The sequence below is a fragment of the Ipomoea nil genome, unplaced genomic scaffold (genome assembly GCF_001879475.1).
Source record: "Ipomoea nil cultivar Tokyo-kokei standard unplaced genomic scaffold, Asagao_1.1 scaffold0761, whole genome shotgun sequence".
In the NCBI taxonomy this organism is placed as follows: Eukaryota; Viridiplantae; Streptophyta; class Magnoliopsida; order Solanales; family Convolvulaceae; genus Ipomoea; species Ipomoea nil.
Window position 1 is genome coordinate 1,418,486 of NW_017617189.1, and position 144,179 is coordinate 1,562,664.

General features: G+C 40.7%; 1 protein-coding gene and 5 long non-coding RNA genes across 10 annotated transcripts; 2 read left to right on the forward strand and 4 right to left on the reverse strand.

Moving 5' to 3' along the window:
* Positions 1-44,408: 44,408 nt before the first annotated feature.
* On the forward strand, positions 44,409-64,547 carry LOC109176822. The gene is made up of 3 exons (XR_002053463.1): positions 44,409-44,419; positions 46,490-46,492; positions 64,452-64,547. It is a non-coding gene; the product is annotated as an uncharacterized LOC109176822 (long non-coding RNA).
* LOC109176820 (serine/threonine-protein kinase D6PKL2-like) lies at positions 51,895-54,854 on the reverse strand. Its single transcript, XM_019326221.1, has 2 exons — positions 54,111-54,854; positions 51,895-52,795 (listed from the first exon to the last, which is right to left on the reverse strand). The coding sequence occupies exons 1-2, from the start codon at positions 54,692-54,694 to the stop codon at positions 52,000-52,002; spliced, it is 1,380 nt and encodes a 459-aa protein (XP_019181766.1). The 5' UTR covers positions 54,695-54,854; the 3' UTR covers positions 51,895-51,999.
* Positions 64,386-79,629, reverse strand: LOC109176821. The gene is made up of 3 exons (XR_002053462.1): positions 79,618-79,629; positions 68,665-68,673; positions 64,386-64,524 (listed from the first exon to the last, which is right to left on the reverse strand). It is a non-coding gene; the product is annotated as an uncharacterized LOC109176821 (long non-coding RNA).
* A 6,652-nt stretch (positions 79,630-86,281) lies between these two features.
* Positions 86,282-89,868, forward strand: LOC109176862. Of its 5 annotated transcripts, none has more exons than XR_002053467.1 (11): positions 86,282-86,555; positions 87,479-87,521; positions 87,731-87,812; positions 87,992-88,055; positions 88,145-88,189; positions 88,310-88,391; positions 88,595-88,683; positions 88,813-88,881; positions 88,966-89,033; positions 89,522-89,560; positions 89,689-89,868. It is a non-coding gene; the product is annotated as an uncharacterized LOC109176862 (long non-coding RNA). The 5 variants fall into 5 exon arrangements; XR_002053469.1 differs by having other exon boundaries at positions 87,752-87,812; XR_002053470.1 differs by lacking the exon at positions 87,731-87,812.
* A 1,799-nt stretch (positions 89,869-91,667) lies between these two features.
* LOC109176863 lies at positions 91,668-92,046 on the reverse strand. The gene is made up of 3 exons (XR_002053471.1): positions 92,024-92,046; positions 91,794-91,914; positions 91,668-91,695 (listed from the first exon to the last, which is right to left on the reverse strand). It is a non-coding gene; the product is annotated as an uncharacterized LOC109176863 (long non-coding RNA).
* A 738-nt stretch (positions 92,047-92,784) lies between these two features.
* LOC109176864 lies at positions 92,785-95,110 on the reverse strand. The gene is made up of 2 exons (XR_002053472.1): positions 94,980-95,110; positions 92,785-93,091 (listed from the first exon to the last, which is right to left on the reverse strand). It is a non-coding gene; the product is annotated as an uncharacterized LOC109176864 (long non-coding RNA).
* Positions 95,111-144,179: the final 49,069 nt, after the last annotated feature.

Here is a 144,179-nt window from a genome sequence, read left to right on the forward strand (position 1 = left end):
AAACTGAACTGTGATTGGGAAATGACCAAACCAACCCCATTTCCCATCCCTATTTGGTTACTGTCCATGTTAAGGGAGGGTGTGTTGTGGTCATGTTTATGGAAAGGAAAACAAAACGTGTGTACTAATTAATCGTAGAAAATTTTCAGTGTTTCTAGAGAACGAAAAATCGAGAATATGTTGTTCATTTATCTAACTTGAATAATAAGATTAACAGAGAATGAAGAATGAAAAATTTAAACAAATGAAAAACTAGTGAAAGAAAAATTAAAGAATTGAAGTAGACACAATCAAATAACTTTTGAATTTTGAAAAAAAAAAAAAAAAAGAAGAAGAAGAAGTAGTTCTATAGGATGAGTACTGTGAAATAGTCCACAAAATTGGCAATTCCTCCTGATCTAACCTTTCTGCAGGAAAGATCAACAACTCTAAACTAAAGGAAAAAGGAAAAAAAAAAATATTATGACACTTCTTTAAATAACTCAAATTTTAAATTATACGGGTTTTTAGAGAGGTAGATGAGAGAGAAAATAGGTTCTCGCAGAGGGGCTCAAAACTAAGTGTTAGGAATATATTGTAATAGTTTTTGATATGCCAAATTGTATTTTAGAATCTCCAATTTTATGTGTTAAGTCTAGGCGTGTCATTGACCATGAAAGGAAAATTAACAAATTTAGAGAAAGGGAAAAATAAGAAGAAGAAGATGCATATGATATGTATACTTAAATAAGCCCACACGCCCTAACTCAAGAAGTCATAGTGATGAATCTCATACGAAGAAATGAGAAGCAAACTAAATTGCATGAAGTTATCTTGAAGATCAAGCATCTATGGAAAGAAGTAAGTACATCAAGAAGAATGCTACAAAGACCAATAATCTGTATTGGCGAGATGGATGAAAGTTTGATGTATAAACTGCAAGGTTTCAGGTTTGAAACTCACTCTTTATAAATTTTATAAGGCAAAATTAAGGCAAAATTAAAGAAACCTAAATCAGCTCTAAGAGATGATGAAGTAGGAGCTGAGGTTTAAAAAGAGGTTTCGATGATAATGTCTGATAGAATCCTAGGAGCGAATATATAGAGATGCTAGATAGAATCCTAGTCTTGAGCTTGCAACGGAGTAAATTAAAACGTATAGACGAATCCTAGTCTTGAGCTTGCAACGGAGTAAATTAAAACGTATAGACGAAAGAGACATAGTAAAAATATCCGCTATCTGATCTTTGGTAGAAATAAAATTGACTTGTAATTCCTTCTTCTCCCAGATTATCACACCAGAGTTTGGGCACAGAAGGTGGCGCAAACCCGATTTCCTTCATCAGAGAGACGAGCCAAGTAACCTCTGCAGAGACATAAGCCAGTCCTTTGTATTCAGCCTCAGTTGATGAACGAGCCACAGTACGTTGTTTTCGACAAACCCATGAGACAAGATTGGTCCCCAAAAATACAGCAAAATCACTAGTAGATTTGCGATCATCAGGATTGCCAGCCCAATCCGAATCAGAATATGCATGAATATCTAGAGAAGGAGAAGACGTAATCTTAAGACCAAGATGTAGTGTCCCATTTACATACCGTAACACCCTCTTGAGAGCCGCCCAATTCGCAGTAAAGGGAGAGTGCATGTGTTGACACAAACGATTGACTGCATAGGAAAGATCAGGCCGAGTTACCGTAAGATATTGTAGAGCATCTGCAAAGCTGCGATACTGAGTGGGATCAGCGTATGGTACTACGGCATCAGTCTCGGCCTTCGTGGTTGAAACCGGAGTAGCCACGGACTTGCAATCAACTATACCTGCTCGTTTTAGAATATCCTTCATGTACCGTTGTTGAGACAGAAGCATGCCATCAGACAACGGAATGTTCTCAATACCCAGAAAGAACGAGGGCACACACATATCACGAACTTTAAACTCAAGAGCCAACTTGTCAGTAAGAGCAGTCACATGAGCCGGATCAGTTCCCATAACCAAAATATCATCCACATAAACCAGAAAATATAGACGAGTATTGCCATGTGAATATATAAATAGAGAGACATCCGTCTTGGAAGGTGAGAAACCAGCAGAAACCAGAAAATCATGCAAACGAGTGAACCAAGCACGGGGAGCTTGCTTAAGCCCATATAAAGAACGTTGAAGGAGACAAACGTGCCCGGGCATCGTTTTGTCTTCATAACCAGGGGGCTGGCGCATATAAACCGTTTCAGCGAGATTGCCATTTATAAAAGCATTGTGTATGTCCAACTGTCGAATAGTCCATCCACGAGAAATAGCTAAGGATAAAAGAAGACGTACCGTAGTCGGTTTAACAACGGGACTAAAGGTCTCAAAGAAATCCTCGCCGGCAATTTGATTGAATCCCTTGGCAACTAACCGAGCCTTGTAACACTCAATCGAACCATCAGCCTTTCTCTTAGTTCTAAACACCCACTTACATCCAACTACATTCATACCTGATTTAAAGGGAACAAGCGTCCATGTATTGTTGTGCACCAAGGCATTAAATTCCAAATCCATTGCATCCCGCCATTCAGGAAATTTAACCGCTTGAGTAAAACATGTAGGTTCAGGAGTAACAGCAGCAGCACATAAAGCAACATGATCATGTGGTCCCGAACTTCTCGTATTCATTCCATGAGAGCGAACGGGTGAGGGCGCGTGACGAGACCAACCACGAGGCCGGCCTCTTGGCCGAGGAGCCGGCTGGTCCGTGACTGTCCGCTCGGACTCGGTCACGGGCTCGGCAGTAGCAGGCTGCTGGCGGTGGTGGTCAGAAGCGGCTATGGGCGCGGCAGGAGGGTCACGAGCCGTGACAATAATAAGATCACCACCAGAAACAATTGGTGCAACACCCCACGGCTCCAGGCGTGGTTTTGGAACCTGCGAATCCACAGAAGCAACAAAAGGAAAGACAACCTCATCGAATCGCACATGGCGACAGATAAAAACCTTGTTAGTGTTAGTGTCTAAACAACGATAGCCACAAAAAGGTGGAGGATATCCTAGAAAGACACAAGGGGATGACCGAAACTGTAGTTTGTTGCGATTATAGGGACGCAGATTTGGAAAGCATAAACACCCAAAAACACGCAGATATGAATAAGATGGAGGAGACCGATGCAAAAGATAATGAGGAGATTTATCAGATAAGACAGGAGTGGGCATTTTATTGATTAGATAAATCGCAGTTTCAAAAGCATAATCCCAAAAACGAGACGGAACAGAGGATTGAGCCATTAATGCTAGTCTCGTTTCAACAACATGCCCATGCTTACGTTCTACCCTGCCATTTTGTTCATGAGTATACGCACATGATTGCCTGTGACGAATACCTAAGGACGCAAGAGTGGTACCAAGCTTTTTATATTCTCCCCCTAAATCAGATTGAAAAGAAATAATCTTGCGAGAAAAGGAACGTTCAACTAGTGACCGAAACTTATCAAATATAGCATACAAATCAGATTTAGCACGCATGGGATAATACCACATATAACGAGTGTAATCATCCACAAACAACACAAAATATTTAAAGCCAGACGCAGAAAGTAATGGCGCAGGGCCCCAAATATCTGAATAAATTAATTCCAAAGGATGCGTACTAGTAGTTTCGACACGAGACAAAGGAAAACGAGAAGATTTTCCTAATTGACGAGAGGAACAGACATTGGAAAGATCACTAGAATTAAATGTACCAACAGACGAAGACGCTAAAATTTTACGTAAGACTTGAGAATGAGGATGCCCCAACCGCATGTGCCAAACGTAAGAGGACCGTGCAACAACAAATGCAGCAGGGGAAGCAGAAGACGCAGGCCATGTGTGGAGACCCCCAGACGCATGTCCCTTAAAAAGAACCTTCTTGGTCAAAATGTCTTTCACATAGAAACAAAGAGGGTGGAACTCAAAGAAAACATTATTGTCCTTTGCAAAACGCTGGACATATAATATAGAAGAAGAGAGACCAGGGACATGCAAAACATCATGTAACTTAAAAGACATAGAATCAGTGGCTAATGAAGCAGAACCAACATTAACAATAGGTAAACCTGTACCATTGCCGACTCGCAGAGTCTCCGGGCCATCATAACTTGTCGCAGAAGTCATCAAAGAAGAATCAGGCGTTGCATGATTTGTAGCACCAGTGTCAGGGAACCACTGATGAGGACCGTTGGAATCACCATTATCACCAGAGACGGCCACATTAGCCTGAAAACCCGGAGCCCCTGAATAACGCCGAAAACAGTTGGCTCCCGTGTGACCAAAACGGTTACAAATTTGACACGGATCATCATAGCGCCAAAACAATTGGCTCCCGTGTGACCAAAACGGTCACAAATTTGACACGGATCATCATAACGCCAAACACAATTGGCTCCCGTGTGGCCAAAACCTTTACAAATTTGACACGGATCATCAACGTCACGTCGTTGACCGGACCGCTTATGATACGATGTATCTTGGTTTGATGCCATCGGCTACTGCTACGAAGTGAGGAACATAGATGTTGGAAAAGAAAACCCTGGCTAACTGATACCAGATGAGAATATAATTGTGTTGTATTCAATGATAATGTCTGAGAGTACATGGAGCGAATATATAGAGATGTTAGATAGAATCCTAGTCTAACACGAATAATGTACTCCTAGTCTAATATGGATAATAGAGTCCTAATAGTCCTAATACGATCAATTCAAGAGAAGTAGGAGCTGAAGTTTCAAAAGTGGTTTCGAAATCAATTAAATAATAGAACTTGGAGACAAGGTAAGAGAGAGAAATTCAAAAGTGGTTTCGAAATCAATTAAATAATAGAACTTGGAGACAAGGTAAGAGAGAGGTTTCGATCAATTCAAGAGAAGTAGGAGCTGAAGTTTCAAAGGTGGTTTCGAAATCAATTAAATAATAGAACTTGGAGACAAGGTAAGAGAGATGCAGTTTGCAAGTCAAAATCTTCATAAGTCAAAGATGAAGTTAGAGATGCAGTATGAGATGAAGTTTCATCAAACTATATATAGTAAGAGTTTCAAAAACTATATATAGAAGAGCTGAAGTTAGAGATGAAGTTTCAAAAGGCTATATATAGTATATATAGTAAGAGTTTCAAAAACTATATATAGTAAGAGCTGAAGTTAGAGATGAAGTTTCAAAAGGCTATATATAGTATAAGAGCTGAAGTTAGAGATGAAGTTTCAAAAGGCTATATATAGTATTAGAGCTGAAGTTAGAGATGAAGTTTCAAAAGGCTATATATAGTAAGAGCTGAAGTTAGAGCTGAAGTTTCATCAAACTATATATAGTAAGAGCTGAAGTTGGAGAAGAAGTTCCAATCAAGGATTGAATTCTCACCATCAATACGAGACCCAGATCAAGAGATCTCATTGGTCGAAATCAAACAACTTCATCAGTAGCCATTCTCACCATCAATATGAGACCCAGATCAAGAGATCTCATTGGTCGAAATCAAACAACCTCATCACTAACCATACAGAGAGATTAAAATACACAGAAGATGAAAGTCCCAGAAGGTATGATCTACATCAAAATTATTTTAAGGAGCACCTTCACGTGAAGACACGATCTGCATCAGAAATATTTTAACAATCTCTTCACATGGACCAAGAGCTATGCAACTACCGAAATATCTCCAAAGTCAGAGATATTATTTTTAATATGATTTTCTGAGAAAGCTACAGATCTTCTGCAAAGGCTACAAGAATTCAAATTTGAGATTTGAAATTCAAATTTGAGATTGTCTTTTTCCAACGGACAACTTCTCAAAACCAGCTATAAAAGGATGAAGATTTAAGCAGATCAACTCACTTCCAATACTTCCAACGAACCAAAAACGTGAGATCATACGAATCTAATATGCTTGAAAAAGCTTACAAGTGAGAAAATATTCAAGTGAGAAAAACACTCAGAGCTCAAGAAAAAATATTCAAGAGTGTTCAAATTCTTCATCATTGAGAGACTTGCTGCATATTGAAGATCTATTCAAGAAGTCTCAAAGTTGGAAGCCAGTGAAACTTGTTTTTCTACAAACAAGTGAAACAGCAGTGTTGGAGAACACTGGACGTGATTAGTGCGGGCTTTGTGATCAAAGCACTAGATCACGGGATACGTCGAAGACGGGGGGAAAGTAGCACGGAGTTGTGAATTCCTGGATTGTCACACGGAGCTGTGAGATCCAAAGCAGCAGTGTCGGAGGCACTGGGCGTGATTGGTGTGGGCTTGGTGATCAAAGCACCAGATCACGGGATACGTCGACCGGATCGTGGAAGACGGGGGGAAAGTAGCACGGAGCTGTGAAATCCTGCAAAGTAGCACGACGGTGTGAAATCTGAAGCAGCAGTGTTGGAGGCACTGGGCGTGATTAGTGTGGGCTTAGTGATCAAAGCACTAGGTCACGGAAATTCATTGTATCTAGGAACCAAGAAGTGGTGGATATAGTGAATTGCTCTTGGACGATAAGAGCAAGTGGAGTAGGGGGATGTAACACCCCGTGTTACGACCCCTAAAACTAATTAATCATTTAACCAATTGCCCAAAAGAAAGAATTAAATTACAATAATTAATTAGGGAAAAGGCCCACCATGGTCCGTGGGCCCTCACCCCTAAAAACCCAACCCCTAGCCCTAAAAGGAATAGAATTAGCAAAACGAGAGCTCAATCAATGAGCGCATACTCGCACAACTCAACCGGCAAAACCAAATCATGGAGGAAGGGTTCTCATCCTTGATCCGGACGACACACGCACTAGATCAGAGGGTGGCAGCAACCGAGGCCACCTTGGGCACTCGCGGGGCGTCCAGCTCAGGAGCAGGAAACCGAGGTAGACCCAAACTTTCCTATCACAACACCACCAGAAGTCCAGTCTACCCCAGCTAAGGCAAAACGCGGGGCCACATTCCTAACCAGGAGGCCAAGATGCGGGATGTCGAGGGGTGAAAGAATGGATTAACACACCGGGCTTCGGGGACGAAGCCCCTTGTAAGGGGGGGAGAGTGTAACACCCCGTGTTACGACCCCTAAAACCAATTAATCATTTAACCAATTGCCCAAAAGAAAGAATTAAATTACAATAATTAATTAGGGAAAAGGCCCACCATGGTCCGTGGGCCCTCACCCCTAAAAACCCAACCCTTAGCCCTAAAAGTAATAGAATTAGCAAGCCTATAATATTAGTTCCTAACTAGGACTCCTAGATATATAAATAGGGGACTTAAGAGACACCTAGAATCCCCCACTACAATAATCCCTCACCACACAAGAAGTTCCAAGAATTCCCCTAGGAGAAATCAAGAAAGAAGAAAGCTTCAAGAAAGACCCTTCATAGCCAAGGAATTAATTAAGGCTAAAAGGTAACCCATGTCTCAACAAAACCTATTTTCATAGCTATGATTCCCCTCTTAGGATTTCCCCATGTTATTGTGTATTGATGATTTGTGATATTATTATTGATGATTGGTGAGATGGTTCCATGGGTGATCTTGATGATGAGAGTTTCTTGATAATTATGGTGTTCTTGATGATTATATGACATTCTTGATGATTATATGATGTTCTTGATGATTGTAGGATGTTCTTGATGTTTATGTGATATTCTTACCGAATCTTGATATTAGGAGATGAATTGTGTCCTTGTTGATTTAAAAGTAATTAGAACCCTAGGTTGTATCGTATGATATTATTCTAGGTGTATTGGGTGGGAAATCTCATGTTTGGGTGTTAATTATGTTTAGAAAAGCATGATAGGTTATGTGTCGTATGTTCCTCGCTTTGATCCGTTAATTGTCTACGTGTTGTTGTCAATTGTGTTTAAAAGTGTCTATGCATGGTTCCGGGATCCACAAAGGTTCCCGGGGCATTTTTGGTGATGAAAGAGTCAGTGGGGGGTAGGGGACCCGCCACCTACCCGCGGCTAAAGATGGCGTCGCCGGCAGCGGGCAGCCGGCGGGCGGGCAGCTGCCCGCCGGGCACCCGCTGCCCGAGAAGACTGTCGCCGGCGGGTGAACTCTCACCCACCGGCTACCCGCTGGTTTGTACCCCAATTTGGGATTTTGGCTTCCCCGTTGATGTTCCCCCGATCCCCGAGGTGTCCCAACGGACTCCGTCTATCGTGCCTATGTCTAGTTTGATATTTCGGGTACCGTTCGTAGGTTGTATGAGTCTTATATATTGCATGCTAGTTGAATTGGTATCCCGTTGACCTAGGTGGAAGAAGTATGTACCCCTTAGGACTATTCTTAGTATGTGAAGGATCACGCATAGGTTTTGTTATACGTTTTCTCCCCCTTCCCAATGTGTTAATGTGGGTTGCATGTGCTTGCTATGTGTTATGTGTGCATGATACCCCAATCCGGTTGCGATCGGATTGGTTATTCCTGAGCTACGGTTCAGAAGCTGGCTGCGGTTAGATTTACACTCTCAGGGCTGCGGTCCACCGTTTGGTTGCTATCAAACGTTTCTACATGAGCTGCGGTTCATATTTCCTGGCTGCGGTTAGATGACATACTCTTGGGCTGCGGTCCACTGTTTGGTTGCGATCAAACTATGATGAGCTGCGGTTCACCGGTCGGTTGCAATCGACCCCTCCGTGTTGCGATACGGGGCAGGGTGCTGCGGGGCCGTGTCAGAGCTATATGCACTGACCCTCATGTATGGGCATGCGATTGGTCCTGTGGCGCCAACAAAGTGTGCTATGTGATGAAATATGGATGAGTTGTTGTTACGAGTGTCTTGGGGATGTGACTATGGGATTTATACTGGGAATCGTATATGTTGGGTTATGATTATTAATTGTGCTTATCTTTACCTGTCTTGCCTGTTGTAAACTGTATATGCTTGGTATGACTGTTGTCTGTGCTTAGCTCTATCTGTCGAGTCTATCCCTGTTTTAAAAGCTAGAGTCTCGTAGGATATATCTTCATGCTTCAAAATGGTTTTCGTATATCTATATATATGTCTATATGTATTGTATTTCAACGCATTGAAGTGGGTTACCAGCATCTCTCGCTTTACAGATATATTTGGCTTTCAGGCACAGACGAGTAGATCACTGGAGCGCGCTAGAAGCTTGGGGCGTAGCTTAGATAGTTTTCCCTTTTGGCCTGCGTGCCATGATTTTGTATTGATACTGATTGAGGTTTTAGAATTTAGCCTGTGCACCTGAGTTCTCTAGCTCGGGTGTGGCATAGCACCCCGTACTCTTTGTATCGTATTTTGGGTTTTAAGGAGATTCTACCTTTATTATATAAGTTTTAAAAGCCTTGAAAATCTAGGGTGTTACAGTTGGTATCAGAGCCTAAGTTTGACCCTAGGATAAGACTATTAAGACAGACCTTAGGACATAGACTTGAACTTTAGGTACTTAGGGACATAGGATTCGGGAATCCTAGGACGCGCAGTGAGATTGTGAGACCTACACATAACCTCCCCTCACCTTATCCCTCCCCTATCTAAAGAGAACTTTTCCCCCGCTTATCACATCGAAAGAAGAGCACCGAGCTCTAACTTAACGTTCTTATAAACATTGACCCAGAAAGACGACAGCATGGCGCCAAACAGAAGACAATCAAGGACTCCAGAACCCGCCACACACGACCCCCTAACCCAAACACTCCAACAACTAACGCAAGTCGCCCAGACACTAAGCGACGTAGCTCTTCGCAACAACAGGCCCCCGCCTCCTCCATCAAACACGAACTCAGACGTCGCCCGACAAGTTTCAAATCATCGACCACCCGCGTTCTCAGGAGAAGAGGACCCCGTGATCCTGGAGGAATAGATCCAAACCCTCGACAAAATTCTCGGGTTAGTGGAATGCCCAGAAGAACGTCGCGTGGAGATAGCCTCGTTCTACTTCGGACACGAGGCCGATCTTTGGTGGATCCATGAGGGTCCCGCTTACCAACAAGAACCAGGGTTCAACTGGGAAAACCTCAAAACACGACTACGAGAACGATTCTACCCAACACACGTAAAAGCATCCATGTACGAAGAGTTCCTCCACCTAAAACAAGGGACAGCCACCGTCATGGAATACCACAAGCGATTCCTCGAACTAGCATGCTTCGCACCAGAGCTAGTCCCCACCGAAGTAACCAAAATAGAAAGATTCGTCTCGGGCCTCAACTTCGAAGCCCGAAAAGCACTAGTGGTGAGCAGACCTCGGACACTCAATGAGGCTTACTCCAGTGCCGCCAATCTCTATCGAATCCAACTACTCCAGCGCGGGGTTCAGGAACAGATACGAAAGAGGAACACCGGAGGGGGAGCACCACCAGTAAAAAGAACAAGGAACGACACCAACACAAGACCAAGCAACCTGACCAACCAAAGACCGTCCCTAGGGAACAATGAAGCAAACCCAAGAAGCTTCCCTTGCCCAAAATGCAACAAAAGCCATAGAGGGAAAGATTGCATGGGCAATCCCTGGCGATGCTTCAACTGCGGAGAAGAAGGGCACAAGGCCTTCTAGTGCACTCAACCCCAAAGGCCACGCCCCACCACCACAGGTCAACATGGAGGCACCACCCACCAAGGGAACTACGGCGCTCCCGGGAAAATATTTGTCATGAGCCGCACTCAAGCCGACCTCGGGAACGAGAGCAACCTCGAGGAGGGGAACCTAACCCCAGAAGACGAGGACTACGCAAACCCCGCGGAAGAAAATCAAGAAGACGAATTCTGTCTAAGGATAAACCGGCAATTCCTTGTAATCACCTTCATGGTAAAACTACTTATTTAGAGATTACTTCGGAATTATTATAAATAAAAAATTCGATCGAGATTCGATCCTGCTTATAAAGATGAAACCAAAAATTATATAACAAGCCAAGCCTCCCTTCACTAGAAGACAAAAGAGGGAAAACGACAAGGACCACACCATCAAGAAAAGCCTAGTGTTACCAATGGGAATTGAACACTTAACCTCTCACATGCAAGACCAAGGTTTTGACCACTAAGCTAAAAGTGTTTCTTGAAACCTCAAGGGAACACTCCCCTCTTAAACCCCCAGAAATCCCTAAAACCCCTAAAATCCCCAAATCAAAAACCCTCTTCTTCTTCTTCCTCTACCCCACTTTCTTCCCTTCCCATTCCATAACACAGCGCCGCCCCCCCTTCCTCGATGTCGGAATTCCGAGACCACCGCCACCAGCGACCAAGTCACGACCGGCCACCCAGGTCGTAACCGCCGCACGCCGCCGCTGCTGCCGGAGGAAGCCGCGACACCAACACCGCCCGTCGCCCACCTGGACGCCGCCCGATGCCGCACACCACCCGACGCCACCACAACGCCGTCACCCCCCCCCTCACCGAGCCGACACCGGAACTCAGCTCGCCGTCACCTCCCTCGCGAACGGAGAAAACTGCCCGCAGGAAAACGCGCCGGAAAACGCGCCGGGGACCCACCGGAAAAGTGTCATCTACCCCAAAATGCCGAAGAAACCCCTCGGGACCCGTACCCCAGAATGGAGCAACGCCGACTACACCGTAATCGGAGGTAAAGCCCTTGAACCCAACCAATTTTCTCCAGAATTGGTTGATATGCTTAATCACCAAGGACTTTTGGATACGTATCTCACCATCAAAGGGGATATGTACCCCGAATTGGTAAAAGAATTCTATCAACATCTAGTAGCCACCAAACTGGGTGATAAACTAAAAATCGCCACCAAGGTCTGCGGCAAGGAAATTATACTCTCCGAAGGCCGTTTGGCCAAGCTCTTGAAATTGACCACCACGGGTGTGTCAAACTACGACCGAAAAGGGTGGATTGATACCCAAAACACGGGGTACAAAGACTATCTCGGGTACCTACTCGGGAAAGAGGAGGGATTCACCTCGGCCACACGACCGAATAGAAAGTGGCTATCGGCGGAGCAAAAGATATTGGTTATGATTGTAACCGATAGCCTCTTGCCCACGAACAATAAGAGCAAGGACGTGGGGAGTTTAGAGTGCACCTTTGCCTATCTCTTGAAGCACAAAATCAAGTTCAACCTGCCGGCCCTCATGCTAAAACACATGGAATTTTGCAAGTCAAGCAACCGACTTAGCCTGCCCTACGGGATGATCCTAAGTTGGATCATGGAGAAAAAGGGGGTGGACCTAAGCCACACCGAGGTCATGACTGTAAATGGCAAGATTTTTAATGCTCAGAACCTCCGACGCAATGATATCTACTACACCGAGGGAGGACAGTATGTCACCCTCGAGGAAATTTGTCTCAAACCCGAAGAGGAACGCAGGGAGTTGGTTGACCGATTGGACATCTCCAACAAAAAGCTCAAACGAGCCATGCAAGATTGTGGGGGTCAAGAGGGAAATGAGGATCAGGAGGAGGATGACGAGCCTAACCCATCATTGCACCCACGATCGGGAGGGAACCCAAGGGAGCAAAACGAGAGCTCAATCAATGAGCGCATACTCGCACAACTCAACCGGCAAAACCAAATCATGGAGGAAGGGTTCTCATCCTTGATCCGGACGACACACGCACTAGATCAGAGGGTGGCAGCAACCGAGGCCACCTTGGGCACTCGCGGGGCGTCCAGCTCAGGAGCAGGAAACCGAGGTAGACCCAAACTTTCCTATCACAACACCACCAGGAAAAAGAAACGAAGTGACCTGGACCACTTGGGCAAAAAGAAAGTAAGCAACTTATACACATCTTTTTCGAATTTCTTGCAAACCTCAGAATAGAAGTCCAGTCTACCCCAGCTAAGGCAAAACGCGGGGCCACATTCCTAACCAGGAGGCCAAGATGCGGGATGTCGAGGGGTGAAAGAATGGATTAACACACCGGGCTTCGGGGACGAAGCCCCTTGTAAGGGGGGGAGAGTGTAGCACCCCGTGTTACGACCCCTAAAACCAATTAATCATTTAACCAATTGCCCAAAAGAAAGAATTAAATTACAATAATTAATTAGGGAAAAGGCCCACCATGGTCTGTGGGCCCTCACCCCTAAAAACCCAACCCCTAGCCCTAAAAGTAATAGAATTAGCAAGCCTATAATATTAGTTCCTAACTAGGACTCCTAGATATATAAATAGGGGACTTAAGAGACACCTAGAATCCCCCACTACAATAATCCCTCACCACACAAGAAGTTCCAAGAATTCCCCTAGGAGAAATCAAGAAAGAAGAAAGCTTCAAGAAAGACCCTTCATAGCCAAGGAATTAATTAAGGCTAAAAGGTAACCCATGTCTCAACAAAACCTATTTTCATAGCTATGATTCCCCTCTTAGGATTTCCCCATGTTATTGTGTATTGATGATTTGTGATATTATTATTGATGATTGGTGAGATGGTTCCATGGGTGATCTTGATGATGAGAGTTTCTTGATAATTATGGTGTTCTTGATGATTATATGACATTCTTGATGATTATATGATGTTCTTGATGATTGTAGGATGTTCTTGATGTTTATGTGATATTCTTACCGAATCTTGATATTAGGAGATGAATTGTGTCCTTGTTGATTTAAAAGTAATTAGAACCCTAGGTTGTATCGTATGATATTATTCTGGGTGTATTGGGTGGGAAATCGCATGTTTGGGTGTTAATTATGTTTATAAAAGCATGATAGGTTATGTGCCGTATGTTCCTCGCTTTGATCCGTTAATTGTCTACGTGTTGTTGTCAATTGTGTTTAAAAGTGTCTAAGCATGGTTCCGGGTTCCACAAAGGTTCCCGGGGCATTTTTGGTGATGAAAGAGTCAGTGGGGGGTAGGGGACCCGCCACCTACCCGCGGCTAAAGATGGCGTCGCCGGCAGCGGGCAGCCGGCGGGTAGGCAGCTGCCCGCCGGGCACCCGCTGCCCGAGAAGACTGCCGCCGGCGGGCAGCTGGCGGGTGAACTCTCACCCACCGGCTACCTGCTGGTTTGTACCCCAATTTGGGATTTTGGCTTCCCCGTTGATGTTCCCCCGATCCCCGTGGTGTCCCAATGGACTCCGTCTATCGTGCCTATGTCTAGTTTGATATTTTGGGTATCGTTCGTAGGTTGTATGAGTCTTATATATTGCATGCTAGTTGAATTGGTATCCCATTGACCTAGGTGGAAGAAGTATGTACCCCTTAGGACTATTCTTAGTATGTGTAGGATCACGCATAGGTTTTGTTATACGTTTTCTCCCCCTTCCCAATGTGTTAATGTGGGTTGCATGTGCTTGCTATGTGTTATGTGTGCATGATACCCCAATCCGGTTGCGATCGGATTGGTTATTCTTGAGCAGCGGTTCAGAAGCTGGCTGCGGTCAGATTTACACTCTCAGGGCTGCGGTCCACCGTTTGGTTGCGATCAAACGTTTCGACATGAGCTGCGGTTCATATTTCCTGGCTGCGGTCAGATGACATACTCTTGGGCTGCGGTCCACTGTTTAGTTGCGATCAAATTATAATGAGCTGCGGTTCATCGGTCGGTTGCGATCGACCCCTCCGTGTTGCGATACGGGGCAGGGTGCTGCGGGGCCGTGTCAGAGCTATATGCGCTGACCCTCATGTATGGGCATGCGATTGGTCCTGTGGTGCCAACAAAGTGTGCTATGTGATGAAATATGGATGAGTTGTTGTTACGAGTGTCTTGGGGATGTGACTATGGGATTTATACTGGGAATCGTATATGTTGGGTTATGATTATTAATTGTGCTTATCTTTACCTGTCTTGCCTGTTGTAAACTGTATATGCTTGGTATGACTGTTGTCTGTGCTTAGCTCTATCTGTCGAGACTATCCCTGTTTTAAAAACTAGAGTCTCGTAGGATATATCTTCATGCTTCAAAATGGTTTTCGTATATCTATATATATGTCTATATGTATTGTATTTCAACGCGTTGGAGTGGGTTACCAGCATCTCTCGCTGAACAGATATATTTGGCTTTCAGGCACAGACGAGTAGATCACTGGAGCGCGCTAGAAGCTTGGGGCGTAGCTTAGATAGTTTTCCCTTTTGGCCTGCGTGCCATGATTTTGTATTGATACTGATTGAGGTTTTAGAATTTAGCCTGTGCACCTGAGTTCTCTAGCTCGGGTGTGGCATAGCACCCCGTACTCTTTGTATCGTATTTTGGGTTTTAAGGAGATTCTACCTTTATTATATAAGTTTTAAAAGTCTTGAAAATCTGGGGTGTTACATGGGATTTCATCACCTCCGAACCACTATAAATTGCCTTGTGTTATTTACTGCTTTATTTACTTACAACTTATCACGTTGATTTACTTGACACAATCACACAACTCGTATTTATTTATTTCGCTGCGTACAAGACTCTAACAATCTAGTTAAGAGTCATGATATCTCTATCGCCTCAACAATTGTTGTATTCGCGAAAACGGTTTAAAAGTCTATTCACCCCCCCTCTAGACTCCCCCCCCCCCTCTAGACTTTTACCTCACCCCCTTTGGGACCAACAATTAGTATCAGAGCAAGTTGCCTAATTGGGTCAACCTTGTTTCTGACTGCTAGGCAGATCCATTTTGCCAGTGTGTGATTGGATTATATTATTCTTTTTCCCACGAGAAGATGAATAAAGATTTAGCACAAAATTTATTATTCTCACTTGATAAATTTGATGATTGGAAAGTTCGTATGCAGGTTCATTTATCGGCCTTACACGATGAAATGTGGGAAGTCATTTCTAATGGTCCGATAGAAATATTGAAAGTCAACACGACATTTCTTCTATCATCCGATGCTCAAAAATATGTACCAAAGCCGAAACCGGAATGGTCATCAGCCGATAGAAAGAGAAATAATCTTGACAACATTGCCAAAGATATTCTATTCAAAACCGTTGATGATACAATATTCCTAAAAATTCAAAAATGCACAACCGCAAAAGAAATTTGGGATACTCTCATCAAGATCGCTGAAGGCGATGAACAAGAAAAAGACAACAAGCTCACGATAGCCATGAAGAAGTTCGAGGATTTCAAAATGCTATCAAGTGAAAGCATTGTTGATATGGAAGCAAGAATGATCAAAATTCTTCGAGAGATTAATGATCTTTGGCAAAAATATTAGCCAAAAAGAAATTAATCTCAAGATCTTACGAGGCTTACCATCCGCTTGGGACATGAAGGTTACGGCTATGCGAGATCACCGAGATCTAAGAACGTTGTCAACTGACATATTGTTTAGTGATCTTAAAGCATATGAGTTCGAAATGAAGGCCAAAAATGATGAAGATCATGAAGTTCGAAATCCAGCTCTATTGGCCGAACAACCGTCAACCTCCAGGTCAGTAGATAATGTTGATTTTATGACTAATGAACAGTTTGCTCTCCTTGTTAAAAAGTTCAGGAAATTCATGCGAAAATGAGACAACAAATATTCATCACGAAGAAATCAAAATTTCTCTCGTGGAAACCAAAATGCCGCATGGAAGCCGAATGAAGAAAAAGTTGAAGAAATGAACGATCTATGCTACAACTGCCGCAAACCCGGAAATTTTAAAATAAATTGTCCGCATCCGATCGTTAGCAAATATCAAGGCAAAAACGTTGAATCTACACCGAATAAATTCGATAACAAAGATCGAAGATTCAAACGTGACAAAAGAAAGGCGCTAGTTAGCAATAGGCCGAATGAAGATGATGATTCGGATGAATCATCAAGCGATGAAAGCTCAAGCTCGGATAGTGATAGAGCGCTAGTATGCAAATCAAATGAGTTGAGTACAAGTGAAGATTGTCTTATGGCTCTAGGAGCAGAGGAAGAAGAGGTAACATCTAATTCTTTTACTTCAGTTAGTTCTTCATTTTCTCGTGAATCTATTGGCAATCTAATGCGAGATTGGCAAGAGATCTTAGCCACTCATTCTCAACTCAAGTAGCGCAATAATATTCTAATTCTTGAAAAAGAAGAGATGAATAAAAAATTGCAAGATGCTTTACTTGAAGCGAGTAACTTGATGAGTAAAAATATTTGCCTTCAAGAAGAGTGTAAAGCTAGAGAGGTTAGAGAACATAATTTAAGAGCTACCATTGCTACGTTTACAAATTCATCTAAAATAATAGATAAAATGGTAAGTATGCAAAAGCCACCAGGAGACAAGACCGGACTTGGTTATGACTCCACATGTTCTTAAACCCCTCCAAAACTGACTAATTTTGCCACTACTTTAAATAATAAAGTTCAATTGGTAAAATTTGTAAAAAGTCAGGATAGCACAATGAAACGAGGACTTGGCTATCAACAAAATGTGAAATTGAATATTGCTAGGCCGAACCATTATAATATCACGGCTAAGCAACAAAGATTCAACAAATACAAAAGATATGCCAATGAGTTAAGTGCAAAAAGATTTCATAGAAAAGAGGGAAGCTTTTCTAGAAATAAAATTGGGAGATTTTATCCCACCCAAAAGGATTGGTTATATGATAGATTTAATGCTTTTTATAGACCAAAACAACAATCCTCTTCCCAGGTGCCAAAATACAAAAATAATTTTTAAAACCGGGCACCAAAAGTATTTTCTAGAGTCAATTTTGATTATCAAGTCTCAAATGGTTACAAACCACCTTATCTTAATTCAATAGGATCTAGGTGAGTCTGGCTACCAAAAATCACTAACAACATAGGACCCAAGCAAGAATGGGTACCTAAAAATAATGAGTTAATACCCAAAATCGTCCTCGACTATAGTGGTTTTTCTCAATTTCGTCCTAAACGACTTTGGTGACCTAATATCGTCCCAGACTTTTGTGTTTCACTCACTTTGACCTAGACTTTTGTGTTTTTGCTCAATTTAGTCCCTCATTTGTTATTCTGTTCATTTGGTGTTAAATAAATGGACAATTCAGTAATTTTAATATTGGCATCTCTTTACTCATAGACATGTGAACTGCGAAATCTCTTTTTTTTTTTTTTTACGAATTACTCCCGGAATTACTCCTAAAACTGCGAATATAAAATTTGATTTGCAGGTCCGGGAGTAATTCTGGGTGTAATTCGTACAAGAAAGAGGAATTTCGCACTTCACAAGTTGAAAGTAAAGAGAGATCAATATTGACATTACTGAATTGTCCATTTATTTAACACCAATTTAACGGAATAACAAATGAAGGACTAAATTGAGCGAAACACAAAAGTTTGGGACGATATTAGGTCACCAAAGTCGTTTAGGACGAAATTGAGAAAAACCACTATAGTCGAGGACGATTTTGGGTATTAACTCTAAAAATAATTAATCTTTTTTGTAGGATGTTTGGTTCACTAACAACAAAGGACCCAAGCAAGAATGGGTACCTAAAAATAATTAATCTTTTTTGTAGGATGTTTGGTACATCGATAGTGGTTGCTCCCGCCACATGATAAGAAATAAATCATATCTAGTGAATTTGAAGAAAATCGAGGGACCAAAAGTGATTTTTGGAGGAAATCAAAATTATGGAATTACCAAAGGAGTTGGTACGATTGAAAGAAATGGAATAAAAATTGAAGATGTATCGTACGTGGAAGGATTGAAGTTCAACTTGTTGAGTACTAGTCAATTTTGTGATAAAGGCTATCTTGTGAAATTTTCCAAAGATAAGTGCCTAATAAAAAATGAGACAACAAAGGAAATAGTACTCACTGGAGCAAAGAAGAAAAATATGTACGTTGTTGATTGGAGCACAAGCAAAGAGTCTGTATGCTTAATGGCCAGAAATTCGAATGAAGCAAATTGGGAATGGCATAGGAAGCTCAACCATCTAAACTTCAAGACAATCAATCAACTTGCAAAGAAAAATCTTGTTGAAGGTTTACCAAATATTGTCTACAAGAAGGACCAAGTATGTGACGCATGCCAACGTGGAAAACAAATTAAATCTGTAAGTGTATAAATTAGTACACATTAGATTGGCTAATTTATTAGTTTATTTTATTAATATGTAATGTTAATTAATTTGATTTGTAATTAGTATTATTGGACCAAGCTAAAATGTGTGGTGGAGATTTATTGTTAATGAATTGGACAAAGAGCAAGTCTGAAGATCTCAAATTAAAGAAGATGTGGTTGAGAAGGATTCAAGCCACATGTGAAAGCTACAATCAACGATTGGAGGAATGGGAGTTGCGTACAGTATATAAGGAAGGGAAGTCGAAAGAGGAAATTCCCAATTCTGAAATTCTGATCTCTTATGCAAGCCTCCTATATTACTGCTTTAATATTGATTATATTATTTGTGATTTAAATCTGTACTTCAAGTCAGTACCTGTGACAGCTGAAGCGATACACCAAAGATGGTTATGGCATGCACGGTTCAGTCCTGAATATGTGTTTTAGAAGAGTTGTAGTGGTAAAGGCTGTGAGCCGTTTGTAATTACCTCTTGTAATACTCTGTGGTGAACATCTAGTGGATTGGGCAGACGTGGGTTGCCCCGCAGACGTAGGAGAAGGAGCTCCGAACTGCGTAACAATTCTACTGTGTCTTTACTTTATTTACGCTTTCAATTTCGTTATTTATACGTAGATTAAATTGAGTTAATTAAACAGCGAAATTGTCTCGTAATATAAAATCAAGTAGAATCCTTAGTGTTAAATTGATTTCAAGATACACGGGCTTTTTCAATTGGTATCAGGGCAACCAGACTTAAGTTATTAGTCTGTCGATCAGGCTATTCCGTGCCCCTTGATCTCAATTCTTCAGCGGCTATTATTATTATTTTTGATTTTGTTAAATTGTTCGGTCTCACGGGTTATTGAGTGTTACAGAATGGAGCACACTAAAGCTCTTCCCCAACTAGTCGGTGACAACTATACATATTGGAAGGTGCCCACGCGCACTCATCTCAAAGCACAAGGTGAAGCAGTATGGTGTATCATTGTAACAGACTGGGAACATCCAACCAAAGCCAGTACCAGTGAGGATGAAACTCGAGTGACGAAACCTGAAAATGAATGGACCCAAGCTGAGAAAACAAGTGCTGGACAGAACGATAAGGCGCTAGATATTATTTATGGGCCAATTCATGAAAGTCAATTTCCTATTGTTGCAGGCCATGATTCAGCTAAAGGCGCATGGGAAGCACTAGAGGCTACCTATGAAGGCACAACGTCGGTAAAACAATCGAAACTGCAACTGGTACAGTCAGACTTCAAGGAGCTCCGGATGAATGAAGATGAAACCATCGTGACCTTTCACACTCGTGTGCAAGAGCTAGTAAATCGAGCTATGGTCATCGGAGAACCGTTCACTCAAGAAAAGTTGGTGGAAAAAATTCTACGATCGTTGCCACCTCGGTTCCGGATGAAAGTTACAGCGATTCAAGAACATGACAACTGGGAGAAAAAGACCGTAACACAACTAATGGGGAATCTAAGAACTTATGAGATGGAAATCTTAACAGATCACACGAAAAAACAAAAAACAGTAGCATTTACCGCTGAAGAAAATAATTGTATACCTGACTTAGATGAAATAGGTGATGATCCAGTTGTATTTCTTACTAAACAGTTTTCTAAACTTTTGAAACAGGTATCAAAAGGTTCACGAAACAAAAATATGCAAAAGGGAGCGTCATCATCAAAAACGAGTTCTAAATCAGGATCATCAACCTTCAAGACTTCTGGTTCACGTCCAGGACAGTCCAAAGAGAAACCCAACAGTAAAGGGATCAGATGCTATGAATGTGAGGGCTTCAGACATGTACAAGCAGAGTGCCCCACCTATCTTCGACGCAAGAAATCCATGTCAGCAGTTACTTGGAGTGATGATGACTCGGACGGTGAAACAGGAGGATCTGATCCAGATGAAATTTCTGGTAATTTTGTTGCCTTTACTGCACATATGGCTGCTGGACCAGGTCATGAAGATGTTGCTGACTCAGAGGGAGGCGAGTATATCTCTGCAGAAGATTTAGAGTCAAGTGAATCATCTTTTGAAATTGAGTTTAATAAGTTGTATCCCAAATGGGCAGCACTAAGGAAAGAAAATCGTAGATTAACTAGTGAAATAGGGATTGTAACAACTGCAAAGAAAGTGTATCAAACTCAAATAGCCGGTAGGGATCTGCTTCTTAAAGAAGCATTGGCCCGAGAAGAAAAACTGAAACAAGAGGTACAGACTCTGAAGCAGGAGCTGAACACCTACAAACGCCAAATCCAAATGATGGATACCACGTCTACACTTGACGAAATCCTTGAGTCTGGAAGAAAGACTTCTGCAAAATTTGGTATAGGTTTCACAGGAAACAGCTCAAAGGATAAAACGGTGTTTGTCAAAGCGTCAGGCCCTGGTCAAGGCGATACTCCAGAATCTAGCACAGCGACACGTCTCGTTGGTACAGTAAGATCACTCAAGCCATATTATAAAACCTATAACCCGGTATGTCATTATTGCAGGTTACGGGGTCATACCAGACCTGAATGCTACTACTTCTACAAGGATCAAAGAATCGAGAAGTTCAAACACAAGAACATCCAACCCTTTACAAGACAAATATGGGTTAAAAAGACAAATTATATCTCATTCGTATCTTTCCACTCTAAAAGTACAGGTCGAGAAGAAAAATGGTACTTCGATAGCGGGTGTTCACGTCACATGACAGGAAATGCTAAATTTCTGAGTAACGTAAATACAAGCAAAGGTGAAGTTACCTTTGGCGACGGTATAAAAGGACAAGTCACTGGTATAGGCACGCTAAACGTAGTTGGTCTGCCAAAACTAGAGAAAGTTCTACTAGTCAAAGGACTTCATGCAAATCTTATAAGTATAAGTCAACTATGTGACCAGAACTGGAACGTGAGCTTCACCAAAAATAACTGCAGTGTCATAGACAAAATAAATCAATGTGTTATGGAAGGTACAAGGTCAACTGATAATTGCTATATTCTCACTAACAATGTTTTGTGTTGCAGGATCAATGTAGATGAAACTGAGCTTTGGCACCAAAAGCTAGGACATCTAAGTTACAGACTTCTTGACAAGCTTGTGAAGATTGAAGGTGTTCGTGGATTACCCAAGATAAAAGTCAAACCAACCATATGTGGTGCATGTTAAGCAGGAAAGCAAACAAAATCCTCTCATCCAGCTCAGCACACCATAAACACAAGTCACTGCTTGGAACTGATCCACATGGATCTCATTGGTCCAACTCAAACAGAAAGTGTTGGAGGAATCACACATGAATACTCAGCATCGAAAACACCTCAACAAAATGGAGTTGTTGAACAAAAGAACCGCACTCTTCAAGAAATGGGACGAGTTCTGCTCAATGCCAAAGGACTACCTAAAAATTTTTGGGCAGAAGCTGTGAACACTGCATGTCACATCATCAATCGGGTCTATCTACGTCCAGGCACGAATCAGACCCCGTATACACTATGGAAAGGTAAGAAACCAAACATTAAATATTTTCATGTTTTCGGATCACACTGTTTTATCTTGAAGGATCGAAACCCTGTCGCAAAGTTTGAACCAAAAAGCGATGAAGGCATCTTCCTCGGCTATTCAACGAACAATAGGGCATATCGTGTATACAAAAAAGTTACCAAAACCATCATGGAGTCCACAAATGTTGTAATCGATGATCAACCGAGAGGTATTATCACAACGGCTCAACCTGGACCAGTGACAGAACCTGACACAAGTCGTCCTGAAACTTCTGATTCCAGAACTCCTGAACCTAATCCAGAGTCCTCTATTCCATCTCCCACATCAACTCAATCTGAGCAAGGAACTGAGTCTGAGTCTCAATCTGACACTGATCTCTGTAACATTGATATCCCTACTCGTATCCAGAAAGCTCATCCAATACAAAATGTAATTGGAGATCCTAATTCAGGCGTAAAAACCAGAGGTAAACTGAAACGTGATTACTTTAAACTAGCAGGATATTCTTGTTATACTTCGCAGATCGAACCGAAGAATATCAAAGGAGCTCTAACAGACGAACACTGGATTAAGGCCATGCAAGAAGAACTGGGGCAGTTTGAACGAAATAAGGTATGGGCTCTCATTCCTAAACCTAACAATGTTAATGTTGTAGGTACCAAATGGATCTTTCTCAACAAAACCAATGCAGCTGGCAACATCGCTAAAAATAAAGCGCGGCTTGTAGCTCAAGGCTAGTCCCAAATTGAAGGAATCGACTACGACGAAACGTTTGCCCCAGTTGCACAGCTTAATCTACCAAACCAGGTATTACAAATAAATTCTAATTAATCTTTTTACGTTAACATGGCTGTTTGTTTAACTTTGTTGCAGAAGGACTCTTTCGATTTTCTTTTAATCCGTAAAGTTTTCTTTTCCCATATTTAATACCAGTTAAAACCAAACCATATAGTTCAATTTTTCCCCAACCCTCTATCTAAAAATTATCATCTCACGCCTCACGCCCTCTTGTTACCTTATACGGCTCATTTGACCTCTCATATTTAATTTATTCTCGAAATTTAATCTTAAACTTAGATACTGGTTTCAACATTTCTTTGCCAGATCAGTTTGTATCTACCATTCCCTCTAGTGATATGTGTGCCCATTCCTTTCCTTTACAAGGTGATCCGTATGATTCTTCTTCAAATAAATTACCTGAAAATCTTGTGCCATTATCTGATTTAGTGCATGCTGTGTCATCTCCCTTCACCATTCGAAATATTAACCAATATGTGTCTCCCATGACTTGTGCTGCATTCTCTATTCCCATAACCATTCCAGTCTCGAAATCCGCAGAGGTTCTCATCCCTGTGCCCACCTCACATGATTCTGTTCCCATTATCTCTGTGCCCGTGGGCAAATCTTCCCGAAAAGGGAAAGAAAAAATTACTGTTTCAGGTACAGCCAAGAAAAGAAAAATTAGAGCATTGGAGGATGTTGTCTGCTTCTCTGATTCCAAGCAATCAAAAAGAGGGTCCACATTGCCACCCAGGGTGACAAGGTCCAGATCAGTTTCAGGCCCAGTACCAAGTCCGGCCCATGCACCAGCATCTGCTACTGTCCCCTCTGGCTCAAAGATGAAACAACCCAAGAAGAAATATCACCCTATTTTACTGTCTCCGGATTTGATGTCTGACTGGAGTGTTCATGCTACTAGGGATTTTATTCTGGAGAAATCCATCAATGTGGAAGAGTTGACAGAAAAATGCAACATTGTGCCTATTTTGCGAGATCAATACCTGCTTGCCTCACTTGTTCATGTTGGCCCGTATTCCAGATGGCTCACTGCCGAGTTCTACACGAATTTAACATTGGATACTTTTTCGGAGGGGTCACCTCGATTTCAACAAGTTTTTATTCGGGATAAATGGTATCCCTTAATTCCGGCTGTGATTAATTCATATTTGGGTACTCCAAATCATCAAGCTGCTCCTGACCCGAGTCCTAATCTCCTAGCCGCTGCTTTAACTCACAACAAGGTCGTCACTTGGCCAAATGCCGGACTCGAAAGCCTGAAGCTCAGCACGGTCTACTCTGTTCTGTTACGGCTTGCTTCAACAAATTGGATGCCGGCTGTGCGTCATCATCTTGTGTCTGACCAGCTTGCTGCCCTCCTTTACAAGATCAGGAACCGACTTCCTTTCAATCTTGGAGAAATCATTTTTGGTTATCTTGCTCAATTCGTGCGACATAGGGAACCTAAGGTACATCTACCATTTCCCATTCTCATTTTCGGACTTCTACAGGAACATGGGTTCAAGCCCTACACAGATGAGGTGGTGATTGCTAATGCCTCAGTCTATAAATATGATGATCGTTTGACAAATAAGGATCACTATGATGATAGAGCTACGCTTTTGATCACTCCCGGCGCACCAACTGCCACGCCCTCTGTGTCTGCCCCTGCATCATCCGCTGACACTGCCTCTGCACCGAATCCCCATCCTACAACAGCAATCAAGGAACCTCAGATGCTCATGGATCGCCGTCAAATTGTTCTCACTCTTCAAGCGTCAATTGCTCAAATTCGCACATCGGTTGCTTCTCAACAAATAACTATTGATGGCTTAGAAACGTTGTTGGGTGCTCAGCTAGAAGAAATAGCCAGGATGGAGGCCATCTATGCTTGGATTCGATCTAATACTGGCGCTGGCACTGGTTCTATCTCTGAGAGCGATGAATCTGAGTCGGGCACCCCGTCTGCGAATTAATCCAATCCACTAGTATGGTGTTCACCGGTTTGTCTGTTATTTATTTGGCAAAAACAAAGGGGAGTATTGGAGAAAGGGGGAGTATTTTGGAATGTTTGGATGTTTGGTAAGTTTTTGGTTTTTGGTACTTTTTGGTATGGTATGATGTTAATCCTTGGTTCGGATGTTATTAATAATTTTGGTATGACTATGAATGACTTAAGTATGAATGTCTTGGTATATTTGGTATGTTGATCACATGGTATAAATTGGTTTTAATTGGAATGCATATGAAGAAAAGAAAGCTCCAAGTTAGGGGGAGTAATTCAAATTACAGTATGGAAAGCATGACATATATGGTATGTTTGATACAACACTTTTTCGTGCATGAGTCACTATTTATTGATTGGATGAAGTATGTGAGTCAACATCAACCAACGTTCAAAATAAAATCCCACACACAATTAAACTTTGGTCTAGTCCTAAAAGAATTAAAATTGTATATTTATTTTTCTCTATATGTTCAGTACGTATGCTATGGGATATTAATAAAATATTTGAAATATTTGTTCTTTTTCCCAAAGTATAATGATACTATTGTTTTACCAAATAAATTGCCAAAGGGGGAGATTGTAAGTGTACAAATTAGTACACATTAGATTGGCTAATTTATTAGTTTATTTTATTAATATGTAATGTTAATTAATTTGATTTGTAATTAGTATTATTGGACCAAGCTAAAATGTGTGGTGGAGATTTATTGTTAATGAATTGGACAAAGAGCAAGTCTGAAGATCTCAAATTAAAGAAGATGTGATTGAGAAGGATTCAAGCCACATGTGAAAGCTACAATCAAGGATTGGAGGAATGGGAGTTGCGTACAGTATATAAGGAAGGGAAGTCGAAAGAGGAAATTCCCAATTCTGAAATTCTGATCTCTTATGCAAGCCTCCTATATTACTGCTTTAATATTGATTATATTATTTGTGATTTAAATCTGTACTTCAAGTCAGTACCTGTGACAGCTGAAGCGATACACCAAAGATGGTTATGGCATGCACGGTTCAGTCCTGAATATGTGTTTTAGAAGAGTTGTAGTGGTAAAGGCTGTGAGCCGTTTGTAATTACCTCTTGTAATACTCTGTGGTGAACATCTAGTGGATTGGGCAGACGTGGGTTGCCCCGCAGACGTAGGAGAAGGAGCTCCGAACTGCGTAACAATTCTACTGTGTCTTTACTTTATTTACGCTTTCAATTTCGTTATTTATACGTTGATTAAATTGAGTTAATTAAACAGCGAAATTGTCTCGTAATATAAAATCAAGTAGAATCCTTAGTGTTAAATTGATTTCAAGATACACGGACTTTTTCAAAATCGTCGTTCAAATCAAAGACGCAAGAGTCAACGACAAGACCGCTAAGCTTGCTACACATGGACTTGTTTGGACCAGTTGATCCAATAAGTGTAAGTGGTAAGAAATATACTCTTGTTGTTGTTGATGATTTTTCCAGGTACACTTGGACCGTGTTTATCAAGAAGAAAAGCGAAGTTGAGCAAGTGCTACCAAAGCTATTGAAGTAACTCCAAAATGAGAAGGATATGAAAATATCAAAAATCCGAACCGATCGTGGAACCGAGTTCGTGAATAGCATGATTCAATCATTTTGCGATGTACAAGGAATTTCTCATCAATTATCTGCCGCAAGATCGCCGCAACAAAATGGCGTAGCCGAAAGAAGAAACTGGACGCTTAAAGAAGCCGCACGAGTGATGATTAGTGCATCCGGTCTCCCGACAAGTTATTGGGCGGAAGCTATCAACACTGTTTGTTACACACAAAATAGAAGCATGATTCACAAGCAGTACAAGAAGAACCATATGAATTATACAAAGGGAGAAAACCAAATATTAATTATTTTCATATTTTTGGATGCAAATGTTTTATTCATATTAATGATAAATTGCATCTAAAAGCTTTCGATGAGCGTATAGATGAAGGAGTTTTTCTAGGATATTCGACTACCAGCAAAGCATTCAGAATATTAAACAAAAGAACAATGGTGGTTGAAGAGTCCATACACGTGGTGTTGATAAAAAATTGCACGTCAAAAATGTTGCACTGGACGTGGAAGACATGCAAAATGGTAGCAGGTGTCAAATTGATTTTGGTGATACTAATGATACGTGTGAAGATAATATTTTGCAGAGTTTAGATGAGCTGGAAACCAATTCTTTAGAAAATCCCATCTCTCATCCAGAAAGTGCATGTGGCACAATTAATTATAATATTAATAGAGATGAGGTTGGAGATCCAATTGGAGATCCAATTAGAGATGAGGTTGGAGATCCAGTTGGAGAACCAATTAGAGATGAGGTTGAAGATCAAGTTGGAGACCAAGGAATTAATGCAGAAATTCGTACAGATCACTCCAGTTCTCAACCAGCGAACCCATCCAGTATCATGCACCCATTTGAACCAGATTTGAGTTGGCTTAAAAATCACCCTCCAGATTTAGTCATTGGAAATGTACGCGATGGCGTGAGCCGTGAAGACAAGATCCTCAACCATGGAAGCATTGTTCACGTGCTATTTATCTTAAATTGAACCAAAGGAAGTGGACGAAGCTTTAAATGATCCAAGTTGGATTGATGCCATGCAAGAGGAGCTTGATCAATTCAAACGGAATGACGTTTGGGAACTTGTTCAAAGAACATGTGATCACAATGTTGTAGGAACAAAATGGGTCTTCCGGAACAAAGCAAACGAAGACGGCGTAATTGTTAGGAATAAAGCAAGGCTCGTTGCAAAGGGATATTCGCAAGAAGAAGGAATAGATTTTGATGAAACCTTTGCACCCGTAGCAAGACTTGAAGCAATAAGAATTTTCATAGCTTATGCTACACACAAGGACTTCACCGTCTACCAAATGGACGTCAAGAGCGCATTCTTGAACGGATTACTTGAAGAAGAAGTTTATGTCGAACAACCCCCAGGTTTTGAGGTAAAAGGCGAAGGTGACAAAGTCTACAAACTTAAAAAGGCATTGTATGGGTCAAAACAAGCACCAAGAGCTTGGTATGATACCTTGTCAATGTTCTTGATAAGCTGTGGATTCACCAAAGGCCAAGTTGACAAAACTCTATTTAGAATTCAAGATGGTGAACATATTTTATTAGTGCAAATAAATGTTGATGATATTATATTTGTAAGCACTAACTATTCTTTGTGTGAGAAGTTTTCAAAGCTTATGCAGAAAAGATTTGAAATGAGCATGATGGGTGAACTAAATTACTTCTTGGGCTTACAAGTTAAACAAATAAAAGAAGGAATTTTCATTAACCAAGCCAAGTACACCCGCGACTTGATCAAGAAGTTTGGCCTTGATGGAAAATCATCAATCAAAATTCCAATGAGTACATCATTAAGGCTAGACAAAGACGAAGATGGAAAAGATGTCGATCAAACGAAATATAGAGGAATGATTGGTTCACTTCTATACCTCACTGCAAGCCGGCCGGACATATCTTATGCTGTGGGAGTGTGTGCGAGATTCCAAGCAAATCCAAAAGAAAGCCACCTCACCGCAACAAAGAAGATCATAAGATATCTAAAAGGAACGATCAACGTAGGAGTATGGTATTCTAAAGGTACAGATTTTACTCTAACAGGTTTTTCAGATGCGGATTTTGCAGGTTGTAAAATAGACAGAAAAAGCACATCTGGGACATGCCAATTCTTGGGGGAAAGGCTTGTTTCTTGGTTTAGCAAAAAGCAAAATTCCATCGCAACCAGTACCACCGAGGCCGAATACATTGCTGCAGGAAGTTGTTGTGCTCAAATATTGTGGATGAAGCAACAATTGAAAAATTACGGAATAAATTGTGATGACGTTAGTATTTATTGTGATAATACTAGTCCAATTGCGATTACTCACAATCCGGTGCTTCACTGAGAACCAAACACATCGACATTCGACATCACTTCATAAGGGATCATGTTGAAAAGAAAGATCTAAAAATCGAGTATATCCCTACGGAGAATCAAGTTGCAGACATTCTCACAAAGCCTTTATGAGAAACGAGATATGCTACCTTAAGGCACGAATTGGGAATGATCGAATTGAGCTAAGTATCACTGGACTTAATTTCCTTATTTTAATTGATACGTGTGCTCAATTTAATTTATTTAGTATTGTTTGTTCATGTTTTTGTTTGAAAATTACGTGAATAATTTTGCAATATGTGTTATCTATTTGTTTATATATTTGCATGTGTTATTTTACGTGTAATTATGTGCCATGCAAAATTGGTTTGATAAATATGCAATTTTCAGAATTTTTGAGATTAATCGCATGATAGTTTAATTTGTTACTTGGAATGCAAGTAAATTTTCGTATATGTGTATTAATCTTCATGAATGATTTATTTACATGCCTAATTGCTCTTAAACTGATTTAAATGATTTGTGGCATGATAAATATTTGTTACGTGAATTGTATGTATCATATGTGTTTAATTATTATTTGTGTTATTTTGAAAGTTGCCATACGAAAAAGCTTTTCAAAATTGGTATCAAGTTATTTTTGGTTTCTAAAATTTGTTTTTGAGAACAAGTTACAAATTTATTTATTTACCAAAATTTGTGTGATTTATATATGTTTTACCGTGTGTGCGTATATATATATATATATATATATATATATATATATATATATATATATATATATATATATATATATATATATATATATATATATATATATATATATATATATATATATATATATATATAAATGTGATTGTTTCCTAATTCTTTTTGGTAACTAAATCCCAAAAGACATTTGATACCACCAAAGTGTTTAAAATTTAATGTTTTATCGTGTGGTTGTTATTTTATTCAATTTATGAAAGATGGAGATATTTTATCTGATTTGTGAGAGAACTAACCTGTTGTTCGAGAATTCACCTCCTAAACCGTCTCTCCAACCTAATCTCCTCTCAAATCTCCCCTCTCCAAATCAAATCTTAAACCTCCTCTCCTACTCAATCTCCACCTTATGTGTCCCTTCAGAAATCAATTACGTGTTTAAAAGATTTCTAAGAAACTGTGAGCATTAAATGCTGCTGTCTAGTATTGATTGCATTCTCTCTCTCCCGACTCACCCTCACCAAAAAGACACATCTATCCTTAAAGAGTCACATTTGGAACCCTTACACAAAAGGACTTAATCGTCCATACCCTCTCTCTCTCGTCCAACCGAGAAAAACCCTCTAAAACCCTCTCTCATACAAAACTCTTCATCTTCCCTACCAAAAGAAAATCTCAGATCACTCAAAAGCCTAAAATTCTCTCTCAACCGAATCTATCATCATCCATGTCGATCACAATGGCGCAAGCAGAACAACCCAAGGATCTAACCGTGCTTGTGAAACAACTCACGGTGGGAATGGTTCTCAACGAAGAATATTTCATGAATGGAGCTCAAGACAAAGTTCTAGCAGCGAAGATCATCCAAGCCTTGAAAGACTATGGACTTTATGATTTTCTCACCTACAAGTATTCTGGAGCATTTGAAGAAGATGTAGTAGAATTCTACCTACATGCAAACGTGAAGAATAGCCGAATTCTATCTACTGTTGGCGGAACACAAGTTGAAATTTCTGAAGAAGACATCCAGACTTGTTTCAAATTTTCAAATTCTCAAATTCTTGTGGATACTCATCATTATGATCTTCAAAATTTCTGGGTTGAAATCCGAGGTCCTAAAGGACTAGAAATACCAGATTTATGCGATGAGAAAAATCTATTGAAGCCAGAATATGAGATGCTGTTGGATATAATTTACAAAGCCCTGGATAACAAATTGGGAACTTTGAATAAATTCTCTGCTCCATATATTTGCTTGATGAATGGAATCATGAGTGGAATCAAAGCCAGTTGGAAGCCCACTCAAAGGAGATCAATTTCTTCAAGGTGTAGGCTATGGACTTGTCATTGGAGAAATTCTGAGGAAGAAGAGAATACCTTTGAGAAAACACAAAAGTGTTGGAATCTATAGGTATCTATTTAGGAAATTTTCACCAGACTATGGGAAGAGAAGTCAAAAGAAAAAGGCATCCAAATGAGGAGCTTCTGCAAGCACAAAAACACCTCAATCAAGAGGATCTCAAATCAGAAGCAACAGGGCCGCCTCAACCGCAAGCAATTTTATGGGGTCTAGTAATACGACCATCAGAGACCAAGAAACCACGAGCACAGCCATGCCGATTATACCATTTCAAGGAGTGATTGAGAACGAAGCTCAGAATGTGTGTCATCCGGGATTGCCAACCGAACCAATTGATGACACAACACGAATGGAACTAGCAGGAGTTGAAGTGCGAGTTTCCAACGAGCTACAAAGAAGAATTTTGAGCCAATCAACAGGTGAAGCAAGTGCCGGACCGGTAGTGTTCAACACTATCCAAGATGATCCAGAATTGATGAACGAGAAGATCAGAGTCCAAGTCTAGAAGAATTGGAGGACTGAAAAGTATCACTCTTTCATTCAAAAGACTACTTCAGAATTGATAGGAAGTGAAGAATTTGCCTTGGAGTGGTGCGGAACAGATTCTATACTTGAGGCACTCAAAATGAATATAGATCAAGTTTACAGATCAAAACTTGAAGAGAAAATAGCAAGAGGGAAAATTGTTGTAGCTGTGGCTGAAGAAAACGTAACTCAAATTTCACTGGCTCAATTAGAAAAGATCAATGAAGCTCAGCTACAAATTACGTTGCATAGATCTATTGTGGACACTCATCATAATCCAAGTGAACCTTCTCTTAATATTGCTGATAATCTTCTTGATGCATTAAGAGAAAGGAATAAGGAGATATTATATCTGTATGTGCACCCGTGTCATATAATGTTAGTGATGACCAAAATACTGCTGTGATTGGTGATTTAAATTTGGTCAATATTCCTGTCACTGAAGCCGAAAGACAGACAAATAATGACCAAATTTTGAGCAATATTGATGGTCCACAAATGGAAGTAAATGACTCTGCCAGAGATAATGTTGACGTGGTCAGAGAAGAAATAAGAGTAGATGTTGGAGATGAGATTAGAGAAGAGATTGGAGAACAAGTAAGAGAAGAAGTTCTGAATGAGAATAGAGAATTAATTGGGGGGAACAATTAATTGAAGTGGCAGTACAAAATGTCTCTGTCAAAGCTACTGCAAACTTCCAATCCACACTAGAAGACAGACCATTGTCTGAGCAACCCATTCTCTCAAATCCTAGTTTCTCCCAAGATATTGACAATTACCAAGGAGAAGAGGAAGTCAATACAGAAGGAGAAAATCTTGGAAAAGAAGCCAGTTGTCAAGAAAATACTACTATGGCCGAATCATCTGAAGGAAGAAGCTTACAACTTGTGGAAACTCCAGTTCTAGCAGATTCAAGAAGAAAGTTTCTCAGATCCCTACATAATCTAAACTGGAAAACACACCACCGGCATGAAGAAGATGAAGAGGATATTCTGACAACTTTGTTTGCCAAAGTATCCGAATCTGGAGATACAATTTGCCACAAGATCGGAACTACTTTGAGAGATCAAGGACATTTGGAGATGCAAGAATTTGACAACACAAGGTCAAATTTCACGCAAATTTTTGAAAAGCACATATCTTTGGAGTCCAAGATCGAAAGAACAGAAGGCTATTTGAAGGCTGACATCACTGCCAGTTTGGTTGAAGTGATCAAAAATTTGAAGAAAGAAAAGGAGGAAGCCGAGAAGATCAACTATGAACGCCATATGAGGCAACTGAAGGCCATACAAGATCAAGAACAAAGAATTAATCAACTTGAAGTTGAGCTATCCTCTATGACTCAGAAGTTGGAAACTTTGCAGAATACTTCTGACGTAGCCAATGAAGGAATCAAGATTGTGAAAGCCAACCAAGACCGAGATACCCGTGTTCTTAATTTCCTTGCTGATAAAGCCAAAAGGGGGGAAGAATATCTCAGTCATATGGCGGCTCAACAACAAGAATACTTTTTTGGGCAACCACAAGCTACACCACCAAGTGGCCGAGGCCGAGGCCGTGGACGCCAAGCATCTCCAGGTGGTTTGGGTTTTGCTCAATTTGCTAACTCTGGTTTAGGTGCAGGTTCAACTAAAGAAAAGACTGAAGATTGGTTCAATTGCTCCAAATCCGATATACCATATACCGTTTGGACCAAAGAAAACGCACATGCCATGATCAAGAAGCAATCCCTAGCTAAAGTAGCACACTGGGTGAATGAGAAGAATAAGGAAGAACAGAGAAAGAGAAAGAAGATGGATATGTGGTTTGAATTGCAAAAACTCACCGGAACCACAGGAAATTCTCTAGGCCACGGTAGAAGCTTCAATGGATGCATAGAGTGGATTGATGCTGGAGTTCTACCGGGAACAACTCTGAAAGAAGCATATGAAAATTACCTCGCCGGACAAGTCAACAAGGAATTCTTCTGTGAACGTATCAAGAATGATGTGTACAAGATGAGAGAACACATCAAAGATGTCCTGAAAAACGGAAGAAGTGATAAGAGGCAAAAGAGGTAATCTGATCCTATGTTTTTCGAAACTTTTGTTTTGTAAAACTACTGTTTCGAAATTATCAAGTATTTTCCCTTACTATAATCATACAAGTTATGTTAATTTCCTAAAGTGGTATATATTTCTTTTTGATATCTTAACTTGTAATTAGTATGTGTATTAAAAGACACGCATGTAAAACGCATAACAAAAGAGAAAAATGACTAGAATTAAATATGCAATATGCGTATTAGGAACTTGTCTAAAATTAATTCACGAGTCAATTTATTTTTCCTAGAAAATATTTGTTAAACTCATCATGGCTTTGTCAAATAAAATTGAGCAAAAAATATTTTTTCAAAAGACTTAAAGTCAATGACTGAGTATAGGATTTTGGCATTATCAAAGAGGGGAAATTGTTAGGAATATATTGTAATAGTTTTTGATATGACAAATTGTATTTTAGAATCCCCAATTTTATGTGTTACGTCTATGCGTGTCATAGACCATGAAAGAAAAATTAACAAATTTAGAGAAAGGGAAAAATACAAAGAAGAAGATGTATGCAGATATGTATACTTAAATAAGCCCACACGCCCCAACTCAAGAAGAAGTCATACTGATGAATCTCATACGAAGAAATGAGAAGCAAACTAAATTGCATGAAGTTATCTTGAAGATCAAGTATCTATGGAAAGAAAGAAGTACATCAAGAAGAATGCTACAAAGACCAATAATCCGTATAGGCGAGATGGATGAAAGCTTGATGTATAAACCGCAAGGTCTCAGGTTCAAAAGTCACTCTCTGGTTTCGGAACTAAGAAGGAGCTGAAGTTTCAAAAGTAGTTTCGAAATCAATTAGATAAGAGATGCGGTTATCAATTAAATAATAGAAGTTTCAAAAGTGGTTTCGAAATCAATTTACAATTAAAGGGTTATCAATTAAGAAAGAGCTGAAGTTTCAAAAGTGGTTTCGAAATCAATTAAATAAGAGATGCGGTTAATCAATTAAATTAAATAATAGAAGTTTCAAAAGTGGTTTCGAAATCAATTTATCAATTAAAGGGTTATCAATTAGAGATGCGGTTATCACTTAAATAATAGAAGTTTCAAAAGTGGTTTCGAAATCAATTTATCAATTAAAGGGTTATCAATTAAGAAGGAACTGAAGTTTCAAAAGTGATTTCGAAATCAATTAAATAAGAGATGCGGTTATCAATTAAATAATAGAACTTGGAGATGAAGTAGGAGCTGAAGTTTCAAAAGTGGTTTCAAAATCAATTAAATAATAGAACTTGCGGGATGCAGTTATCAATTAAATAATATCTCTGAGATTTGCAAATAAATAAAACACTCACATTTATTTTTAAATATATTTTTTAAATCCTTTTTTTTTTTAAAGATTTTTCACCTCACTTATGCCACGGAGATGATCCTTGAACCAACACACTACACCACAATTTATAGCACTCAAAAATTGTTTAAGAATTTGAAAAAGGTAAAATAAAGTGAAAGATGCATATAAACTACTAAAGAAATTGTATAGAACACATAAGGGTATTTGTGATTTTCAAATTCTATATTTTTTTTTATTTTTTTTTTTTTGTTTTGTGATTTTTTTTTGACAATTCAAAATATAAAGAAATTAACAACTAGTCACATGCATATACACACTAAGAGCGGACAAAAACCTGCATTATTTCTTATCACCGAGTATTTAAAAGACTCATAAAGGTAAAGCTCAAGCTAATGCTAGAATTTTAAAATAAAAAGGTTTAAGAAAATAAACATAAGAAAATTAAAAAGTTTGAAATTAAAAAAGAAATAAAAAAAGTTAAAGAAAGTATACATAAGAAAATTAAAAAGTTTAAAATTTTTCAATTTTTTGTGATTTGTGGGTAGAACCCCTTCCCCACACTTATTTTCAACATTGTCTCCAATGTTGTGAGAGGAAAGAAAAGAAGACAAAGAGAGTCCTCCTTTATTAGATTTTGTTTTTGTGCAATTTTCATTCAGCCAAGCAGTTTGAGAATAACAAGAATAACATTCTTTATTATCAACGTCATTCAAAAGATTTTCTTTTTGGAGTTTTTCAAACTCCAACTTATCATCCTCGGCAAAATTCAACTCCTTAACTGCAAAACACTGGTTAGCTCTATCAAACAAATTCATAGACATAAAAATTGGAAACTGAATAGTTTCATCAAGCACATTTTTGGTCAATTTATCGTTTTGAACATCAAAAGGGATTGTGGGCAATTCTTTTTGTAGCACTACACTTACAGGCACACAACTTTTGAGCCTATTTGAAAATGGAATTGGCGGCACATAAGGCTGGGGTGGTACATAACGCTCTTCTTCCTCAAAATCTTCATTTTGTATAAGGGTGGTTTCAAAGCTTTCATCAACAAGGATTGGGGGCACATAAAGCTTGGGAGGCACATAAGGATTATCAGATTTATGCAATTGAGGCTCATCCTTTTCAACAATAATATCATCAACATTATTATGCAATTTTTCAATCATTTCAGTTTGTTGATAAATGATATTATCTTTTAACTTGTTTTCATCATTCAGAGCATCCTCAGGTTGATTAGGTAACTTACCTGGCACATGCCCTTGCACAAATTTAGCAATTTTCTCTAAATGTGCTTCCAATCTTTTAAAGCAAACCTCATTTTGTTGCAATCGTTGTTCATCTTCTTCTTGTTGCATCTGGTGCTCATAAGCTTCTTGTTGCATCTGGTGCATTTGGAACCATTGATCATGTGCTTCTGATCGCCTATTGCAAGCCTGTATATAATCATTCAAGGAGTCCTCCAAAGATGGTTTTTAAAGTTGGGGTGGAGTTGATTGAAAATTATTTTGATTATTACCCCAATAAAAATTAGGATAATTTGACTGAAAATTATTTTGATTATAATCAAAATAAAAATTGTGATAGTTTGGCTGAAAATCATTTTGATTATTATCCCAAGAGGGTGTAGGAAGTACATTTATGGTTGTAGTTGTTTCTTGCGGTTCAAAAATTGGGTTTTCAAAAAGTAATATTTCTTTCTTTTTCCTATCAATATGATCGTCTAAAGGCAACAGTTTAGGATATAAAGAACGACGACCCTCCATCAAATAAATAAACAAAATAACAAAAATAAATAAATAAAGAAGTAAATACAATCAAACAAGTAAAGAAATAAATAAACAGGATAATCAATAAAGAGTAAAAGTAAAATGGAGAATATTAAACAATTATTAAGTACTTCTTTTGTTTTTAAGGTAATATTAAGAAAAAGGTAAAAAACAAACTTGAGTAGGATCAACTCAAATGCAAATTATTTGGAATTCGGGAAGTGGAAGAATTGAATTGGAAGGAAGAAGAAAAAAAAATAGCAAACAAAAGTAAGGGAAAAGAAATTAAGATAGGGAAAAATAAACAACAGGAATAGGGAAAGCAAAAACAAATAGTAAGCAGTTTTTAAATCGACTAATGACTTGAATAAATAGCAATATTAAAAAGGTTAATCAAACGAAAATAATAATAAAGTGATAGAATTAAAGAATCAAGCAGTTAAAGAAATGGGAAAAAATAAAGAGAATAGTGAAAGTAAAAACAAGTATAAAGCAATTTTTAAATGGACGAATGAATTAAATAAAATCCAAGATTAAAAATGAAAGATAAGACAATAATGAAGGGATAGGAAAAAATATATATCAAGCAATTAAGGGGAAAAAACATAAAATTAAATTGCAAGTTAAACAATTCCACGACAACGGCGCTATATATAGTAAGAGCTGAAGTTGGAGAAGAAGTTCCAATCAAGGATTGAATTCTCACCATCAATATGAGACCCAGATCAAGAGATCTCATTGGTCGAAATCAAACAACTTCATCAGTAGCCATACAGAGAGATTAAAATACACGGAAGATGAAAGTCCCAGAATGTATGATCTACATCAGAATTATTTTAAGGAGCACCTTCACGTGAAGACACGATCTGCATCAGAAATATTTTACATGGACCAAGAGCTATGCAACGGCCGAAATATCTCCAAAGTCAGAGATATTATTTTTAATATGATCTTCTGAGAAAGCTACAGATCTTCTGCAAAGGCTACAAGAATTCAAATTTGAGATTGTCTTTTTCCAACGGACAACTTATCAAAACCAGCTATAAAAGGATGAAGATTGAAGCAGATCAACTCACTTCCAATACTTCCAATGAACCAAAAACGTGAGATCATACGAATCCAATCTGCTTGAAAAAAGCTTACAAGTGAGAAAATATTCAAGTGAGAAAAACACTCAGAGCTCAAGAGAAAATATTCAATAGTGTTCAAATTCTTCATCATTGAGAGACTTGCTGCATACTGAAGATCCATTCAAGAAGTCTCAAAGATGGAAGCCAGTGAAACTTGTTTTTCTACAAACAAGTGAAACAGCAGTGTTGGAGAACACTGGACGTGATTAGTGCGGGCTTTGTGATCAAAGCACTAGATCACGGGATACGTCGAAGACGGGGGGAAAGTAGCACGGAGTTGTGAAATCCTGGATTGTCACACGGAGCTGTGAGATCCAAAGTAGCAGTGTCGGAGGCACTGGGCGTGATTGGTGTGGGCTTGGTGATCAAAGCACCAGATCACAGGATACGTCGACCGGATCGTGGAAGACGGGGGGAAAGTAGCACAGAGCTGTGAAATCCTGGAAAGTAGCACGGAGCTGTGAAATCCGAAGCAGCAGTGTTGGAGGCACTGGGCGTGATTAGTGTGGGCTTAGTGATCAAAGCACTAGATCACGGAAATTCATTGTATCTAGGAACCAAAAAGTGGTGGATATAGTGAATTGCTCTTGGACGATAAGAGCAAGTGGAGTAGGGGGATTACATCACCTCCGAACCACTATAAATTGCCTTGTGTCATTTACTGCTTTATTTACTTACAGCTTATCACATTGATATACTTGACACAATCACACAACTCGTATTTATTTATTCCGATGCGTACAAGACTCAAACAATCTAGTTAAGAGTCTTGATATCTCTATCGCCTCAACAATTGTTGTATTCGCGAAAACAGTTTAAAAGTCTATTCACCCCCCCCCCCCCCTCTAGACTTTTACCTCACCCCCTTTGGGACCAACACTAAGAGCATCCACACCAGTGGATTTCACGCGGAGAGGGGAGAGGCAACACTCGGGCGTACACTGCCTAACTTTTTTATTTTCGTGTCAGGCTCCATTTTTTGTTTTTTTGTTTTTTCATTTTTCCTCCCCTTTCACTTCTACATGACACATAAAAAACCACAATGATGGGGTGTGGACCCCGGCCCAAGAAGAACAAGCCCAAAAGATAGAGTCCATGAATAATTGAAGAGCCAGAGCGGTTGAGGCACGGCCCAGCGGATAAAGCTTTAGACCAGTGGCAAGGCCCGAAAGAGGCCTGGGCCGAGTCCAGGAGTCGGCCCAGGCCCAGGTTGAGGAAACGACTCGGCAGGAAGCCGTTGCTCGGCATTTACAGCAGCATTTAAGGGGTCGGACCAGGCGAGCCATTGAGAGGCCCAAAAGAGCCGTTGGCCGGCCCGGTAACAGCACCAATGGCCCTAAGATGTAATTAGCCTTAAGTAGCCCTTTAATGTGCTTTAACTCGGTTAGAGGAGGGCCTACTATATAAAGGCCCCTCCGTGAATGTAAAAGAGGCGAGTCCATGCCCAGATAATAGAGAGACACCATTTTCTTTGCTGCTGCTATTATTGCCAATCCCCAAAGCTTTTGTTGAAAGGTGAACCCATCGACCAAGGTTGTGTTGGACCTCCCTGTGCCCAAAAAACCCTAAAACCAACACTGGCACCGTCTGTGGGAACGAAACAAAGAGCCACATCCGTTCTTGAGCAGACGAATTCACGAGAAGGACATGGATAGTGTAAGAAAGACGAATGCTTTGTAGCATGTCGGAAGGACGAAGCCAGGCCGCTGACCGTAACAATGTGCCAGAAGCCGACTTAAGAGAGCAGCTAAATCAGCAGAACGCCCAAAGTCAAGAAAACGAGTCGGCGCCCCTGAATCGGCCACCACCAATGATACCCCTCACCCCCGAACAGCTTCGAGCCATCGGACAGGCTATCGTCGTTGAAAATCGGGGAATGGGAGAACAGTCGGTTTCACAGACGCCGCCCCGCAATCAACAACCGCCCCAAAGGTCTGGAGAAGGCAGACAAGGAGATCGGCGAGCGGATCAGTTCATTCGAGGCTTGGTCCGAATGCCGCGCGTCAATCAGCGAGAGAACGACTGGGGGAGAGAGAGCCCAGACGCGCACCGGCGGGTCCACAAAATTGAGGGGCCGCCCGAGAAAGAACCCGTACTAGAAGGACCAGGACTCGGGTATTACGGTCCGAGCGACCTATACACAACGATGACCGACAGGCCGAATCAGAGGTCGGTGAAAGCACTGAGTCCACAGGAAACCACACTCGAAACGATGGTGATATGGCTCACCTGGCTCGAGAATTGCGAAACCTGAGGGAGCAAGTGGAAGGTAGGACCAAGTCCCCAGGACGAACGTTGCTTACCGCCTTGCCTTTCTCCACCGAGATCATGTCTTACAAGGTACCCGGCGACTTCAAGTTCCCGGAGCAGGCCACTTTCGACGGATACGGTGATCAGCGAGAGCATCTTCTAAGCTACCAGGCTAAGATGCAGGTTTTAGTAGTCCGAGACCCTGTCATGTGTCGCGCTTTCCTACTGACACTAAAGGGCTCGGCACAGAGATGGTTGCTGGCTCTGCCCCCGGGATCGATACACAATTTCGAGGAGCTAGGCGACCGCTTCATGAGCCACTACGCGGCCAACATCAAGCCATAGAAAGATCTGACCCATCTGGGATACGTTCACCAAGAGGAGGGCAAATCCCTCAAGACCTACCTGGCCCGATGGCAAAAAGAGATCCAGTCTATCGAGGAAGTTGAGGACCAGACCGCCCTCACCTTCTTCATCAAATCTTTACGATCCGGGCAGCTATACCGTGATCTACGGGATAACCGGCCAGCCACCTACGCGGAGGCCATACATATGGCTGATAAACGAGCCAACACGGAGCAGGCCATGAAGCACAAGCGACAGCGTGAGGTCGGGGGATCTGCTAATGGAAAGAGAACCCGTGCGGAAACTAGGAAGAAACGCCCGGAACCTGCTAGGCAACCTGAAGCACGGCGTCCATACGACAGGCCCAGCATCCACCCTTATAGGCCGACTCCCCAGCACCTAGTGTAAGCAGTCGCGCCTCCTCCGACCGAGGAGCGTGAAACAAACGAGGATCCAGGTAAGGTGTCTAGATATTGTCGTTATCATAAGTCATACACCCACAACACGGAAGAGTGTTATTACCTGAATAAGATCATGGAGGGGATCATCCAGCAAGGGACCCCGCCTCCCAACCAATGGCGACGAAGATCGGCGGCCCTGGAAGACGGAGACTCTGCAGGGGCGGCCGAATGCAGTCGCTGCAAGCAGCCGACGACCGACGAAGACGAGGCCCAGTGGCGACAGAAGCCGGTTATCAATATGATAGTCGACGGACCAGAGGGAGGCGACTCTGCAAACACCAGAAAAGCCTGAGCTCGACAATTGTATGTGGGAACAGTGTACGGACGAGAAGGTGGCTCGTAGAAAGCCTGCCGAGAGCCTATTGTCTTTACTGACAAAGATCTACCCACAGGAGAAACACCACACCGCGATGCCCTGGTCATTGCGATGGACGTAAATGGGGTAGTCGTTCGGCGAATCCTGGTAGATACCGGGAGCAGTGTCAACGTCATGTACCTTGAGACCTTCACCAAAATGGGATTGACACGAGAGCAGCTGATCCCAGTCAAGACGCAACTCGCCGGTTTTAGGGGCGACTCTGTGGAGGCGGAGGGGTCAATTACCCTGCCAATAGAAATCGACAGCTACCCTGACGTGCAGAAGCTGGACATGAAGTTCATCGTGGTCGACCTGACCTGTTCGCATAACGCAATACTCGGCCGACCAGGCTTGGAAGATTTGGGAGCGTTTATCTCTATCGAGCACCTCTGCTTGAAGTTTCGCACGCCGAATGGGATAGGCACGGTCCGCTGTGACAGAATAGTCGCCCGTGACTGCTACTTGCGAGCTTGCAGGGGAATGGGTAAGCGTGAAATGCAAGTCCATGAGATCATAGAACGACCTCCAAAGAAGATAATGATACCCCGCCCGGAGTCGGCCGTAGAATTGGAAGATATCGAAATCGACCCCAAACGACCAGAGAGACGAGTTCGAATTGGGGTCGGCCTCCGAGATGAGGTGCGAGAGGTAGTCATAAAGGTACTTCGAGAGAACCGGTTGGTCTTTTCTTGGGGGCCGGAGGATATGCCGGAAGTTGACCGTTCTATCATTGCTCACCGGCTCGCGGTCGACCCCGATCATCGACCGGTGATCCAAAAGAAGCAATATCTAGCCAACGACAGAAGGGAATTCGTGAAGAAAGAGGTAAGCACGTTGTTGCCGCCGGTCACATTCGAGAAGTCAAATATCCAGAATGGTTAGTTAACGTGGTACTCGTGCCAAAACCCCCGGCTTAGCGAATGTGTGTGGACTATACCGACCTTAACAAGGCTTGTCCGAAGGACCCGTTTCCGCTGCCTCGGATCGATCAGTTGGTCGACGAAACGGCGGGGTTGGCCTTACTGAGTTTCATGGACGCCTTCAGAGGATACCACCAGATCTTCATGCACAGGGACGATGAAGAGAAAACCGCGTTCCTGACCCTAGATGGGGTGTACTGTTACCAAGTCATGCAGTTCGGACTTAAAAACACAGGAGCTACGTATACGCGAATGATTGCCCGGCTATTCCAGGACTTGTTGGGAAAATCTATGGCAGCATACGTGGACGACATGCTAGTGAAGAGCCGAGAGGAAATCAATCATGCTGAGGATCTGGCCGACTGCTTCCAGATAATGCTTAAGTACAATTTACGACTTAATCTGAAGAAGTGCGCCTTTGCCGTGCAAGGTGGGAAGTTCTTGGGGTATATGGTGACCAAGAGGGGCATCGAGCCCAACCCGGAGAAGGTGCAGGCCATCATGGACATGCAGCCTCCCAGTATTGTTAAGGACCTACAACGGTTGACTGGTAGACTGGCTGCCCTTAGTCGTTTTCTAAGCAAGTCGGCGGACAAGACTGTGCCCTTTTTTGAGGCTATGAAGAAGAAGGAGGGCTTCGTATGACAGTCGAGTGCCGACAGTCGAGTGCCAACAGTCGTTCGAAGAACTGAAAAGATATCTTTCCACACCTCCGGTGCTGTCCACCCTCAAGTCGGTGAGCCATTATTCTTATACCTAGCAGCATCCTCGAAGGCGGTGAGTTCGGTACTTGTCCGAGAGGAGGAACGTGCCCAGAACCCGGTATATTACGTGAGTCGTTCTTTGAAAGCAGTCGAAACGCGATATACGCCCCTGGAGAAAATCGTTTACGCTTTGGTAATCACCGTGCGCAAACTAGCGCCTTACTTCCAAGCCCACACCGTTCGGGTCTTGACCGATCAACCCCTGGGGAGTGTGTTACGGAATCCCACGTCGTCTGGCCGGCTTGTGAAATGGGCAGTGGAGCTGACCCAGTATGGGATCGAGTACCAGCCTCGCCCATCAATAAAGGGACAGGCCTTGGCCGACTTCTTGGTCGAGTGCACTACAGGAGAAGGCGACATGGAAGATATCTTGGAGGATGGCCCCGGCAAATGGTGGGAGGTACACGCGGATGGAGCAGCAAGTCACCAACATTGCGGCGGCGGAGTTATGTTGATTACTCCGGAAGGGTTCAGGCTTTATTACACTTTGAGTTATCTGTTCCCAACGTCTAACAACGAGGCCAAGTACAAAGCTGTGCTAGGTGGCCTACGACTCGCCAAGACACTGGGGGCGGAACGCCTACGAATCAAGATCGACCCCCGTTTAGTGGTTGGACAAGTGTCTGGGACCTGCGAAGCTAAGAACGCTCAGATGGCTCAATATAAGGAGAAGACGGTGGAACTATTAAAGGGATTCGGCGCTTATGAGATAGAGTACATCTCGCGAGCCGACAACACAGAGGCCAACATACTGTCGAAAATCGCTTTGGAAGGCGTTTCGGATCACCTCGTTAAAATCTGCCAAAAGGAGGAACTGGTCCGACCCAGCATAGAAGAAGCGACCTTAGAGATTCAGCAAGTGACGACTGGAGAATGGGACCGCGTGAAATACCCTTAAATGTTCTGGATCGAAGATATTCGACGGTACAAGGAAAAGGGAGAATTGCCAGAGGACCCCGGGGTCGCCGCCGGGGTCCGTCGCAAGGCTCCGTCATTCGAAGTTATCGATGGACAACTATACAAACGGTCGTTTGGGGGTCCCCTCCTCAGATGCTTACTCAGACCGGAGGCGGAGAAAATAATGGATGAAGCCCATCGCGAAATCTGTGCAACCCACCAGGGCGCCCACACTCTCACCCGGAAGCTAGTCGTTCAAGGGTACTACTGGCCTACTATGATGAGGGACTGCATTGAGTGGATAGCCAAATGCGTGATCTGCCAAGCATTCGCTCGAAAAGATACTCGGCCAGCCACTTTCTACACACCGGTTACTACGGCCATCCCGTTCGCCAAATGGGGGATTGACCTGTTGGGCCCACTACCGGTCGCCCCCGGGCGTTTGAAGTTCTGCGTAGTAGCCATCGACTACTTCACCAAATGGGTTGAGGCTGAGCCGTTAGCCACTATCACCGAATACCAGTGTCGACGCTTCTTGTGGAAGAAGGTAAACTGCCGCTTCGGATTACCTGAGCATGTGGTCAGCGATAACGGTCGACAGTTCGACTGCCAACCCTTCGCCGATTTCTGCCAACGGCATAGTATACGCCATACTAAGGTGTCCATTGCTTACGCCCAGGCCAATGGACAAGTCGAGAATGTAAATCGTACAATCGTAGACGGAATCTGGAAAAAGCTGGAGGACATTGGAAGAAACTGGGCGGATGAGCTCGACCGAGTCCTGTGGGCCTACCGAACCACTCAGAGGCGGGCGACCGGTGAAAGTCCGTTCTCCCTAGCATATGGCTTCGAGGCCAAAGTTCCAGTAGAATTCGTCGAGCCTACCCACTGAGTTCGTAATTACACAGATGAAGGAAACAAGGAGAGCCTCAGGATTGAAAAGAACTTCTTGGAAGAGCGAAGGGAAGCCACGCATGCTCGTATGGTGGAATATCAGCAGGCCGTAAAGAGATATCGGAATCGGAGGATTCACCCACGAACCTTTCAAGTAGGCGACCTCGTGCTACGAGATCAACAGACGAGCCAGCCGACGGAAGGAGGAAAGTTCCCGATCAAGTGGGAAGGACCTTATCGCATTGCCGCTGTGGTCCAAGCCGGCACATATAAACTAGAGACATTGAAGGGGAAGCTCATTGACCGGATCTAGAACGTGATCCACTTGAAGAAGTTCTATTAGTGAGTTCAAGGTCTATTGGCAAAAGGTTAGCCCGTGTATTCACCTAAGGTTCAACTTTGAATAAAATACCGACACTTTCCACATCTTGAAAGCAGTTTATGAGAAAAGAAAAAGCCTAAAGGGTCGCCTTGACTGAGGAACTCGGCGAGAAAAGATAGGAAACAAGGGCCCAAACCCTTAGACGTTTCCAAGAAAAAGCCAAAAGGAGTCGCCTCAACTGAGGGACTCGGCGAGAAAAGATGGGAAACAAGGGCCCAGACCCTTAGACGTTTTCGAGAAAAAGCCAAAAGGAGTCGCCTCGGCTGAGGGACTCGGCGAGAAAAGATGGGAAACAAGGGCCCAGATCCTTAGACGTTTCCGAGAACAAGCCAAAAGGAGTCGCCTCGACTGAGGGACTCGACGAGAAAAGATGGGAAACAAGGGCCCAGACCCTTAGACGTTTCCGAGAAAAAGCCAAAAGGAGTCGCCTCGACTGAGGGACTCGGCGAGAAAAGATGGGAAACAAGGGCCCAGACCCTTAGACGTTTCCGAGGAAAAGCCAAAAGGAGTCGCCTCAACTGAGGGACTCGGCGAGAAAAGATGGGAAACAAGGGCCCAGACCCTTAGACGTTTCCGAGAAAAAGCCAAAAGGAGTCGCCTCGACTGAGGGACTCGGGGAGAAAGTAAAGAAACGATGGGGCACTGACCCTAAAACAGTTTCTAAGAAAAGAAAAAGCCTAAAGGGTCGCCTCGACTAAGGGACTCGGCGAGAAAGTAAAGAAACGATGGGGCACTGACCCTAAAACAGTTTCTAAGAAAATAAAAAGCCTAAAGGGTCGTCTCGACTGAGGGACTCGGCGAGAAAAGATAGGAAACAAGGGCCCAGACCCTTAGACGTTTCTAAGGAAAAGCCAAAAGGAGTCGCCTCGACTGAGGGACTCGGCGAGAAAAGATAAAAAATCAGGGCCCAGACCCTTAGGCGTTTCCATGAGAAACCCACAGGAGTCGCCTCGGCTGAGAGACTCGGCGAACCAAAAGACCCACGCACCGGGAGTTATGGGGGCGTAAGGATTCAACAGGAGCAGTCGAAAGCCATAAATAAGAAATTGCATAAAGAAAAGTACGAAGAGGAGCATTAAACAGAAAGAAATCTTCATTCATCAAAAGGCCCGAAAGGGAGGCCAGCCCTTACAAAAAGAGAAATTACTAAAAGCCCTAGACTATGGGGGAGGGGGTGTCGACATCGACTTCCTCAACTTGTTCTTCCGCCGATGTTCTAGCTGGAGGAGCAGATGATGGGTCTTTCGCTGTAGGAAGCTGTTCAGTCGAGGTCACCGGGCTCGCCACAGGAAGAGCCACTGGATCAGCAGCCGCCACGGGTGCGTCAGCAGCCGGTAGAGGATCGAGCACCGGCTTAAGACCCCAGCTCTCCAAAGTAAAGGTCGAGTCGCGGGCCAAGAGGAGGGCATGGATCTCCAACTGCGCCTCGCGAAAACCCAAGCGGTAGTCGCGCTCGCCGAGATCTAGCAGGTAGTCGTCTCCTTCTGGAGTCGCCAGCCACTCCTTTGCCAGCGCCTCTCGACGACCCTCAATTGCCAACCTCACGTCCGCTTCAAAGGCAGCCGAGTTCTTGTACTCAGCAACAGCGGTGGCAACCAAGGCAGCGGCGGCGACGGCCTTGTCTCGCTTTGTCTCCCACTGGCGGGTGATCCTCAGCAGCTCGGCAGTATGAACCTCCCTCGCCTTGGGATAAACCGCCTGTTCCTCCAGGCGAGCCTCCTCTGACTGGCGTAGACGAGTGGCGATGGAGTGCATGGTAGTCTTGAGCGCCCGCATCCGTTTCTTCAGCTACAGTTGGAAGGTGATGTTCTGGAAGGAAGGAAGGCACGTTAGTCATGATTGAGAGAGTGGAAATCAAGGTGAGACTGTCGTAGGGAGGCCTCCAGGATGTACTCATCCTGCATCTGGCTCGCCGCCTCCAAGTCCTTAGGAAGAAGGACATGCTCGGCCCAGTTTTGAACCGAGTAGCTGCCCTGCTAGATCTGGGCATTCTCTTTGAGCTCCAGTCCCAGTCGAATCTTCTTGGGAGGCGGCGTGTCTGACTGCTCCAACGGTTGCTTGGAGCTTGGGTTCTCGGTCGGAGCTGGAGGCAGAAGCCTGGAGGGAGAAACGGCAGGAGACGGTGTCAGATCCACCACATTTCGTAGTGGAGTTGGAGTCGCCCGGGGAGCCGGAGAAGGGAGTGAGGAGGAAGCTGCTTGTGCACCAGACGACCGTTGCGACAGTCGGCGTCTCATCTTTTCAGCGCGATCGGCCATGGCAGGTGTTGGAGCTTCGGCTTCGTCCGAGCTGGTGGAGTCGGAGTCGTAGGGACCTGCGTGAGAGAAAATTAAAGGGTCAGCAGTCGGATCAAATAAGGAGATCAGGGAAAGAGAAGGTTGCGAAGGGCTACCTGTGGTGGCCACGCCGGCTGGCAAAAGGCCCCGTTTCGCCATGGCCCGTACTCGAGACTAGTACTTGACAGAGTAAGGTCCAAAGCTCTTCAGGAACTTGACACCCAGGATCGCGTCTTGGGTGAAGGCAGCGCGGCGGGAGCAGGGTTTAAAGAGGGCAGCCGGCCATAGGGTAGGGAAAGTAAAGGTTGAGAAAGAAGGGCGGACGAAGAAGAAGTAGGGTTTTCAGTCCTTTATGGAGTCTGGAAGACCCTCGAATAACTGACGCCCAGGTCGGGCAGAAACTTGGATAAAACCTGGGGAGTGTGAGCCGACCTTGTTCACCGTAAATAAACATCTAAAGAGATCCAGGTCGGGCTCACAAAGCCACCAGTGACATAAATTTATGAAACAGGCGAGAAGGCGGTGTGAGTTAGGCACAAGCTAACCTGGAACCAGATTATAGTGGCGGTAGAAAAGAGAAAGAAAGGGATGGGGTGGCACTCGGAAGCCAAAGGCCACCGAGTGTAAGTGAATGCCGACGCAATCTTCCGGCGGGTCAAAAATTGACTGGCCGTCCGGCGGAAGTACGGTGGCCGCAGTGCCAAGAAGGAAACGGGCCATTTCCAGGTTCGCCTCAGTAACTAGAGAGGGAGATCCCGCCAGCCGGGGTATGGAGTCGAATTTACCCCTCGGCCGTTGAGAACCCTTGGGAATAGCCGCCACCGTCGTGAGAGGGGCTGGGCTCAGAGGAGTGACCGCCCCCGAGGATTAACGGGCCGGTTGAGATAAAGATGTCGATGGAAGACCAGACGGGATCTCCATATGACGAGGAGGAGTGGAAGAAGAAGAAGAAGATGATGAAGATGAAGATGAAGACGCAGAGGCGAGAGACTCCGCCGAGCGGCGAGAAGAAGAAGAAGAGGGAGAAGATGACATTGTACCAACCTGAATGATCTCCGGTAGGAAGAGTCGCAGGAGAATATCGAGCTTGATTTTGGGGAGTTTTTGCAGAAATTATGAGATAAAGTGAGGAGAAGAGGGAAGACGAAGTATTTAAATGGGGGAGAATCCCAAGAAGTGGCCACGTGTCATGCACCCACTGGAGAATAGCAAAGGTCGATGGGAGATGAGGGGACGTTTGCAATTAATGCCCTCGAAAAGAGGAATGACGGTTGAGGCCTACAGTTGGCCTAAGACGGCCCGCGTCTGGCCTAGACCTAGGGCGAGTAAGGATAACCCGGCTCATTGACATAAGGCCCATCGTAGGCTCTGGCCTCTGGGCTGCCTGGGTACGGGTCGAAGGTATCTAAGGTAGGACCATTGGACCAGGCCCACCAGTCGGCATAAGCAGCCCCGGATAAGCAATGCCGAGTCCATTAGTTGAATCAGGTGTCGATGTCGATTTCACATTGAACAAGTGGAAGACGAGAAAACAACAGTTTATTAATCATAAAAGATAAAGGCCCGCATCTCGGCCAAAGTTACAAGACAAAGAAAAGATAAGAGGTCACGGATCATTCTTCTCTGTTGGGCGAGCAGGAGGCGGGCTTTCCAGGAAAAGCTGAGAACGAAAGGGTGGAGGAGTCGGCTCCGGCTCCGGCACATCATCCAAGTAGACGGCAGGCTTCCTGTCATCAATCATTTGGAGGGGCTTCTCAAGGGCGCTGGGAGACATGGCCACCCCAAAAAGAGGAGGAACCTCCCACACTTCTTCCTCACCTGGTGCTGACTCCTCTATCACCGGCTTCACTGGACGCTCATCCGATTCCACGGGAATCAAGTCTAACATATCCGGCGGTACGACAATGGGATCCGAGGAGGAGTCACCCGTCAAGCGGCCACCGTTGGCAGGCCTCTTTTGCCTTAGCTTTTCCAGTCGAGCCTATTCCTTTTGGCGGATGGAGAAGCGACGATCACCGGTTCGATAACTCATGGTTGAGGTTGCTGGATCAGAAGGTGTAAGGAGTATGAGCAAAAGTAATCCCCTTATATAGCCCAAAATGGGAGCGAATATCCAGGCGAAAATTGCGAAGAGAATCATAACTGCCATCCTTTGGCAGGATTAGATAGGATTCAGGAATCTTTGTCAGAGAATGGTTCCATCATCTGCGCTTGGGAAGAGGGAGATTCGCACGTTGACTAAAAAAGCAAGATCTCCCCAGGGATACAGGAAAGATCGCGGATGTCAGACTTTAGGGTTCGTCATCTGGCCGACTCAGAGACCAGTCGACCAGTAAGCTTGGGCGAATGAAAAAGCGGAGATCTCGAAAAGAAATAAAAATAGTACTATTAATCAGAGAGGCGGTACGCAGATCAAGGAGCTTATTACATCAAATAAGGTAAAATATATAAATGCTCCTTTCATGGCCCTCCCTTGAAATTTCGCTGACAGACTCCGGTCAGCACAATCATTCGTCGGGAGAAGAAGGCTCATTCTGAGGGAACACCTCCTCCGATGGTCCGGCAGGAGACGGACAAAAAGAATCCCAGAAAGCCAACATAATAGGCGGCACCACCGACGCCTCATCATCCGGGTATAGCTCCAAGTATCGAGCGAAATCAGCATCGGTCATCAGATCAGTCGCCGGCCTGTCCAAATCGTCGAGTGGGATAGTGAAGGTCATGCGGAAGGATAGTTGCTCTGGGACGGCTACCTCGACAAAAGATCGGTCCTGCACAGTGACCATGGCCATGGTGGGAGGCGGCAGGTCGGCCGAGGTCGGAGTGTTCGCCACGAGAGAAGGAATGGGAGTCGGCGGCTGCAGAACAGAGGAAGTGGCACCAGTAGGAGGCCTCCGGGAGGATGGCCGAGGAGCCTTCTTTTTTCCCTCTCTTTCGGGCCTCGATCACTTAGAGGGTAGAGGATGTCGAGGCGACCCAAAGTCTATCCTCTTTCCTTTCAGGGGGGAGCGACCCATGGCTGATCAAAGAGGTGATGGAAGGTAAAGAGACCAGAGCGCTATTTATAGGATCTCCAAACAAAATGAGGAATTTAAAACGGCCCCGGCGAATCACGCAAGATGGCGAAGAATTTGGACGTTACTCGGACAATTAAATAGAAGATTTGCTGATCAAAGGGAGGAAATACTGCTAATTTCCCATACCCGAGTTAGAGGACCAGATATGAGAAAGTGAGGGACTAGTTAATGGGGTGTGGACCCCGGCCCAAGAAGAACAAGCCCAAAAGGTAGAGTCCATGAATAATTGAAGAGCCCAGAGCGGTTGAGGCACGGCCCAGCAGATAAAGGTTTGGACCAGTGGCAGGGCCCGACAGAGGCCTGGGCCGAGTCCAGGAGTAGGCCCAGAGCGGTTGAGGCACGGCGCAGCGGATAAAGGTTTGGACCAGTGGCAGGGCCCAACAGAGGCCTGGGTCGAGTCCAGGAGTCGGCCCAGGCCCAGGTTGAGAAAACGACTCGGCAGGAAGCCGTTGCTCAGCATTTACAGCAGCATTTAAGGGGTCTGACACTGGCAAATTATGCTGTGCATCCGTATGCACCATGCATGGTGCATCCGTATGCACCATGCATGGTGCATACGGATGCAAAAACGACGTCGTTTTAATAAAACGCGCGTCTCCCCTTTAAAAAAAAAAATTAGGTTCGATTCCCAGCAACAACATATGAACTAAAATTCCATAATCGATGAACTATAATTCAATAATCGATGAACTATAATTCCATAATCGATGAACTATAATTCCATAATTTAATCTATGAACTAAAAATTCCAGAATGAATGAACTAAAATTCCATAATCTATAAACTAAAATTTCAGAATCGATGAACTACAATTCCATAATCGATGAACTATAATTCCATAATCAATGAACTATAATTCCATAATCTATGAACTAAAATTCCGAACAATATAATGTTGTTGCTGGGAATCGAACTTGAATTTTTTTTAAAAGGGAGACGCGCGTTTTTTAATAAAACGACGTCGTTTTGGCATGGTGCATACGGATGCACAGCATAACTATCCCTGACCAGGCGAGCCATTGAGAGGCCCAAAAGAGCAGTTGGCCGGCCCGGTAACGGCACCAACGGCCCCAAGATGTAATTAGCCTTAAGTAGCCCTTTAATGTGCTTTAACTCGGTTAGAGGAGGGCCTACTATATAAAGGCCCCTCCGTGAATGTAAAAGAGGCGAATCCATGCCCAGATAATATAGAGACACCATTTTCTTTGCTGCTGCTATTATTGCCATTCCCCAAAACTTTTGTTGAAAGGTGAATCCACTGACCAAGGTTGTGTTGGACCTCCCTAGGCCCAAAAAATCCTAAAACCAAAAAAAAAAAAAAAAAAAAAAAAAAAAAAAAAAAAAAAAAAAAAAACTAGCTTGTATGCATTGTGCACACCAAAAGTAATAAATGTACTCTAAAATTCACTTTATAGCATATTTATGTGTAAAACATGATTTCTTTTCACTGACAAAAGAATTGAAATTCGATTATTTAAAATAAACAAATCAAAAATACTCTATAGAAGCATCAAGATCACTAGATGATACAAATTCCTTGTGATTGAAAGGCTGAGGAATGTACGGTGGAGATGCGCATCTCAACAGTGCCCAATTCACCCCATCAAAGAAGGGATGGTGTTTGATGGATGTGGCCCCCATTGTGGACCCCATCCTCTGGATGGGGTCCTTGATTAAGAGCTTTGCGATCAGATCCTTAGCTGCGCCAGGAACCACTGGATCCTTGGGGAAGTCAAGGCATCTCGCCACAATATTGGACAGTGTGAAATCGTCCTCAAGCCCTCTGAACGGCGTCGTTCCGTACAACAACTCGTAGATGAAAATCCCTAGCGTCCACCAGTCCACGGCGTTGCCGTGCCCCTCCCCCGTCACCACCTCCGGCGCCAAGTACTCGTGCGTCCCGACGAACGACATCGACCGCATGTCGATCGGCTCCGCCACCACCACCGGCCCCGCCCGCCGCCTCCTCCTCCGCTTCTGCCTGAGGCGAAAGCACGGCGCGTGCGGCGGCGCTGCACAGTACGGCAGGATGCACGTCGATTTGAAAAACGCGGTCGATTTCGCGCGGCGGTCGCCTGATTGCCGATCTGTCGCCGGAGAAGCTTGGTCGTGAACGAGCTGCGGGATCGACTTTGAGTCGTCGCACTTGAGCGAGAGATCGAAATCGGTGAGCATTATGTGACCGTCGGATCGGACGAGCACATTTTCCGGCTTTAGATCACGGTAGATGATCCCCATCATATGCAGGTATTCCAACGCAACCACCACTTCCGATGCATAGAACCTGGCAACCCTAACTTCAGTTCCACCATTATTGCATACAAACTCAATAGTTTTATATTTATTTAAGTCTAATAATTCAAGCCAATCACCTCTTATCTTGTTTTGCTGTCATTTTGATTCCACTTTCAAATAAAATTTTCAACAAGTGATCTTTTTGTAAGTAGTGAAAATAGTACTATTATTTACAAAACTTTGTGTAACATCGTCTTATAAATGTGCAAGATACCATTTAAAAAAAAATCTATTTGCACCACATTTATTGCTATTTACACAACTCTTTGATAGGTATGTTAGTTTTATATGCGGTGTAAATAAAACAACTTGTTATTTACACCACATTCTTTAAAGTTAGTCAAACTTGGAGAAAGCAACCCCTCGCTTTTTCACCGAATAAGACGAGGGTTTTTTTTTTTTAAATGTTTTTTCTTTTTAATTTTTAATTAAAAAATGATTAATGGTACATTTTAATCTTTTTACAATTTCAATGTTATTTATATATACTTTTTACTAGGGTGTTGCTATTTGTACCATCCCTAATGAAAAGTGGATGTAAATAACATTGAAATTGTAAAAATGTGAAAATTTCAACAAGTACATAACTACATAAGTGGTGTAAATAGAAAGAATATGACTATTTACATAACCTGGTCAATTGTAATTTACGAGATTCCATAATAATTTTAAAAGATTAAAATATACCATTAATAATTTTAAAAGATTAAAATGTATCATTAATAATTTTTTAATTAAAAATTAAAACACTTTTAAAAAAATCCCTTCTCACGGATAAAAATTCATGAAACAGTCTCACACAAATTCTATTTTTTTGTTTTTAAATTGTATTCGTGTGGTCAAAGTATCAAACTATCAATTATTTTATAACCAAAAAAAAAACTAAAAACTAAAAATTAAGGTAAAAACTGGTGTTAGATCGTCTCAAAGGGTCGGGTTGCATTGAATTAACATGCAAATGGCATACCTATGTGTAAATATTATACTTATTAGGAATAAATTATTTATTATTTATATGAAAAAATTTAATACTTTTAAAAAAATATATAATACTTTTATAAGTAACAAATATTTTATTCCTAATTAGTATTATATTTAAACATATAAGTATGACATTTGTACATATAAGTATAATATTGCATGTTAATTCAAATCAACTCGACCCGTCTCACAAGTGTGACCCAAAAATTAAAATGGACAATAATGCCGTTAGCTGTTTTTATGTCCCACTACAGCGTGTGTTATAACGATGGGAGACGAGACCGGCGGCGGCGTGTAAGTTAACGAAATCAAAAAATACTAACCGGACGGCGGCATCGTCGAACCGTTTTTCCGGGTGGAGTTGGCGGAGGACGTGGAGGTCTCGGCCGGGGCAGAACTCCATGACCAAGCAGAGCCACTGATCGGAGTCGAGCGTAGTGTAGAGAGTGGGCAAGAAAGGGTGGTCCAGCCTCCGCAATATCTCCATCTCCGTCCTCGCCCTGCTCTCTTTATTCCGACTCACCAGCTCCTCCTTGTCCATCACCTTCGCCGCGAACAGGCACCCCTCCGACCCCTTCAGCTCCGCCAGGTACACGGTGCCGATGTCGCCGCCGCCGAGCTTCCGGATGAAGCGGAAGTCGTCGAGGCTGAGCGCCGCGGTTTCCGATAGGACTCCGCACATGGCCGTCCAGTATGGGTCCCTGGAGGTCGCGTGCGGCTTGGTGGACGATGAAGTGAGAGCCGTCCCGGTGGCGTAAGTGGCGGTTCCCATGGCTTCCAAGGTGGTGACGGATGAGTCGTCAGACCTAGTAGTGGTTTCTTCATCATCAAGCTTGGGTGAGTCCATGGTGGTCTGTGGCGGCGGAGGTTGTGGTGAAGGGTTGTTTTGGTGGCGAATCACGACCATCACGACGGCAAGAAATCATGGGTGAATTAATCCTGGATTTAAAGGATATATATATACATGATTTATTTAATAATATACATACATAATATATGCATATATAGGCCAGGGAGTATTCACATCAACACCTTCCATCTTAAGAAAGGGTCATACTTCCGTAAGATGAGTGAGGTCGGAAAGAAAATGTAATACTAATAAGGGAAAGTGTAATATTTTAAAGAAAAAATGTAATATTTTTAAACTTTATATATAATGTTTGTGTCTCCTACCCTAATACCTTAAAAATAAAAAGACTCAAATATTTGGGTAATTTTATAATTATTACAAACTTTGAGTGCACTAAGTAATATTATAAAATGTACATACTTAATGATATAATTAAAAACATAATTTTCTAACTACACTTTTACATATAATTGAATGTACATTGTAATTTTGCATGCTACATTTTTAGAGTTGTAGTTTTAACGCACTTTTATATGTCAAATGACACACTTTGTAGTGTTGAACAATACACATTTACATGCTCACAATTGAACATTGATTTATTTAATTCGTTATATATATAAAATTGATTAAAATAGTTGTAATTATTCGCAGGAGTATATTCCTAGCATGTAAGTGGAAGGAAAGGGGGGAATGAGTGTTAGGAGCAAAGTTGGAGCTTGGTCATATTGCCGGCTGTTGGACAGAATCCGGACCCATGTTTTGGATTTCAATACCCCTAATGTTTATGGAGAAATTTTCACTACTGGAAATTCTGAAATTTCCGACCACCTGAAAGTGATCATAAATCAAGTTGAAAGTCTTGTTTCGACCACTTTTGGTATCTGGAAAAACCTTTGTTGCTATTTCTGACTACTTTTTGGACTTTTTGGTATCAACTTAATTTAAGATCATTTTCAGGTGGTCGGAAATTTCAGAATTTCCAGTAGTGTTTATGGGGATATTTGGTAAATAGTTGTTAGTTAATTGAGTTAGTGAGTTTGACTAGTTGATAGCATTAGCTGATTGTAGAAAGATGTTTAGTAAATTAGTTGTTAGCGTTTAAGCTGCTTTGAGCAGTTTTTTGAATTTTAGTGTTTTGAAATAATAAGTTGTTACAAAAAGTTAATTAATCAAATACATATATTGGTTGTTTGACCAACTCAAATAGGTGAAACGGCTAATAGTGGTCAAATAAGTCAAAATTAGCTATAAGCTAACTCTGAAAACTCCCTAGCTATAACATTGGTGTAGTTTCTATAATTCAAAAAAATTAATATATTTTAAAAAAATAAACAATTAATATTTGTACATATAAATATAGTATATAGATTGAGTTTATACCTCTAATGACCTTTTGAGTATTAGCGATTTACCAGTCGTGGTTATCTGAGTTTTAAATAACCTTCAATGGTCTTCCATGTTTTAAAAAATAACCACATGTGGTCTTTTTAGGACGTCTCGTGGTCATTTTAAACTTGGGGTTTTAAGAATTAGGATCTGGTTAATTTTTAAAATATAGAGGACCATTGGAGGTCATTTAAAACTCGGATGACCACAATTGGTAAATTGCTAATACTCGGAGGACCATTGGAGCTATTTTATCTTTATCTTTATCTTCTATATATATATATATATATATATATATATATATATATATATATATATATATATATATATATATATATATATATATATATATATATATATATATATATATATATATATATATATAAAGCAGAATCTAGTCACAAAATATTTCCCTCCAAAGTGTGAATGCATTTTGATAGAAACAGGATTAGCAAGTATGAATGCATTAATTGTATGGATAGATGTATTTATACATATTTTTTGAAGTTATTATGTGTATTTATATTTTATAATTATAGCTTTATCTCTATATCTCCATATCTCTATATGGATGGAAAAAAGTTTATTGTGTTTAAATTTATTGGTAAAGTTTTATATTTAATATAATTTGTGTATATATTCATTTAAACCTCAATTATTATAATTAATTTGACTCCACATATATAAAGAGGAGAAATTAGATATAAAATAAATATAGTTCTTACATAAATAATCTTTTTCAAATGAATAAGTTTTTTGTGGAGTTTTTCAACAAATATCGCCTGCTATTTTATTTACAAGTTTTATTTAAATACGTTAGTTATATAATTAAAGTAGTTATTTTAAATTCAAATTTCTTTCGAAAATTTTTTTAAATTCAAATAATAATACAAGTAACAATAAACTTTAAAATCAACATAATACTAGCATGATTAAACTTTTAAAAATATTAAATATTACATTGTATAGTTATACTTACATTTTTAATCAAATTAATTCTGAGCTAAGAATTCAAGTACATTTTTCTGTTTTCACAACCATTACTTTCACAACTCTCTGTATAGATGTATCCCAAAGATGCACGTAAACTGTAAAAACGTTTAAAAGATCTAAAGTAGTAGATTAATATTCAAAGTTATTTGTATTCTCGAAAAATAAATATTGTTTGATGAAGCGAAATAGATATAAAGTAACTATAAGCATAACATGTATCACATCGGACGAGACTATTTGTGCACCTGAGAACAAGCAACAGAATTCCAATAGATTTTCTTGGACTGGGGGTTGGGGGGAATTGAAATTGTGTATGGATGTCATGCGTAATTATGTTGGGAAGGAAAAAAAATGTTTGGAAAGGTACCAAAGAAAAAGAAGTGTTGGAAATTAAAGGTACGGAAACATAAGAACATGTATGACTAAAAAGTTGACTGTATGGACAGTTTTCAGTTGGCCGGTTGAAGTTTGGAAATAATAATATGAGATCGAGTTTCACCAGCAGCAGTGTGGGAGTAACATCTCAAAGTGAAGGGACTGCTTGTGCGCAATAAGTAAAAGTATCTTCTCAGATGTTCTGTAGATTCGGGGCATGGAAGCTCTTGGGATTGGAGAATTCAACATTTTAGGAACAATGTAGGACTAAAAAGTAAAAACCATGATGGAATTGGAAGTGCCATTCAAAAATGCAATGTAATCAATTGACTAATTGGTAATGGCAAGTAGCTGATGTCTTTTAGTGCTTGTAATGTTTGGGGCTGGTCGATTAGTTCAGGGGGTATTGGGGTTACTGGGTGGTAAATGAGAATACTGAAATTAAAATAGTAAAAGCGAGACAGTAAAATTAAAGAGTATTATAGTTGTTTAACAATACAATCCTCATTAGATTTTTATTTCTCCATTTAAATTTTTTTTCAACAATTTACGGTTCGGGCCCTTAGAAGAACAATATATTGGAACAATAAATTACCCCAATCACTCTAATTGATCTTTCAATGCACCCTAAAAAACACCTATTGGACCAAAACAGTAAAATTAGAGTAGTAACCGTTTAGTCGCTCTAATAGCACAACTTTCACTAAATTCTTACTTCTCTAGATAAATTTTTGCAGATGGAGCATATTGCTACAATAATTTATAGTTCGGACCCTCTAAAGAATAATTGGAATAATAACTCGATCCAATCACTCTAATTTACTCTTTCAAATGCACCCTAAAGCCACCAGTTAGAGCGAGATAGTAAAATTAGAGTAGTAACGTTGCTTAGTCGCTCTAATAAAACAACTTTCACTAGATTCTTACTTCTCTAGTTAAATTTTTGCGGTTGGAGCATATTGCTCTAACAGTTAACAGTTCGGACCCTATGAAGAATGATTGGAACAATAAATTGCCCCAATCAGTCTAATCATTCTTTCAAACACACTATAAAAAAAAGTAGTTAGAGCGAGACAGTAAAATCAAAGTAGTAATGCAGTTTAGTCTATCTAATAGCACAACTTTCACTAGATTCTTACTTCTCCCGTTTCTCTCTCACTCAATCTAATAGCACAACTTTCAATTGGAAAACACATCGCACTAACAATTTACAATTTAGACCGAACAATTGGAGCAGTAAATAAATTATCTCAATCACTTCTCCAAATACACTTTGAAAACACATGTAACTATATATATATATATATATATATATATATATATATATATATATATATATATATATATATATATATATATATATATTGGTTATTGCAGAATGTAAGTTATTTTGTTGATGTTACATATAGATATAATTTAAGAATGTGGATTTAGACTGCATATTTTACACAATTATACTAATATATATCTCAAAAATATTAGCAATAATTTAATGAATTCCATTTTGTCTGTCTGCAGAAAGATTCCAGCTAAATGCCATCCCATGCTGCAACAAGACAAAATCAATTGCCATTAAATTAAAGCCTAGCATTACAACTGGGTAGTGTTAAGGTATTCTATGTATGAAGAACATTCTGCAGATTAGACTGAAGCATTTTTGAGGTTGTGCCATATGGAGTTCAATTCTCACCTAAAAGAATTCAAATCCTCCATCCCCAAACAATTCCACCCAATCCAAAGAACAAGTCATTTCATCTTTACAGCATATATATGCCAAGAAACATTTTTTTTTAAAATCAAGTATAATAATGCAAGGTTACTGCCAGAGCACTAGTGTCCACATATTGAAATGACTAAATTAAAGTCCGAAAAAATTATACTTTTGGTTTTTGAATTATTATAGAGTAATATACCGTGGAATAGACATTGTATTATAGACATTATTTCTACTTTCAATTTAATCTCTACAAAAGCGGTATATAAGGCGTGTTAGATATACAATAGTCTAACTATATGAACCATAGTATACGAGAAACCTAACCTCGTATGATAGTGGAAGCGTAGTGTAGATCTCCAGCCATAGTTGATGTTCCTGTTGTGTTGCCTTTTAACGGTAGACCGTTAGCCATGTTTTGCCTCAGACCTGACTCAGAACCCTAGATGGTGTATTGGTGTCTACTGAGCAGTCTGAGTACCGTAACTGAATGTGCTAACAACCACCATCCTGTATCCCATCAATCCAGGATTATATTAGGCATAGAGTTTGGTTGACTAACAACTACTAGTTATTAAGTCCAACCAGACCACTTAATAAGCCTAGTCAACTTGCACCACTTAATTAAGACCCTAATATATAATATACAACATATATTATAGGGGAAAATCTTACATTCTCCCACTTGGTGCAACTACCAGCACAACCTTCATCAAAGAACAAAACACACGAATCATAGTGATATGTCCTCTATTTAATCAGAGTAGTATCCATTATGGTCACATGCATTTTAATTCTCCAACTTAGGTCCTTAATGAACAAACCCTATGTTTATTCTCGGTACCTTAAGGGATGTTTCTCAAAATACATTATGTGCACAACTGAAGGAGAAAACGCATCCAAATTGTACAAAAGAGTACACTGTATGATCTCTAAAACTTTATAAGCATGCCTTAAGTAGAGATCTCTTAATGTTAGCATAATGCTAACTATATTCCATGACTTCTTTATAAGTTAACTTTAAGTACTATCTCTAACAGCTAAGAGCTTGAAGTTGACACGTCTGTCACTCCCACTCATCAAAAATAGCCAAAAGATAGTCAAGTCACAGAAGCATTCCAATAACTTAGATAATAAACCAAAGGTCTAAGTCCATAAATTTGGAATCTTAATCATACACCATAACTTCCCAAATAACTTCAATGTTCACTTTAAATGAACTGAACATAATGAGTCTTACTTATATGTCCCACAAAATTGTTTTGAGCCTTACAACTGAAATGACCCAGGATCAATTTTGAAGAAACTAAAGGCTCTATTAAACACTGAAGAATTTATTAAATGACAGTGCACCACAAATTAAATGTTTTTGTTCTAATAAATTCCTTGGTTACAACATTTTCATAAATATGTTGCACAACCAAATATTCAATCATTTGAACTTATGAATTTATATGAACAAATACAAGATTAATACTTGTGGAATATTTGGACTTATTGTTTGACATACAATCAAATTTAGGATGTATGAAGTCAATTAAATCCATAAACTTTAGTGGAGCATCTTAATGATCTTTTTCTAAATGATCACTCCCACTGATTAAAACATTTTCAGTGAAATTAATAAAGTGAACTTAATAATATACATACTCATAATTGATTTATTGACCAACTAACAAATGAAGACATAATGCCCCACCATTAGATGGACATACTAAATAATCAATTTTTGGTTCCAATTAAAGTCCAACTAAATAATGAAGATATATTTCCCCACCATAGTTGGACATACTAAAAAAAAAACAAAATACATCTTTCAAAACCAAGTTAGAATTTGACTCAAAAGATACATTTTATCATTATTGGAATCCAAGAGGTATGTCAAATCACGTAACTTACCACAGTTAGTCCGAAGAACCGAGCAAGATTCGTGAATTAATTAATAAAAGTGGCTAAATTTTGGGAAGTGACTGAATACATGTTTTGCCAATGCAAACCATGAAACTTAGAATTATAAATAAGCTAAATTTATAAATTCTAAGAAATTGTGATAAAATTATTATCTAATGGGTTAAGGGATTTATTGACATAAAACTTGCCTGTGGGCTAAAGTTTTAATTCTATTAAATCCAATTAAGAAACCCTTATGATAATATTTTTCACAATTGCTAAAGAGCCAGAAGAATCTAGTGACATAAAACTTGCCTGTGGGCGAAAGTTTTACTCAATTAGATCTAACTGAAAATTTTTATTTATGATGAAACTATTATCAAATGAGTTGAAGAATCAAATGACATAAAACTTGCCTGTAGGCTAAAGTTTTAGTCAATAAGATTCATTCCTATCATTATGATAAAAAACTTAAGAGATCATGCTACTTTTCTTAATCCCTGTGGACAAATTAAGAAATATGATCTAAAGTTTACATCATAAAATTAGACTTCATGATAGAATTAGAAATTATTTACAAATAACCATAAAGCAAATAAATAAATTTATTTCTATCATCACTGATAAAACTACTAAACTACATTCCGATACATAATTGCCTGTGGGTTAAATTATGACCGTAGTCCAGTATTTCATCCTGATTAATCATACAAATATAACGAAATTGCCTGTGGGCTAAATTTCATCATATTACATACAATTAATCACAAATGATATGTCCAAAACTTTATGTGATCAAAATAAACCGCTTAATATATAATTTTAACAGATTAAGGATGCTGTGGCTACTCCCGAACCAAATTAAAATTATAAGATCACTAGACAATCATCAAATCCTTGCCTAAACTTTATGTGATTAAAACTTAATAATCTTAGGTAGCTGAATATGCTGTAGCTATTCCTTAATTAACCAAAATTTAAATCTTAAAAGACTTCAGTAAATTAAAGATGCTTTGGCTATTCTTTAATGAACCGAAATCAAATCACATTGGCAAGGAATACTTAAAATTTTGACAAACAGATTATACCAGATTGTGATGGGAAAATCTAAATATACTCCAAGGAAAGGTGGTTAGAGACTAAGTCTCACTGAAAACCAATTCCTTAAATAGAGTATCAATTTAAGGAGACTAGTGGCACAAGATGTTCTTAAGTCATGGCCATTAAAAATAGTATGTCTCCCCGATTCATATATACTTAATGTATAACTGTTTGGGGTATAAACCAGTAAACTGTAGGGTTCACCTATGATTAAAGCTTAAATGGTGAACTAAATTAGCGGACTAAACGTGCTTAAATCCAGGCACTACCGCAACTAAAGTTTATGCATAAGTCCAACTTAAATAGGAACTGATATAATTCCATCTCAAAGTATGCATTGCTAAAGGCATAATAAAATTGCATAATTTAAAACATAATATTATGCTTAGGACAAATATGCATAAAATTAAACATTAAACTCATATATTCCAAATAAATTGCACAACTTAAAACAATTTACAATATGGGATTTCAAAGTATAAACTTAATATTCAAACTCCAATGAGTCCAAACCAAAAGAGACCCAACATTTTGAATAACAATGTACTGAATATATACTATGAATTTCTAAACTGTAAGTCCATGGTAAAATATTTTAATGCATGAAGATCAAATTCATGAGAAATAATTGAATTTACAAATTAATTCAAACAATATCAAACCAAAAGGATATGCTATCATTTGTAAATTAAAATCTCACAAATCCTAATTACATAATTAAACTTAATATTATGCACTTAATGTGATCGAATGCATAAAACAATCTAAAGAGTATGAACCAACTAAAGGATATGAATTTAAACAAAATATTCATTTATTCATACTTAAACAAACATGGGCAATCAGAACTAAAATCATAATTCCAAGAACTAAATGAATTATGGAATTAATGGCAAAAGTCAATTGCCTAGAAAATATGTTTTTCCAAAATTACTAAATTGATTCAAAATCACTCTCCATAATCCAGTTGATAATATTATTATTATTAATGGCAAAATTGCAAATAATCAAAATAGCAATAATAGCCATAATAATATTATCACATTAAGTAGGAGACTAAATATGGAAAAACAATGGTTAAAACCGCTAACATTTATAACCGTTTTCGGATAAAATTTTGAAAGCTTAATAAAATTTGAAGTCCGAAAAATATTAATGTCCAGAAAAAATATTTTCTAAACTGGAGTATTGTCACATAAATTTATTTGGAAATAGTTCAAGGTACATATCTGAATACCATAAAAATATTAATGTTATCATTAATTAATTATTAATAGCAATAAGTAACATTATAATCGCTATTAACATTAATAATAATAACAAATCAAAGTATGGTGATGCACCTTTTAATGTTTCCATTTTTCTAAAGATAAACTATGCGACTAGTCCAAATTAGCGGTTAACTGTAACTGTAGCATTAATTATCAATAATAACCATAAAAGATAATTAATGGCTAACCTTAATGATGCAAACCGCATCTCTCCATTGCGCTAACAACGATGATGATCCACAAGAGAAGAAAAACTTCAGAATTCTCCCATCTTCACTGTCGGTGTCACTAGCCTCGATGCAGCGTCCAATGGTACATTTAAAAAATTTATTGGTAGGACTAAATTACCAACATTAATAGTCATGTAAAAAGAAGTGGTAATCATGCCAATATACCAAATATAGCAGATTACCATGAAATAATTATTATGAAGAGGTAATAAACAGGATAAGCCCCTAAACTTAATAACAGTAATTAATAATGCCGAATTTAACTTAATAAACAGCAAAACTGTAATTAAGGGATGCCAAATGCTAATCTCAATTTTACCACATAATAATTAACCATGACTATTATGATACTTAGGGAGACTAAAGTTAAGGTAATAACCAAATTACCATTATACAGACAATATACCAACTATATTGTGTTTGCCCTAAAATTAAAGACTTAATATTATCAAGACCCTGAAAAACTATTGATAGATTAAAAATTTAATCAACTTAAACAATAGTTATAGTTCTTAATGGCCAAAATAACAATTAAATCCTTAAATCCTTAATGTATCTAAACAGGCCGAGACAATAACTATAGCACTTAATCATTCAAATTAGGTTCATAAACCTCAATGACCCAAGTGAATTATAACATGAATGAAAACTGGTCTAAGTACTGAAATAGGCCTAAAATTTAATATTATTACCAACGATGAAAACTGGTCTAAGGTTGCTGTTTCCATTTTCTTTTTATTTTAGAAATAGAATTTAGTTCTCAAAAAAAAAAAAAAAAAAGAATTTCAAGACTCCAAAGGATCTATGCTAAGATCGTTTATTTACAATGGAATGGTATACAAAGTCAACAGATTTCAATGAATACAATAGGATTTATGACTACATAAACTGTTGAGAACAGTTCTAGATCTGGTCCAAGACGAACTGCTGTAGGTAATTTATTAAAAGTTATTAATGAAATTGAATATTCAGTCCCGCCCTCCATTACCGGTTCCATTACTCTTCACTCTTCAGAATCCTAGTTAATGAGAATTGGTTATGAAAGTTCACCTCATATTTCCCTAATTCACACTCCAACTCCACGATTTAGAGACTGGAAACATAAACTCGTATACCACCCATCACCAACTACCATTACGCTAATGAGTAAAATTTTAAAAATCAATACATATATAGTAAAGTTTAATGATCTATGTTTTTGGCACTAAGTCATGAATTTAGGAAGATTTAGGGTGAAAGAAAAGGAGAAATAAGAAGTGAAATTTCATTAATAACTTTGGGCAACTAAAGTTTTTGAAGATTATAGGCGAATAGTAGGGGATTATGCTGATAATCTGGGTGGTTTTGATAAATGGGTTACAATGTGGAAATTAAAGATTCCGCCTAGATGGAAGACATTCCTATAGAGAATATATGTGATATCCTACCCACCATAGAAAATTTGATTATAAAAGGGTAGAAGTGAGCCCTGCATGATTTAGCACATGGAAGTGTTATGCATGCTCTAATATCTCGTGATTATTCTAGGAGGGTTTGGAGTGTTTCACAATTACCTGTTACAAATATTGCGGTGCATTCTTTTCCCTTATGGCTTATGAGTTTTTCAACGCCTTGACAGAGGAGCAAGTAGGAATGGTGGTGGGTGTGCTCTACCATATATGGCAAGCCCGCAATTCCGCCGTTCACGGATCGCCGCGGTTGCCTTCCGCCAAGTTCACCAGCGGCAGCGGCCTACGCCGCCCTCGGCTGTGTCGACGCCCCCCACACAAGCCAGGATGAAATGTTGGGTAGATGCTGGCTACAGGCAAACCATGGGAGATGCGACGTATGGGATGGTTTTACTAGGCCACGATGGTTCTTTTATGGCGGCAAAATGTGGCAAGTTGCTTGGTGCTTTTTCGCCTCTCATGGCAGAAGCGTTAACTTGTAAGGAGGCTCTCTCATGGCTTAAGGATCACAATACACTTGAAGTGGATCTACTTACTGATTGCATGGAGCTACGGAACATCATACATTCAAGCTCAATGACTACTTTATCCCACATTGGAATGATTGCTGACCAGTGCAGGACACTTATATCGTCTTTTGATTATTGTTCTTTAAATTACATCACTAGAACTTTAAATTTAGCTGCTCATATTTTAGCTTCGTTAGCATTTGATTAGGACCAAGCTTTATACTGGGACTCTGTCCCTCCTTATTCTATTTCTATGCTCATTTAATAATGCACCATTATTATTTCAAAAAAAAAAAAAAGTTTTTGAAGATTAATGATAAATTCTGACAAATTCTTAATTTAATGAAGATATTAAATATGTCATCCTAACAATTTAGTAACCAAAACTCCAAAAGTAGTTACATCTATATTTCAAAAGTATAAATTTCTTTAAAGTTTCCCATTATCCACCCTCCTTATTTATTTATTTATTTTTCACTCATTAGTCACCTTTGTCTAGGAATCTTGTGCAGTTGTGCAAATTAGTAAGACGTAATTACTATAAATCATGTTATAAAAATCTTATAATCTAATTATACAAGCCTCAGGAACAAATTCTCAATAATAATAATAATAATAATAATAATAATAATAATAACAATAATCCTTTTATTTATGGGAAAACCCAAATGTGAGCTCTAGGTGAAACCCACATTATGACCATACCGACAAATGACCACAAAAAAATAAACCAGCTTACGTTGTTCATAGCTGACCGTCTCAAACTAAGAAAGCCAATAGACAGCTCTCATGAGAAATCAAACTTGAAACATTCAGGACTTGGAACTTATACCATGGACTAGGGTTCACAGTGCATTGTGGACTCTAGTGCATGTGTATTATGTTGTGAATTTTTGTGTCTTGTGTTATGAAATTTTGTACCTTAAGAATATGGATTATGTACCTGAAATACATTAGTAATTGTCTCATGTTATGAATTTATGTCTTGTGTTGTGAAATTCTCATGTTATGAATTTCTGTCTTGTGTTGTGAAAATAAGTAAATATATAACATGTGTATGCGTCTTGTGTTGTGATTTTTTTTTTTTTTTTTTTTGTCATGTGTTATGAAATTTTGTACTTTACGAGTATGAATTCTGTACCGCATCATTTCGATCCAGGGTCCATAATGTTATGTAAACCCTAGTCCATGATATAAATTGCCAACTTGAAAATATCAAACTAACTGTCTGATCTATTTAGTTGGGAATTAGGACAATTGTTATGCCGTGGAACCGTGTCCACCTTGCAAGGTGGACACATTCCAATGCCGTTTGAAAATTTTAGAGTAACGCTGCCGTTAGTGGCACCGTTTTCCTCCACCAATCAGATTTTTTAAAATTTAATTTGTCAAAACAACTCAGCAAGACGTTGTGAATATAGAGTTCAAATATTATGAATATAGAGTTCAAAAATTATGAATATAGAGTTCTATAATTATGGAGATAGAGTTCTGTAATTGTGAATATAGAGTTCAATAATTGTGAGTTCAAAAATTATGAACATAGAGTTCTATAATTATGAACATAGAGTTTAGTAGTTATGAACATAGAGTTCAGTAGTTATGAACATAAACTTCTAGAATTCTATAATTATGAACATGGAGTTCTATAATTATGAACATAGAGTTATGTAATTGTGAATATATAGTTCAATAATTGTGAATATTAAGTTCAAAAGTTGTGAATATGAAGTTCACAAATTATGAACATAGAGTTTTATAATTATGAACATATATAGAGTTCAGTAATTATGAACATAGACTTCTTGAAAATAAACGCTGTTAACAATAAAAGAGAGTAATTTTTTTAATTGACACGACATTATTTTTCACCAAAATAACATCGTTTTGAAACCATGTCCACTTCGTAAGATGGACACGACTCCCTAGCATAACTTGCCGGAATTAGGATTGCCCTATTATTATTAAAATCCGTAGTTTAAAACATGCGTCCTATTTTTTTGGATCAACATCTTACAAGCCCATTAATCTCCGACATTGATGGACCATCGAATTGTTGACAACTTGACCTTTAGGCAAAAATATGCTTCCACCACAATTGTTATACCGTGCACCAGGGTGCCAATCGTTATACCCTACACCTCGGCGCGCATAGCACTGTGCGTCGCGTGCCTCCCAAAGCGCGGTAGAAAGTTGTTGTGATTATGTATATTTTTTATACAATTATGTACACTCTTTTTTATACAATTATGTATATCTGAATCAGGAAATTTTTGTGTATTATGTTAAGAGTTGATGTGTATTAGGTTAAAAGTTTATGTTTATTATGTATTATGTTAGATTATGTGTATTATCTTTTAAAAACAGTATGTATATTTTGTTATACAATTATGTACATTCATGTATACAATTATGTACATTCATGTATAACATTATGTACATTTTTGAACATGGGTTTTTTTTTTTTTTTTTTTAAAAAGAGAAATTAACTACCAAACACTGGGGCGGGAAATTTCAAAAAAAAAAAAAAAAATTGAAACGACGTCGTTTTGCACCTGGGCGCACAATGCAACGCGCGCCGTGGTGTAGGATATAAATTGCCCCAGGGCGCGCACAGCAATGTGCGCCCCGCGCCTCCCAAAACGACGTCGTTTTGTTTAGTTGTTAAAAAAAAATCTCTGTTTCGAATGCACATAAACTCATAACAGAATACACATAAACTCATAACAGAATACACATAATCTAACATAATACATAATACACATAAACTATAACATAATACACATAAACTCATAATATAATACATATAAACTCTTAACTGAATACACATAAACTCTTAACTGAATTCACATAAATTCATAACACAATACACATAAACTTTTAACTGAATACACATAATGGGGTTTGGTTAACATAATACACATAAACTCTTAACTAAATACACATAAACTCATAACACAATACACATAAAATTTTAACTGAATACACATAATGAGGTTTGATCTGTTCAGATGGACGGAGTGAGGTCAGCATGAAACACGCGCGTTTTGTGCCTGGGCGCACATTGCTACGTGCGGCGTGGTGCACGATATAATTTGCCCTTCCACCAGCACACTCTTTTAGAATCAACATTACAAGTTTAACAGTCCAGTGCAAACGGAAATTAATCTAATCAAAACATTACAAGTTTAATGGTGAGTAAATAGAAATTTTAACAATGGATCAAAATTGACACTGTCAAAAGCACTGTTGCAAACGTATTGTAAAAGTACTGTTGCAAAAATCCGCCTAGACGCCCCTAGGCTGAGGCGAATTACCTCGACCGCTACGCGCCGAATTCGGCCAGTCCGCCAAGTTAACTCGGCTTAGTCGGCCTTGCTAATTTTTTAATTAATTAATTATATATATATATATATATATATATATATATATATATATATATATATATATATATATATATAATATGGCATAAACCCACACACGTGCACTATTTTTTTTAGTTAGCCGTCTAAGCGCTAGGCGCTACTCTACCGCCCGAGTAGTGTATAGCTGTAACAACCCAAAATTTCATTTTATAAATTCGGTATTAAGAAGTTCCAAAATAGCCGTTTTCACTCCATTAAAATTTTTGCGATCAATCGGTGTTTGAATAAAATATTTTCGTCACATTTTAAATTAATTTGACACCAAAAATGGATTCTATTCAAAAATTCCAAAGTTTTCGGGTACTTCGCGTACCAAGATTTAAATCGAGAATTTTATTTGAGTGAGACCGAGAAAATTCAAAAGAGAATTTTGAACAAGTATTCATCCATATAGCTTTTGGGAAAATTCACTTTCAACCCTAAAGTAATAAAAGATAACATTTCTAGCCCATGGTTCATGTTACATGGTGGACCACAAGACATCCAAAATCCCTTATAGAATCATCTTTTAGCTTGAGAAATTACCCCTTTGCCCTCAACCAATCATTGTGAATCATCCTAGCGTTTTGAACCCTATATAAACCCTCTTATTCCATCTCATTTTCCTGATCTCATTCTTTGCATCTTCCTCATATCTTTGTCTGCCAACAACAAGGAGAGAAACAACAACCTAGTAAGCTTGTTCATCCTTCATTCTAGCCTCTTTTCTCTTCTAGTTTTCTTTAGTCTTTGAGGTTCTAGTCTAAGGATAGAAGGTGTGTTGGGAAGTGTAGGTGGTGAAGGAGGCTCAAGCTAGGTCAAGAGGAAGAAGAGATCCAAGCAAGAAGCTAGACTACAAGAGGTATAACGCCATGAATTCCTCTTTAGATTTGGCTCTGTGAAGCCTAGTTTTGAGTAGAAATAAGTAGAAACTATGATCTTTTGATGTGTTTATGCTTAGAAGTGATCTAGTATGTGTTTGTGAGTTGCTGAGATCGTTTTGGAATTGTTTGGATGAGTTTTTGCAGGTAAAATCGCATCTGGTGCACAACACAGTGTGCACCAGATTAGATTGGCGGCCCTAGCCGCGGCCCATCAGAAGGGACGCCGGCTAGAGCCGTGGTGGCACGGGACTAGGGCACGGCCCTAGAGGAGGGCCATTGCCTAGTCCCGACACATCAACAGGACTCCAGGGGCGGACTATGAAGAGTCCCGCCCCAGGTCCCCGGGTATTGTCTGTGAAGGATTTTTGTACAGTGGTCGGGCCCTTGTGGCTCAGCTACGTGTCGTTTCGGACCGAGTGTTACGGCCCTTGTGGCTCGGCTCTTCGGGATCGTCTCGACGCACGTTTTGGCTTTGATTTCGTTGAATTTGGATTAAAAACAAATATGTTATGAAGGATTATGTGAAAAATTGTTACATAGTGCATATTTTGCTAAGTTCTCTGTGTTTGAGAAATTATTGATTTTGTGATCAGATAAGATTTTTATTGAGTATAGAATCATGATCCTTTGAGAATATGATTTATTATGAAAGTATGATTAAATTGTATTATTTGATCAATGAGAATAGAAGCATATTTGTTGAGTGAAATGTATAGAAATTGCTATGTTGCAAACCGAGCATGATGATATATTTTTGATTTCTTCATGATAGTTTATACATGAACTAGAAGCATGATATAGAGCATTTTGACATTTCACATGAGTCATATTTCAAAGATGCATAAAGGGCCAACGTGAGTCCAAGAATACTTTCAAAAACCATAAGCATGTGGTATATCACTCTTTGATGCATTGAGAAGTAGTAGAATTGTTGCATGAGAGATATATTTATGTATTATCTACATCAGTGAGGTTTTGGAGTATACCGTTTGGACTATGTTCCTCTCGGGAGATTTTTTATGGACATTGCGGTCCAGTATATGTAACGCGGCGTATTCCTACGTTACGAGGTTGGAAACTTCCCGCCGAGCTTGGAATCCTGGTTAGGGGGTGTGCACACTAATAGTTCGATACCTGATTCCACAGAGTTTGAACCACGAGATTGGTTCCATAGACGGTATGTAGGAGATATTGGTTCGGAATTATGCCGTTCCCGATGGAATAATTCACACTTCTATGAAACCCTAAACCGTCTACGAGTATAAGAGAAAGAAAGAGAGTCAACAGAGACTCAAGAAAGAGAGTCAACAGAGACTCAAGTATGCGAGTCAATAAAAACTCGAGAAAAAGAAAGAAAGTCAAGAGAGACTCGAGAAAGTAACAAAGAAACCTCCATAGAAAGTATTCTAATTTATATATGAGTGTATGATTATATTATTGCACTAGATTGCATATGAGCATGAGTATATTGTTGCACGAGATTGCATACGAGTATGAATATATTGTTGCACTAGATTGCATAAGAGTATGATTATATTGTTGCACTAGATTGCATAAGAGTATGATTATGTTGTTGCACTAGATTGCATAAGAGTATGATTATATTGTTGCACGAGATTACATAAGAGTATGATTATATTGTTGCACGAGATTGCATAAGAGTATGATTATATGGTTGCACTAGATTGCATATGAGTATGAATATATTGTTGCACGAGATTGCATAAGAGTATGATTATATTGTTGCACGAGATTGCATAAGAGTATGATTATATGGTTGCACTAGATTGCATATGAGTATGAATATATTGTTGCACTAGATTGCATAAGAAGCATGATCATAATGTTATACATGATTGTATACGAATAGAGCATCGTAAAAGATTGTTTAATGAGAAGTTTAACTTGAGATATTCCTTGAGCATGATTATCGTGTTGTAGTAGAAGTCCCACTTATCAAGTTATGTGGTAAGAATGTGAAAGCATGTAAATACCTGTGGTATAGTCCTTTAACCTGATCCTATCTGTAAGCATGAATTTCTTGATAAGCTATTTGAGAAGTCTATATGTTGATGAATATACGTGATCAGTCTTATACATATATATAAGCATGCCAGCTGATATTATAGGGTGCAAGCATTTAGAAAGAATGTGATAATTCTTAAGATGAGTTGAGATTAGCTTATTGCTATATAGATATTAAATGTTTTCAAAGTATATGCTAGAATGCTTTACAAGGTTGAGTGTGGTTATACTTAGCTTCGAGCTAACGGTTATTTTTCCTGTTTGTCTATGTGTTGCTTGCAAAATCCCTTTCAGGTGGGCCCAGCAGTGAGAAGAGATCGAGTTAGATTAGTCTCGTAGTTTGAGATGTCTAAACTCTCATTTTATTTATGATCATGTTATGGATTTAGACTTATGATATTATGTTTGAGGATTGTCGTAGACGGTGTTGGGGTGACCTATTTCCCCCTTACTTTTCCAGTATTTATTTCTAGCACCTAGACTTAATCTTATTTGTAGTTTTACCCCTTTTAGCCTGTGCAATCACCAAAGGCAATTTATATCCTGCACCACGGCGCGCGTTGCATTGTGCGCCCAGATGCAAAACGACGTCGCTTCAAATTTTTTTTTTTTTTTGAAATTTCGCTACCCAGTCTTTGGCTGTTAATTTTCCTTAAAAAAAATCTCATTTCAAAAATGTACATAATGTTATACTAGAACACACATAATTGTATACATGAATGTACATAATTATATAACAAAATACACATACTCTTTTTTAAAAGATAATACACATAATCTAACATAATAAACATAAACTTTAACATAATACACAAAAATTTCCTGATTCGGATGTACATAATTGTATAAAAAAATGTACATAATTATATAAAAAATGTACATAATTAAAAATATACATAATTGTATAAACAAATATACATAATCATGTCAATTTCCTACCGCGCCTCCCAAAACGACGTCGTTTTGGAAGGCACGGGGCGCACAATGCACTGTGCGCCGTGGTGCAGGGTATAACGATCGATCACCAAAGAATGGTGATTGTGGCGGTGACACTCCCACTACTTATCTTCTAGTTTTCCGCTGCATAGTTTATGTTAATGACTGTTTAGAGATGTAATTAAGAGTTAGAAAAGTGGGGTGTTACAATAGCGCCTACTACACTCATGTGTAAAAGTAATAAATTTTAAAATTATGAATTTAAAAAATTAGTGATAAAATCACTATACAAAATAGAATTAAATATTTTTCGCAATACACATTAAAATGACTATATTCTTTCTTTCTTTCAAAAGGTTGAACCCCAACTCTAAGAGCCCCCACACCTCAGTCCGACAGAGCATCTGGGAAGATATAAATCATGGTAACTCAACTGAAAATGACTATATTCTTACACATATAACTAACAACAAGAAGGTCACAAGAACTAAGAAAAACGTCTAAAGTTCAAGAAACAACGTTATTATTAACGTAGCTAGTATAACGTAACAAAGCATCCATTTACATACTAGATTGAATCTTAATTATAGTTGAATTATATACAAGAAAAATGGTATTTGTATGAAATATGAAATGATATGATTGTGATATGATAGCCCTCACAATTCTTCGTATACATTTTTATTTATGACATCTTGCAATAAATTATAAATCGTAAAAAAAAATTAATATTTTTTTTCATGTCAATTAAGACCGCAATACATACACCAAGACTATGTGGTCTAATGGTACCCGGGTTGGACTTCCATTTGGAAGGTTGTGAGTTTGAGCCTCAATGGAGGTGTTATTGGTTCTTTGTGTTTCAGTGGGTTGAGAAAGTATATGAACAGATGCTACATTGTAATAGAGCCAATAACATTCAAAAAGAATTCTTTGTGTTTCAGTGGGTTGAGAAAGTATATGAACAGACGCTACATTGTAATAGAGTCAATAGCATTCAAAAAAAACCGCAATACATACAAATTAAGATTAATCATGTTTTTGCCGCCGTTAGGACCTTAGCTTAAACCAGAGAACTAAGATTAATCATATTTTTGCCGTCGTTAGGACCTTAACTTAAACCTAAGATCTCTGATTAGGTTGAAAGAAATCCGAACTGCCTCACTATTGTCATGGATTTGATTTTATTTATTTATTTATTTATTTTTTTGGTGGGGAGAAAAATGGGTATGATGCTATCAATTCAATGAGCAAAATTTGTGGACAAAATATAGTGGACAAAATGTAATGGATGTAATGGCTAATGAGTATGAAACATTATAAATTGGAGACCAATATTCATCACGCCTTACTTTCTTTCTACCTTAGTGAATTGTCACACTATTAAACACTACGAAAACGAACCTATCCTTATTTATAAAAGACGAAATTTCTTAATTTGGAGTCTATGCTTCAGCTCAATGAGATTGTAGACGTGTAAATTATGGTGATTCAATGATCCATTATATTTTTTGCTCCAAAAGTCTAGAGGGAGTGAATAAACTTTTATAAATAATTTGAAATATGCTAGATGATATCAAATTAAAACACTTGATAATCTCAGTGTTGTGTGCACAACGAAATTTAAAACTTGTGTAGTGATTGTGTGGTGTGTAGTATATGTGTAATAGGCTAGTGCATCCAAAAATAAATAAAGTAAAACAATAAAGAACACAGTAATTATAGTGGTTCGAAGATGTATATAATACTTCTACTCAACTCTACTCTTATCTCCAGGAGGAATTCACTATATCCACCACTCTGGGTACAAGATACAATGAATTTGTGATCTAGTGCTTTGATCACCAAGCCCACATTAACCACACAACTCCAATGCCTCGAGCACTCACACCAGGATTTTACAATTCCGTGCTACTATCCTCTATCTACATTCTGGTAGAGAAACCACTTGTTGAAAAACAAGATTTTTCTTTCTTCCAACTTTGAGACTTCTAAATGAATATATCAGTGTGTAGCTAAGTCTCTCTTTAAGATGAAGATATTTGCATGCTCTTTTGATTTTCACTTGCTTGTATATTTTTCTTGTGTAGCTCTCGTTCACTTGTTGTGTTCAATTGCCTTGGCTTCATCCTTGTATAGGTGCTTGAGATTTTGTCTGTTGGAAAAATGCAATCTCAAATTTCAAATTTTGTCAGAATTAATCTCTATCTCTTGATAGAATATCTAACTCCAATTTAAGCTAGCTCCTTCCAAATTACTGCAACTTTCAATCTCTACTCTCGCCTCTTTATTTAATTTTGTTATAAATGATATTAATAATGTGGACATTATGAGTAGCTTTTGTAACAGTTGTAACGCTCATATTTATATCTATCATTTACTGCTTTCCGTTACAAATGTATTATATATATCACTTCCTTGTACTCAAATGTGGGGTTGGTATAATGAAATCTTTACTCCTCTTTCACCCATATCTCTTGTTCTATTTTTTACTTTTATCTTTTATATTATTGATACAAATGCTACAACTCACCGGTAGGAGCTAACGGGCACAAACAACATTACAACACGTTATCAGCACGCTCTACTGCGGTGAACGGTAATATTTGTTATTAGGCGGTAGAAAAATCATAATTGTGTTCTGTGGATATATTTCTAAGATTATATTATTTTAGATAATTGTTTGCCTATGAATGTATGTTTTTTTCAGTATACATAATCATAATCATACAAAACATACGAAATATATCCTAGATATTATGTGCATATATGATTTTTTTTGTTTTTTTGAGCACATACTGCGTATATTTTTGTCTCTCAAAAAATCAAAGACAAAACTGTTTTTTTAATTAAAAAAAAAAACCGAAAACATAATCCGCGATCCGTCGGACGGTGACGGCGAATCTGAACGAGTGCCGGAGGTGCAAACCGAATCGAACGCTGGCGAGTGTGGCCCTTGGTTTTGATTGTTTCGTCTTCTAAAATGGAAGAGTGACCGGAGTTCTAGCGATGGCGGTTCCGATCTGCCGATTGAACGAGGCTCTGTGCGTCGACGTTGGGCGATTGGAGGCGGCGCTACTCTGAGATGAAGGTGGCGCCGTTCCGGAGATGGCGCTGCTCTGGCAATGGTAATGGCGATCGGCGGTAGACCTTCGGTCTTATCGGCGACGATAAGCGGTGATGAAGGCTCGGGCCGTGGTGGTGGCCGACGATCTCTCTGCTACTGCGCGACTCTTTCCCTCTCGAGCGTCTATCTCGTTTTTCTGTCTGGCTGCTAGGTTTTTGCAGATAATAAAACAAAGCAATGGTTTATCGGTTGGGCCGGGTTTGGCCCAATTTGACCAGGCATGGTCCACTTTAATAAAAATTATTTTGGGCCTATTATTTGAGTATTATTGTTGAATATGCTTATATGTTAAATTGTTTTTTTTTTTTTTTTTTGCAATTTATTTGGATAATATGATGAATTCTTATGCATATTCTGTCTTGCATAATATATAGTTTTATTATTATGCGAATGGAGAATTATTCTTTAGAAGTGGACCCTTGTTTTTAGCCAGTCTTAGTATATATAGATTTTTTTTTGAAAAATCTCGATCTTGGCTGCTATCATTGAGTGTGAATTCACCGAGCTTGGTTTCAATGGGAGCAATTACTCAGAAGTCCACGAGCGATGAGGCCTTGAAAGCTAAAAGCCTTAATTTTTCTTCTTTTTTTTTTCCCCTCGCCACCATATGAAAAATGAATAGCTTTTTATAAAAGGACCGTTATGCCTTATAGAAATCCCCGAAGGATAAATTTGACTAGCACATATTCATTGGTCCTTTCTAAAATCTCAATTCGACTGCCTTAACTTGATCTTTCAAAACTTTAAATCAAATTCCTGATTCTAAATCAACTATACGCAAAATTGTGGCCCAACTAAAGTTGCGTAAGCAGAATATTTTTTCTGGCACGAATTTGATTGGCGAGCCCTTGTCTTCTTTTCCACACCACCCTCCTCCCATGAATGTAAAAGCACAACCACAGGTTGACGCAAATCTATAGTGCATGCCCAGTTGGTTCTGCACCGGTGCCCGAAGCACACGACGTCACCTAATTGTGCAACACTAAAAGGGGCTGAGGAAGAAGACGGGAAAGAGGTAAGTCTAAGGTGGCAAAAACAATAACTCCCGAAACCAGAATAAAAAGCAAAAATGATCCAACTCGTCGAGGATAACCATTTTTCATACAATTAGAACTCTGGCCCAGCAGCAAATATGCTTCAATTGTTGGTTAAAAAGGCACCGATCACGTGCGTGCCACATCCCGAAGCAGTTTGTTGAAACCTAAATGAACATCACAATGTTGAATCCAATCAAGTTGCCTTGCCTGAAGCAAACGCTCTTGTTGGTTATATTGATGACCTACTTTTTCATTCAACATCATTTCAGTGATGTTTTATTTTGGAAGATCTTTATACAAACATCTAACTTCTTCCTGCAATTATTGATAAGGTTTCCTTTGTGGGTTCCGGTAGAGCTTCACTTTTACTCCATCAATCTTTTAAAATTGAAATGCCTTCATTCGATCAAATATCCTACTTTGATCAATTATCCTTCATCTGGTGAGTAGACATATGTTACTCGCTCTTCATAATCTAAAAAGAAGGATATGATCTAGTATCTTATGGATAATGCCTAATTTTCAGATTATCCTATGAACTTCGTCCACTTTTCGACGATTATTATATGACATTAAGAATTAAGGCGGAGTATCAAGTACCTTATGCTCATACCCAAATGGTTTAGCTAATTAATAAAGTTATGGCTTATCACTAAACCATTATTTTCAAAATTTCAATGTGCCGAATACTTGGTGGGGAAATGCAATATTTATGGTAAAAATTTCGGCACACTGCATATCTTTATTCCCCCTTACATCTAATACGTGGTTTTCAAACAAACATTTCCCAAATCTGCGTTTCTATTATTATGAATGCAGTCCAGTCTATTACATAATCACCATAGTGTATCCATCTAAACTTCCATTTGTTGTCTCCAATATTTAAAGCCCCTAAAAGAGACGCGATGGATACGCTGACTACATGAAGATCGGTTCACGGCATTAGGGGGAGATATGATCAAAATTGAAATAGAATGCCGAGAAATTTCATGAAATGATCTTCAAAAAATTAAATCCACGTACCAATTAGATTGAACCAGAAGTTCATAAAAAAATCTGTCAAATAATCTATTTCATAAAAAGAGTGACTAGGTCCCATACATATTCCCCAAAATTGGACTATTGATATCTATCAATACTCCTTGACGCCAGAAGTGCGGGAGACTCATTGGGATAGAAAAATAAAGAATCAACTAGATCTAGTAAAGAATTTATGTCACTCTTGAAAATCTTAAAAAAGTTATATCTTTATAACGATCGTCCAGAAGACGAGAAAACCCAGTAAATTTATAGGTGCACCAAATAATCATAATACTGGGTTGCGGAACAACCAGATATAAATATCCTTGGGAAATGGCTATAATCTGGTTAACTTTGAAAATTACTTTTATATATATATATGGGAGAAATTCTTGAAAATATTATAAGTTGTCGACAACACAGTTGCCTTCAAAATTGCTCATATTATACGACAATCTGGATCCAGAGCTAGGTGCCAGAAGCGCCTAGATTGATTAACGTATAAAGAGAGCAATTAAAGGCATATATAACTCAACTCGCTAATCCTTTTATACACCATTGAAGTATTAACCATGTAGGTTACAAATGGTGTTTGTATAAAGGAAAAACAAGAATGACAAGGTGGTGAGATATAAAGCGAGTATGTAGCCTAAGGGTTCACGCAGAAACCCATAATCAAGTATACTCTCCCATGATAAATATTATTAAAAGTTCCGCTACATGATTGGCAGAATAATTCTAGATATGCAGCTTATTAAAGTCATGACCTAGAAATTATGGGTCATTAGACACTAATGTTTATATGAAAATCCTTGTTGGATTTATAATTCTCAAAAATGAAAGAGAGTAAATATCACAACACGTTTGTTGTTGAAGTACAATTGTTTTACTCAAACTTAAAATAGTGAAGCAATTGATTGAGTAATTTCCTCCTGAAATAAGGAAATTATAGAAATAATATGTACCATTAGGTACTTATTAAGGGGCTTATTGTAAAATAAAGGAGATGAAAAATCAAGTATTATCTCGACCTGTAGATCGAGCATTTCCTTAAAAGGAATTTCATATACTAATTAACCTATGCCCAAATAATCTCCCGAAGTAGATAAAGGACCATTTTAACCTAAAAGGATAATTCAGGGCCAGAAGTCCGCTGCTTCAAAATATCATTTTTTTAAAAATACCTTTTCTTTGAGACAGATAATTCCCAATTCGCGTATTATTTTTGTAAAGAGTGATTTGGTGACTCTCCTAGAAAGAAAAGGAAATGATGTTAAATTAATATCCTTAGGGTATACAATATGTCTTTCGAGAAGTCATTTGAATATTGACATTCTGTTAAATGTCATGACTTGGATTGATATATTATAAATCAATTTAAGCTTTAAAGCATCTTAAGCCTAAAGAATAATAGTTGTTCTTAAAGATGTACTTTGTACATTTTCATCTCATCATTACTCTACTATGCTCTCGCTTGGTTATAGCGACTGTTAAGTTATGAGATGAGATAAGAAATAGCAAGTCAAGGTACAAATATTCATATTGATGCTTTTTGACATGAAGTCATCATACTTTGAACAAATAAAAACGTATATAGTTTTTCATGATATAAAATACCGTGATCCACATGAACTCCAGAAGAGTGATAAAATATTTGTCCAGAAGATTTGCTCCAATGACAAGTTAGCAAATGTATACCTACAAAATATCTATGAGAAATCCTTGATGGATTTATAATTTCCGAATGAGGATTTATTTAGTATTATTAAGTGTCATTATTTACTCTTTAAAGGGTTGCGAATGGAGTTAATATCCCCATTGAAGGAATAATATGTACCATTGTGTGCTCGATAAAGGGTTGATAATGAACTTATTATCTCAGTCAAAATTGATGGTGTAAACATTAATGAAATATATAAAGAGCTTGATAATGTCAGTTCATGTTTAAAGACTGAGACTTTTGAAATAAAAAGCTTGTGAAAGCTATAAGTATTATCTCGACTTGAAGATCGAGTTTTTCTTTGAAGTTTTTTTTTATATATACACCAGTCAGCCTACATCTAAAAATATTTTTTCACATGTCTATATGCATATAAGTGTCATGTTTTTTATCAAACTAAAGGTTGCCTAATAATCTCTTGAAGCAGATAAGGAACCTTTTTACTTCATTATCGTTGGAGCACCATTATAGAACCAGAAGTTCCATAATCGCAACATATTTGCGATGAAATTGCTAGCAAGATTTAGTGCTCCCCCTACAAATGAAGTACTTGAATAATGATTAACATATCCTCCGGTATCTTCGAGATACAAAGACATGACATTTATGTAAGAAACCATGATACGGTTTTAATAGGATACTTGAGTACTGGCTGTTTTGTTTGATCCCCGCAATGCTAAGTCCAAACTCGTTATACAATGAATTTCTCAAAATGTTCAAAATGAGGACAATAACACTTGTGTTGCACAAATGTTATATGAGCTCTAGAAGAGCTATAAGATTATTGTACACTACTCTAGAGACAATCCAGAAGATTTGTCCAATTCATCTCTTCAAATTTTGAAATATATGTAGAACTTGAAGATTGTTATCTTCAGGGGGAGACGGGAAGTACATTTACTCGAATCAATTCGAAAGATTGGACGTAAAATCCTAAAGATTAAGTCATAAAAGACTAACAGTTACGCACTATTTGCAACACAACGGGAAATACATTTACTTAATCAATCTGGAAGATTGAACGTAAAATCCTGAAGATTAAGTCATAAAAGACTAACAATTGCGCACTATTTGCAACGAATAAATACATAAATATCATGTACTCTTTTCCTCACTAGTTTTCTCCCATTGGGTTTTCTAGTGTGGTTTTTAACGAGGCATGAGTATGATATAGTAATGACAATGAGGAAAAGTTGCAAAATAATTGCTTAAATAGACAAACCCCAAAATCCTGAAGATTATGCGGTTTGCGCCCTGAAGGTTTATGGTTGTACTCTTTTTCCCTTAACTAAGTTTTTCCCACAGGGTTTTCTTAAGTTAAGGTTTTTAATGAGGTGACCAAATACAATATATGTTTTTACATATATCATGTACTCTTTTCTTCAACTAGGTTTTTTCCCACGTGGTTTTCCTAGTGAAGTTTTTAATGAGGCATGAATATATTTTCTATTGTACTCTTTTCTTGTCTAGGTTTTTCCCACCGGGTTTTCCTAACAAGTTTTTAACGAGGCAAGGTCGTGGCCAAATAATGTCCAAGAGGGAGTGTTATAAATGATATTAATAATGTGGACATTATGAGTAGCTTTTGTAACAGTTGTAACGCTCATATTTATATCTATCATTTACTGCTTTCCGTTACAAATGTATTATATATATCACTTCCTTGTACTCAAATGTGGGGTTGGTATAATGAAATCTTTACTCCTCTTTCACCCATATCTCTTGTTCTATTTTTTACTTTTATCTTTTATATTATTGATACAAATGCTACAACTCACCGGCAGGAGCTAACGGGCACAAACAACATTACAACAAATTTGTGCAACCTCACCTCCTTAATTAATTAATTCCCCTCACCTCCATAATTACTTAATTCCCCCCTCTTTATTTTATTTGTGCAACCTCACCGCTAACCTCATCTCTTGAATTAATTCATGCAACTTCGCCTCCTTAATTGTTGCAATCATTGATACAGAAAAATTCTGCTTGGATTCGAATTAACCTGGGACTTGTGAGTAGCTCAAGCTTGTTCTTTGAACAATGCTTCTCCGGTCTTCTGCAAGCCACTTGGTTAAAAAATAATTTCTTCTCTAATTTAGGCTCTAATTTAAATTCTTCCGAGAATTAACTTGTAACTCCATCTTCAATCAATTTTTGCTTCACCTCAAGAATTCTTCCAAGTTTTGACACTTAGACTATTTTTAATACATTTTTACAATGAAATTTTGGGAAATTAATTTTTCAATAAGAAAATACATTTTGACTCATCAAAATCTTATTACAAATATTCCTAACATATATATATATATATATATATATAGATTTACATTCAGGTAAAAACACATCTTAAAATACAAACCTGTGGACAATTTGACGCCGTTGGATGGTGGTATTGGACGGTCCTGATTTTTTCCTCCTACGCGCTGTGTGCATGTAAGTATGTTAATGTGTGCACGTGCTAATCCCAAAAATTGTTGGCAGTGTGCCCTGTGTGCAAGTAAGTATGTTAATGTGTGCACGAGCGCAAGTTTGTATTTTAAGGGTGGTTTGTATTTTAAGGGGGTTTTTGAATGCAACCCTCTATCTCTCTCTCTCTCTCTCTCTCTCTCTCTCTCTCTATATATATATATATATATATATATATATATATATATATATATATATATATATATATATATATATATATATATATATATATATATATATATATAGATTTAAGATCATATGAGAACACCTGTTTAGGTGAGAATGTGAGAACAAATCGTGTGCATCCATCTAATATTTTTTAATGGTCTAGATTAGATTAAGTGTGTGCGAACGCGCATTAAATGTGTGCAAATGCGATTAAGTGTGTTTGCACACATTTAATGCGCGTTCGCACACACTTAATCTAATGTATACCATTAAAAAATATTAGATGAATACACATGATGTGTTCTCATGTTCTCACCTAAACACATGTTCTCACTGGAACCCTACCCTATATATATATATATATATATATATATATATATATATATATATATATATATATATATATATATATATATATATATATATATAGAAGAGCGCTCATATGCGGCGGGGTCTTACGGTGCGGCGGTGCGGTCAAATTCCAGAATACACCAACAGTGTTAACAATATGCACCAACAGTGTAATAAAAACACACCCCAATGAAATGTAATAAAACATCACAAAATACACCAGACTCAAAAAAACACACCATATAACTCACCACCCCCAATGGTGTATTTCCGAACAGTGTATGGTGTTTTTACTCACACCTAATGGTGTGTGTTTGGTGATGCAGGGCTCTGTTTACTCTGTTTTGTGTGGTGTATTTCCTAACGTTGATGGTGCATATTTGGTGAACTATTGGTGTTGCCGCACCGTAATACACTGCCGCACCTGAACCCGCCTATATATATATATATATATATATATATATATATATATATATATATATATATATATATATATATAGAGGCAAGATTAGGTGCGGCTGTACACTAAGGTGAGGCGGTGAGGTCATTTTCTATCCGTTGATCAAGTCCAATCCAACGCACCATAATTGAGATGATTTCGCGCTTCACTTAAAGATCACTGCGACATAGAGGGCAAAATTGTCCATTCGTTCAATTCAAACTGATCACTTCTCCACTTCTGCAAGTAAACACCCCGTCCCATCTCCCTATTCACAATCCCGAAGTCGCGAACCCTCTCCAACTTGCTCCTGCTCCGGCGACGAAAGCAAGGCGAACCACTACAACGACGAGAAACTTCAACGACGAACAGCGAGGAGACTGTACCCGAACACACCACCGCGTTCTGAGAGGGACACGAACCGTCTTCTACAACACTGATTCGCTACAAAGCACACAAATGGCGAACAAAGGCAAGCAACGAGCATGCAATGGTATATTTTGTTTATTATTAGTGTATTCTGTAATATTTAACTTCAATGTGTCAACTAACATGTTAACCCTACCATCGCTGTATTCTTTTGAACATTTCAGACTAGGGCATCGCATTGCATGTTATTTGTGCATTATAAACATTAATGTAGTGTATATTTCGTTTATTATTGGTGTTTTCTGGTATTTGTGACATGAATATTGGTGAAAAAACTGTTGGGTGTTTAATTTTTGTACACAGTGCATATTTATCCTACCGTTGGTGTATTTCATATTATGAATTTGTTGTATCTCGTTACGTGTTGTCTGTCTATGATAAGCATTACTGTGGTGTATATTTCGTTTATTATTGGTGTTTTCTGTAATGTATAACTTGAATACTGGTGAAAAATTTGTTGTGAGTTTATTTGTTGTACACTGTGCATATTTATCCTACAGTCGGTGTATTTTTGAGCATTACAGGCTGGGCATTTCATTACGTGTTGTTTTGTTTTATGGTGAACATCAATGTAGTGTATATATCATTTATTATTGGTGATTTCTGAGATTTGGAACTTGAATATTGGTAAAGAGTGTTGTGGTGTGTTTAATTTTTATGCATGGTGTATTTTTGTCCTACCATCTGTGTATTTCAGACAACAAGAGAAAGGCATTAGACCAAGGAGACTCGTCAAAGCCACGGGGGCATAGAAAACAAGAAGCAATGGCATTCCTTGACAGAATAGAAGATGAAACAGAGACAGATGAAGAAGTGCATGAACAAGAAGTTGATGACAGCTCAAATGATGAAATAGATACATTGGAGCAAGAGAATGAAGATACTGACCTAAAGATAAGGCCACTGCCAACACAGCTAACAAAACCCATTAATGCCCTAACCAAACAACAACGCCAGAGTATAAAAGACATTGGGCTGGGAAGGATTCTTGACCTCAAAATCACAAACCTTCTAAGGAAACTGGGGATGTGGCTGGTTGAAAACTATGATGCAAGGAGCAACACATTGAATCTGCAAAATGGCCAAAAACTACAGATCACAGAAGAAGATGTTGCTGTGACATTGGGACTGCCGCTTGGAGACATAGAAATCACTAAGAGGGAAAGTAAAGCAGTATCTGATCTCCTGGCAGACTGGAGAAAAATCTTTGGAAGGGCTGACGGCCACATCACCCCACGCAAGATGGCTAAAAAAATGTTGACATTGAGAGCTGCTGACCCATGGTTCAAACGGCATTTTGCACTACTTGTTATGAGTGTGCTGGTGGAGCCACAGATAAATGGTTATGTGAACCAAAGCTACATTGACAACTTGCGTCACGTTGACAACATCAAGAGGCTCAATTGGTGTAGAATGCTGATCAATTCACTCATTGCAAGCAAAAAGGCATGGCTGGAGAGCTGTGATGGAAGGTTTGGAGGTCCAATTGTTTTCCTAACGGTAAATAGACACTCAACAAGATTGTAATTACTTTCACATCACCCTATGAATAATCTAAACTACCAAATGCAGGTATTCTATGTTGACCGTGTGGTGCTGTATCGGAGGTCTGTCCCAAGAAGCTACCCTGCCATGAATAGCTGGACATTTAAACTGCTCCGACAACGACAACAGGATGAGCTCAAGTCTGGAGGATTTGGATATGGACGCGTTGATACTGCCTTACCACTGGAGATCACAACACACTGTGAAGCCCCACCTCCACCCCCACCACAAGAAGAGACCCCACCACTGCCACAAGGATTACAGGTAACCCAACCACTGCAATGGTAATTGGTGCATTTTGTGTGTAATATGGTGCATTATCTGACTGTGGTGTATTTTTTATAAATATTTGGTGTATATTACAATATGTATTGGTGTGTTTATACTATAGTGTTTCATGTACAGGAGTTTGTTATTGAGATTACCACCCACACTAGGTCAATTGCACAGAGTCTGCTGAGAATATCAAAGCTAATTGAAAATGCACCTGCAGCAGTATTGGAGCATGATACATTCAAACAGATGTTTGAATCTGCTAGGCAAATGCTTGGATTCAGAGCACAAGATGATGGAGAACTGACCTTTACTCAACGAGAGGATGCCTACTGGAGTGACCCTGAGTTCTTGAACGCAGTAGATGAGATTGTCCGTGCAGTAAACAAGAGAAATTTTCTAAATGATATGCCATCTTTCAGCCTTGGATTGACACCAGGTGAACAAAATAGACAATGGGCGGACGTGAATGGTATTGCACGAGACTACCAAAACATTGATCAGGCTGCAGAAAATGAGGAAGTAGAGCTGAACATGAATGAGGGTGAAGAACACTACTACAAAATTCACATACAACGTCGGGCTTTTAACGTCGGCTATATATATAGCCGACGTTAAAAGTTTTTTCTAATTTTTTTTATAAAAAAAATATATACAACGTCGGCTATTAGTTAATAGCCGACGTTATATGTTACAAATAAAAAATAAAAAAATAAGTATAATACAACGTCGGCTATTTTAATAGCCGACGTTATAAGTTATTTTATTTTATTTTTTAAATTTATTTAACCCTATGACATCGGCTATTAACTAATAGCCGATGTCGTAGGCTCTTTAAAACCCTTCTAACAAACGCAAAATTTTATTTATTTGGATATTACGACTCATCTTCCCCGCCTCGACTCATCTTCCCCGCCTCCACTGTGTCGCCCTTCACCGCATCGCCCTTCACCGCCACTACCACACGTCGCCACCGCTCTCCTAGACACCAGACGTCGCCGCCACCGCGACACCGCCCAGCGTCACAGCCATCGCCACACCTCCCACCGCCCAAGCCTTCTGTTCGACGCCTCGAGGTTCACCCGCACAGCTACAGCCACCCACCGCACAACCACAGCCACCGCGCATCTCCGCCGCACCGCTACACCGCCGCATGCCTTCCCGAATCTCCGAGGTTCGACGCCTCTTTTTTTTTTTAAATTATTTATTTAAATTTTCTAATTTCTAATTTTTATTTGAATTATAATAAATATATTTGAATTATAATAAATATATTTGAGTTTATTTGGTAATTGTATTTCGAATTTTAGGAATTATTAGTATATATTTTGAATTTTATAAGTTATTGGTTATAAATTTGAAATTATTTTAATGCTCTGTGCTTGTAAATTATGGTTTTGACTTTGTAAATGTTGGTTGTAGGTAAGTAGGACTTGAATTTGTTTTTTTTTTTTTTTTTTGGCTAATATCACTTTAAAGAGTGCTATGACTCCTGTTGCAAACACAACCAGGAGAATAATTTGCTTGGCCAAGTAGCAGAAACGATGAAATCAAATGCCACAGGATTAAATGAAGTGTCAGGTGATCAGTACAGTAGTTTCAGCTGATAGTTTGAAAGGGGCATCTATTAGGGCATCACGACTTTCTGATGTTACCACTCTTGCTGTTGGATATATGTTTATATTTTTTATGGTCTTTTTCTATCCTGGAGTTGTTGCTTTAATTCGGTACACTAGAGGAGAACATTTGACATTGGGGAGATTTTATGGAATTGCATCCATTGCATAAACTATTCCTTCCCTATTCAGGCAATTTGTGGCAGCAATGAGACATCTGATGACTATGATCAAGGTTGCTTTTCTTCTTGTAATTGAACTTGGGGTCTTCCCTTTGATGTGTGGATGGTGGCTGGATGTTTGTACTATAAAGTACACTAGAGGAGAACCTTTGACATTGGCTTTTCTTCTTGCTATTCTTTGTGTAATATTTTTGTTTAACAACACCATTCTTTTGTTTGGCAGTCTGTCAGATCCATTTACTGAAATTCCTGCTGACATGCTTCTCTTTCAAATCTGCATTCCTTTTGCTATTTCTTAGGTTTGTGTCTGGAGCAGATTGAAAAGCATGAGGTGATCAAAGTGTGAGTAACTCTTCTATAAATTTGTTTTTGTTTGTCATCTTAAAACATGTTTCACAATGAGGCTCTTTTTGGCTGTTGACATTTTACATTAAGGTCATTTGGTAATAATTGATATGTTAAAGGATACTTGAATGCCTGCTTTAATCAAATCTAACAAATTTATGTACACATTTGCCCATACAAAGTTGGTTCTGTTATTGTCAATTTAGGTATCCCCATTGTCAATTTAGGGTCCTTTGCTCTATGGGATTTGAGGTGCAATGACAGCAGTGGCAAAAAACTTTGTCTACAGTAAGTACTTGAGTCTTATGAATACTAATGGTGTACAAGAATGTTCTAAACACAATGCATAAAGTTTTTTGCATTACAAATGAACAGTCAAGTTCAGGAAAGAATAACATATTTTATATGGCCTTGAGTCACTTTCAGAGGATTTGAATGAATTGAATCAATATTCTATCTTTGTTCAGATCAATTGCTATGGTGCATGAGGCGCACATTTCTCCTTGTCAAAGGCGGGGTAGACGTAGAAAGGTTTGCCTTGACAACTTTTCTTACATGATTCACTTTGTTCTTATATTTGCTAATATGATTTTATTCTAAGTAAGCCCTATTTATTTCAGGCTTTTTCTATGAGCATCACATCTGTTCTACATCTAAAGGATGAGGTCTCCATAGCTACTGCCTTAGAAACTTTGCAATGATAATTTAAACAATTAGCACTCAGTAGAAGCTTATCATGTGATTATCCATTGTTATTTACTAATTTTTATTTCTTCAAATTCCAGTGTAATAAAGTTTTGGGACACAAGGAGTCTGAAATCTCCTATCAGTCAGGCATGCCCTCATTCAGAAGGGTCAGCTGAGAAGGTAAGTCTTTAGCTGCACCATTAGCTTGAAATTGAGGATGTTCTTGTAAGCAATCTTTTATCGATTCTCTCTCCTTGTTCAGGAAAGAAAGCTGCATGGGACATTTAGTTTATCTCAAGATTTAAATGGAGTCTTTATCTCTGCATTGCCTTGCATTTAATTATTTTAATTGGAAATTCCAATCCTTCTAAAATGTCTTTCAGAATATACCTATACAATGTACTTCAGCTAGAACAAGGGCCAGTGAAAACTTTCTCTGGATGCCGAATTGATTCTTTTTTTTTTTATGAAGGTAAGTGATGGTTACTTTTTAGTTCTTACTATTTAGACTATAAGAAAGCTGCTATATATATATATATATATATATATATATATATATATATATTCTAAAGAGACTGATGCCGATTGATGCAAATTGCAGTCATCAATAAGCCCTGATGCAGCTCACATATTAAGCGGCTCTAGTGATGGGAATGCTTACATATGGCAGGTAATTATCTTCATTCTAAACATTCCATCAAGGGATTGTTAAATGTTAATGTGATGGTTAATAGCATTAGATCATTCAATGCAGATAAGGAAACCTCTTGCAGATCCCATTATACTGAATAGTCATGAAGGAGAAGTTACAGCAGTAGATTGGTATGCCTTATATCTGAGTGGTGTATTCTTGTACATGGTAGTGTCTGTTGGTATATGTTAAGTTGTTAACATAACTCATAATACTATGTACGGACTACTTATTGATGCTTTGCATGAAAGCGTTCAACAGGAAAGTTCTGATGGTTCTTGAAATGCATTGACGTAGATGCTGCATCTCATTTGATTATAATGTGCTGTGTTTGTCCCTTTTTAAATTGATTAAGAATTTTTAAAAAATATGACTTAGAAAATGATAGACAGGCTATTACAGGCACTGTTGAAAATGGCATTGAAGAAAACAATTTCAGCATTTTGAAATTCACGCATCACATAATTGTCAACAAATTCATTTGTTCTTGAATGAACTGAATGAAGAGATATAGAAATGGATCTCCCCTCACAAGATTTAGAAGTTGCTTGGTACTTGGCAAATTATTCTATTATTCTATATTTCTAAATTCCTTACACTACTCCCTTTACTGATGCAGAAAACTGAGCAGGAGAAACTGGAGAAGCTTGCCCGAAAGGTATGTCAATCTTGACTATATTATGATTTTGTTTTTGTTCTCTTAGTCATTTTGTGTGCTACGCTCATTATTATAAATGCTAGCTTACTAATTATTTAATAATTATTTAATAATTATCAACTTTGTAGATTGTTGAGAGAGTTGGTAGATCGAGCTACACTCAACAAGAAATTGATGAAGTAAGAGACGTATGGGCCGACTTCTTTGTTGATGTATGGTTAAGTATGTAAATTGAACAAATTGATATTAGCTTTTGATAATGTTAACTTGTATTATTAATTAGTATCAAATTGTGAGATTTATTACTTGTTTCATTATAAATATTAGATTTTACATATTTTGCTGTGGTTGTGGTGCAATAATTGAGCAGGTTTGGTTGTGGTTGTGAGAAATTGAGTAGGTTTAGGTTGTGGTTGTGGTTGTGAGTAGATTTGAGCAGGTTTTTGGGTATAAATGGACAAATAAATTGTATATTAAAAAAAAAAAACATACAACGTCGGCTATATAAATAGCCGACGTTATATCTTATTTAAAAAAAAAATAAATAAATACTTACAACGTCGGCTATTAGCATTTAGCCGACGTTGTAAGTATTTAAAAAAAAAAATTAAAATACTTACAACGTCGGCTAAATGCTATTAGCCGACGTTGTAGGTTTTTTATAAAAAATTAAAACACCTACAACGTCGGCTATTAGAATTTAGCCGACGTTGTAAGTATTTTAATTTTTTTTAAATACTTACAACGTCGGCTATATGCTAATAGCCGACGTTGTAAGTATTTTGATTTTTTTTAAAATACTTACAACGTCGGCTAAATGCTAATAGCCGACGTTGTAAGTATTTATTTATTTATTTTTTAAATAAGATATAACGTCGGCTATTTATATAGCCGACGTTAAAAATAATATTTACAACGACGGGCGCAACAACTACGGTACATAGCCGACGTTAAAAGGTCTATTTAGCCGACGTTAAAAGCCTGCTGTGTAGTAGTGGAAGCATCTGAAGGACAACAAGATGGACAGAGTGCTGAACCAGATGCACCTGCTGATAACAATGATGAGGTAATGCACTGTATTAAATTGGCGACGTGACAAAAAGAAAAGAAATTAAAATCTAAATGTTACAGGTCACACCGGCAGACCAAATTCAAGAGGGGCCTGCTTCAGATCCACCACCCCCACCCCAACCATTGGACAAAGGAAAGAGACCAGCTAGAGGGAACAACCCAATCAGACCTAAGGCCCGAATATATGCAACTGATCTGGAAGCCCCAATAACTTCAACAGAGGAATCAATCAGACAATGGGTATTAGAAAACCCTAACCCAGAACTATAAGCACAACACATTCTACTTGGTGTATTTCTAAGATATATTTGGTGCATTGTATAATAATATTGGTGTATAATTATCATATATTAACTAGTGCATTATTTGATAACTATTGGTGTGTTTATATGGTTGTCTGTGTTGACACATCAGGTGGTCACATTAGTTTGCTTAGGTTTTGTGTGATACTCAATAGTTATTAGTGTATATCTCTATATACTAGTTTTTCACGCGCATTGCGCGATTGAGATAATGCCCAATGTTTATATTTTTATATAAGTACTTTTAGTATATCAATGCAAGATTATATTAGAGTTGGTCATACATATAGATAATCCAATGTTGAATTTGGTTATTTAAATAGATAATTCTAAACTTACGAATGTAAGATAATGCAATTATGATTGGTTATAATTGTGACTAAAATAATTGATTGTAATTTTCTAAATACATAGTCTAATCTAAAAATAATAGTGTAAATAATGCTAGTCAAAAATTAATAGTGTAAATAAAATCTACATTTTGTTTAATAAATTTCTCTAAGCCTTCTTAATTCTCTTGAGGGGGGCATTGTCATTATCTTGATCTTCACCTTCAGTACACATCCTCTTCGTTTGATTTGGTAGTGCGTCATGTTCAATTGTGTTAGTTGTAATATCATAGTGGGAAGCATCATGCAATGAGATTATACTGTAGGAAGAAGTGGATCTGCCTTGTTGTGTATATGCCTGAGATCTTAGTTGTACAACGAACTCTTGATCTTGTAGGCGCTTGTTGATATTTACCAGTGGTAGTTTTTTTCCCTACATATTTCATTCATTGTGAGATGTGTGGCATATATTCTCATGTGACATAATTAAACGAAATATTAATATATTTGTAGAAGGTTCATGAATAGTACCTCCTGTTCTAGTTCCATAACTTGTTTACTTGAATGTAACAACAATGACTCTGCAAGTAGTCCGAATACTGATGCCGCAATGTGCCTAGTTTCATCAACAATTTCCACATCCAATTTGCACCTGTGCATTTTGTAGTTCGTATTTTTGGAATTGGTATGAATGAGTATAGTACTTAATCTTGTGTGTGTGTGTGTGTTTTGTAAAATTGGTTTGTTGAATTGATACTAACCTTGGAGTACCCACCGCTCTCTTTTCACCCAAATATCACGATTGTTCTGACCACTACCATCTTGTTCATCTACCCAAATTGCTGCAACTTGAGAAGAGGTAGGCATGTTGTAAACACGTTGATCTAGACTTGCATTTGAACGAATCAGAATATTACAATCATCAAGACTTGATATATCCTTGAGATTTCTGAATAACTGTGAATACGGATTGCTTCCAAGTACGTCAATAAGGTTTTCAACAACACTTGCATCCATTCGTTCTGCCCCTTTGATTCTATTCTCAACCTCATGGTCAGTATCAAAGAAATACAATTGCAAGTTTTTAGGAGGTTGGTCCCCTGGCACCAAATCATTGATAAAATGATACATTTGTCCTTGAACCTTAAATTTATAAATCCTTTTATTCCTCCTAGATAATTGTTTGTCGTAGTTGTGTATGCCTAATGAAGTAAATGCAAATGTGTTGTTATACGTTCTAACACATGCTTGAAAATGACGTGACACTTCATCTTTCTCACAAAACAATTGTTTCAAGAGTGAAGACATTTCATTAGACACCAAAACAACTTGACCAGATGAGCAACAAAATCCAGGTGGTTCATATTGGAATCGCCTTGCATTACAATAGGTGCAAGGATGACAATCTTTAAGAACAAAAGATTGGTCTGGAATAGAAGAAAGAGTATCGTTCTGTTGCAAACATTCGTGATTAGAATTATTGAGTACTATTTCTAATTGCATAATCAATTGCATAATCAATTGTATCAATCAAAGGCATGTTAAATAAGTTAGTTCCCTTGTATATACGTTCATGAATTAAACTCAGACAAAAGACATATTTTAAGAATTAAAAAGCATACCAGTATTGATGGCATGAAGTTGTGAAGACTGGGCTTCCCTAAGCTTGGCTCGACGCTTTTCGTTTTTCTCATCTAACATCTTTCGTTTTTTATTAGGATCCATTCTTGAGTATGCATTTCGTCGTTTCAAGTTGTTCTCCGCTCGTTGACTCTCTGCATCGCTAGATTAAGCAATTCCAGAACACCCAGACTCCATAAAGAGAGATGCTAAAAAATGAAAAATTCAAAAAATGGTCATAACTATAAACAGAAAAAACCGACAAAGCAAATTCTCTCATATATTATGTGCACAAGTATTCAAAATCTTTTGTTTTGAAGGTAATACCTTCTACCTTAACCGTTTTGGTTCTCAAATATACAGTACCGGCTATATCTAAGAGAATACGAGAGACAATCGTTGGTTTGACAGGTTATTGATGATGGAGATTCTTAAGAGATCGAGCAGGCAGGCCAATTATACCTAGTACTGCTACGCAAACAGGCATGACCTACTGTTGTCTCTGCATATGAACTTCATCTAAGCTGGGGAGGAGGAAAATTATGGATTTCTCTGCTTTGCAACATCAAAATGAAGCTTTTAGAGTGGTGTTTTGATGCTTCCATGAAATGGATCCCTCTATGGGAGATGACATATCATGTTGATTGGTCTCAGTTTTAGATTTCTAGAATTCTGGGAATGAAAAGCATATGCTATGGAAAAGGGATGAAGTCTCTGGATCTCTGGGACTGCAGCAAGGATAAATCAGAAAAGGGAAAGGAGCTACTGTGTAATGGGATTGTCTTGCTGTTGGAGGGTATATGGGAAGGAGCTAATATTCCTTTCTTCATCAATAACATTAAACAAACAAATGTGCTAAACCAATAAATCTAAGTTCTCTACCTAAAATGTCAAAAGCAAACTATCCCCATGCCATGTCTAAAATCTATCAATTGCTGCCTTAATTGACATATAATAAAATCCCTGATAAGAATGTTTAGAACTATACATAGGGGTATATCCGAAAATCCACTAACTCAATCAGCCTGACCAATATATACATAAAACATTTTATAACTAATGCATTTTGATATTTATAATATAAACCCAATATAAGTAATAATGTAATATAACCCTTCATTCCTTCAAGTCAGTGGGCAGAATCTGTGAACTAAAAGAAACAAGGGGTACATGGTATGATTTAACAACACTTTCTATTAAATTTTGATGATGAATAGTAGTGAGGTACAACTTCCTGCTAAAGTTCAGAATAGCATTGAAAACAAAAAAACAAAAAAAAAAAAAAAAACAAAAAAAAACAAAAAAAAAGAAAAAGAAAAAAAGAATGCAGTTAGGTGAGTAAATGGACACTAAGCATTTCTATTGATTGAAATCTGAAGCTAGGATTGATGCATAGGACATGATTTCCGAGCTGTTTAACATCATATTCTGCATATGTAATCATCACCCATGTCCACAAAAATTACAATAAATAAAATAAAATAAAATAAAATAAAATAAAATAAACAGAAAACAGTATATAATATAAGTATATAGTAGAGTTCTATCTCCCCTCAAACTCAATTTCATGAGAGGAAGGGGGAAATATTAATTGAGACAATAAGATTAGGGAAAACATTATCCATAAGCCCCTTTTCATGCTACTAAATTTAAAGAGCAATAATTTAATCTAATGGATCTTGCAAATCAATGTCTACAGGTGAATCTGAGGAAATTCTATTTCTTCAAATAGATTACACCAATGTAAGTAATTCAAAAATCACAGGCACAATGTGTGTATTTGACAGGTAGGATCCCTGAAAATGTGAGGAAAACCCCAAACCCTGGTTTCCAAAGAGCACATAATAATCCATTTAATAAGTCAAAGAAAGATCTATTTTCCAGTAAAATAAGGCTATCATGCAAACTCATATTGAATTCAGAATTGAGATGGCACACTGATACTACAATGAAATGTTGAAATTGAATGTTTAGTGCCTAAAGTTTGCCACTTGTATTACTGTGTGCCTAAAGTTTGCCACTTGTATTACTATTCCTAAGAAAGATCATGAATAAATAATTTCTACAGAAAGAGTATAACATAGCTGCTTGTACTACCTGCTTGTATTTATAAGCCTAAAATCTTAGGAGTTTGCATCAGCGACTTTCTTGACAGCCTGAAAGCAAAAAAGAAATTTAGGATAAAAATTAAAAAGGAAGAGTCAAGAAGAACATAAAACATAAGATATTAACTAAGATTAGAATGCCACTCAGTTGTTTCGTCTCAAAGGAGTTTGCTGCCCAAATACAAAGGGAATGATTAGCATTACTATATACAGTATGAATAATTCAATTGTACATATTCCAAGTGAAAAACTGTACAATCTTTGTATAGTAGATATTATAGAAGAAATCAATGAGTTGGAACAAGCTTAAGGAATCTCCATTGCTAGAGGAAGTAATTATATTGTCTTTATTGAATCCATGTTGGTGCGGTCTTTATAATCTCTTTCTTATTACTTCCTCTAGCAATGGAAAACCCAAGGCTGAGTTTAGACGAGGTTTGGATTGTTGCCTCCGAAGATGGTGAAGAGAAGAAATTGAGACACACAAATATCCAACAAGAAATCCAAACACATACCTCGAATTGACCGGAAGATACCTTATAAGATAATTTCAGAAATTTTCTTCAATGAATTACCAAAAATCCAGAAGTTCTGGGGTTCAGGTTACCTAAAGCTAAATATAAATATTATATATGCACCAATTTCCCAAGATGCTCCATGCAACAATATAGTGATATATGAATATATGAGTATCCATAGGGTTATGATAAACACACCTGTAATAACTTCACAAACTCATCAGGTTCTTTAGCAAGACGCATTCCACGCCCACCACCACCAGAGTTTCCTTCAAAACATAGTATTCATGAGTTGCAGTTGCAATTTCTATCATAATATATTAGTATATATTTAAAATTTTATGCCCTAAACTTGTATTAGGGCACACAACAACAGAAATTGCCAAGAATGAAGTTTAATCAACGGATGAGAAAGGGGAAAAACAAGATGGGATTTTTATTGTTTTTAATAAAAAAACTAACCTTTTCTAAATGGGGTATTTGAAATCGAGGGATCAGAGGAAGGAGGTCTATTAGTATAATCTAAGAAGGAGTTTTGTTTGGTGGTGCAATAATCTCCGATATCAAACCGCCGGCCCGGACATCGCGCCGGCTGACCTCTGAGTTGCTATGGGGAATCGCTGATCGGAGCAGCGCATGTGGGAAGAAGAAGAAGAATTTTGCAGGAAGCTACTATTCCGGAGGCCTGCGATCTGCGGCTTTTGAAACTCAAACAAAATCGTCTAGGCGCACCGTTAAGGTGAATCCACGGAAGGTGGTTCCTAAGACTGTTCAACCTAATGCAAGTAGCATGGACAATAGCTATTATGATCCTATGAGTGTTTTGGAACAAAAACCGCCCGTGAATTCCTTGGACTGTACTGATTATGGGTGGGGAGAGCAGACTCCAGAGATATCCTCTGCTCTGTCGGCTGCTGATGAGATTCAGTTCATTCAGGAAACCAACCCACAAAAGATATATACTAAACGGATGAAAGGTGAGATTGACTTAACGGCAAATTAACGGTGAATTTAAAATTTTAACGGATGGACTAACGGTGTGTGGGTATTTAAGTAAATCTCATTGTAAAATTTTAATCTGATCAATTTTTCGATTAATCTGAGCCATTCATTTGATTAAAATCTCTGACGGACACTTTTTCTACCCATTATAGGCCTAACTCTCTTGGGCTCTTATTAGTATAGTAGATATTGGTGTATTCTCTTTAAATGAAATATTAACTTCTAATGGTGTGTTACTGCTATAACTTCGGTGTATGATTTAATAATGATGTATTAATATTTTTGTTGCTTATACAATACATTATTACCAGTGAGCAGGAACTATTCAGGTATGAAGGACGGGTAATCTACTGGAGAGATATGCTGTTAATGGCGCCAGATACTGAGATTCCAGTATCTATATGTAACACCCCGTGTTACGGATCCTAAAACCAACTGATTAATTAATTAATAACCCAGGAGAAAGAATAAAATGGTTAATTAGGGAAAAAGGCCACCATAGCCCATGGGCCCAATTATATAAACCCGACCCCTAAACCCAATAGGAATAAACTCTAAATAAACCCTTGGATCTATAAATAGGGAACTTAGGGAGCACCTAGAACCCCCTCCCACACGCCTAGACGCCCCATCACCCCAGGAGAGCTCCAAGAATTCTCTTAGAAGAAATCAAGAAAGCAAGAAAGCTTAAAGAAAGATCCTTCATAGCCAAGGAATTAATTAAGGCTAAGAGGTAACCCATGTCTCAACAAAACCTATTTTCATAGCTATGATTTCCCCTTAGGGTTTCCCCCATATTATTGTGAATGGCGATATTATGGTAATTATTATTGATGTTGATTTGATTATCCCATGGGGAATCTTGATAATCTTGATATTGGGAGTTTCTTGATAATTATGATGTTCTTGATGATTAATTGGGATTTTGATGATTATGTGTTGTTCTTGATGATTATGACGTTCTTGATGATTAATTGGCATCCTCGATGTTTATGTGTTATTCTTACCGAATCTTGCAATTAGAAGACGAACCGTATTCTTGTTGATATAAAAGTGATTAGAACCCTAGGTTGTATCGTATGATCTTATTCTTGGATTATCGGGTGGGGGAAATCGCATGTTTGGGTGTTGATTATGTTTAGAAAAGCATGATAGGTTATGTGCCGTTCGTTTCTCGTATTTGATCCGTTAATTGTCTACGTGTTGTCGTTAATTGCGTTGTAAAGTGTCTAAGCATGGTTTCGGGTTCCACAACGGTTCCCGGGGCGTAACGGGTGTGAAAAGAGTCAGTGGGGGGTAGGGGACCCGCCACCTACCCATTGCCGTAAACCGCCGTCTGGCAGCGGGCGGGCAGCTGCCCGCCGGCGACCCGCTGCTGGAACAGTAGAAACTGGCGGGTGGCCGGCGGGTGGCCCACCACCCACCGGCTACCCGCTGGAATTTTTTCCCCCCTCGGGACCCCGGCTTCCCCGTTTGATGTTTCCCCGATCCCCGTGGTGTCCCAACGGACCCCGTTTATCGTGCCTATGTCTAGTTTGATATTTCGGGTACCGTTCGTAGGTTTATGAGTCTATTATATTGCATGCTAGTTGAATTGGTACCCCGTTGACCTAGGTGGAAGAAGTATGAACCCCTTAGGACTATTCTTAGTACGTGATGGATCACGCATAAGGTTGTTATACGCTTTATCCCCCTTCCCAAGGTGTAATGTGGGTTGCTTGTGCTTGCTATGTGTTATGTGTGCGTGTTACCCCAATTCGGTTGCGAATGGATTGGTTATCCTGAGCTGCGGTTCAGAAGCCGGCTATGGTCAGATGGGAATTCCTGGCTGTAGTCGGATGACGGTATCCTGGGCTGCGGTCCAGAAGCTGGTTGTAGTCAGATGGGAATTCCTGGCTGCAATCAGGTGACATCTTTCCTGAGCTGCGGTTCAGAGGCTGGCTGTAGTCAGATGGGAATTCCTGGCTACAGTCAGATGACATACTCTCTTGGGCTGCGGTCCACTGTTTGGTTGCGATCAAACATTATGATGAGCTGCGGTTCATCGGTCGGTTGCGATCGGCCTCCCCGTGTTGCGATACGGGGCATGGTGCTGTGGGGCCGTGTCAGAGCTATATGCGCTGACCCGCATGTATGGGCATGCGAGTGGTCCTGTGGCGCCAACAACGTGCGTTATGTGTTGTGATATGGACGAGTTGTGATTATGAGTGTCTTGGGGAATGTGACTATGGGATTTATATTGGGGATTATTCATGTTGGGTTATGATCATTGTTTATGCTTTGCCTTATTTGCCTTATCTGTTATGAACTGCTTATGACTGTTATAACTGTTGCTTGTGTCTGGCCTTATCTGTCGAGTCATTCCCGGTTTTAAAGCTAGAGTTCGTAGGATATATCTTCATGCTCAAAATGGTTTTCGTATATCTATATATATCTCTATATGTAATGTATTTCAACGCGTTGGAGTGGGTTACCAGCATCTCTCGCTGAACAGATATATTTGGCTTTCAGGCACAGAGGATTAGAGCACTGGAGCGCGCTAGAACTGGAGCGTAGAAGTAGTATAGTTTCCCTTTCGGCCTGCGTGCCATATTATGCATTTATATTTCAGAGGATAGTAATTAGACAGCCTGTGCACCTGGGTTCTCTAGCCCAGGTGTGGCATAGCACCCCGTACACTTATGTTACGTTTTGGGATTTAATGAGATGTTACCTTTATTATTAAGTTTTAAATGTCTTGAAAATCAGGGGTGTTACAGTTGGTATCAGAGCCTAAGTTTGACCCTAGGAAAAGACTCTTAAGACCGGACTTTAGGATATTAAGCTTGAACTCCAGGTATTTAGGAACATAGGACTCAGGAATCTTAGGACGCGCGGTGAGATTGTGAAACCTACACATAACCTCCCCTCACTTTATCCCTCTCTAATATTAGAAATCCCTTCCCCACTTATTATATCAAGATTAAAACACAAAATAACATCGACCTTTAATCGCCAGGAATGGCACCTAAGAAGAAACAGTCAGGAGCACCGGGACACCCCTCTCAAGAAATCTTGACTCGGGCCCTACAACGCCTGACCCAAATTGCCCAGACACTAAGTACTATCGTACCCCAACCTCTGCCGACAGACGAGAACTTGGAAATCCACCACCAAGTCTCGGCACATCGACCACCCACCCTCTCGGGAGACGAAGACCCCACAACCCTCGAGGAATGGATTGAGACATTCGAAAAGGTGTTCAGGACGACCCAATGCCCCGAACGCCACCGGATCAGGATAGCGTCCTTCTATTTCAAGCACGAGGCCGACGACTGGTGGGCCCGCGAGGGGCCTATGTACGAGCAAGACCCCGAATTCAACTAGGAGGACTTAAAGACGCGGTTACGAGAACAGTTCTACCCCAACCACCTGAAGGCCGCCATGTGCGAGGAATTCCTCAATCTAAGACAGGGGACGGCCCCGGTCTCAGAATACTACCGACGATTCTGCCGACTGGCTCGCCTCGCCCCCGAGATAGTACCCACCGAAGGGATTAAAGTCAGGAAGTTCCTAACGGGCCTTAAGCCCGAACATCAGAGGTCCTTGGCCGCCCAAGAACCGAAGACCCTCGGAGAGGCCTATGCCAAGGCATGTCAGCTACAACAGGTAGCGGATCCGCCTCCCGGGATGCAACTGGGGTATAAAAGGAAACCCGAAGGAAGTCGTCCAATTCTCGCCAAGGAAGCTAAGAACCCCAAAACCGCCCCACTTGACCAAACCATCATGCCGACTACCTGGGGAAAAATCCTCACCCTAAGCAAGGCCAGGATCGGAGATAGCAACGTAGTCTCCGGAACCTTCCTAGTGCACGCCACCCCAGCTGTCATATTATTCGACTCCGGGGCTACCAACTCATTCATAGCAACCGAGTTCGCCGCCCAGCTCGGTCTTAACGCCACCACCGAGGTACGACTCCAAGTCAAGGTGGCCTCAGGCGAGGTCATAAAATGTGATCGCATGTACGAGCATGTAATGATCACCATTCAGGGAGTGGAATTTCCCAGCGACCTGATCCAGTTTCAATTGGATGGGATGCAAGTAATCTTGGGCATGGATTGGCTAGGAAAGTTCCAAGCGCAAATCCTGTGCGGAGAGCAGAAAGTAGTCCTACGAGGGCCAAACGGTAAGAGGGTGTCGTACCGCAGTGCCCGCCAGGATCCAGGGATCAAGCTGATAAACATGATGAAAATTAAGAAGTATCTGGGCCAAGGAAACGAGGCCTTCTTATGCTCAGTCGAAGACCTCAACGCCAAAACGCCCGAACCACAAGCCATCCCAGTGGTGAACGAGTTCACCGACGTCTTCCCAGACGAGATTCCCGGGGCACCCCCGACCAGAGAGGTCGAGTTCACCATAGACCTCATGCCGGGCGCCGCCCCGATCTCTAAACCACCCTACCGGCTAGCACCAAAGGAAATGAAGGAACTGAAAACACAACTCCAAGAACTGCTAGACAAGGGTTACATCCGGCCCAGCACCTCCCCATGGGGAGCACCGGTACTATTCGTTAAGAAAAAGGATGGGAGCATGCGCCTGTGCATCAACTACCGGGAACTCAACCAAGTTACTATAAAGAACAGGTACCCCCTTCCCCGAATAGATGACTTGTTTGACCAACTCAAAGGGGCAGGGGTATTCTCGAAGATCGACCTAAGATCCGGGTATCACCAGATCCAAGTGGCCAAACCGGACATCCAGAAAACCGCCTTCCGGACACGCTACGGCCGCTACGAGTTTACTGTAATGCCTTTCGGCCTCACTAACGCGCCTGCCATATTCATGGAACTCATGAATCGAGTATTCCGACCTCACCTGGATGACTTCGTCATCGTGTTCATTGACGACATCCTAGTCTACTCCCGAAATAAAGAAGAACATGAGAAGCACCTACGCATATCTCTGCAAACCCTCAGGGAGAACCAACTCTACGCTAAATTCTCCAAGTGCGAATTCTGGCAAGACAGCGTAGCCTTCTTGGGCCACGTGATAACCAAGGAAGGGATTAGGGTGGACCCCGCTAAGGTTTGCGCCGTTAAAGAATGGACCACGCCGAACTCACTCTCGGAAGTCCGAAGCTTCTTAGGTCTAGCGGGCTACTACAGGAGATTCGTACCCGACTTCACCAAGATAGCCCAACCCCTCATTAAGCTCATGAAAAAGGAAACCCCCTTCCGTTGGGACAACGGCTGCATCTCGGCCTTCCAAGCATTAAAGGATAAACTAACCACTGCACCCGTGCTAGCCATACCCTCCGGATCGGAAGGGTTTGAAGTCTACAGCGACGCATCCAAGAAGGGGTTAGGATGCGTACTAATGCAAAATGGCAAGGTAATAGCTTACGCATCCAGGCAACTCAAAACCCACGAAGAGAATTACCCCACCCATGACCTCGAGCTAGCCGCTATCGTATTCGCACTGAAAATTTGGAGGCACTACCTGTACGGAGTACAATGCAAGATCTACACCGACCATAAGAGCCTGAAGTACATTTTTACTCAAAAGGACCTAAACATGAGACAACGAAGATGGCTGGAACTCATAAAGGACTACGACCTAGACATTCAATACCACGAGGGAAAAGCCAACGTGGTGGCGGATGCCCTAAGCCGAAAGACAAATCATTCCCTTAACACCACGTGGGTCCTACCGGACCATCTGTACAGGGACTTCCAAAGGCTACACTTGGAAATAATAGAGCAGGGACAAACTCGCCCCAATGCCTATCTACTCAACACACAGGCCGTGCCCACCCTCTTCGAGGAAATCAAATCAGGACAACAACAGGACCCGGAACTAGATAAAATCCGCCGCGACCTGACTCGAGGGAAAGAGGGCCCCTTCGAAGCACACCCAGACGGCAGCCTCCGCTACAAAGGGAGGTGGTGTGTACCCTCAACGCACCCCCACTTGAAACAGCAGATCTTGGGGGAAGGACACAACTCCCCTTACTCCGTCCACCCAGGCGGTGACAAATTATACCAAGACGTAAAGAAATCATTTTGGTGGCCGAATATGAAAAAGGAAGTCGCAGACTTTGTGGCCAAGTGCCTGAATTGCCAAAAGGTAAAAGCCGAACGATGCAAACCCAAGGGACTCGTACAACCCCTTGAAATACCACACGGAAAATGGGATTCCATATCCATGGACTTCGTCGGAGGACTACCCCCAACGAAAACCGGTAAGGATAAAATCTGGGTCATAGTGGATCGACTCACCAAGACGGCGCGGTTCATTGCCATGAAAGAAACATGGACGATGACGCAACTAGCCCAAGATTACGTAAACCGGGTAGTGAAATACCACGGAGTTCCCCGGAACATTGTGTCCGACCGAGATTCCAGGTTCCTCTCGCAATTCTGGAAATCACTACAAGCGGCGTTGGGGACGCAACTAAAGCTAAGCACAGCCTTTCACCCCACCACAGACGGCCAAACCGAAAGAACCATCCAAACCCTCGAAGACATGCTAAGAGCCTGCGCGCTCGACTTCCGAGGGACGTGGGAAGAACACCTAGACCTCATCGAGTTCTCGTACAACAACAGCTACCACGCGAGCATTCGCATGGCACCATATGAAGCACTGTATGGTCAGAGATGTAGAACCCCATTATGCTAGGAAGATATGGTCAACCCGGTAACACTGGACCCCCAATACCTACAAGACACCATAGCTAAGGTCAAACACATCCAGGAAAGGATGAAGGCCGCCCAAGACCGCCAGAAGTCGTACGCCGACCTAAAAAGGAAGCAAGCCGAATTCAGCCTCGGGGACAAAATCTGGCTAAGGATCTCGCCCACACGAGGGGTAATGAGATTCGGGAGAAAAGGAAAACTCAGCCCCCGGTTCATCGGCCCGTACGAAATCGTGGAGAGAATCGGAGACTTGGCCTACCGTCTCGCCTTACCCGTCGAGCTAGAACGAGTACACAACGTGTTCCACGTATCTCAGCTAAAGAAATACATACACGATCCAAGCCACGTACTCCAACACGAGACCGTGGACCTCGACGAGTCACTAGTATACGAAGAGAAACCCGTAAGAATCCTGGACACCAAAACAAGAAATACCCGGAACCGAGTCGTGGAAATGGTGAAGGTTCTCTGGACCAACCACGGGACCGAGGAAGCCACATGGGAACTTAAGGACACAATGAAGGAACGGTACCCCGAGCTGTTCACTCCAGGTAACTAAGGGAAAACTTTCCTTTCTTTTTGTCACCAGGGCCAAGCTTCGGGGACGAAGCTTCCTGTTAAGGGGGGGAGAGTGTAACACCCCGTGTTACGGATCCTAAAACCAACTGATTAATTAATTAATAACCCAGGAGAAAGAATAAAATGGTTAATTAGGGAAAAAGGCCACCATAGCCCATGGGCCCAATTATATAAACCTGACCCCTAAACCCAATAGGAATAAACTCTAAATAAACCCTTGGATCTATAAATAGGGAACTTAGGGAGCACCTAGAACCCCCTCCCACACGCCTAGACGTCCCATCACCCCAGGAGAGCTCCAAGAATTCTCTTAGAAGAAATCAAGAAAGCAAGAAAGCTTAAAGAAAGATCCTTCATAGCCAAGGAATTAATTAAGGCTAAGAGGTAACCCATGTCTCAACAAAACCTATTTTCATAGCTATGATTTCCCCTTAGGGTTTCCCCCATATTATTGTGAATGGCGAAATTATGGTAATTATTATTGATGTTGATTTGATGATCCCATGGGGAATCTTGATAATCTTGATATTGGGTGCTTCTTGATAATTATGATGTTCTTGATGATTAATTGGGATTTTGATGATTATGTGTTGTTCTTGATGATTATGATGTTCTTGATGATTAATTGGCATCCTCGATGTTTATGTGTTATTCTTACCGAACCTTGCAACTAGAAGATGAATCGTATCCTCGTTGATATAAAAGTGATTAGAACCCTAGGTTGTATCGTATGATCTTATTCTTGGATTATCGGGTGGGAATTCGCATGTTTGGGTGTTGATTATGTTTAGAAAAGCATGATAGGTTATGTGCCGTTCGTTTCTCGTATTTGATCCGTTAATTGTCTACGTGTTGTCGTTAATTGCGTTGTAAAGTGTCTAAGCATGGTTTCGGGTTCCACAACGGTTCCCGGGGCGTAACGGGTGTGAAAAGAGTCAGTGGGGGGTAGGTGGGGGTAGGGGACCCGCCACCTACCCATTGCCGTAAACCGCCGTCTGGCAGCGGGCGGCCGGCGGGCGGGCAGCTGCCCGCCGGCGACCCGCTGCCGGAACAGTAGAAACTGGCGGGTGGCCGGCGGGTGGCCCACCACCCACCGGCTACCCGCTGGAATATTTTCCCCCCTCGGGACCCCGGCTTCCCCGTTTGATGTTTCCCCGATCCCCGTGGTGTCCCAACGGACCCCGTTTATCGTGCCTATGTCTAGTTTGATATTTCGGGTACCGTTCGTAGGTTTATGAGTCTATTATATTGCATGATAGTTGAATTGGTACCCCGTTGACCTAGGTGGAAGAAGTATGAACCCCTTAGGACTATTCTTAGTACGTGATGGATCACGCATAAGGTTGTTATACGCTTTATCCCCCTTCCCAAGGTGTAATGTGGGTTGCTTGTGCTTGCTATGTGTTATGTGTGCGTGTTACCCAATTCGGTTGCGATTGGATTGGTTATCCTGAGCTGTGGTTCAGAAGCCGGCTTTGGTCAGATGGGAATTCCTGGCTGTAGTCGGATGACGGTATCCTGGGCTGCGGTCCAGAAGCTGGTTGTAGTCAGATGGGAATTCCTGGCTGCAATCAGGTGACATCTTTCCTGAGCTGCGGTTCAGAGGCTGGCTGTAGTCAGATGGGAATTCCTGGCTACAGTCAGATGACATACTCTCTTGGGCTGCGGTCCACTGTTTGGTTGCGATCAAACATTATGATGAGCTGCGGTTCATCGGTCGGTTGCGATCGGCCTCCCCGTGTTGCGATACGGGGCATGGTGCTGTGGGGCCGTGTCAGAGCTATATGCGCTGACCCGCATGTATGGGCATGCGAGTGGTCCTGTGGCGCCAACAACGTGCGTTATGTGTTGTGATATGGACGAGTTGTGATTATGAGTGTCTTGGGGAATGTGACTATGGGATTTATATTGGGGATTATTCATGTTGGGTTATGATCATTGTTTATGCTTTGCCTTATTTGCCTTATCTGTTATGAACTGCTTATGACTGTTATAACTGTTGCTTGTGTCTGGCCTTATCTGTCGAGTCATTCCCGGTTTTAAAGCTAGAGTTCGTAGGATATATCTTCATGCTCAAAATGGTTTTCGTATATCTATATATATCTCTATATGTAATGTATTTCAACGCGTTGGAGTGGGTTACCAGCATCTCTCGCTGAACAGATATATTTGGCTTTCAGGCACAGAGGACTAGAGCACTGGAGCGCGCTAGAACTGGAGCGTAGAAGTAGTATAGTTTCCCTTTCGGCCTGCGTGCCATATTATGCATTTATATTTCAGAGGATAGTAATTAGACAGCCTGTGCACCTGGGTTCTCTAGCCCAGGTGTGGCATAGCACCCCGTACACTTATGTTACGTTTTGGGATTTAATGAGATGTTACCTTTATTATTAAGTTTTAAATGTCTTGAAAATCAGGGGTGTTACACTATAGTTGATGCTTGGGCAGCCATACTAAACATTCGTGAAGGAGAGAGAGGGTCTACAAAATTCGTTGCTTCAACCTGGACAAGTGTAAGCAAATAATATAAAAGTAACTACACCTGTAAAACCCCTACAAATCTAACAACTGCATCATTGAACTTTGCAGCTGTTCACAGTTGTGAACCCGCAGGGGGATGAAAAATTAAGATTCGAAAGATTCAAAGAAAAGTATCTGCAAGACAAGGCGATTGCTATAGACATCGTGTGGCACAAAGTTGTGTACGTAAGTGGTGTATTTGTCTAACTGTGGTGCATTATTACTCATATAGTGGTGTATATTATGACACATGTGGTGTGTTTTTGTTATGACAGTTTCTGTTTCCCATAGTGGTATCCAACCACTACTACTTGCTGTCTATTAGCCCACTAATGGAAAAGTTTGACATCATTAACAACTCTTCAGCACCTGTGAAGAAACAGGACAAATACGGATATGTGCTTGACAATCTGGTAACCACTAAACACTACCTGGTTATATATATTTAATACACAACGACACAAAAAACTAATATTGGTGTATGCTTCCTTGATGCAGCAAAAATTCTTTACAAATATGTTGATCGAACAGAAATCTGCATACAAAGGTGAGAAGATAAAGAAGCTGAAATCCAAGATAATGAAGATGCCTTGGAGAGATGCGCATAACAAAAAGGATTGTGGCATCTTTTTAATGCGGCATATGGAAACCTTCCGTGGACAGTCAGCTGAAGAATGGGATTGTGGATTGCAGAAAAACAACAAAGAAAAATTGAACAAGTTACGAGTGAGGTACTTGGCTGCCTTGATCACCTCAGATGTGAATGAACTGAAAGAAATAAACATACAGAAGGCAGCAGAGTTTGGTGTTTAGGAAGACTTTCAATCATGTAAATGTTTTTTTGTGATGGCATGGCATAGACCATATGACTACTAGACAAACAATTTTTTGTGATGGGTACTTGTGAATCACTTACCCATTTGCATTGCTATAAATGCAGTATTATTATGCATACACTTCATTTTATAAAAGGACACCTCAAAAACACCATTATAACAAATAGCATGCACCATTCCACTTTTTACTTGCAAAATACACCAACATGTGAAATAAAATGCACCACACAATATATTACAGCCAACATAAGTCTATATATAAAAATGCACCACAAAACGGAATAAAACACACCATTCTAATATAAAAACATCCGACATTCTTAAATGCACCACACTGTTTATTAAAAAACACCACGTACTGTAATAAAATGCATAACTGTGTGTTATAAGAATTGTACGCAACTGTGAAAACATATATGTCCCAAATCAAACTACACAACTGTATCTAACCATTTAAAGGGCATGTCCTACTATTATGACCATATTCATCACAAGTATGGCATTTCCTTGATGGCTTTACACACTTGCTAGCAGCTTTCTCCCTTGTACTCTTCAACCGCTTACCGCTACCCTTGTTCTTAGCTTGAATAGGATCACGCACCTCCACTGTTGAACCCTGAGACACATCTCCACAAAATGAATTGATCACACTTTGAACACAAAAAAAAATATGCCTACACAACAACCCCATCCGCTCAAACATCTTGCAAGAACATGTAGCAGTATAATCAGACAAGACTAGCTCCACATACCATGCCCGTTGGGCACCGTCTTTTATCCCATATGACACATGGCCATCACAATCACACAAAGACACCACTTGACACGAATAACAAGATGCACAAATCTATACTTGAACATCATTGATACTGCTAATTCTACGTAAGCAATATTTAAATAATACCCGAGACCAATTAAAGCAAGTAAATATCTTTATTGATCACGGTAAAGGCCCTAAGTACAATCTACTTGGTTGCTCTGAGTGCCGACTGACTGCGGTCGGGATTCTCTAGTAACAACCTATCGATCGTCCAAAAGTCCTTTACACTGTAACTACTGTGGGTATTTATAGCCGCTGCGCAGGAGACACAAATCCGGTCGTTCGGCATACTCTCCACGTAGCCACCACGTGTCATCCTCCCGGGTGCCCTATTTGTCGTCACAGAGAGCCGCCACGTGTCCTTTATCAGCTCTCTCGCCAAAGGGCTACCGCTCGGTGGTCGACAATGCCGCTCGAGCAACTCCTGGTCGGACCCCGACCGGGTTCTTCACATGAAGCCCGACCTGCTACCTACAAAGACAAAGAGAAAAGGACGAAAGCACCTCGGTCGGGGTAAAGCTATGTCGGTAGGGGTATTCCCTACCAAGAGCCCCCCAGCCCGGGTCTTTTTGATCGTCCGGGAAAAAACGGGACGGGATGAAGAAGCTCAACCGTCGGCCTTCAAACCGATCAGCCAGCTGTCATTCCACCCCTCGCCACGTGTCGGCCACTGCCGGCCTCTGCGACTGCAACGGTCGCCTCGGAGTAAGTGCGGGTCGTGTCACGCAAGTGGACTCGTTTTCCCGCCTAAATGCTCTCCTATAAATAGGCCGTTAAGGCCTTCATTTGAACTTTCCTCAATCCATTGAAGCGATCGGTATCCTCAGAGAGTCCCGAGCAACAGTTCAGCGAACCAATCGAGCAAACCAGGCTTCAAGCTTTCCTCGAAGTACCATCAATCGGTAAGCTCTTTACTCCTTATCTCTTGCTTTATTCTTAGCTTTGCGTAGGAGTAGAGTAGAACTAACTCCGATCTAACTTCCCGAACCCAGCACTAACCCCGAGCGACCTTTAGGTAGAAAAACATGTCGCATTCGGATAGCCAAAACGTCTCGGTCGCAGACTACGACCACGGATTTGAGCAAATCAGCGACGAGGAGATAGAGATTATGTCGTCTTCTCTTGAGGTCGTTCAACGACCGGGGAAGGCTCCCGAGCGGGCCCCCGTGCAGCAAGAATCCTTGAGCACAAGCGACTCTACAGGATCGGGCTCGAGCGGTTCGGGAAGCTCGAGCCGTGACAATGAGGACATTAAAGAAACGCCCACCCGGGTGATAGGGGATCACCCGGAAATCGCTCCTCAAAAAGACGATCTGCTGGGCAGAAACGAGCCGGTCGAGGAGGAGATGACCGAACCGGCGACCGGTGAGGATGACGGATTCGAATATCTGAACAGCGAGAGCGTCGCCCAGCAGATGAGTGAGCTGACCCATGCGGATCGCGGAAAGATTAAGCGGTCGAGTAGAATTCGACACAAGTCGGCGGCTCGGGAACGTTATCGAGCGTCACCGGGTCAAGTGGATCGGGATGCACTATGAATCCCTACTAGCCCCGGTCGTCTTCCCGTTCCCCGCCATCCTGACCGCTTTCCTGGGCTACTACCAGGTCATGCCAGCACAAATCTGCCCGAACTCACATCGCATCATAGCGTGCTTTCCTCAGATTTGTGCTCGGCACCAGGTAACCTGCACGATGGAGCTTTTCAACTACATCTATCAGGTAAAGATCCTCTCGGGCAACTATGGAGATGGGTTCTTGATGGTGCAGTCCCGAGAGGGAAGGTGCTCGATCGCAGGCCTGCCCGGGAACAACAAAGGGTGGAAAAGGAGGATCTTCTCGGTCAAGTACGACCCATGGATCCTCCCTATCGACAGAGTCTGGAACACCCGCTTTAGGAAACAAGTTACGCCGGTCGAGACCCCGGCTCTTCGGGAGGCTGTCGTCCGGATCTCAAGTGAATTCCACGAATACAAGATCTTCCGGTCGGCAGAGAGCCTTGAGGCCGCCCAGTTACCGGACCCGGTATATGACCTGAGAGAGAAGTACAAGCCCGTGCCGATGGGCGTGGTGGTGGCAGTCCTCCTGCTCGGGGTAAACGGAAGAAGACAGGTCTAACCCTAACTAACTTTCCCGCTCGTAACTCCCCGAACAACGAATTTATTCCCGAGCTAACGTAGTTGTTTCTTTTGCAGATATGGCACCGAAACGCTTCAACAGCGGAGCTCCAAAATCTCCTCCCCGAACGAAAATAACTCTGGGGAAGAAGAAGACGACCGCTGGGTCTTCGGGGGGGGACTCCATCCCAGTTGCCCGACCCTTAGGCCCCATCCCGATCATCACCGACGAGGGCGGGGTCCTGGATGCCTCAGACACATTGGTCACCCGAGTGACCAGCAAGCCGAAGGGGCAGGCGCTGGAAAAAGCGGTCGAGGAAGCGGCCAGGAGCAAGAGGTAGAGGACAGAGAAGAGCCCGACCTCGGCGGTTGGGTCTGTCATGGCTGATGCCTCCATACTATCCCGGATCGGCAATCTGACGTCGGTCGAGATAGACCTGACCAAGCTTAGCCCGACCCAACTGGCTGAACGGCTCGGTCGCGAGCTGGCCGAGGTAAGAACTCTCTTTTCTGTCACTTCTGTATAATGGATCCTCAATCGGGCTAATATGCTTAACTTTGCAGGCATCGCGAATTGGGGCGGCCCTTCACGGCCAGGCGCTGTTGGCCACTGAGGCCGTAAGGCTTAAAAAGGTCGCCGACCGGCGATTTAAGGAGCTGGAGGAGATGTCCGCCGAGCTGAAAAAGGCCGAGGAGGCACTGAAAAACGCCCGGACCGACCGAAGCGCCTTGTCGAAGGCATTGCAAAAGGAGAAGGAGGCTCGGGAAGAAGCGGTCAAGAAAAGCACAGACCCGGCCGCAGCGATCGAGTACTTCTTCCGGGATGTCGAGCCCGGGATGGCCTTCGTTCGGCAAATGCGGAAAAACGCAGTTGCGGATGAGCTCTTCTGGTCCTTCGGCCATTGGGCCTACCACAGCGGTCAGAGGGACATGAGGGAGAGGACGGAGGCCAATATGAGGGTGGCACTCGAGGGCGAAGACCTCGAGCTAGTCCTGACCACCCTCCCGACTGAAGTCCCCGACCCCGGGCTGGACCCCTACGACCCCGAGATTGAGGTCGTCGGCCCGAGCGGAGCTGCCGCTGAGAAGCCTGCTGACCCGGCCGATGCCGAAGCCGCGAAGAAATGAAGCCTGCCGGTTTTATTTTCTCCTTTTGTAAGCATTGAATCGGGAGCCCAGTCCCGAGTTGTACCGGGCACATTTTTTTATCAATGATAATCTTTTCCTGTTTAACTTGTGTTGTTCGTTTCTCGCTTTACATTTTATTTTCAACATGCATGCACCGATCTTAGATGCCCGACCTTATGGCCTTTTAGTCCGGTCGCGCACTACTCAACTCGCTCGATGTCCGACCTTGTGGCCTTATGGCCCTGTCGTGCCTCCAAGATTCCGACGTCAAACTGGCCAACCCGATCGGGTTTACCCGATCCCCAGGCCTTGACGAATTTTGGAAATAGGTAAGCCTCTACGTTCGGGTTATTCCGAACGACGGGCCTTTGGAAATAGGTAAGCCTCTACGTTCGGGTTATTCCGAACGACGGGCCTTTGGAAATAGGTAAGCCTCTACGTTCGGGTTATTCCGAACGACGGGCCTTTGGATACTTCCTTAATCCCAGCCCCCATGTAACACCCCGTGTTACGGCCTTCAATCCCGGATTAATTATTAAATTAATCCCATTAATAATAATTAAATATGATTTAATTCGGTTAGGTTTCCGTCCACCATGAACCGTGGACCCTTGCCTAAATTAGAGTCCTAAGCCTATTAGGAATAAAGAAAGTAAACCCTTTACTATTCAGATTCTAATTAGGAATCCTAGACCTAGTTATCTATTAGGAATAAAGGAAGTAGGCCTTTTACTATTCAGACTACGATTAGGATTCCCTTTAATTAATTAATATGGTCCACTATGGACCATGGACCCTTATCCCTAAACCCAATCCTTAGTTCCAAAAGGAATAAAATTAGCAAGCCTATAATATTAGTTCCTAACCAGGACTCCTAAATATATAAATAAGGGACTTAAGAGGCACCTAGAACCCCCCACCACAATAAACGTTCCACCACCCCAAAGTGCTCCAAGAATCCCCTTAGAAGAAATCAAGAAAGCAAGAAAGCTTAAAGAAAGACCCTTCATAGCCAAGGAATTAATTAAGGCTAAGAGGTAACCCATGTCTCAACAAAACCTATTTTCATAGCTATGATTCCCCCTTAGGGTTTCCCCATATTATTGTGTATCAATGGTTTGTGATGATTATTATTGATGATTGATATGATGATCCCATGAGGGATCTTGATAATCTTGATATTGGGAGATTCTTGATGATTATATGGAGTTCTTGATGATTATGTGTTGTTCTTGATAATTGTGTGATGTTCTTGATGTTTATGTGTTATTCTTACCGAATCTTGCAATTAGAAGACGAACCGTATTCTTGTTGATATAAAAGTGATTAGAACCCTAGGTTGTATCGTATGATCTTATTCTTGGATTATCGGGTGGGGGAAATCGCATGTTTGGGTGTTGATTATATTTAGAAAAGCATGATAGGTTATGTGCCATTCGTTTCTTGTATTTGATTCGTTAATTGTCTACGTGTTGTCGTTAATTGCGTTGTAAAGTGTCTAAGCATGGTTTCGGGTTCCACAACGGTTCCCGGGGCGTAACGGGTGTGAAAAGAGTCAGTGGGGGGTAGGTGGGGGTAGGGGACCTGCCACCTACCCATTGCCGTAAACCGCCGTCTGGCAGCGGGCGGCCGGCGGGCGGGCAGCTGCCCGCCGGCGACCCGCTGCCGGAACAGTAGAAACTGGCGGGTGGCCGGCGGGTGGCCCACCACCCACCGGCTACCCGCTGGAATTTTTTCCCCCCTCGGGACCCCGGCTTCCCCGTTTGATGTTTCCCCGATCCCCGTGGTGTCCCAACGGACCCCGTTTATCGTGCCTATGTCTAGTTTGATATTTCGGGTACCGTTCGTAGGTTTATGAGTCTATTATATTGCATGATAGTTGAATTGGTACCCCGTTGACCTAGGTGGAAGAAGTATGAACCCCTTAGGACTATTCTTAGTACGTGATGGATCACGCATAAGGTTGTTATACGCTTTATCCCCCTTCCCAAGGTGTAATGTGGGTTGCTTGTGCTTGCTATGTGTTATGTGTGCGTGTTACCCCAATTCGGTTGCGATTGGATTGGTTATCCTGAGCTGTGGTTCAGAAGCCGGCTTTGGTCAGATGGGAATTCCTGGCTGTAGTCGGATGACGGTATCCTGGGCTGCGGTCCAGAAGCTGGTTGTAGTCAGATGGGAATTCCTGGCTGCAATCAGGTGACATCTTTCCTGAGCTGCGGTTCAGAGGCTGGCTGTAGTCAGATGGGAATTCCTGGCTACAGTCAGATGACATACTCTCTTGGGCTGCGGTCCACTGTTTGGTTGCGATCAAACATTATGATGAGCTGCGGTTCATCGGTCGGTTGCGATCGGCCTCCCCGTGTTGCGATACGGGGCATGGTGCTGTGGGGCCGTGTCAGAGCTATATGCGCTGACCCGCATGTATGGGCATGCGAGTGGTCCTGTGGCGCCAACAACGTGCGTTATGTGTTGTGATATGGACGAGTTGTGATTATGAGTGTCTTGGGGAATGTGACTATGGGATTTATATTGGGGATTATTCATGTTGGGTTATGATCATTGTTTATGCTTTGCCTTATTTGCCTTATCTGTTATGAACTGCTTATGACTGTTATAACTGTTGCTTGTGTCTGGCCTTATCTGTCGAGTCATTCCCGGTTTTAAAGCTAGAGTTCGTAGGATATATCTTCATGCTCAAAATGGTTTTCGTATATCTATATATATCTCTATATGTAATGTATTTCAACGCGTTGGAGTGGGTTACCAGCATCTCTCGCTGAACAGATATATTTGGCTTTCAGGCACAGAGGACTAGAGCACTGGAGCGCGCTAGAACTGGAGCGTAGAAGTACTATAGTTTCCCTTTCGGCCTGCGTGCCATATTATGCATTTATATTTCAGAGGATAGTAATTAGACAGCCTGTGCACCTGGGTTCTCTAGCCCAGGTGTGGCATAGCACCCCGTACACTTATGTTACGTTTTGGGATTTAATGAGATGTTACCTTTATTATTAAGTTTTAAATGTCTTGAAAATCAGGGGTGTTACACTATAGTTGATGCTTGGGCAGCCATACTAAACATTCGTGAAGGAGAGAGAGGGTCTACAAAATTCGTTGCTTCAACCTGGACAAGTGTAAGCAAATAATATAAAAGTAACTACACCTGTAAAACCCCTACAAATCTAACAACTGCATCATTGAACTTTGCAGCTGTTCACAGTTGTGAACCCGCAGGGGGATGAAAAATTAAGATTCGAAAGATTCAAAGAAAAGTATCTGCAAGACAAGGCGATTGCTATAGACATCGTGTGGCACAAAGTTGTGTACGTAAGTGGTGTATTTGTCTAACTGTGGTGCATTATTACTCATATAGTGGTGTATATTATGACACATGTGGTGTGTTTTTGTTATGACAGTTTCTGTTTCCCATAGTGGTATCCAACCACTACTACTTGCTGTCTATTAGCCCACTAATGGAAAAGTTTGACATCATTAACAACTCTTCAGCACCTGTGAAGAAACAGGACAAATACGGATATGTGCTTGACAATCTGGTAACCACTAAACACTACCTGGTTATATATATTTAATACACAACGACACAAAAAACTAATATTGGTGTATGCTTCCTTGATGCAGCAAAAATTCTTTACAAATATGTTGATCGAACAGAAATCTGCATACAAAGGTGAGAAGATAAAGAAGCTGAAATCCAAGATAATGAAGATGCCTTGGAGAGATGCGCATAACAAAAAGGATTGTGGCATCTTTTTAATGCGGCATATGGAAACCTTCCGTGGACAGTCAGCTGAAGAATGGGATTGTGGATTGCAGAAAAACAACAAAGAAAAATTGAACAAGTTACGAGTGAGGTACTTGGCTGCCTTGATCACCTCAGATGTGAATGAACTGAAAGAAATAAACATACAGAAGGCAGCAGAGTTTGGTGTTTAGGAAGACTTTCAATCATGTAAATGTTTTTTTGTGATGGCATGGCATAGACCATATGACTACTAGACAAACAATTTTTTGTGATGGGTACTTGTGAATCACTTACCCATTTGCATTGCTATAAATGCAGTATTATTATGCATACACTTCATTTTATAAAAGGACACCTCAAAAACACCATTATAACAAATAGCATGCACCATTCCACTTTTTACTTGCAAAATACACCAACATGTGAAATAAAATGCACCACACAATATATTACAGCCAACATAAGTCTATATATAAAAATGCACCACAAAACGGAATAAAACACACCATTCTAATATAAAAACATCCGACATTCTTAAATGCACCACACTGTTTATTAAAAAACACCACGTACTGTAATAAAATGCATAACTGTGTGTTATAAGAATTGTACGCAACTGTGAAAACATATATGTCCCAAATCAAACTACACAACTGTATCTAACCATTTAAAGGGCATGTCCTACTATTATGACCATATTCATCACAAGTATGGCATTTCCTTGATGGCTTTACACACTTGCTAGCAGCTTTCTCCCTTGTACTCTTCAACCGCTTACCGCTACCCTTGTTCTTAGCTTGAATAGGATCACGCACCTCCACTGTTGAACCCTGAGACACATCTCCACAAAATGAATTGATCACACTTTGAACACAAAAAAAAAATATGCCTACACAACAACCCCATCCGCTCAAACATCTTGCAAGAACATGTAGCAGTATAATCAGACAAGACTAGCTCCACATACCATGCCCGTTGGGCACCGTCTTTTATCCCATATGACACATGGCCATCACAATCACACAAAGACACCACTTGACACGAATAACAAGATGCACAAATCTATACTTGAACATCATTGATACTGCTAATTCTACGTAAGCAATATTTAAATAATACCCGAGACCAATTAAAGCAAGTAAATATCTTTATTGATCACGGTAAAGGCCCTAAGTACAATCTACTTGGTTGCTCTGAGTGCCGACTGACTGCGGTCGGGATTCTCTAGTAACAACCTATCGATCGTCCAAAAGTCCTTTACACTGTAACTACTGTGGGTATTTATAGCCGCTGCGCCGGAGACACAAATCCGGTCGTTCGGCATGCTCTCCACGTAGCCACCACGTGTCATCCTCCCGGGTGCCCTATTTGTCGTCACAGAGAGCCGCCACGTGTCCTTTATCAGCTCTCTCGCCAAAGGGCTACCGCTCGGTGGTCGACAATGCCGCTCGGGCAACTCCTGGTCGGACCCCGACCGGGTTCTTCACATGAAGCCCGACCTGCTACCTACAAAGACAAAGAGAAAAGGACGAAAGCACCTCGGTCGGGGTAAAGCTATGTCGGTAGGGGTATTCCCTACCAAGAGCCCCCCAGCCCGGGTCTTTTTGATCGTCCGGGAAAAAACGGGACGGGATGAAGAAGCTCAACCGTCGGCCTTCAAACCGATCAGCCAGCTGTCATTCCACCCCTCGCCACGTGTCGGCCACTGCCGGCCTCTGCGACTGCAACGGTCGCCTCGGAGTAAGTGCGGGTCGTGTCACGCAAGTGGACTCGTTTTCCCGCCTAAATGCTCTCCTATAAATAGGCCGTTAAGGCCTTCATTTGAACTTTCCTCAATCCATTGAAGCGATCGGTATCCTCAGAGAGTCCCGAGCAACAGTTCAGCGAACCAATCGAGCAAACCAGGCTTCAAGCTTTCCTCGAAGTACCATCAATCGGTAAGCTCTTTACTCCTTATCTCTTGCTTTATTCTTAGCTTTGCGTAGGAGTAGAGTAGAACTAACTCCGATCTAACTTCCCGAACCCAGCACTAACCCCGAGCGACCTTTAGGTAGAAAAACATGTCGCATTCGGATAGCCAAAACGTCTCGGTCGCAGACTACGACCACGGATTTGAGCAAATCAGCGACGAGGAGATAGAGATTATGTCGTCTTCTCCTGAGGTCGTTCAACGACCGGGGAAGGCTCCCGAGCGGGCCCCCGTGCAGCAGGAATCCTTGAGCACAAGCGACTCTTCAGGATCGGGCTCGAGCGGTTCGGGAAGCTCGAGCCGTGACAATGAGGGCATTAAAGAAACGCCCACCCGGGTGATAGGGGATCACCCAGAAATCGCTCCTCAAAAAGACGATCTGCTGGGCAGAAAAGAGCCGGTCGAGGAGGAGATGACCGAACCGGCGACCGGTGAGGATGACGGGTTCGAATATCTGAACAGCGAGAGCGTCGCCCAGCAGATGAGTGAGCTGACCCATGCGGATCGTGGAAAGATTAAGCGGTCGAGTAGAATTCGACACAAGTCGGCGGCTCGGGAACGTTATCGAGCGTCACCGGGGCAAGTGGATCGGGATGCACTATGACTCCCTACTAGCCCCGGTCGTCTTCCCGTTCCCCGCCATCCTGACCGCTTTCCTGGGCAACTACCAGGTCATGCCAGCGCAAATCTGCCCGAACTCACATCGCATCATAGCGTGCTTTCCTCAGATTTGTGCTCGGCACCAGGTAACCTGCACGATGGAGCTTTTCAACTACATCTATCAGGTAAAGATCCTCTCGGGCAACTACGGAGGTGGGTTCTTGATGGTGCAGTCCCGAGAGGGAAGGTGCTTGATCGCAGGCCTGCCCGGGAACAACAAAGGGTGGAAAAGGAGGATCTTCTCGGTCAAGTACGACCCATGGATCCTCCCGATCGACAGAGTCAGGAGCACCCGCTTTAGGAAACAAGTTACGCCGGTCGAGACCCCGGCTCTTCGGAAGGCTGTCGTCCGGATCTCAAGTGAGATCCATGAATACAAGATCTTCCGGTCGGCAGAGAGCGTTGAGGCCGCCCAGTTACCGGACCCGGTATACGACCTGAGAGAAAAGTACAAGCCCGTGCCGATGGGCGTGGTGGTGGCAGGTCCTCCTGCTCGGGGTAAATGGAAGAAGACAGGTCTAACCCTAACTAACTTTCCCGCTCGTAACTCCCCGAACAACGAATTTATTCCCGAGCTAACGTAGTTGTTTCTTTTGCAGATATGGCACCAAAACGCTTCAACAGCGGAGCTCCAAAATCTCCTCCCCGAACGAAAATAACTCTGGGGAAGAAGAAGACGACCGCTGGGTCTTCAGGGGGGGACTCTGTCCCAGTTGCCCGACCCTTAGGCCCCATCCCGATCATCACCGACGAGGGCGGGGTCCTGGATGCCTCGGACACATTGATCACCCGAGTGACCAGCAAGCCGAAGGGGCAGGCGCTGGAAAAAGCGGTCGAGGAAGCGGCCGGGAGCAAGAGGCAGAGGACAGAGAAGAGCCCGAACCCGGCGGTCGGGTCTGTCATGGCTGATGCCTCCATACTATCCTGGATCGGCAATCTGACGTCGGTCGAGATAGACCTGACCAAGCTTAGCCCGACCCAACTGGCTGAACGGCTCGGTCGCGAGCAGGCCGAGGTAAGAACTCTCTTTTCTTTCACTTCTGTATAATGGACCCTCAATCGGGCTAATATGCTTAACTTTGCAGGCATCGCGAATTGGGGCGGCCCTTCACGGCCAGGCGCTGTTGGCCACTGAGGCCGTAAGGCTTAAAAAGGTTGCCGACCGGCGATTTAAGGAGCTGGAGGAGATGTCCGCCGAGCTGAAAAAGGCCGAGGAGGCACTGAAAAACACCCGGACCGACCGGAGCGCCTTGTCGAAGGCATTGCAAAAGGAGAAGGAGGCTCGGGAAGAAGCGGTCAAGAAAAGCACAGACCCGGCCGCAGCGATCGAGTACTTCTTCCGGGATGGCCTTCGTTCGGCAAATGCGGAAAAACGCAGTTGCGGATGAGCTCTTCTGGTCCTTCGGCCATTGGGCCTACCACAGCGGTCAGAGGGACATGAGGGAGAGGACGGAGGCCAATATGAGGGTGGCACTCGAGGGCGAAGACCTCGAGCTAGTCCTGACCACCCTCCCGACTGAAGTCCCCGACCCCGGGCTGGACCCCTACGACCCCGAGATTGAGGTCGTCGGCCCGAGCGGAGCTGCCGCTGAGAAGCCTGCTGACCCGGCCGATGCCGAAGCCGCGAAGAAATGAAGCCTGCCGGTTTTATTTTCTCCTTTTGTAAGCATTGAATCGGGAGCCCGGTCCCGAGTTGTACCGGGCACATTTTTTTATCAATGATAATCTTTTCCTGTTTAACTTGTGTTGTTCGTTTCTCGCTTTACATTTTATTTTCAACATGCATGCACCGATCTTAGATGCCCGACCTTACGGCCTTTTGGTCCGGTCGCGCACTACTCAACTCGCTCGATGTCCGACCTTGTGGCCTTATGGCCCAGTCGTGCCTCCAAGATTCCGACGTCAAACTGGCCAACCCGATCGGGTTTACCCGATCCCCAGGCCTTGACGAATTTTGGAAATAGGTAAGCCTCTACGTTCGGGTTATTCCGAAAGACGGGCCTTTGGAAATAGGTAAGCCTCTACGTTCGGGTTATTCCGAACGACGGGCCTTTGGAAATAGGTAAGCCTCTACGTTCGGGTTATTCCGAACGACGGGCCTTTGGATACTTCCTTAATCCCAGCCCCCATGTAACACCCCGTGTTACGGCCTTCAATCCCGGATTAATTATTAAATTAATCCCATTAATAATAATTAAATATGATTTAATTCGGTTAGGTTTCCGTCCACCATGAACCGTGGACCCTTGCCTAAATTAGAGTCCTAAGCCTATTAGGAATAAAGAAAGTAAACCCTTTACTATTCAGATTCTAATTAGGAATCCTAGACCTAGTTATCTATTAGGAATAAAGGAAGTAGGCCTTTTACTATTCAGACTACGATTAGGATTCCCTTTAATTAATTAATATGGTCCACTATGGACCATGGACCCTTATCCCTAAACCCAATCCTTAGTTCCAAAAGGAATAAAATTAGCAAGCCTATAATATTAGTTCCTAACCAGGACTCCTAAATATATAAATAAGGGACTTAAGAGGCACCTAGAACCCCCCACCACAATAAACGTTCCACCACCCCAAAGTGCTCCAAGAATCCCCTTAGAAGAAATCAAGAAAGCAAGAAAGCTTAAAGAAAGACCCTTCATAGCCAAGGAATTAATTAAGGCTAAGAGGTAACCCATGTCTCAACAAAACCTATTTTCATAGCTATGATTCCCCCTTAGGGTTTCCCCATATTATTGTGTATCAATGGTTTGTGATGATTATTATTGATGATTGATATGATGATCCCATGAGGGATCTTGATAATCTTGATATTGGGAGATTCTTGATGATTATATGGAGTTCTTGATGATTATGTGTTGTTCTTGATAATTGTGTGATGTTCTTGATGTTTATGTGTTATTCTTACCGAATCTTGCAATTAGAAGACGAACCGTATTCTTGTTGATATAAAAGTGATTAGAACCCTAGGTTGTATCGTATGATCTTATTCTTGGATTATCGGGTGGGGGAAATCGCATGTTTGGGTGTTGATTATATTTAGAAAAGCATGATAGGTTATGTGCCGTTCGTTTCTTGTATTTGATTCGTTAATTGTCTACGTGTTGTCGTTAATTGCGTTGTAAAGTGTCTAAGCATGGTTTCGGGTTCCACATCAGTTCCCGGGGCGAAAAGTGTTGAAAAGAGTCAGTGGGGGGTAGGTGGGGGTAGGGGACCCGCCACCTACCCGCGGTATTCACGGGCAGCTCCGGCAGCGGGCAGCCGGCGGGCGGGCAGCTGCCCGCCGGGCACCCGCTGCCCGGAACAGTGTTACCGGAGGGCAGCCGGCGGGTGGACCCCCACCCACCGGCTACCCGCTGGAATTTCCCCCCCCTCGGGACCCCGGCTTCCCCGTTTGATGTTTCCCCGATCCCTGTGGTGTCCCAACGGACCCCGTTTGTCGTGCCTATGTCTAGTTTGATATTTCGGGTACCGTTCGTAGGTTTATGAGTCTATTATATTGCATGCTAGTTGAATTGGTATCCCGTTGACCTAGGTGGAAGAAGTATGAACCCCTTAGGACTATTCTTAGTACGTGATGGATCACGCATAAGGTTGTTATACGCTTTATCCCCCTTCCCAATGTGTAATGTGGGTTGCATGTGCTTGCTATGTGTTATGTGTGCGTGTTACCCCAATTCGGTTGCGACTGGATTGGTTATCCTGAGCTGCGGTTCAGAAGCCGGCTATGGTCAGATGGAAATTCCTGGCTGTAGTCGGATGACGGTATCCTGGGCTGCGGTCCAGAAGCTGGTTGTAGTCAGATGGGAATTCCTGGCTGCAATCAGGTGACATCTTTCCTGAGCTGCGGTTCAGAGGCTGGCTGTAGTCAGATGGGAATTCCTGGCTACAGTCAGATGACATACTCTCTTGGGCTGCGGTCCACTGTTTGGTTGCGATCAAACATTATGATGAGCTGCGGTTCATCGGTCGGTTGCGATCGGCCTCCCCGTGTTGCGATACGGGGCATGGTGCTGTGGGGCCGTGTCAGAGCTATATGCGCTGACCCGCATGTATGGGCATGCGAGTGGTCCTGTGGCGCCAACAACGTGCATTATGTGTTGTGATATGGACGAGTTGTGATTAGGAGTGTCTTGGGGGATGTGACTATGGGATTTATATTGGGGATTATTCATGTTGGGTTATGATCATTGTTTATGCTTTGCCTTACTTGCCTTATCTGTTATGAACTGCTTATGACTGTTATAACTGTTGCTTGTGTCTGGCCTTATCTGTCGAGTCATTCCCGGTTTTAAAGCTAGAGTTCGCAGGATATATCTTCATGCTCAAAATGGTTTTCGTATATCTATATATATCTCTATATGTATTGTATTTCAACGCGTTGGAGTGGGTTACCAGCATCTCTCGCTGAACAGATATATTTGGCTTTCAGGCACAGAAGAATGAGTCACTGGAGAGCGCTAGTACTCGGAACGTAGAAGTAGTTGGTCCCCTTTCGGCCTGCGTGCCATATTATGCATTTACATTATTGAGGATATTAGTTAGTTAACCTGTGCACCTGGGTTCTCCAGCTCAGGTGTGGCATAGCACCCCGTACACTTGTATTATGTTTTGGGATTTAATGAGATAATACCTTTATTTTATAAGTTTTAAATGTCTTGAAAATCTGGGGTGTTACAGTTGGTATCAGAGCTTAAGTTTGACCCTAGGATAAGACTCTTAAGACCGGACTCTAGGACACTAGGCTTGAACTCTAGGTACTTAGGAACATAGGATCCAGGAATCTTAGGACGCGCAGTGAGATTGTGAAACCTACACATAACCTCCCCTCACTTCATCCCTCTCTAACTTAAAGGAACCTCCCCCTACGCTTACCACACCAGGTAAGGGTGCGAATAGATAAGTTTACTTCCACAACTGGGTAACGTACACTTACCCGATAAATCGCCTCGCCCTAACTCCCGTCAAAAGACTTGACAAGGACCCTGACCAAAGAAAAGGAAGATTTAGATGACTACTAAGAAGAGGCGTTACAGTCAGGACTGCTAAAAGGGACGGACTGCAATACGCACCAACCCAGGGTAACCACGGTAACCCCCGAGTCAGACAAATGACATGCACCTTCCGACAAGTTGCCTTATCTCGGCAAACCCAGGTTGCGGCTACAACAAACAGGAAGGAGAACTAGGACACCTATTAAAGTAGCGAAGGAACGACACCATTAGTCGAATCCTTGGGTGCAAGGTAAGTATTTCGCGACACCTTGCGACCCCACCACCCCAATTTAAAATATCATCCGCCCTGAAACCCCAGCATCTTGATACCCCTATTTGTTGAAAACTCCCACTCCGAATCCTTAATTACCTTAAGAGCAAATTCGCTACCGTCATGACCTTGCTCACCCTTTGTTACGCTTAACCCAAACCCTCGGAAACCCTAAATTGTTATTGCCCTTACTCTAAGTTCATATCCCCACTCCGTTTGGAAACCCTGTTAAAAATCGTAGAGCAGCATAAGGCCCTTACCCTACCCAGGGGCGTGAAGAACCGACATTCATTGATTCAATATTAAAATAAGTTGTTAGATAGGAATCGGCGAAGTAGGTGGAGGTTACGATTACGTATCACCCCACCCTTGCACGAAAACCGTGAAGGCTTCACGAGAAACCATAGCCTGTACGTACGCCACCAAAGAACGCCATGCGTTGACAAGAGCGGGCAAAACAAATACGTTCAATGTGTCAGGGGCCCTCGCTACAGAAAACATCGTCAAATAGGTGCAACAGGCCGAACCTCGAGGAGGACATAAATCCTTGCTAAGAATTTCATCCACCAAGGAAGGGATGAAACCCAAATAGAACAAGAAAGACTAACCCGAAACCCCCTTACCCTTAAGAACCCTCGGCAAGGATTAGGAGTCAAGACCTAGGGGTTTGACCCACTAAACCGACTGGGTCCAGACTTCTGGACATCCGAGGGGAACGTGCACGGAAACCATCACGAGAATTCTCCTGGAAGCCATAGAAATGAAGGGGACTTCGACACGGGAAGAGAAGATCAAACGAAAATCTTAGAATCAAACAAAGCCAAGGAAAAGGGATCACCAGTTCGACTGTATGCCACAACCAAGCCCCAAACAGGCATAATCACTCGAAGCCAAGAGTCCTTAGCCCCTTTCCCTCCCCTTGCCAATCAAGTACCATTTCGTTAAAGAATCCGTCCTATCACTCCAAACCTCGCTCTTGATCCCTCATTACAGACAAACCCATACAAGGTGGCAACCTTCCTTCCTGTATTACGACCTTGAGACATCGACCCTATCCGCCCCTCGACTTTGAAACCTAGCCCTTGCACTTCTTACACCCCTTTAAACCCAGACCAAGAAAACATAGATATATATATGTATATATATCTACCTCTAGAACTCGTGCTTAAGGATCAATGAACATTGTACGATGGGTCATCCTATGTATCCAAGTCCCTTTTATTGTGCACAAGGGCATGGGACTTGTCAGGACATGAATCTGTGCATTTTTGGGGTCTTTCCCGAAGGAATTGACTATTCCTAGTCACTTTCCCGCGGGTCCCCAACGGGTCCTTGACGGGACCTTGGCGGGTCCTTGGCAGGAGCTTGGCAGGCGGACGACCGCCCACCTCGCGCCCACTGGTACAATGTGCTGATTTCTTAACCCCTCATTTTATTGATTTGTGGTGCACTTATGTGCCTCGATTGAGGAATGTGAGTCTTAGGTAAGGAACCATGGACCCCCCAAACATAGTGTCCTACGTAAATGACCTTGACGCACGAGACACCATCGGGAAATCACAATCAATTACATTGCACGAGTAATTGAAATCGGATCCTACGATACAACCGACTAGGGATGTTTGGCGTAAAGGATTGCGCAAACTAAGGAGGCGAGTTGGGAACTCGTACTAAGAACCCACGAAAACCTTAAAAGTCAAAATGCTAAGGAGGGACCGGGACTCCTCCAAACCATGGACATCGTTCGAGCAAATCAGAGGACTCCTTACAAGTTGTATGGAATCAAGAACTACGTAGCCCATGGTGCTAAGCAAAAGGGTGAAGAACACATTCGCGCCAAGACTTCAAGGGTCATTAAGGACCCACAAGGAAATGAGGTGACTCGTAAAGTCGCCGAGTCATCCCACAACGAGATTTAGTAACCGACTGCACTTTAAAAGAAAAAGGACACGCAAGGACACCTTCATCATTAAAAATAACACAAACAAGGCACAACAATGCCGAACCTCGGGTAAGACATGAAGTCTTACTAAGAATTTCATCCACTAAAGAGGAGATGAAATTCAATAAGAAGAGAAATTCAACCCAAAGTCCATCGACTCCCAAGAGACTTTGAGAAGAATTTGGGAAGTACGCCCTAAGAGATTGGCTTGGTTGACCCAACTCGGTCAAGACCTTGGGCGCATTAAAGAAGTAAGTGTTGAATCACCACGGGAAATTCCCTCAAGAAAGAAGAGAAGGATGAAACCTTAGCCTGGGAAGCAAGGTCTAAACAAGGATCTTAAAGTCAAGCAAGCACCAACACCAAGGAAGGAGGATCATCAGCTCGTTGGCGCATCGTGATCAAAGCATCTAACCAGATTATTCACTTGGGATCGAGAAACCTTAACCCATCCTAGCCGAATTCCTTTTCCTCCCTCGGAAAATCGGCCCCTTCCTTATTTCAAAACCCTTTCTACCCTTCAGACCCCATTCTCAATCCCATGTTTTAACGATTCCATACAAGTGGCAACCTCACAACCTAAGTTGCAACCTCGAAAACTTGATCCTAATTCCTGAATTCACCGTGTCCTCAAGTTTGAAACCCACTCTCTTAGCCCTGTAAAACCTAATCGCTCCCAAAAACCCAACACACATAGGCATTCAAGTATACAATTTCCCCGTGGAATACCTTCTCTATAGGACCACGGTTCTTCTCTTGACTCGTTAACCCTGCAATGATTTCCAAGCTTCGGGGACGAAGCTTCTCGTAAGGGGGGGAGAGTGTAACACCCCGTGTTACGGCCTTCAATCCCGGATTAATTATTAAATTAATCCCATTAATAATAATTAAATATGATTTAATTCGGTTAGGTTTCCGTCCACCATGAACCGTGGACCCTTGCCTAAATTAGAGTCCTAAGCCTATTAGGAATAAAGAAAGTAAACCCTTTACTATTCAGATTCTAATTAGGAATCCTAGACCTAGTTATCTAATAGGAATAAAGGAAGTAGGCCTTTTACTATTCAGACTACGATTAGGATTCCCTTTAATTAATTAATATGGTCCACTATGGACCATGGACCCTTATCCCTAAACCCAATCCTTAGTTCCAAAAGGAATAAAATTAGCAAGCCTATAATATTAGTTCCTAACCAGGACTCCTAAATATATAAATAGGGGACTTAAGAGGCACCTAGAACCCCCCACCACAATAAACGTTCCACCACCCCAAAGTGCTCCAAGAATCCCCTTAGAAGAAATCAAGAAAGCAAGAAAGCTTAAAGAAAGACCCTTCATAGCCAAGGAATTAATTAAGGCTAAGAGGTAACCCATGTCTCAACAAAACCTATTTTCATAGCTATGATTCCCCCTTAGGGTTTCCCCACATTATTGTGTATTAATGGTTTGTGATGATTATTATTGATGATTGATATGATGATCCCATGAGGGATCTTGATAATCTTGATATTGGGAGATTCTTGATGATTATATGGAGTTCTTGATGATTATGTGTTGTTCTTGATAATTGTGTGATGTTCTTGATGTTTATGTGTTATTCTTACCGAATCTTGCAATTAGAAGACGAACCGTATTCTTGTTGATATAAAAGTGATTAGAACCCTAGGTTGTATCGTATGATCTTATTCTTGGATTATCGGGTGGGGGAAATCGCATGTTTGGGTGTTGATTATATTTAGAAAAGCATGATAGGTTATGTGCCGTTCGTTTCTTGTATTTGATTCGTTAATTGTCTACGTGTTGTCGTTAATTGCGTTGTAAAGTGTCTAAGCATGGTTTCGGGTTCCACATCAGTTCCCGGGGCGAAAAGTGTTGAAAAGAGTCAGTGGGGGGTAGGTGGGGGTAGGGGACCCGCCACCTACCCGCGGTATTCACGGGCAGCTCCGGCAGCGGGCAGCCGACGGGCGGGCAGCTGCCCGCCGGGCACCCGCTGCCCAGAACAGTGTTACCGGCGGGCAGCCGGCGGGTGGACCCCCACCCACCGGCTACCCGCTGGAATTCCCCCCCCCCCCCCCCTCGGGACCCCGGCTTCCCCGTTTGATGTTTCCCCGATCCCTGTGGTGTCCCAACGGACCCCGTTTGTCGTGCCTATGTCTAGTTTGATATTTCGGGTACCGTTCGTAGGTTTATGAGTCTATTATATTGCATGCTAGTTGAATTGGTATCCCGTTGACCTAGGTGGAAGAAGTATGAACCCCTTAGGACTATTCTTAGTACGTGATGGATCACGCATAAGGTTGTTATACGCTTTATCCCCCTTCCCAATGTGTAATGTGGGTTGCATGTGCTTGCTATGTGTTATGTGTGCGTGTTACCCCAATTCGGTTGCGACCGGATTGGTTATCCTGAGCTGCGGTTCAGAAGCCGGCTATGGTCAGATGGGAATTCCTGGCTGTAGTCGGATGACGGTATCCTGGGCTGCGGTCCAGAAGCTGGTTGTAGTCAGATGGGAATTCCTGGCTGCAATCAGGTGACATCTTTCCTGAGCTGCGGTTCAGAGGCTGGCTGTAGTCAGATGGGAATTCCTGGCTACAGTCAGATGACATACTCTCTTGGGCTGCGGTCCACTGTTTGGTTGCGATCAAACATTATGATGAGTTGTGGTTCATCGGTCGGTTACGATCGGCCTCCCCGTGTTGCGATACGGGGCATGGTGCTGTGGGGCCGTGTCAGAGCTATATGCGCTGACCCGCATGTATGGGCATGCGAGTGGTCCTGTGGCGCCAACAACGTGCGTTATGTGTTGTGATATGGACGAGTTGTGATTAGGAGTGTCTTGGGGGATGTGACTATGGGATTTATATTGGGGATTATTCATGTTGGGTTATGATCATTGTTTATGCTTTGCCTTACTTGCCTTATCTGTTATGAACTGCTTATGACTATTATAACTGTTGCTTGTGTCTGGCCTTATCTGTCGAGTCATTCCCGGTTTTAAAGCTAGAGTTCGTAGGATATATCTTCATGCTCAAAATGATTTTCGTATATCTATATATATCTCTATATGTATTGTATTTCAACGCGTTGGAGTGGGTTACCAGTATCTCTCGCTGAACAGATATATTTGGCTTTCAGGCATAGAAGAATGAGTCACTGGAGAGCGCTAGTACTCGGAACGTAGAAGTAGTTGGTCCCCTTTCGGCCTGCGTGCCATATTATGCATTTACATTATTGAGGATATTAGTTAGTTAGCCTGTGCACCTGGGTTCTCCAGCTCAGGTGTGGCATAGCACCCCGTACACTTGTATTATGTTTTGGGATTTAATGAGACAATACCTTTATTTTATAAGTTTTAAATGTCTTGAAAATCTGGGGTGTTACACCCCACACTATTGTGCCCTCGAGGCACTACTGTGGGTATTTATAGTCGCTGCACGCCTGCACCGGAGACACAAATCCGGTCGTTCGGCATGCTCTCCACGTAGCCACCACGTGTCATCCTCCCGGGTGCCCTATTTGTCGTCACAGAGAGCCACCACGTGTCCTTTATCAGCTCTCTCGCCAAAGGGCTACCGCTCGGTGGTCGACAATGCCGCTCGGGCAACTCCCGGTCGGACCCCGACCGGGTTCTTCACATGAAGCCCGACCTGCTACCTGCAAAGACAAAGAGAAAAGGACGAAAGCACCTCGGTCGGGGTAAAGCTATGTCGGTAGGGGTATTCCCTACCAATCATAAAATACAGAAATGGTGTAAACATCCATTGCATGCTTCTCCAAAGCCAATGGTGTCTTCAAAATAGGAAAACAAGATTCACAATCAGCATTCAATTTTGCTTGTGCATGACGCTGCGCACCAACAGCACTTCCAAAATGCACCAAGAACTCAACCAAACTAGAATGACCATTAGAGAACATACCAAAAAAACTATTTTGAGACTCTGATCGAGACGTTGTCCTAACCAGTCCTGACATAAACTCGTCGTGAAAATATGGGGATGCCCAATATGTACGAGACTCAAACAAGTAACGAAACCAACCATTGTCACCCAAACCATATTCCTCCATGATACAACTCCATGCCTCCTCAAATGACTTGGAGTCCAGTGATTTGTTCCAGACAATGCCATTCAACTTCCTCCTAAACACTTCATCTTTAGATAGAATTGGTCCAACCTTCTCACCAACCTTACACATTATATGCCACATGCAAAATCTATGTTTTGATGTACCAAACACACGAGCAACAGCAACCTTGAGAGCTGGATCTTGATCAGTAACAACACATATAAGGTCATGACACATAGTTTTCTTAAATTTCTCCAAAAGCCACACATATGAGTCTACATCTTCCCTCATAAGCAAACCAGCACCGAAGGTGATGGATCTCTTATGGTTATCAATTCCAGTAAATGGAACAAACACCAACTTATACCTACAACACAACAAGCAATCAACACCATACTTCTAAGAAGACACACCATAAGGTATGGAATCATGCACCACAGACAAATACAACATGCACAATAAAAATAAATACTAACCTGTTAGTACGGTATGTAGCATCAAATGAAACAACATCACCAAACAACAAAATTCTTCCTAGATACTGCATCCACCCAAAAAACCCTTGAAAGCTGATCACCTTCATCAACATCATATTCAAAATCAAATGCCTCACACAACTCACGTCTCTTGAATAGCGTGTCTATGAATAATTGAGCATCACCATTTAGAATGTACGCCATCAGGTCACGCTTGAAATTCTTAAAATCCACACCTGTAGCCCCGACACTGGAATACTCACCAACAATCTCTTTAAACAGCCTATATGACCGAACAGACCCAATATTTGCCCGAACACAACTAGCAATAAACATTTGGTGCCCAGCATCGAGACTACGATTCACCTTTAAAAATTGCCTAGCAATAATTGAACACATCGAATGGGTGTGACGTTCCTCAAAATAATGCACAACATACAACCCATTAGACTTACGCTTTATCACAACCTTAGCCTTACAACCAACCCTATTTGTCACCCTCCGTCTCCTCGCCAAAATAGTTTTATCAACCCTAGAAACCCTGTGCTTAAAACCCTGACGGTTACATACTACGTGCTTCTCCACAGCAACACCATCCCTATCTTTCCAAAATGAGTGCTGCCTACAATCAAACCCAACAGTCCCAGCATATTGTTTATAAAACACAACAGCACCATCCAAGGAAACAAATTGTTGCCCCACAATAGGCTTCACACTGTCAGCACAAACTGGGCGCCAATACTTAGTCAGCCCAGGAGAAGTTTCCAACACACATACACTGCCTTGTACACCCACATCAGCCAAATAATCTTCATCACAACCCACACCACTGCCTGCTACTCCAACATTAGTCACATTACCATCATCGCAACCATTACCAATGCATTCTACACCAACATCAGTGGGATTACCTTCATCACAAACACCACCACTGCCTTCTCCACAAACATCAGTTGAGTTATCACAAACACCACCACTGCCTTCTCCACAAACACCACCAGATTGCAAAACATCAGCTGCACACCACATGTTAACTAATAAAGCACCACACCTTATCCAATACCACACGAATAACCCTACCTACATGCACATTATACATGCATAAAATCTAATACTGCCATACACATCATCAAATAATATATGCACCACGAGTATACAAAAAGTAAACCGTAATCACAAAACAACACACAACAACATAGTCAACATCGATACACAGCAAATCCATAAAAAAAACATGCGATAAACTTCCAAATCATAACAGGCACATAGTAATACAAAAGACAAATTAATAACTACAAACATGAGAAATTCAAAACATACCAGGCTCCATCGCTCAACCTCAATAATCTCCCAACTGCGATAATCTGTAATTGCAAACGCAACTGATATCTCGTCCAACTTCCGATTGTGATCTCCAGCGATATTCTCCGAATTCCAATTGGGACGCAATCACGAACACGATTGCGATCTTGATCTTCTTCCAATTACGACGCGATCACGAACGATGTCTTGATCTCTCTTTTCTTCCGTGTTTAAAATCACACAAAATAAACCGTCTTTTATACATTCACGTCCCCATCCCATTAAATTACTGAAACGCCCCCGCTTACCAAAAACGCGAAAAACTTTACTTAATTCAACTAATATGTCGCTGCCGTTAGATTAACTTCGATCAACGGCTGTAAACTGACCTCACCGCCTCACCTAAGGCCGTGACCGCATATGAGCATCTACCTATATATATATATATATATATATATATATATATATATATATATATATATATATATATATATATATATATATATATATATATATATATAGGTAAAAGTTCAGGTGTGAACTTCAGTTATCATGTGAACTTGTGCACTTATACTGGCCGTGCATTTGAGCTGATCAATGGTCATGAATTAATGTGCACGTCGACCAGGTGCACCACATCCCATCTAGTAATTTGTACACAAGGGGTATTTTGGTCTTCTACTTAAATTGTTTTACCATTGGTCAATTTGGGAGGTGTATCCGTGTGCGGGTGAAATTAGTTTTACCCCTTTTCCTTCACTCAGCGCCTCAGCCTTTGGTAGTGGTCTCCTCGCCGGACGGTTCGCAGCCCTTATCGTCGAACGACAGCCTCGCTATGGTGTCTGGTGATCGCGATCGAGGGGAGAAACGGCGGCCTTCCTGGTCATTACCTGGGGTTTGGGAGGTCCGTCTGGCGTTGCTACGACTGATAGGGATGGTGGACGACTAACGAAGCGGCGGGTCGCAACGGTAGAAGTGGCGGAAGTCACGGCTAGAAGACGATCGCAGACTGGTGGTCCATGGCCGTCCTCTTATCAGCGCCGCTCAGCTCGTCTTGTTGGTAGGGTTTCTGTGTTTGTCTGTAGTTTTTATTTATTTATTTTTTTATTTATTTATTTTTATTTTAAATATTAGAGTGTTTATTTGTTCAGTTTTGCATACTCTGTGTTTTCAGTGGGGGATGGGGGGTAGGTAGGGCGGTGGTGGCAGTGCATTATACATTTTGAACACTGTGTGTTTTATGTGGTGGTGCATGGTGGGTGGCTGGAATTGCAATACGTTTGGGGCGGTGTATCGTGCGGTGGGGGGTTGGGTTTGCTACTGTGGGGGGTGGGTGAAAGTGCATTCTACATTGCACTCCGAGACTAAATGCAGATGTTTTCAATGAACTATATTGAGGGTGGGTGGAAGTGCATACTGGTTATGCACCTAACCAATATTAACAATGGCATTAAATACCCTCCATGTGCAATACTACCAACATGCATATGAGAAAGATTTGTAGTTATATGACTTGTATCTTAGATACTGGCGCAATGCATTCTGCATTTTTAGGTTGCTCGAATTCAAATGCACCCCCTGCCCTTGATTCATCCAAGCCATTCATTTAGTGGGTTGGGTGTAGTTTAATCAAAGGTAACAATTTTTAATTATAGAAAGATTGGAGAATAATAGAATAGGAGCATCACTGCCTCACAACCTCCCAAGAGATCCAGTCCTTTTATTTTATATAATTTATTTTGGTATTTTAACTAAATTTTTTTTAAGACCCACTAAATCAATGATTGCATTGTCATCCAAACCAGGCATATCCAAATATTTAATAACTAGAGACTTACAACACATCTGCATCTTCAGATTATTTGTCACTTTATTGTTATAATGTTCAAATAGTTAAATGTTGGGTTAAATTTTTTACATTTAGTTTCTAAGTTATATTTTAAAAAATGTAAACATGTTTCATTTAGCTTCTGTGTTGCACTAGTATATTCTATAGTTACAATTAATTTGGGATTGAATTGTAGTTCGTTGTTCACGTTTGTTGGTAATATACGCAATCCATTTAACCATTTCACAGTTTACTATATGTAGTGTTGCCATATTTCACGGTGTACTATATGTAGTAAACCGTAGTGTTGTGATTTTAAAGTTTTTCCATTTTGTATAGCAATTAATTGGGGAACTAAATCTTCTGTTTTAATTTCGTTTCTTCTGAATTTTTAAAGACAGATTGTCAAGTAGTAATGTAGTGAAAGTTAAATTTACAATAATTCTATGTTGTGCTCTGTGATTGTGTTATCTATGGGGTGGTATTATCCGTTGGTTGTCACGTTGTGCCCTCTAACACCGAATGCATTACAGTTGTGCATTCTAAATGGAATGCATTCTGTTTGTGGTATCAAATTTTAAATGATCTGTGTGTGCACTCTTCTGAATGGTATAATCAATGCTATGGGTTGGTATTCACTGTTGGTTGTTCCGTTGTGCAGTGTTACTTCAAATGCGGTATAGATGAGCATATACAAAGGGAATGCATTCTGATTGTGCTACCCCGTTGTGCATTCTAGCTTTAAATGCATTGCAGTTGTGCATTTAGAAAACTAAAACACACTGATTATGCTATCTAATTTTAAATGCATAGTGTGTGCATTCACAAGTATGGTACATGTACTTTTGAGGGGTGGTAGTATCTATTGGCGAACCCGTTGAGCATACTTACTTCAAATGCATGACAAACTTCTCTCTATTTAGTATGAAATAATCCTATATTATGGTGTATCCTAGCGTTTTGGATTTGCAACAAACTGGAGTTTACCAGTTCTAAACCAATGCAAACTCTTCTCTTACAGATGGATTTGTTGGCATCTTTCGTAGACAGCTAGGAACAACCCTTTCTTGCAGTTCTGATAAGGAACATGAAGCCAAAGCGGATGTAGATGGTATGGCGCGAAACAACAAATCCGCAAGAGTCCGGTGTATATGCAAGCGGCACATGGAATCCTACCTTGGTGAAGACCCCAAGGAGTGGGATTGCGGTCTAACTAGAGGTGACAAAGAGTAGTTAGCAGACCTTCGCAAGCGCTTCACCTGAGCGGTGGAATATAAGACCGGAGGCTGATATGCAGCGCATGCCTCTTTGTTTTTGGAACAAAAATCATTGTGTAACTACGTAGTTTGGGGGGTGGGGGGGCACTAGCATTTGTTTTCTCTTTAAATGTGTTGTTTTCTATAGACATATATGTATTATTTTCTAGACACAAATTGGTATTAGTTGTACTGTTTCTCATATTTTCATATGTTTGTCATTAAATCTTCGAAGCTCGTAGTTTTGTTAAATTCCTTTCGTTGGCTTGTTGGTTGTTTTGTTATACAGTTAGCTTGCTATGAATTCTTATGTGTACTCGTAAAGCATTCATTACCTGGTGTATTACGGAGATCGATTTACATTAATATTGTTGGTTTTAATGTTAAGACAGTTGGTGTAGTGCCTTTGTGCTTCAATTTGTTCCTCATTGTTTACTTACCAGTAGTGTTATGAGTTGTTCTACTATCATTAAAATGATTTATTGTGATGGTATCATCATAATACCAAATCATAAGTAAGCGATCAATTTAATTTACCCATAATGAATACCTAGCTATAATTAAGTCCCAAACAAAAAATCTAAGACTTAGCTTATATATTTTTGATTCATGTAAAATGCACACTACTAATCATGTAAAATGCACACCACTAATCCAACAATACCCGACAGAATGCACATCTAACCACTACTGTATAAAAATGAGAATTCTAGTGCACTCCTCACTAACTGAAACATTATCTTTTCACTGGTATTCTGTGACAAAACTCGCTAATGCACTATAGTAAAAAAGAAACAAACAGAAACAGACGATTTAAATGTCAAATTTACATGTCAAATTTACATTGGACTTCCAGTATTGTATAGGCATGGTAGGTAACTCCGTCGTGCAATGCATTACATCCCCTTGCCCAAATCCACGTCATTAAACCCTGTAGTAGTTACACGAAAATGGTGTTAGTCAACACGTATAGAGCCGGGGGGGGGGGGGGGGGGAATAAACATGAAATGGGAGCAATTAAAAACCTGAGACCCAAACCTATCAACGAAGACCAAGCATTCAAAGTCTTACAAAACATTCTAAAATCAGATAATGCCACTGAATGTTAGTAATTATTTTCTCCAATTTTATTGAATCTGTAACTGCATAATTTGTCTTTTGATTAGAACATTTATATACAATAGGGAAATTTGTATTTTCTTAACTTTCTAATACCCGTTGGTAAATGGTCACAGGCCCAGTAGCTATTCCATTATTTTAATATCGAAAATACTCTAGGGAGGTCCACCATATGTATCAAATGTCAAAATCTGTGCAAAACCCGTCTTAGATCACAAGGTGGGGGTCACCCAATGCACATCCTCGAATAATATAATGGATGAAGATTTCCATCATCACTCAGCTAAGCCGTAATCACATTATTAGTAATTAATTGTATGATGATTGTTAACTAGTAAATGCAAATTGCCATCGTTACTTATTAAATTATAGCTTAGCTTAATTATATTAAGGCATCGACTAGTGATCTGAATATGATAATACCAATGTATAGTGATAATTGGGACATAGTAGAATTCAATATTCCACCAATAACAAATGAAAATTTTGTGGGTACAGTGTTTATAATTGGTTGTAGTGTATTACAAATGGAACAATACTCTTCCCTAATATAATTGACTGTAGTGTATTAGAAAAATGAGGACAGAGTCTCCTTCTGAAGCTCCCAAGAAACAGTGACAAAAGAAGCTCAAGTCTAATGCTTCCACTGCATCGAGGTCACCCCACACAACCAAAACAAAGTCAAAATTAGGCAACAATGAACGTATTTTCTAAACATGTTGCACTAACTTTTTCGAAACTCCTTCACTCAAAAAAGCTTTGCAAAGATGGAAAGCAGTGAGGCGTAGAATTAAATGTATCAATCTGGAGGGAGCAGGGAGTAGTTTGAATATGTGATTAAAGAGAGATACAGATATCACCAAAAAAAAAAAAAAAAAAAAACGACGTAGGTGCAGCGGATAGACTCCGACAGACCACAGATGGCGTCAACAAGTGCGACACCAAAAAAGAAAAACAAAAGGGGGGGGTGGGGGGGAGGGGGAAAGAAGGAAACCTGTGAACGCATGCGCCGCTGCACGAATCGCCGGAAGCCCACCGCCGTGCGTATTCCCATTGCGACGAAGAAGCGACGTCCAGGAGCGTAGAGCCGTGATTACCGTAAAATAGTAAAACAAGCGCGGAAGAGTCGTATCTGAAGTCCAATTCGTTCTAAAAAAAAATCTAAAAATGCCCTAAGTGCAACATGTGTGCCGGTGCATCGGAAGGGAATGCACCATTATGCAGGGTCGTCAGATGCACGAAATCAATGCACCAGATCAATGCACAAGTTCACACATTAATATGAGTGTGCACCTGAAAATTAGCCTATATATATATATATATATATATATATATATATATATATATATATATATATATATATATATATATATATATATATATATATTGTAACACTCCCGATTTTACGTAGTAAACAAAGCAATTAAAACTTAAAGATAAAGATTTAACTAGCATTAAGTAGTAAAAGATCATGAAAGCTTGTAGTATCTGTTCATATACTTTCTCAACCTACTGAAACACAAAGAACCAATAACGCCTCCACTGAGGCTCGAAATCATAATCTTCCAAATAGAAGTCCAACCTGGGTACCATTAGACCACATAGTCCTGGTTCACATCTAATTAATCTATTAGATGCACAGGCTAAAAAGTCAAAGTACTTAATTCCAAAACCAACATAAAGTTCGCAAGTCTAACGTTAAAGGCACATGTGCCACAAAGTCTAGGCTAAGAGCAAAAGGAGGGCCGATTTTACATAGTAAACAAAGCAATTAAAGCTTAAGGATAAAGATTTAACTAGCATTAAGTAGTAAAAGATCGCGGAAGCTAACAGTCAATCGGGGAATGCTATGCCACATCTAACTAATCTATTAGATGCACATGCTAAAATTCAAAGTACTTAATTCCAAAACCAACATAAAGTTCACAAGTCTAATGTTAAAGGCACATAGGCCACAAAGTCTAGGCTAAGAGCAAAAGGAGGGCTACGCTAAACAACATCTTCTTCTAGCGCGCTCACAAACGAACTACTCTGTACCTGTAAAACATAAGAGGTAACACCCATTAGCGAATAATGCTAAGTAACCCACTACTACGCGTTGAGTACTTATAATATAGATATAAGAAAAACATTTGAGACTTGGAATACATAGATATAAACTTAGCAACTCTAACTTTAAAACAAGGAGTAGAGACGACATATAACTCATCATAGAACATTCTCAATCAACCGACCATCATACGATAAATCAAGAGATCAATACAATGACAAGGACAACGGGATAATCAACAAGATATGATAATCAATATCAATCAAAGGATAACATCAATACATGCTCATAAGCAAATGAAAGTCAAGGATCGCAATCAATGACAAGTTCCAACCTTATGCCCGGTTCCAAACTTATATCACCATTCCATCCTTATTTCAGTTCCAACCCGTACCTCCAAGTGCCACCTTGTACACCAGTTTCAACCTTATTCCTCCAGAGCCATTGCTCCCCGCCTTCTTCCGCCAGCTTGTCGCCGATCTCATAGACATACATAATGTCTTTAATAATATAATACATATCACGTGATAGTATACCGCCAATCAATTTAGCAAAGCTCATTACCACCAATCTCATAACAATCACATAGTCATCGACATAGATAATTGAGGATCAACAATAGCCCAATCAAGAACAATCACAAGAGTACAACATTTGTACAAGCTTCAAGAAGAGATTCAATCGGAATACTTCAAGGAGAGACATGGAAGGAACATTCAATACAATGTCACAATAATGATAGACTTCAATCCGAAGATTACAATGATTGGTGAACTCAAGTTACCAATCTTCACTAAGAACGAATGAACAAGCACATACTAGTACTAACAACATCATAACTAGTATGCAAATCAATAGGATAAACATAACTGTAACACCACCATTTTTAATACTAAATTTTCCTTAATTTTTATTTCTTTCTTAATTTACAATTTACTAAACTCATAGCGGAAGCATTTACTAACCAAAAGAAAATGGGTGTTACCGCCACGCTCAGGTATTTCCCTATACCCAAACGCTAAGGCTAAGATTTATAACATCAAATAAACTCAACCCAAATCCAACTTCTATAATACATGAAAGGATAATACTATACAACCATAAAGCTTCTCAAATAATAAATCTCCAATAGGTCTATTCTTAATTCCTTCTCAACTTGAATTCATCTCGAATTCCTTTATCCATGTTCACCTGTAAAAAATAATTTTGACACAAAAATAGAGAGTAGACAAAAATTAGCATAAGCTAAGTAAGTTCCACTTCACCCCGTAAAATATAGGCTTGGATTTTATATTTCCAAAACTCATATAATTTTATACTTTTCCAAAATACATGTGGAGTCATACTTTTCCTTGCATAGAGAATTGATATTTATAAATGGAGAATTAACAAACCTCATCAAAATCCACTTAGAACCTGGACTAAAACCTATGTGCACACCCCAGCAGATTCCAAGCTACTGGGTAGTATATGATCCAAGTAGTCAGGTTTTCCTACCTACTACCACTCAAACAGTTTGGAAATTGGATCATAACCTAAGTGATACACCCTCATGGGATTCCAAGCCCAATGAGTGGTAATTAGTCCTAGTGAATAGTACTCACATTTACTAAACACCACACTGTACATTATTTTCTCAAAGTTTCACTATTTCTCCACAGATAAATACCTTTCTCCAAAATATACAATTTCTCTATAACACATTTTTCTCAAAATATACAATTTCCTTCAAAATACATTTTCTCCGCATGATTTGTCCAAAATCATTTTTACTCAACAATATAAAGGTAATACAAATTTCACCACGTGTACATACACCAAAATTTTCCAAGCCTATATTTTACGGGGTGAAGTGGAACTTACTTAGCTTATGCTAATTTTTGTCTACTCTCTATTTTTGTGTCAAAATTATTTTTACAGGTGAACATGGATAAAGGAATTCGAGATGAATTCAAGTTGAGAAGGAATTAAGAATAGACCTATTGGAGATTTATTATTTGAGAAGCTTTATGGTTGTATAGTATTATGCTTTCATGTATTATAGAAGTTGGATTTGGGTTGAGTTTATTTGATGTTGTAAATCTTAGCCTTAGCGTTTGGGTATAGGGAAATACCTGAGCGTGGCGGTAACACCCATTTTCTTTTGGTTAGTTAATGCTTCCGCTATGAGTTTAGTAAATTGTAAATTAAGAAAGAAATATAAATTAAGGAAAATTTAGTATTAAAAATGGTGGTGTTACAATAACGGTTCAAACGAACATCAAAGACTTCACATTAATCCAACGAATTACAAAGTTGGACCTTAAACATAATTCAAGACTCATAAATCCTATCACGGTTACTTAGGGCATCGTTCTAGACGTACAAAACATCAAAGGAGACACACAATTGCACAAGGGTTCAACAAAACTGAGGCCAAATCATCACGTACCAGTGGGCAGAACGGTGGGGGGTCAACCACCCCCGCGCCCACCCCCCCCCCCCCCCCCCCCCCCCCCGCCACTGTGTACCAGCGGGTGGAACCACGGGTGGTCAACCACCCATGGCCCTCCCGGCCGTGTACAACTCGGTACCAGCGGGTAGACCGGTGGGTGGTGGTACACCCAAACACAGAAGATTTCCCCTTCGGGGGAAAATGCAATGGAGTCCAAGTTCAAGTCCAAAACACTCAAAATCTCACATACAACAACAAGGGAACTTCAACATATGAAATAACTTAAAGAATGGCATTTATGAACCCTAAATTCAAGCTCTAAACATGCATAAATTCTCTCAAGAACACATCATAGCAAGTGTAAAATATGTTTTGTAGAACATGGGTTACCTCTCAAGCTTAGCAAGATAATAACTAAATTAACCTAAATCCTTCATAGGATTTGAACCCTAACTAATCACCAACTCAAACATCACATTACCAATAAGCTAAACAACCTCTTAATAACTTCATCAACAACAAATCTAATTAACACTAACTAACCAACAATAACTAACAAAACAACAGCATCTCGCATCCATTCCTTCTTCATGCTAACAGAGCCGGCACCACCTCCAGCCTCACCACCCGCGGGCAACGCCAAGACCAACTGACCTTCATCGAGCTTCATCGGGAGAGAGGGGCCAACCTCCGCCGTTGCCGCCGCTGCTTCATGAAGGAGGGTAACAGCGGGTGGAGTCCTGGGAGGTGCATCACCCGCCACTCCTCCCGCTGCTTTCCAACATCACCGTCCATCACTGTTTGCCGAGCTTCACCGCCAACGCCACCAGCTTTTTGCCTTTTTCTGCTTGCCGACTTCCCACCACCACAAGGGTCTACAACACCGCCGCGCTGTACAGCTGCCAAGCTCCCTTCGCCGGCTGCTTCACGTCTAAGAGAAGATAAGGGCAATTTGGTTAAGAAGAGGGAGGAGAAAGGTGAAGAAGACGGTGAGAGGAGAGGGATGAGGATGGTTGTAACAACCCAAAATTTTATTTTATAAATCCAATTTTAAGAAATTCCAAAATAGCCATTTTTCACTCCATAAAAATTTTTGCGATGAAATCGGTGTTGAATAAATTATTTTGGGCCACTTTTAAGTAAATTCATCACCGGAATTTATTTTAAATCCAAAATCCTAAATTTTCGGGTAGTTCGCGTACCAAGTTTTAAACTGAGAAACCAATCTAAGTGAGACCGGGAGAAATCTGAACCAAGTGTTTGTTTGGAAATTTTTTTTGAAAAAATACATTTTGACCCCAAGTTATTCAAAAATCATCTTTCTAGACTATGGTTGATGATGCAAGGTGAACCCTACAATTTTGTTTTACATTATTACCCCCAAACCCTAAGTATAAGAGATAGTTTTCCTTGTGCACTATTCATTTTCAAAAAAATCTGCAGCTCTCGTGTCTCTCTCTACACCTCCCTATCATCTTCATCTTCTTCATTTTTTGGGAGCTTCTTCTTCTTCCCAAGCTTAGGTTTCAATACTAGGTAACATATCTTCTCCCATTTCCTTTGGTTAGCTTATTTCTAAGATGAGATTATCTAAGCTAGATGTGTTTGTTTGTGTTGGTTGTTGCTTGAGAAATGGAGATGGTAAAGAAGAAGACCTAGCTTGAGGTTAGAGATGGAAGAATTCTTGAGGTTGAAGCTTGAGGTATAACCCATGGATTCCCAAATCTAATATTTTGCCCAAAGATATATGTTTTAGTTGTTCAAATGTGTATATATATATATATGTGTGTATGTGTGTGTGTGTGTTTTGGGTGCTTAGAATGATAAAATGTAAGTTGTTTGTTGTTGAAATGATCTGGTGTTGTTGGGAGAAGGGAAACAGAGAGCACATGCATCACTTAGCTGCTGCAACGGACCCGCCCTTGTAATGGATCTATACATGATCTATTACTAAGGGTCGTTATAGCTCATTGGTTAGAGAACCAGTGAGCATACTGTGAGTCTTGGGATTGATCTTAGCGCCGAGTTTTATAGATCCATTACTAAGGGTCGTTATAGCTCATTGGTCCTGGGATTCGTAATGGATCTATACATGATCCATTACTAAGGGTCGTTATAGCTCATTGGTTAGAGAACCAGTGAGTCCTGGGATTGATCTTAGTATTAGCTATTGTTGTTATGCTTTCTTTTTAGTATTAGCTATTGTTGTTATGCTTTGGAAAATTGTTTAAAAAAGGGGATTAGAACCCCCAACTTCTTGTTTATAAATTAGAATCCCTTCCACTTAAGCTACTTCAACCTTTAAGTAATTATCTTGGAGTATTTGTTATATTATTTGGACTTGAAGGAGTATTTATATACAAAACTATTTTTCTAAGAAAATCATAAATATGTTGAGAAGGATTTTGAACTACCAAAAGATATGATTTGCCAAGAAAGCTCTATTTCAAGAATTATATATATGAGTATATATGTTTTTGGGGAATGTTATACTTGATTTTGAGAATATATGCATATATAACTATGTATGAGATATATATTTGATCACAAAGATATTTGGAATTTATTCTATTATTTTCCTAAAAATACTTAGTAACATCGTGTTGGGAAATATCATGTATCCCTATAAAGATTTTACCAAGAACTTTTGATCTATAAAGTGTATAACCCCATGGATTCCTTCTTAAACTTTTGGCTCTGTGAAGCCTTATTGTTGAGTAGAAATGAGTATAAATTATGAGATTGTGTTGTGTTTATGCTTAGAAGTGATCTAGTATTTTCCTTTGAGTTGTTGAGAATGTTTTGGACTTGTTTGGATTGAGTTTGCAGATGAAAATGTCATCTGGTGCACACACAGAGTGCACCAGATCAAACCAGCGGCCTTTGCCGAGGCCCATCAGGAGGGTCGCCGGCTAGAGCCGGGGTTACATGGGTCTAGGGCACGGCCCTAGAGGAGGGCCGCCGCCTAGACCCGATAGTGTAACGGGGTACATGGGGCGGCTCTTGAGGAGTCCCACCCCAGGTCCCTGAGTTTTGATCTGGGAAGAAATTGTGCAGTGGTCGGGCTCTTGTGGCTCAGCTACGTGTCGTTTTGGACCAGGTGTTACGGGCCCTTGTGTCTCGGCTCTTCGGGATCGTCTCGACTCACGTTTTGGCTTTGATTTCGTTGAATTTGGATAAAAATGAGTAAGATATGAAGGATTTATTGAAGAATTGCTACAAAGTTCATATATTTGTTAGTTCACTGTGTATGAGAAATGTTTGACTTTGTGATCTGATGATATTTTGTATTGAGTAGAGAAGCATGATTCCTTTGAGAATATTATTTATTATGCAAGCATGACTAATTTATGATATTTGATCAATGAGGAATGAAGCATATTTTGTTGATAGAAAGGTATAGGATTTGCTATTTGCAAACCGAGCATGATGTTATATTCTTGAGTACTTCATGTTATTTTTTTATACATGGTTTAGAAGCATGTTATAGAGTATTTTGGCATTTCACATATGTGATATTTCAAAAGTGCATGAAGGGACAACGTGAGCCCAAGTATTACTTTCAAAGTCAAAAGCATGTGGTATATCATTCTTTGATGCATTGAGAAATAGTAGAGTTGTTGCATGCATGAGATTGATGCATGAGAGATATATCTATGTATTATCTATATTGGTGAGGTTTTGGAGGATACCATTTGGACTATGTCCTCTTTAGAGGATACCATTTGGACTATGGACCATATGGACATTGCGGTCCTAGTATATGTAACGCGGCGTATTCCCACGTTACGAGGTTGGAAACTGCCCGTCAGGCTTGGAATCCTGGTTAGGGGGTGTGCACACTGAAAGTTTGATACCTGATTCCACAGCGCGAGAACCACGAGATTAGTTCCGTAGACGGTAGGAGATATTGGGACGGATTTACGCCACTCCCGATGGGGCAATTCACGCTACGGTGAAACCCTGAGCCGTCTACAAGCGAGATGAAGAGAAAGTGAGTCAATAGAGACTCAAGAGAAAAGAAAGTGAGTCAATAGAGACTCAAGAGAAAAGAAAGTGAGTTAATAGAGACTCAAGAGAAAAGAAAGTGAGTCAAGAGAGACTCAAGAGAAAAGAAAGCAAGTCACTTATGACTTAAAGAGACCTCCATAGAAAGTACTCTATTTTTACAACGAGTGTACATGAGTATATATATTTATAGTATTGCACAAGATTGCATATGGGTATGATTATAGCATTGCACGAGATTGCATATGAGTATGATTATAGTATTGCACAAGATTGCATATGAGTATGATTATAGTATTGCACGAGATTGCATATGAGTATGAATATACTATTGCACGAGATTGCATATGAGTATGAGTATAGTATTGGACAAGATTGCATATGAGTATGACTGTAGTATTGCATGAGATTGCATGTGACTATAGTATTGCACAAGATTGCATTTGAGTAGAATATCGTATGCGATTGTATAATGAAAATGTTGATTTAAGATTGTACATCAAGCATGATCGTATAGTTATATTTGAAGCCTTGTACATCCAGTTTATGTGATGAGAATTTGAGAGCATGAGAATACCTGTTGTATGGTTTATTAGCATGATACTACTTGTAAGCATGAGTTGCTCGTTAAGTTTATTGTGAAGTTTACATGTTGAAGTATCTAAGTTGTTATCTAAGTTGTTAAGTCTTATGTATCGAAGCATGTTTGTTGATATTATAGGTTGCAAGCATCTAGAAAGTTTATGATAGATTTAAAGATGTATATGAGATGAGTTTGTTGTATACAAGTGAAATCAGATGTTTTCAAAGTATATTCTATAGTACTTTACAGGGTTGAGTGTGGTTATACTTAGCTTCGTG

What these genes read in the sequence shown, in the direction of transcription:
- LOC109176820 (XM_019326221.1), bottom strand. Translation starts at nt 54,694, where the DNA reads ATGGTCGTGATTCGCCACCAAAACAACCCTTCACCACAACCTCCGCCG. An exon ending in TTCGACGATGCCGCCGTCCG is followed by an intron (nt 52,796 to 54,110) that starts GTTAGTATTTTT and finishes TAGGGTTGCCAG; the next exon opens with GTTCTATGCATCGGAAGTGG.